The following is a 141,482-nucleotide window of genomic DNA, read 5'->3' as shown; positions in this document are numbered from 1 at the left end:
GTGCCACAATTCCTTTCCGGTGCACCATCCAGATTGCACATTCGTAGCAAGCGGGTCTGCACTCCTCAAAAGCTCTGCTTCGCAGCCAGCTTCCAGGTGTTCCTTTTGTTGATAGACTCTGGTGCAGATGCCAGTGGAGACTGCCTCTTCTTCTATGCTCTTTGAGAACGCTGCTTTGAGGTACCACTCACCCTAGCCTCTGCCATGTACTGCCTTCTGCCACTCTCCAATACTTACTTACCTGTGAGAGCTTGTGTTTCCTTTCCAGAAACAAAGAACCCTTTTCCTAAAGGGAAAATGCCTGTTCTCTGTTCTACTTTTGCACACATGGAAATGCCTTCACGGCTGGTGTTGGGCCTTTACCCACTCGAGGGAGGGCAGCTTCCCATTCACTTTGGAGATGGCACTCTTGTAGCGCTGTGGGCCATGCCTGTGTTTCTAAGCCAGTAAACTACCCTTTCCACTCGAAGAGGGCACGCACTAAATGGGAAATCTCTGCTATGTGGGAAAAGTGTTTTGTGCTACTGCGCCTCTCTGTTTGCTGGCTCACTGCCCACTAGAAATGTTTCTACTCACCACTCTGGGCCAAGAGTTGTGCAGCTCCGCTCACTTAGGAAGTACAAGTGCCAGAATTCCTTTCCGGTGCACCATCCAGATAGCACATTCGTAGCAAGCGGGTCTGCATTCCTCCAAAGCTCTGCATTCGCAGCCAGCTTCCAGGTGTTCCTTTTGTTGAGAGACTCTGGTGCAGATGCCATTGGAGACTGCCTCTGTTTCTTTGCTCTTTGAGAACGCTGCTTTGAGGTACCACTCACCGTAGCCTCTGCCAAGTACTGCCTTCTGCCTCTCTCCAATACTCACTTACCTGGGAGAGCTTGTGTTTCCTTTGCAGAAACAGAGAACCCTTTTCCTAAAGGGAAAATGCCTGTTCTCTGTTCTACTTTTGCACACATGGAAATGCCTTCACGGCTGGTGTTGAGCCTTTACCCACTCGAGGGAGGGCAGCTTCCCATTCACTTTGGAGACGGCTCTCTTGTAGCGCTGTGGGCCTGGCCTGTGTTTCTAAGACAGTAAACTACCCTTTCCATTCGAACAGGGCACGCACGGAATGGGAAGGTTCTGTTTACTTGGAGAAGTGTTTGGTGCTACTGCGCCTCTGTGTTTGGTGGCTCACTGCCCACTAGCAATGTTTCTGCTCACCACTGTGGGGCAAGAGTTGTGCAGCTCCACTCACTTAGGAAGTACAAGTGCCACAATTCCTTTCCGGTGCACCATCCAGATTGCACATTCGTAGCAAGCGGGTCTGCACTCCTCAAAAGCTCTGCTTTGCAGCCAGCTTCCAGGTGTTCCTTTTGTTGATAGACTCTGGTGCAGATGCCAGTGGAGACTGCCTCTTCTTCTATGCTCTTTGAGAACGCTGCTTTGAGGTACCACTCACCCTAGCCTCTGCCACGTACTGCCTTCTGCCTCTCTCCAATACTTACTTACCTGTGAGAGCTTGTGTTTCCTTTCCAGAAACAAAGAACCCTTTTCCTAAAGGGAAAATGCCTGTTCTCTGTTCTACTTTTGCACACATGGAAATGCCTTCACGGCTGGTGTTGGGCCTTTACCCACTCGAGGGAGGGCAGCTTCCCATTCACTTTGGAGATGGCACTCTTGTAGCGCTGTGGGCCATGCCTCTGTTTCTAAGCCAGTAAACTACCCTTTCCACTCGAAGAGGGCACGCACTAAATGGGAAATCTCTGCTATGTGGGAAAAGTGTTTTGTGCTACTGCGCCTCTCTGTTTGCTGGCTCACTGCCCACTAGAAATGTTTCTACTCACCACTCTGGGCCAAGAGTTGTGCAGCTCCGCTCACTTAGGAAGTACAAGTGCCAGAATTCCTTTCCGGTGCACCATCCAGATAGCACATTCGTAGCAAGCGGGTCTGCATTCCTCCAAAGCTCTGCATTCGCAGCCAGCTTCCAGGTGTTCCTTTTGTTGAGAGACTCTGGTGCAGATGCCATTGGAGACTGCCTCTGCTTCTTTGCTCTTTGAGAACGCTGCTTTGAGGTACCACTCACCGTAGCCTCTGCCAAGTACTGCCTTCTGCCTCTCTCCAATACTCACTTACCTGGGAGAGCTTGTGTTTCCTTTGCAGAAACAGAGAACCCTTTTCCTAAAGGGAAAGTGCCTGTTCTCTGTTCTACTTTTGCACACATGGAAATGCCTTCACGGCTGGTGTTGGCCTTTACCCACTCGAGGGAGGGCAGCTTCCCATTCACTTTGGAGACGGCTCTCTTGTAGCGCTGTGGGCCAGGCCTGTGTTTCTAAGCCAGTAAACTACCCTTTCCATTCGAAGAGGGCACGCACGGAATGGGAAAATTCTGTTTTCTTGGAGCAGTGTTTGGTGCTACTGCGCCTCTGTGTTTGGTGGCTCACTGCCCACTAGCAATGTTTCTGCTCACCACTGTGGGGCAAGAGTTGTGCAGCTCCACTTACATAGGAAGTACAAGTGCCACAATTCCTTTCCAGTGCACCATCCAGATAGCACATTCGTAGCAAGCGGGTCTGCATTCCTCCAAAGTTCTGCATTCGCAGCCAGCTTCCAGGTGTTCCTTTTGTGGAGAGACTCTGCTGCAGATGCCAGTGGAGACTGCCTCTGCTTCTATGGTCTTTGAGAACGCGGCTTTGAGTTACCACTCACCCTAGCCTCTGCCAAGTACTGCCTTCTGCCTCTCTCCAATACTCACTTACCTGTGAGAGCTTGTGTTTCCTTTCCAGAAACAAAGGACCCTTTTCCTAAAGGGAAAATGCCTGTTCTCTGTTCTACTTTTGCACACATGGAAATGCCTTCACGGCTGGTGTTGGGCCTTTACCCACTCGAGGGAGGGCAGCTTCCCATTCACTTTGGAGATGGCGCCTCTTGTAGCGCTGTGGGCCCGGCCTGTGTTTCTAAGCCAGTAGACTACCCTTTCCATTCGAAGAGGGCACGCACGAAATGGGAAATCTCTGCTCTCTGGGAGAAGTGTTTGGTGCTTCTGCGCCTCTGTGTTTGGTGGCTCACTGCCCAGTGGCAATGCTTCAGCTCACCACTGTGGGGCAAGCGCTGTGCAGCTCCGCTCACTTAGGAAGTACAAGTGCCAGAATTCCTTTACGGGGCACCATCCAGATATCACCTTCGTAGCATGCGGGTACTAATTTCCTCCAAAGCTCTGGATTCGCAGCCAGCTTCAAGGTGTTCCACTTGTGGAGAGGCTCTGGTGCAGATGCCGCTGGAGATTGCCTCTGCTTCTATGCTCTTTGAGAACGCTGCTTTGAGGTACCACTCAGCCTAGCCTCTGCCAAGTACAGCCTTCTGCCTATCTCCAATACTCACTTACCTGTGAGAGCTTCTGTTTCCTTGGCAGAAACAGAGAGCCCTTTTCCTGAATGGAAAATGCCCGTTCTCTTTCTTTTGCACACAGGGAAATGCCTTCACGGCTGGTGTTGGGCCTTTACCCACTCGAGGGAGGGCAGTTTCCCATTCACTTTGGAGATGGCACTCTTGTAGCGCTGTGGGCCATGCCTGTGTTTCTAAGCCAGTAAACTACCCTTTCCACTCGAAGAGGGCACGCACTAAATGGGAAATCTCTGCTATGTGGGAAAAGTGTTTTGTGCTACTGCGACTCTCTGTTGCTGGCTCACTGCCCACTAGAAATCTTTCTACTCACCACTCTGGGGCAAGAGTTGTGCAGCTCCGCTCACTTAGGAAGTACAAGTGCCAGAATTCCTTTCTGGTGCACCATCCAGATAGCACATTCGTAGCAAGCGGGTCTGCATTCCTCCAAAGCTCTGCATTCGCAGCCAGCTTCCATGTGTTCCTTTTGTGGAGAGACTCTGCTGCAGATGCCAGTGGAGACTGCCTCTGCTTCTTTGCTCTTTGAGAACGCTGCTTTGAGCTACCACTCACCCTAGCCTCTGCCAAGTACTGCCTTCTGCCTCTCTCCAATACTCACTTACCTGGGAGAGCTTGTGTTTCCTTTCCAGAAACAGAGAACCTTTTCCTAAAGGGAAAATGCCTGTTCTCTGTTCTACTTTTGCACACATGGAAATGCCTTCACGGCTGGTGTTGGGCCTTTACCCACTCGAGGGAGGGCAGCTTCCCATTCACTTTGGAGACGGCTCTCTTGTAGCGCTGTGGGCCAGGCCTGTGTTTCTAAGCCAGTAAACTACCCTTTCCATTCGAAGAGGGCACGCACGGAATGGGAAAATTCTGTTTTCTTGGAGAAGTGTTTGGTGCTTCTGCGCCTCTGTGTTTGGTGGCTCACTGCCCAGTGGCAATGCTTCAGCTCACCACTGTGGGGCAAGCGCTGTACAGCTACGCTCACTTAGGAAGTACAAGTGCCAGAATTCCTTTACGGGGCACCATCCAGATATCACCTTCGTAGCATGCGGGTACTACTTTCCTCCTAAGCTCTACATACGGAGCCAGCTTCAATGTGTTCCACTTGTGGAGAGACTCTGGTGCAGATGCCGCTGGATATTGCCTCTGCTTCTATGCTCTTTGAGAACGCTGCTTTGAGGTACCACTCAGCCTAGCCTCTGCCAAGTACAGCCTTCTGCCTATCTCCAATACTCACTTACCTGTGAGAGCTTGTGTTTCCTTGGCAGAAACAGAGAGCCCTTTTCCTGAATGGAAAATGCCCGTTCTCTTTCTTTTGCACACAGGGAAATGCCTTCACGGCTGGTGTTGGGCCTTTACCCACTCGAGGGAGGGCAGTTTCCCATTCACTTTGGATATGGAACTCTTGTAGCGCTGTGGGACATGCCTGTGTTTCCAAGCCAGTAAACTACCCTTTCCATTCGAAGAAGGGCACGCACGAAATGGGAAGTTTCTGTTCTCTGGGACAAGTGTTTGGTGCTACTGCGCCTCTGTGTTTGGTGGCTCACTGCCCACTAGCAATGTTTCAGCTCACCACTGTGGGGCAAGCGCTGTGCAGCTAATCTCACTTAGGAATTACAAGTGCCAGAATTCCTTTACGGGACACCATCCAGATATCACATTCGTAGCATGCGGGTACTACTTTCCTCCTAAGCTCTACATACGGAGCCAGCTTCAATGTGTTCCACTTGTGGAGAGACTCTGGTGCAGATGCCGCTGGATATTGCCTCTGCTTCTATGCTCTTTGAGAACGCTGCTTTGAGGTACCACTCAGCCTAGCCTCTGCCAAGTACAGCCTTCTGCCTATCTCCAATACTCACTTACCTGTGAGAGCTTGTGTTTCCTTGGCAGAAACAGAGAGCCCTTTTCCTGAATGGAAAATGCCCGTTCTCTTTCTTTTGCACACAGGGAAATGCCTTCACGGCTGGTGTTGGGCCTTTACCCACTCGAGGGAGGGCAGTTTCCCATTCACTTTGGATATGGCACTCTTGTAGCGCTGTGGGACATGCCTGTGTTTCCAAGCCAGTAAACTACCCTTTCCATTCGAAGAAGGGCACGCACGAAATGCGAAGTTTCTGTTCTCTGGGACAAGTGTTTGGTGCTACTGCGCCTCTGTGTTTGGTGGCTCACTGCCCACTAGCAATGTTTCAGCTCACCACTGTGGGGCAAGCGCTGTGCAGCTAATCTCACTTAGGAATTACAAGTGCCAGAATTCCTTTACGGGACACCATCCAGATATCACATTCGTAGCATGCGGGTACTACTTTCCTCCGAAGCTCTGCATTCGCAGCCATCTTCAACGTGTTTCTTTTGTGGAGAGACTCTGGCGCAGGTGCCGCTGGAGACTGCCTCTGCTTCTATGCTCTTTGAGAACGCTGCTTTGAGGTACCACTCACCCTAGCCTCTGCCACGTACAGCCTTCTGCCTCTCTCCAATACTCACTTAACTGTGAGGGCTTGTCTTTCTTTTGGAGAAACAGAGAGCCCTTTTCCTCAAGGGAAAATGTCCGTTCTCTGTTCTTCTTTTGAACACAGGGAATGCCTTCATGGCTGGTGTTGGGCTTTGACCCACTCGAGGGAGGGCAGCTTCCCATTCACTTTGGAGATGGCACTCTTGTAGCGCTGTGGGCCATGCCTGTGTTTTTAAGCCAGTAAACTACCCTTTCCACTCGAAGAGGGCACGCACTAAATGGGAAATCTCTGCTATCTGGGAGAAGTGTTTGGTGCTACTGCGCCTCTGTGTTTGCTGGCTCACTGCCCACTAGCAATGTTTCTGCTCACCACAGTGGGGCAAGAGTTGTGCAGCTCCACTCACTTAGGAAGTACAAGTGCCAGAATTCCTTTCTGGTGCACCATCCAGATAGCACATTCGTAGCATGCGGGTACTAATTTCCTCCTAAGCTCTGGATTCGCAGCCAGCTTCAAGGTGTTCCACTTGTGGAGAGGCTCTGGTGCAGATGCCGCTGGAGATTGCCTCTGCTTCTATGCTCTTTGAGAACGCTGCTTTGAGGTACCAGTCAGCCTAGCCTCTGCCAAGTACAGCCTTCTGCCTATCTCCAATATTCACTTACCTGTGAGAGCTTCTGTTTCCTTGCCAGAAACAGAGAGCCCTTTTCCTGAATGGAAAATGCCCGTTCTCTTTCTTTTGCACACAGGGAAATGCCTTCACGGCTGGTGTTGGGCCTTTACCCACTCGAGGGAGGGCAGTTTCCCATTCACTTTGGAGATGGCACTCTTGTAGCGCTGTGGGCCATGCCTGTGTTTCTAAGCCAGTAAACTACCCTTTCCACTCGAAGAGGGCACGCACTAAATGGGAAATCTCTGCTATGTGGGAAAAGTGTTTTGTGCTACTGCGCCTCTCTGTTTGCTGGCTCACTGCCCACTAGAAATGTTTCTACTCACCACTCTGGGGCAAGAGTTGTGCAGCTCCGCTCACTTAGGAAGTACAAGTGCCAGAATTCCTTTCCGGTGCACCATCCAGATAGCACATTCGTAGCAAGCGGGTCTGCATTCCTCCAAAGCTCTGCATTCGCAGCCAGCTTCCATGTGTTCCTTTTGTTGAGAGACTCTGGTGCAGATGCCAGTGGAGACTGCCTCTGCTTCTTTGCTCTTTGAGAACGCTGCTTTGAGGTACCACTCACCGTAGCCTCTGCCAAGTACTGCCTTCTGCCTCTCTCCAATACTCACTTACCTGGGAGAGCTTGTGTTTCCTTTGCAGAAACAGAGAACCCTTTTCCTAAAGGGAAAATGCCTGTTCTCTGTTCTACTTTTGCACACATGGAAATGCCTTCACGGCTGGTGTTGGGCCTTTACCCACTCGAGGGAGGGCAGCTTCCCATTCACTTTGGAGACGGCTCTCTTGTAGCGCTGTGGGCCAGGCCTGTGTTTCTAAGCCAGTAAACTACCCTTTCCATTCGAAGAGGGCACGCACGGAATGGGAAAATTCTGTTTTCTTGGAGAAGTGTTTGGTGCTACTGCGCCTTTGTGTTTGGTGGCTCACTGCCCACTAGCAATGTTTCTGCTCACCACTGTGGGGCAAGAGTTGTGCAGCTCCACTCACATAGGAAGTACAAGTGCCACAATTCCTTTCCAGTGCACCATCCAGATAGCACATTCGTAGCAAGCGGGTCTGCATTCCTCCAAAGCTCTGCATTCGCAGCCAGCTTCCAGGTGTTCCTTTTGTGGAGAGACTCTGCTGCAGATGCCAGTGGAGACTGCCTCTGCTTCTATGCTCTTTGAGAACGCGGCTTTGAGGTACCACTCACCCTAGCCTCTGCCAAGTACTGCCTTCTGCCTCTCTCCAATACTCACTTACCTGTGAGAGCTTGTGTTTCCTTTCCAGAAACAAAGGACCCTTTTCCTAAAGGGAAAATGCCTGTTCTCTGTTCTACTTTTGCACACATGGAAATGCCTTCACGGCTGGTGTTGGGCCTTTACCCACTCGAGGGAGGGCAGCTTCCCATTCACTTTGGAGATGGCGCCTCTTGTAGCGCTGTGGGCCAGGCCTGTGCTTCTAAGACAGTAAACTACCCTTTCCATTCGAAGAGGGCACGCACGGAATGGGAAGTTTCTGTTTTCTTGGAGAAGTGTTTGGTGCTTCTGCGCCTCTGTGTTTGGTGGCTCACTGCCCAGTGGCAATGCTTCATCTCACCACTGTGGGGCAAGCGCTGTGCAGCTACGCTCACCTAGGAAGTACAAGTGCCAGAATTCCTTTACGGGGCACCATCCAGATATCACATTCCTAGCATGTGGGTACTACTTTCCTCCTAAGCTCTACATACGCAGCCAGCTTCAATGTGTTCCACTTGTGGAGAGACTCTGGTGCAGATGCCGCTGGATATTGCCTCTGCTTCTATGCTCTTTGAGAACGCTGCTTTGAGGTACCACTCAGCCTAGCCTCTGCCAAGTACAGCCTTCTGCCTATCTCCAATACTCACTTACCTGTGAGAGCTTGTGTTTCCTTGGCAGAAACAGAGAGCCCTTTTCCTGAATGGAAAATGCCCGTTCTCTTTCTTTTGCACACAGGGAAATGCCTTCACGGCTGGTGTTGGGCCTTTACCCACTCGAGGGAGGGCAGTTTCCCATTCACTTTGGAGATGGCACTCTTGTAGCGCTGTGGGACATGCCTGTGTTTCCAAGCCAGTAAACTACCCTTTCCATTCGAAGAAGGGCACGCACGAAATGGGAAGTTTCTGTTCTCTGGGACAAGTGTTTGGTGCTACTGCGCCTCTGTGTTTGGTGGCTCACTGCCCACTAGCAATGTTTCAGCTCACCACTGTGGGGCAAGCGCTGTGCTGCTAATCTCACTTAGGAATTACAAGTGCCGGAATTCCTTTACGGGACACCATCCAGATATCACATTCGTAGCATGCGGGTACTACTTTCCTCCGAAGCTCTGCATTCGCAGCCATCTTCAACGTGTTTCTTTTGTGGAGAGACTCTGGCGCAGGTGCCGCTGGAGACTGCCTCTGCTTCTATGCTCTTTGAGAACGCTGCTTTGAGGTACCACTCACCCTAGCCTCTGCCACGTACAGCCTTCTGCCTCTCTCCAATACTCACTTAACTGTGAGGGCTTGTCTTTCTTTTGGAGAAACAGAGAGCCCTTTTCCTCAAGGGAAAATGTCCGTTCTCTGTTCTTCTTTTGAACACAGGGAATGCCTTCATGGCTGGTGTTGGGCTTTGACCCACTCGAGGGAGGGCAGCTTCCCATTCACTTTGGAGATGGCACTCTTGTAGCGCTGTGGGCCATGCCTGTGTTTCTAAGCCAGTAAACTACCCTTTCCACTCGAAGAGGGCATGCACTAAATGGGAAATCTCTGCTATCTGGGAGAAGTGTTTGGTGCTACTGCGCCTCTGTGTTTGCTGGCTCACTGCCCACTAGCAATGTTTCTGCTCACCACAGTGGGGCAAGAGTTGTGCAGCTCCACTCACTTAGGAAGTACAAGTGCCAGAATTCCTTTCCGGTGCACCATCCAGATAGCACATTCGTAGCAAGCGGGTCTGCATTCCTCCAAAGCTCTGCATTCGCAGCCAGCTTCCAGGTGTTCCTTTTGTTGAGAGACTCTGGTGCAGATGCCAGTGGAGACTGCCTCTGCTTCTTTGCTCTTTGAGAACGCTGCTTTGAGGTACCACTCACCCTAGCCTCTGCCAAGTACTGCCTTCTGCCTCTCTCCAATACTCACTTACCTGGGAGAGCTTGTGTTTCCTTTGCAGAAACAGAGAACCCTTTTCCTAAAGGGAAAATGCCTGTTCTCTGTTCTACTTTTGCACACATGGAAATGCCTTCACGGCTGGTGTTGGGCCTTTACCCACTCGAGGGAGGGCAGCTTCCCATTCACTTTGGAGACGGCTCTCTTGTAGCGCTGTGGGCCAGGCCTGTGTTTCTAAGCCAGTAAACTACCCTTTCCATTCGAAGAGGGCACGCACGGAATGGGAAAATTCTGTTTTCTTGGAGAAGTGTTTGGTGCTACTGCGCCTTTGTGTTTGGTGGCTCACTGCCCACTAGCAATGTTTCTGCTCACCACTGTGGGGCAAGAGTTGTGCAGCTCCACTCACATAGGAAGTACAAGTGCCACAATTCCTTTCCAGTGCACCATCCAGATAGCACATTCGTAGCAAGCGGGTCTGCATTCCTCCAAAGCTCTGCATTCGCAGCCAGCTTCCAGGTGTTCCTTTTGTGGAGAGACTCTGCTGCAGATGCCAGTGGAGACTGCCTCTGCTTCTATGCTCTTTGAGAACGCGGCTTTGAGGTACCACTCACCCTAGCCTCTGCCAAGTACTGCCTTCTGCCTCTCTCCAATACTCACTTACCTGTGAGAGCTTGTGTTTCCTTTCCAGAAACAAAGGACCCTTTTCCTAAAGGGAAAATGCCTGTTCTCTGTTCTACTTTTGCACACATGGAAATGCCTTCACGGCTGGTGTTGGGCCTTTACCCACTCGAGGGAGGGCAGCTTCCCATTCACTTTGGAGATGGCGCCTCTTGTAGCGCTGTGGGCCAGGCCTGTGCTTCTAAGACAGTAAACTACCCTTTCCATTCGAAGAGGGCACGCACGGAATGGGAAGTTTCTGTTTTCTTGGAGAAGTGTTTGGTGCTTCTGCGCCTCTGTGTTTGGTGGCTCACTGCCCAGTGGCAATGCTTCATCTCACCACTGTGGGGCAAGCGCTGTGCAGCTACGCTCACCTAGGAAGTACAAGTGCCAGAATTCCTTTACGGGGCACCATCCAGATATCACATTCCTAGCATGTGGGTACTACTTTCCTCCTAAGCTCTACATACGCAGCCAGCTTCAATGTGTTCCACTTGTGGAGAGACTCTGGTGCAGATGCCGCTGGATATTGCCTCTGCTTCTATGCTCTTTGAGAACGCTGCTTTGAGGTACCACTCAGCCTAGCCTCTGCCAAGTACAGCCTTCTGCCTATCTCCAATACTCACTTACCTGTGAGAGCTTCTGTTTCCTTGGCAGAAACAGAGAGCCCTTTTCCTGAATGGAAAATGCCCGTTCTCTTTCTTTTGCACACAGGGAAATGCCTTCACGGCTGGTGTTGGGCCTTTACCCACTCGAGGGAGGGTAGTTTCCCATTCACTTTGGAGATGGCACTCTTGTAGCGCTGTGGGCCATGCCTGTGTTTCTAAGCCAGTAAACTACCCTTTCCACTCGAAGAGGGCACGCACTAAATGGGAAATCTCTGCTATCTGGGAGAAGTGTTTGGTGCTACTGCGCCTCTGTGTTTGCTGGCTCACTGCCCACTAGCAATGTTTCTGCTCACCACAGTGGGGCAAGAGTTGTGCAGCTCCACTCACTTAGGAAGTACAAGTGCCAGAATTACTTTCCGGTGCACCATCCAGATAGCACATTCGTTACAAGCGGGTCTGCATTCCTCCAAAGCTCTGCATTCGCAGCCAGCTTCCAAGTGTTCCTTTTGTTGAGAGACTCTGGTGCAGATGCCAGTGGAGACTGCCTCTGCTTCTTTGCTCTTTCAGAACGCTGCTTTGAGGTACCACTCACCCTAGCCTCTGCCAAGTACTGCCTTCTGCCTCTCTCCAATACTCACTTACCTGGGAGAGCTTGTGTTTCCTTTGCAGAAACAGAGAACCCTTTTCCTAAAGGGAAAATGCCTGTTCTCTGTTCTACTTTTGCACACATGGAAATGCCTTCACGGCTGGTGTTGAGCCTTTACCCACTCGAGGGAGGGCAGCTTCCCATTCACTTTGGAGACGGCTCTCTTGTAGCGCTGTGGGCCTGGCCTGTGTTTCTAAGCCAGTCAACTACCCTTTCCATTCGAAGAGGGCACGCACGGAATGGGAAGACTCTGTTTACTTGGAGAAGTGTTTGGTGCTACTGCACCTCTGTGTTTGGTGGCTCAATGCCCACTAGCAATGTTTCTGCTCACCACTGTGGGGCAAGAGTTGTGCAGCTCCACTCACTTAGGAAGTACAAGTGCCACAATTCCTTTCCGGTGCACCATCCAGATTGCACATTCGTAGCAAGCGGGTCTGCATTCCTCAAAAGCTTTGCTTCGCAGCCAGCTTCCAGGTGTTCCTTTTGTTGAGAGACTCTGGTGCAGATGCCAGTGGAGACTGCCTCTGCTTCTATGCTCTTTGAGAACGCTGCTTTGAGGTACCACTCACCCTAGCCTCTGCCAAGTACTGCCTTCTCCCTCTCTCCAATACTCACTTACCTGGGAGAGCTTGTGTTTCCTTTGCAGAAACAGAGAACCCTTTTCCTAAAGGGAAAATGCCTGTTCTCTGTTCTACTTTTGCACACAGGAAATGCCTTCACGGCTGGTGTTGGGCCTTTACCCACTCGAGGGAGGGCAGCTTCCCATTCACTTTGGAGATGGCGCCTCTTGTTGCGCTGTGGGCCAGGCCTGTGCTTCTAAGACAGTAAACTACCCTTTCCATTCGAAGAGGGCACGCACGGAATGGGAAGTTTCTGTTCTCTTGGAGAAGTGTTTGGTGCTACTGCGCCTCTGTGTTTGCTGGCTCACTGCCCACTAGCAATGTTTCTGCTCACCACTGTGGGGCAAGAGTTGTGCAGCTCCGCTCACTTAGGAAGTACAGGTGCCAGAATTTCTTTACGGTGCACCATCCAGATATCGCATTCGTAGCATGCGGGTACTAATTTCCTCCTAAGCACTGCTTTCGCAGCCAGCTTCAAGGTTTTCCACTTGTGGAGAGACTCTGGTGCAGATGCCGCTGGAGATTGCCTCTGCTTCTATGCTCTTTGAGAACGCACCTTTGAGGTACTACTCAGCCTATCCTCTGCCAAGTACAGCCTTCTGCCTATCTCTAATACTCACTTACCTGTGAGAGCTTCTGTTTCCTTGGCAGAAACAGAGAGCCCTTTTCCTGAATGGAAAATGCCCGTTCTCTTTCTTTTGCACACAGGGAAATGCCTTCACGGCTGGTGTTGGGCCTTTACCCAATCGAGGGAGGGCAGTTTCCCATTCACTTTGGAGATGGCACTCTTGTAGCGCTGTGGAACATGCCTGTGTTTCCAAGCCAGTAAACTACCCTTTCCATTCGAAGAAGGGCACGCACGAAATGGGAACTCTCTGTTCTCTGGGACAAGTGTTTGGTGCTAATGCGCCTCTGTGTTTGGTGGCTCACTGCCCACTAGCAATGTTTCACCTCACCACTGTGGGGCAAGCGCTGTGCAGCTAAGCTCACTTAGGAATTACAAGGGCCAGAATTCCTTTACGGGGCACCATCCAGATATCACATTCGTAGCATGCGGGTACTACATTCCTCCTAAGCTCTGCATTCGCAGCCATATTCAAGGTGTTTCTTTGTGGAGAGACTCTGGTGCAGGTGGCGCTGGAGACTGCCTCTGCTTCTATGCTGTTTGAGAACGCTACTTTGAGGTACCACTCACCCTAGCCTCTGCCACGTACAGCCTTCTGCCTCTCTCCAATACTCACTTAACTGTGAGGGCTTGTCTTTCTTTTGGAGAAACAGAGAGCCCTTTTCCTCAAGGGAAAATGTCCGTTCTCTGTTCTTCTTTTGAACACAGGGAATGCCTTCATGGCTGGTGTTGGGCTTTGACCCACTCGAGGGAGGGCAGCTTCCCATTCACTTTGGAGATGGCACTCTTGTAGCGCTGTGGGCCATGCCTGTGTTTCTAAGCCAGTAAACTACCCTTTCCACTCGAAGAGGGCACGCACTATATGGGAAATCTCTGCTATGTGGGAAAAGTGTTTTGTGCTACTGCGCCTCTCTGTTTGCTGGCTCACTGCCCACTAGAAATGTTTCTACTCACCACTCTGGGGCAAGAGTTGTGCAGCTCCGCTCACTTAGGAAGTACAAGTGCCAGAATTCCTTTCCGGTGCACCATCCAGATAGCACATTCGTAGCAAGCGGGTCTGCATTCCTCCAAAGCTCTGCATTCGCAGCCAGCTTCCATGTGTTCCTTTTGTGGAGAGACTCTGGTGCAGATGCCAGTGGAGACTGCCTCTGCTTCTTTGCTCTTTAAGAACGCTGCTTTGAGGTACCACTCACCCTAGCCTCTGCCAAGTACTGCCTTCTGCCTCTCTCCAATACTCACTTACCTGGGAGAGCTTGTGTTTCCTTTGCAGAAACAGAGAACCCTTTTCCTAAAGGGAAAATGCCTGTTCTCTGTTCTACTTTTGCACACATGGAAATGCCTTCACGGCTGGTGTTGGGCCTTTACCCACTCGAGGGAGGGTAGCTTCCCATTCACTTTGGAGACGGCTCTCTTGTAGCGCTGTGGGCCAGGCCTGTGTTTCTAAGCCAGTAAACTACCCTTTCCATTCGAAGAGGGCACGCACGGAATGGGAAAATTCTGTTTTCTTGGAGAAGTGTTTGGTGCTACTGCGCCTCTGTGTTTGGTGGCTCACTGCCCACTAGCAATGTTTCTGCTCACCACTGTGGGGCAAGAGTTGTGCAGCTCCACTCACATAGGAAGTACAAGTGCCACAATTCCTTTCCAGTGCACCATCCAGATAGCACATTCGTAGCAAGCGGGTCTGCATTCCTCCAAAGCTCTGCATTCGCAGCCAGCTTCCAGGTGTTCCTTTTGTGGAGAGACTCTGCTGCAGATGCCAGTGGAGACTGCCTCTGCTTCTATGCTCTTTGAGAACGCGGCTTTGAGTTACCACTCACCCTAGCCTCTGCCAAGTACTGCCTTCTGCCTCTCTCCAATACTCACTTACCTGTGAGAGCTTGTGTTTCCTTTCCAGAAACAAAGGACCCTTTTCCTAAAGGGAAAATGCCTGTTCTCTGTTCTACTTTTGCACACATGGAAATGCCTTCACGGCTGGTGTTGGGCCTTTACCCACTCGAGGGAGGGCAGCTTCCCATTCACTTTGGAGATGGCGCCTCTTGTAGCGCTGTGGGCCAGGCCTGTGCTTCTAAGACAGTAAACTACCCTTTCCATTCGAAGAGGGCACGCACGGAATGGGAAGTTTCTGTTTTCTTGGAGAAGTGTTTGGTGCTTCTGCGCCTCTGTGTTTGGTGGCTCACTGCCCAGTGGCAATGCTTCAGCTCACCACTGTGGGGCAAGCGCTGTGCAGCTACGCTCACCTAGGAAGTACAAGTGCCAGAATTCCTTTACGGGGCACCATCCAGATATCACATTCCTAGCATGTGGGTACTACTTTCCTCCTAAGCTCTACATACGCAGCCAGCTTCAATGTGTTCCACTTGTGGAGAGACTCTGGTGCAGATGCCGCTGGATATTGCCTCTGCTTCTATGCTCTTTGAGAACGCTGCTTTGAGGTACCACTCAGCCTAGCCTCTGCCAAGTACAGCCTTCTGCCTATCTCCAATACTCACTTACCTGTGAGACCTTGTGTTTCCTTGGCAGAAACAGAGAGCCCTTTTCCTGAATGGAAAATGCCCGTTCTCTTTCTTTTGCACACAGGGAAATGCCTTCACGGCTGGTGTTGGGCCTTTACCCACTCGAGGGAGGGCAGTTTCCCATTCACTTTGGATATGGCACTCTTGTAGCGCTGTGGGACATGCCTGTGTTTCCAAGCCAGTAAACTACCCTTTCCATTCGAAGAAGGGCACGCACGAAATGGGAAGTTTCTGTTCTCTGGGACAAGTGTTTGGTGCTACTGCGCCTCTGTGTTTGGTGGCTCACTGCCCACTAGGAATGTTTCAGCTCACCACTGTGGGGCAAGCGCTGTGCAGCTAATCTCACTTAGGAATTACAAGTGCCAGAATTCCTTTACGGGACACCATCCAGATATCACATTCGTAGCATGCGGGTACTACTTTCCTCCGAAGCTCTGCATTCGCAGCCATCTTCAACGTGTTTCTTTTGTGGAGAGACTCTGGCGCAGGTGCCGCTGGAGACTGCCTCTGCTTCTATGCTCTTTGAGAACGCTGCTTTGAGGTACCACTCACCCTAGCCTCTGCCACGTACAGCCTTCTGCCTCTCTCCAATACTCACTTAACTGTGAGGGCTTGTCTTTCTTTTGGAGAAACAGAGAGCCCTTTTCCTCAAGGGAAAATGTCCGTTCTCTGTTCTTCTTTTGAACACAGGGAATGCCTTCATGGCTGGTGTTGGGCTTTGACGCACTCGAGGGAGGGCAGCTTCCCATTCACTTTGGAGATGGCACTCTTGTAGCGCTGTGGGCCATGCCTGTGTTTCTAAGCCAGTAAACTACCCTTTCCACTCGAAGAGGGCATGCACTAAATGGGAAATCTCTGCTATCTGGGAGAAGTGTTTGGTGCTACTGCGCCTCTGTGTTTGCTGGCTCACTGCCCACTAGCAATGTTTCTGCTCACCACTCTGGGGCAAGAGTTGTGCAGCTCCACTCACTTAGGAAGTACAAGTGCCAGAATTCCTTTCCGGTGCACCATCCAGATAGCACATTCGTAGCAAGCGGGTCTGCATTCCTCCAAAGCTCTGCATTCGCAGCCAGCTTCCAGGTGTTCCTTTTGTTGAGAGACTCTGGTGCAGATGCCAGTGGAGACTGCCTCTGCTTCTTTGCTCTTTGAGAACGCTGCTTTGAGGTACCACTCACCCTAGCCTCTGCCAAGTACTGCCTTCTGCCTCTCTCCAATACTCACTTACCTGGGAGAGCTTGTGTTTCCTTTGCAGAAACAGAGAACCCTTTTCCTAAAGGGAAAATGCCTGTTCTCTGTTCTACTTTTGCACACATGGAAATGCCTTCACGGCTGGTGTTGGGCCTTTACCCACTCGAGGGAGGGCAGCTTCCCATTCACTTTGGAGATGGCGCCTCTTGTAGCGCTGTGGGCCAGGCCTGTGCTTCTAAGACAGTAAACTACCCTTTCCATTCGCAGAGGGCACGCACGGAATGGGAAGTTTCTGTTTTCTTGGAGAAGTGTTTGGTGCTACTGCGCCTCTGTGTTTGCTGGCTCACTGCCCACTAGCAATGTTTCTGCTCACCACTGTGGGGCAAGAGTTGTGCAGCTCCGCTCACTTAGGAAGTACAAGTGCCAGTATTCCTTTCTGGTGCACCATCCAGATTTCACATTCATAGCATGCGGGTACTGCATTCCTCCTAAACTCTGCATTCGCAGCCATCTTCAAGGTGTTCCTTTTGTGGAGAGACTCTGGTGCAGATGCCGCTGGAGAGTGCCTCTGCGTCTATGCTCTTTGAGAACGCTGCTTTGAGGTACCACTCAGCCTAGCCTCTGCCAAATACAGCCTTCTGCCTATCTCCAATACTCACTTACCTGTGAGAGCTTGTGTTTCCTTGGCAGAAACAGAGAGCCCTTTTCCTGAATGGAAAATGCCCGTTCTCTTTCTTTTGCACACAGGGAAATGCCTTCACGGCTGGTGTTGGGCCTTTACCCACTCGAGGGAGGGCAGCTTCCCATTCACTTTGGAGACGGCATTCTTGTAGCGCTGTGGGCCAGGCCTGTGTTTCTAAGACAGTAAACTACCCTTTCCATTCGAAGAAGGCATGCACGGAATGAGAAGCTTCTGTTTTCTTGGAGAAGTGTTTGGTGCTACTGCGCCTCTGTATTTGGTGGCTCACTGCCCGCTAGCAATGTTTCTGCTCACCAATGTGGGGCAAGAGTTGTGCAGCTGCACTCACATAGGAAGTACAAGTGCCACAATTCCTTTCTGGTGCACCATCCAGATTTCACATTCGTAGCATGCGGGTACTGCATTCCTCCTAAGCTCTGCATTCGCAGCCATCTTCAAGGTGTTCCTTTTGAGGAGAGACTCTGGTGCAGGTGCCGCTGGAGACTGCCTCTTTTTCTATGATCTTTGAGAACGCTGCTTTGAGGTACCACTCACCCTAACCTCTGCCAAGTATAGCCTTCTGCCTCTCTCCAATACTCACTTAAGTGTGAGAGCTTGTCTTTCCTTTGGAGAAACAGAGAGCCCTTTTCCTGAAGGGAAAATGCCCGTTCTCTGTTCTTTTCACACAGGGAAATGTCTTCACGGCTGTTGTTGGGCCTTATCCCACTCGAGGTTGGGCAGCTTCCCATTCACTTAGGAGACGGCATTCTTGTAGCGCTGTGGGACATGCCTGTGTTTCCAAGCCAGTAAACTACCCTTTCCATTTGAAGAGGGAACGCACGAAATGGGAAATCTCTGCTCTCTGGGAGAAGTGTTTGGTGCTTCTGCGCCTCTGTGTTTGGTGGCTCACTGCCTAGTGGCAATGCTTCACCTCACCACTGTGGGGCAAGCGCTGTGCAGCTACGCTCTCTTAGGAAGTACAAGTGCCAGAATTCCTTTACGGGGCACCATCCAGATATCCCATTCGTAGCATGCGGGTACTAATTTCCTCCTAAGCTCTGGATTCGCAGCCAGCTTCAAGGTGTTCCACTTGTGGAGAGGCTCTGGTGCAGATGGCGCTGGAGATTGCCTCTGCTTCTATGCTCTTTGAGAACGCTGCTTTGAGGTACCACTCAGCCTAGCCTCTGCCAAGTACAGCCTTCTGCCTATCTCCAATACTCACTTACCTGTGAGAGCTTCTGTTTCCTTGGCAGAAACAGAGAGCCCTTTTCCTGAATGGAAAATGCCCGTTCTCTTTCTTTTGCACACAGGGAAAGGCCTTCACGGCTGGTGTTGGGCCTTTACCCCCTCGAGGGAGGGCAGTTTCCCATTCACTTTGGAGATGGCACTCTTGTAGCGCTGTGGGCCATGCCTGTGTTTCTAAGCCAGTAAACTACCCTTTCCACTCGAAGAGGGCACGCACTAAATGGGAAATCTCTGCTATGTGGGAAAAGTGTTTTGTGCTATTGCGCCTCTGTGTTTGCTGGCTCACTGCCCACTAGCAATGTTTCTGCTCACCACTCTGGGGCAAGAGTTGTGCAGCTCCGCTCACTTAGGAAGTACAAGTGCCAGAATTCCTTTCCGGTGCACCATCCAGATAGCACATTCGTAGCAAGCGGGTCTGCATTCCTCCAAAGCTGTGCATTCGCCGCCAGCTTCCAGGTGTTCCTTTTGTTGAGAGACTCTGGTGCAGATGCCAGTGGAGACTGCCTCTGCTTCTTTGCTCTTTGAGAACGCTGCTTTGAGGTACCACTCACCCTAGCCTCTGCCAAGTACTGCCTTCTGCCTCTCTCCAATACTCACTTACCTGGGAGAGCTTGTGTTTCCTTTCCAGAAACAGAAAACCCTTTTCCTAAAGGGAAAATGCCTGTTCTCTGTTCTACTTTTGCACACAGGGAAATGCCTTCACTGCTGGTGTTGGGCCTTTACCCACTCAAGGGAGGGCAGCTTCCCATTCACTTTGGATATGGCACTCTTGTAGCGCTGTGGGACATGCCTGTGTTTCCTAGCCAGTAAACTACCCTTTCCATTCGAAGAAGGGCACGCACGAAATGGGAAGTCTCTGTTCTCTGGGACAATTCTTTGGTGCTACTGCGCCTCTGTGTTTGGTGGCTCACTGCCCACTAGCAATGTTTCAGCTCACCACTGTGGGGCAAGCGCTGTGCAGCTAAGCTCACTTAGGAATTACAAAGGCCAGAATTCCTTTACGGGGCACCATCCAGATATCACATTCGTAGCATGTGGGTACTACTTTCCTCCTAAGCTCTGCATTCGCAGCCATCTTCAAGGTGTTTCTTTTGTGGAGAGACTCTGGTGCAGGTGCCGCTGGAGACTGCCTCTGCTTCTATGCTGTTTGAGAACGCTACTTTGAGGTACCACTCACCCTAGCCTCTGCCACGTACAGCCTTCTGCCTCTCTCCAATACTCACTTAACTGTGAGGGCTTGTCTTTCTTTTGAAGAAACAGAGAGCCCTTTTCCTCAAGGGAAAATATCCGTTCTCTGTTCTTCTTTTGAACACAGGGAATGCCTTCATGGCTGGTGTTGGCCTTTGACCCACTCGAGGGAGGGCAGCTTCCCATTCACTTTTTAGATGGCACTCTTGTAGCGCTCTGGGCCATGCCTGTGTTTCTAAGCCAGTAGACTACCCTTTCCATTCGAAGAGGGCATGCACGAAATGGGAAATCTCTGCTCTCTGGGAGAAGTGTTTGGTGCTACTGCGCCTCTGTGTTTGCTGGCTCACTGCCCACTAGCAATGTTTCTGCTCACCACTGTGGGGTAAGAGTTGTGCTGCTCCGCTCACTTAGGAAGTAAAAGTGCCAGAATTCCTTTCCGGTGCACCATCCAGATAGCACATTCGTAGCAAGCGGGTCTGCATTCCTCCAAAGCTCTGCATTCGCCGCCAGCTTCCAGGTGTTCCTTTTGTTGAGAGACTCTGGTGCAGATGCCAGTGGAGACTGCCTCTGCTTCTTTGCTCTTTGAGAACGCTGCTTTGAGGTACCACTCACCCTAGCCTCTGCCAAGTACTGCCTTCTGCCTCTCTCCAATACTCACTTACCTGTGAGAGCTTGTGTTTCCTTTGCAGAAACAGAGAACCCTTTTCCTAATGGGAAAATGCCTGTTCTCTGTTCTACTTTTGCACACATGGAAATGCCTTCACGGCTGGTGTTGGGCCTTTACCCACTCGAGGGAGGGCAACTTCCCATTCACTTTGGAGACGGCTCACTTGTAGCGCAGTGGGACATGCCTGTGTTTCCAAGTCAGTAAACTACCCTTTCCATTTGAAGAGTGCACGCACGAAATGGGAAATCTCTGCTCTCTGGGAGAAGTGTTTGGTGCTACTGCGCCTCTGTGTTTGCTGGCTCACTGCCCACTAGCAATGTTTCTGCTCACCACTGTGGGGCAAGAGTTGTGCAGCTCCACTCACATAGGAAGTACAAGTGCCACAATTCCTTTCCAGTGCACCATCCAGATAGCACATTCGTAGCAAGCGGGTCTGCATTCCTCCAAAGCTCTGCATTCGCACCCAGCTTCCAGGTGTTCCTTTTGTGGAGAGACTCTGCTGCAGATGCCAGTGGAGACTGCCTCTGCTTCTATGCTCTTTGAGAACGCGGCTTTGAGGTACCACTCACCCTAGCCTCTGCCAAGTACTGCCTTCGGCCTCTCTCCAATACTCACTTACCTGGGAGAGCTTGTGTTTCCTTTCCAGAAATAGAGAACCCTTGTAAAAAAGGGAAAATGCCTGTTCTCTGTTCTACTTTTGCACACATGGAAATGCCTTCACGGCTGGTGTTGGGCCTTTACCCACTCGAGGGAGGGCAGCTTCCCATTCACTTTGGAGATGGCGCCCCTTGTAGCGCTGTGGGCCAGGCCTGCGCTTCTAAGACAGTAAACTACCCTTTCCATTCGAAGAGGGTACGCACGGAATGGGAAGTTTCTGTTTTCTTGGAGAAGTGTTTGGTGCTACTGCGCCTCTGTGTTTGGTGGCTCACTGCCCACTAGCAATGTTTCTGCTCACCACTGTGGGGCAAGTGTTGTGCAGCTCCGCTCACTTAGGAAGTACAAGTGCCAGTATTCCTTTCTGGTGCACCATCCAGATTTCACATTCGTAGCATGCGGGTACTGCATTCCTCCTAAGCTCTGCATTCGCAGCCATCTTCAAGGTGTTCCTTTTGTGGAGAGACTCTGGTGCAGGTGCCGCTGGAGACTGCCTCTGCTTCTATGCTCTTTGAGAACGCTGCTTTGAGGTACCACTCACCCTAGCCTCTGCCACGTATAGCCTTCTGCCTCTCTCCAATACTCACTTAACTGTGAGGGCTTGTCTTTCTTTTGGAGAAACAGAGAGCCCTTTTCCTCAAGGGAAAATGTCCGTTCTCTGTTCTTCTTTTGAACACAGGGAATGCCTTCATGGCTGGTGTTGGGCTTTGACCCACTCGAGGGAGGGCAGCTTCCCATTCACTTTGGAGATGGCACTCTTGTAGCGCTGTGGGCCCTGCCTGTGTTTCTAAGCCAGTAAACTACCCTTTCCATTCGAAGACGGCACGCACTAAATGGGAAATCTCTGTTCTCTGGGACAAGTGTTTGGTGCTTCTGCGCCTCTGTGTTTGGTGGCTCACTGCCCAGTGGCAATGCTTCAGCTCACCACTGTTGGGCAAGCGCTGTGCCGCTACGCTCACTTAGGAAGTACAAGTGCCAGAATTCCTTAACGGCCACCAACCAGATATCACCTTCGTAGCATGCGGGTACGGCATTCCTCCTAAGCTCTGGATTCGCAGCCAGCTTCAAGGTGTTCCACTTGTGGAGAGACTCTGGTACAGATGCCGCTGGAGATTGCCCCTGCTTCTATGCTCTTTGAGAACGCTGCTTTGAGGTACCACTCAGCCTAGCCTCTGCCAAGTACAGCCTTCTGCCTATCTCCAATACTCACTTACCTGTGAGAGCTTGTGTTTCCTTGGCAGAAACAGAGAGCCCTTTTCCTGAATGGAAAATGCCCGTTCTCTTTCTTTTGCACACAGGGAAATGCCTTCACGGCTGGTGTTGGGCCTTTACCCAATCGAGGGAGGGCAGTTTCCCATTCACTTTGGAGATGGCACTCTTGTAGCGCTGTGGAACATGCCTGTGTTTCCAAGCCAGTAAACTACCCTTTCCATTCGAAGAAGGGCACGCACGAAATGGGAACTCTCTGTTCTCTGGGACAAGTGTTTGGTGCTAATGCGCCTCTGTGTTTGGTGGCTCACTGCCCACTAGCAATGTTTCAGCTCACCACTGTGGGGCAAGCGCTGTGCAGCTAAGCTCACTTAGGAATTACAAGGGCCAGAATTCCTTTACGGGGCACCATCCAGATATCACATTCGTAGCATGCGGGTACTACATTCCTCCTAAGCTCTGCATTCGCAGCCATCTTCAAGGTGTTTCTTTTGTGGAGAGACTCTGGTGCAGGTGCCGCTGGAGACTGCCTCTGCTTCTATGCTGTTTGAGAACGCTACTTTGAGGTACCACTCACCCTAGCCTCTGCCAGGTACAGCCTTCTGCCTCTCTCCAATACTCACTTAACTGTGAGGGCTTGTCTTTCTTTTGGAGAAACAGAGAGCCCTTTTCCTCAAGGGAAAATGTCCGTTCTCTGTTCTTCTTTTGAACACAGGGAATGCCTTCATGGCTGGTGTTGGGCTTTGACCCTCTCGAGGGAGGGCAGCTTCCCATTCACTTTGGAGATGGCACTCTTGTAGCGCTGTGGGCCATGCCTGTGTTTCTAAGCCAGTAGACTACCCTTTCCATTCGAAGAGGGCACGCACGAAATGGGAAATCTCTGCTCTCTGGGAGAAGTGTTTGGTGCTTCTGCGCCTCTGTGTTTGGTGGCTCACTGCCCAGTGGCAATGCTTCAGCTCACCACTGTGGGGCAAGCGCTGTGCAGCTCCGCTCACTTAGGAAGTACAAGTGCCAGAATTCCTTTACGGGGCACCATCCAGATATCACCTTCGTAGCATGCGGGAACTAATTTCCTCCTAAGCTCTGGATTCGCAGCCAGCTTCAAGGTGTTGCACTTGTGGAGAGGCTCTGGTGCAGATGCCGCTGGAGATTGCCTCTGCTTCTATGCTCTTTGAGAACGCTGCTTTGAGGTACCAGTCAGCCTAGCCTCTGCCAAGTACAGCCTTCTGCCTATCTCCAATACTCACTTACCTGTGAGAGCTTCTGTTTCCTTGGCAGAAACAGAGAGCCCTTTTCCTGAATGGAAAATGCCCGTTCTCTTTCTTTTGCACACAGGGAAATTCCTTCACGGCTGGTGTTGGGCCTTTACCCACTCGAGGGAGGGCAGTTTCCCATTCACTTTGGAGATGGCACTCTTGTAGCACTGTGGGCCATGCCTGTTTTTCTAAGCCAGTAAACTACCCTTTCCACTCGAAGAGGGCACGCACTAAATGGGAAATCTCTGCTATGTGGGAAAAGTGTTTTGTGCTACTGCGCCTCTCTGTTTGCTGGCTCACTGCCCACTAGAAATGTTTCTACTCACCACTCTGGGGCAAGAGTTGTGCAGCTCCGCTCACTTAGGAAGTACAAGTGCCAGAATTCCTTTCCGGTGCACCATCCAGATAGCACATTCGTAGCAAGCGGGTCTTCATACCTCCAAAGCTCTGCATTCGCAGCCAGCTTCCATGTGTTCCTTTTGTGGAGAGACTCTGGTGCAGATGCCAGTGGAGACTGCCTCTGCTTCTTTGCTCTTTGAGAACGCTGCTTTGAGGTACCACTCACCCTAGCCTCTGCCAAGTACTGCCTTCTGCCTCTCTCCAATACTCACTTACCTGGGAGAGCTTGTGTTTCCTTTGCAGAAACAGAGAACCCTTTTCCTAAAGGGAAAATGCCTGTTCTCTGTTCTACTTTTGCACACATGGAAATGCCTTCACGGCTGGTGTTGGGCCTTTACCCACTCGAGGGAGGGTAGCTTCCCATTCACTTTGGAGACGGCTCTCTTGTAGCGCTGTGGGCCAGGCCTGTGTTTCTAAGCCAGTAAACTACCCTTTCCATTCGAAGAGGGCACGCACGGAATGGGAAAATTCTGTTTTCTTGGAGAAGTGTTTGGTGCTACTGCGCCTCTGTGTTTGGTGGCTCACTGCCCACTAGCAATGTTTCTGCTCACCACTGTGGGGCAAGAGTTGTGCAGCTCCACTCACAAAGGAAGTACAAGTGCCACAATTCCTTTCCAGTGCACCATCCAGATAGCACATTCGTAGCAAGCCTGTCTGCATTCCTCCAAAGCTCTGCATTCGCAGCCAGCTTCCAGGTGTTCCTTTTGTGGAGAGACTCTGCTGCAGATGCCAGTGGAGACTGCCTCTGCTTCTATGCTCTTTGAGAACGCGGCTTTGAGTTACCACTCACCCTAGCCTCTGCCAAGTACTGCCTTCTGCCTCTCTCCAATACTCACTTACCTGTGAGAGCTTGTGTTTCCTTTCCAGAAACAAAGGACCCTTTTCCTAAAGGGAAAATGCCCGTTCTCTTTCTTTTGCACACAGGGAAATGCCTTCACGGCTGGTGTTGGGCCTTTACCCACTCGAGGGAGGGCAGTTTCCCATTCACTTTGGATATGGCACTCTTGTAGCGCTGTGGGACATGCCTGTGTTTCCAAGCCAGTAAACTACCCTTTCCATTCGAAGAAGGGCACGCACGAAATGGGAAGTTTCTGTTCTCTGGGACAAGTGTTTGGTGCTACTGCGCCTCTGTGTTTGGTGGCTCACTGCCCACTAGGAATGTTTCAGCTCACCACTGTGGGGCAAGCGCTGTGCAGCTAATCTCACTTAGGAATTACAAGTGCCAGAATTCCTTTACGGGACACCATCCAGATATCACATTCGTAGCATGCGGGTACTACTTTCCTCCGAAGCTCTGCATTCGCAGCCATCTTCAACGTGTTTCTTTTGTGGAGAGACTCTGGCGCAGGTGCCGCTGGAGACTGCCTCTGCTTCTATGCTCTTTGAGAACGCTGCTTTGAGGTACCACTCACCCTAGCCTCTGCCACGTACAGCCTTCTGCCTCTCTCCAATACTCACTTAACTGTGAGGGCTTGTCTTTCTTTTGGAGAAACAGAGAGCCCTTTTCCTCAAGGGAAAATGTCCGTTCTCTGTTCTTCTTTTGAACACAGGGAATGCCTTCATGGCTGGTGTTGGGCTTTGACGCACTCGAGGGAGGGCAGCTTCCCATTCACTTTGGAGATGGCACTCTTGTAGCGCTGTGGGCCATGCCTGTGTTTCTAAGCCAGTAAACTACCCTTTCCACTCGAAGAGGGCATGCACTAAATGGGAAATCTCTGCTATCTGGGAGAAGTGTTTGGTGCTACTGCGCCTCTGTGTTTGCTGGCTCACTGCCCACTAGCAATGTTTCTGCTCACCACTCTGGGGCAAGAGTTGTGCAGCTCCACTCACTTAGGAAGTACAAGTGCCAGAATTCCTTTCCGGTGCACCATCCAGATAGCACATTCGTAGCAAGCGGGTCTGCATTCCTCCAAAGCTCTGCATTCGCAGCCAGCTTCCAGGTGTTCCTTTTGTTGAGAGACTCTGGTGCAGATGCCAGTGGAGACTGCCTCTGCTTCTTTGCTCTTTGAGAACGCTGCTTTGAGGTACCACTCACCCTAGCCTCTGCCAAGTACTGCCTTCTGCCTCTCTCCAATACTCACTTACCTGGGAGAGCTTGTGTTTCCTTTGCAGAAACAGAGAACCCTTTTCCTAAAGGGAAAATGCCTGTTCTCTGTTCTACTTTTGCACACATGGAAATGCCTTCACGGCTGGTGTTGAGCCTTTACCCACTCGAGGGAGGGCAGCTTCCCATTCACTTTGGAGACGGCTCTCTTGTAGCGCTGTGGGCCTGGCCTGTGTTTCTAAGACAGTAAACTACCCTTTCCATTCGAAGAGGGCATGCACGGAATGGGAAGATTCTGTTTACTTGGAGAAGTGTTTGGTGCTACTGCGCCTCTGTGTTTGGTGGCTCACTGCCCACTAGCAATGTTTCTGCTCCCCACTGTGGGGCAAGAGTTGTGCAGCTCCACTCACTTAGGAAGTACAAGTGCCACAATTCCTTTCCGGGGCACCATCCAGATTGCACATTCGTAGCAAGCGTGTCTGCATTCATCAAAAGCTCTGCTTCGCATCCAGCTTCCAGGTGTTCCTTTTGTTGAGAGACTCTGGTGCAGATGCCAGTGGAGACTGCCTCTGCTTCTTTGCTCTTTGAGAACGCTGCTTTGAGGTACCACTCACCCTAGCCTCTGCCAAGTACTGCCTTCTGCCTCTCTCCAATACTCACTTACCTGTGAGAGCTTGTGTTTCCTTTCCAGAAACAGAGAACCCTTGTAATAAAGGGAAAATGCCTGTTCTCTGTTCTACTTTTGCACACATGGAAATGCCTTCACGGCTGGTGTTGGGCCTTTACCCACTCGAGGGAGGGCAGCTTCCCATTCACTTTGGAGATGGCGCCTCTTGTAGGGCTGTGGGCCAGCCCTGTGCTTCTAAGACAGTAAACTACCCTTTCCATTCGCAGAGGGCACGCACGGAATGGGAAGTTTCAGTTTTCTTGGAGAAGTGTTTGGTGCTACTGCGCCTCTGTGTTTGCTGGCTCACTGCCCACTAGCAATGTTTCTGCTCACCACTGTGGGGCAAGAGTTGTGCAGCTCCGCTCACTTAGGAAGTACAAGTGCCAGTATTCCTTTCTGGTGCACCATCCAGATTTCACATTCATAGCATGCGGGTACTGCATTCCTCCTAAACTCTGCATTCGCAGCCATCTTCAAGGTGTTCCTTTTGTGGAGAGACTCTGGTGCAGATGCCGCTGGAGAGTGCCTCTGCGTCTATGCTCTTTGGAACGCTGCTTTGAGGTACCACTCAGCCTAGCCTCTGCCAAATACAGCCTTCTGCCTATCTCCAATACTCACTTACCTGTGAGAGCTTGTGTTTCCTTGGCAGAAACAGAGAGCCCTTTTCCTGAATGGAAAATGCCCGTTCTCTTTCTTTTGCACACAGGGAAATGCCTTCACGGCTGGTGTTGGGCCTTTACCCACTCGAGGGAGGGCAGCTTCCCATTCACTTTGGAGACGGCATTCTTGTAGCGCTGTGGGCCAGGCCTGTGTTTCTAAGACAGTAAACTACCCTTTCCATTCGAAGAAGGCATGCACGGAATGAGAAGATTCTGTTTTCTTGGAGAAGTGTTTGGTGCTACTGCGCCTCTGTATTTGGTGGCTCACTGCCCGCTAGCAATGTTTCTGCTCACCAATGTTGGGCAAGCGTTGTGCAGCTGCACTCACATAGGAAGTACAAGTGCCACAATTCCTTTCTGGTGCACCATCCAGATTTCACATTCGTAGCATGCGGGTACTGCATTCCTCCTAAGCTCTGCATTCGCAGCCATCTTCAAGGTGTTCCTTTTGAGGAGAGACTCTGGTGCAGGTGCCGCTGGAGACTGCCTCTTTTTCTATGATCTTTGAGAACGCTGCTTTGAGGTACCACTCACCCTAACCTCTGCCAAGTATAGCCTTCTGCCTCTCTCCAATACTCACTTAAGTGTGAGAGCTTGTCTTTCCTTTGGAGAAACAGAGAGCCCTTTTCCTGAAGGGAAAATGCCCGTTCTCTGTTCTTTTCACACAGGGAAATGTCTTCACGGCTGTTGTTGGGCCTTATCCCACTCGAGGTTGGGCAGCTTCCCATTCACTTAGGAGACGGCATTCTTGTAGCGCTGTGGGACATGCCTGTGTTTCCAAGCCAGTAAACTACCCTTTCCATTTGAAGAGGGCACGCACGAAATGGGAAATCTCTGCTCTCTGGGAGAAGTGTTTGGTGCTTCTGCGCCTCTGTGTTTGGTGGCTCACTGCCTAGTGGCAATGCTTCACCTCACCACTGTGGGGCAAGCGCTGTGCAGCTACGCTCTCTTAGGAAGTACAAGTGCCAGAATTCCTTTACGGGGCACCATCCAGATATCCCATTCGTAGCATGCGGGTACTAATTTCCTCCTAAGCTCTGGATTCGCAGCCAGCTTCAAGGTGTTCCACTTGTGGAGAGGCTCTGGTGCAGATGGCGCTGGAGATTGCCTCTGCTTCTATGCTCTTTGAGAACGCTGCTTTGAGGTACCACTCAGCCTAGCCTCTGCCAAGTACAGCCTTCTGCCTCTCTCCAATACTCACTTAACTGTGAGGGCTTGTCTTTCTTTTGAAGAAACAGAGAGCCCTTTTCCTCAAGGGAAAATGTCCGTTCTCTGTTCTTCTTTTGAACACAGGGAATGCCTTCATGGCTGGTGTTGGCCTTTGACCCACTCGAGGGAGGGCAGCTTCCCATTCACTTTGGAGATGGCACTCTTGTAGCGCTCTGGGCCATGCCTGTGTTTCTAAGCCAGTAGACTACCCTTTCCATTCGTAGAGGGCATGCACGAAATGGGAAATCTCTGCTCGCTGGGAGAAGTGTTTGGTGCTACTGCGCCTCTGTGTTTGCTGGCTCACTGCCCACTAGCAATGTTTCTGCTCACCACTGTGGGGTAAGAGTTGTGCTGCTCCGCTCACTTAGGAAGTAAAAGTGCCAGAATTCCTTTCCGGTGCACCATCCAGATAGCACATTCGTAGCAAGCGGGTCTGCATTCCTCCAAAGCTCTGCATTCGCCGCCAGCTTCCAGGTGTTCCTTTTGTTGAGAGACTCTGGTGCAGATGCCAGTGGAGACTGCCTCTGCTTCTTTGCTCTTTGAGAACGCTGCTTTGAGGTACCACTCACCCTAGCCTCTGCCAAGTACTGCCTTCTGCCTCTCTCCAATACTCACTTACCTGTGAGAGCTTGTGTTTCCTTTGCAGAAACAGAGAACCCTTTTCCTAATGGGAAAATGCCTGTTCTCTGTTCTACTTTTGCACACATGGAAATGCCTTCACGGCTGGTGTTGGGCCTTTACCCACTCGAGGGAGGGCAACTTCCCATTCACTTTGGAGACGGCTCTCTTGTAGCGCAGTGGGACATGCCTGTGTTTCCAAGTCAGTAAACTACCCTTTCCATTTGAAGAGTGCACGCACGAAATGGGAAATCTCTGCTCTCTGGGAGAAGTGTTTGGTGCTACTGCGCCTCTGTGTTTGCTGGCTCACTGCCCACTAGCAATGTTTCTGCTCACCACTGTGGGGCAAGAGTTGTGCAGCTCCACTCACATAGGAAGTACAAGTGCCACAATTCCTTTCCAGTGCACCATCCAGATAGCACATTCGTAGCAAGCGGGTCTGCATTCCTCCAAAGCTCTGCATTCGCACCCAGCTTCCAGGTGTTCCTTTTGTGGAGAGACTCTGCTGCAGATGCCAGTGGAGACTGCCTCTGCTTCTATGCTCTTTGAGAACGCGGCTTTGAGGTACCACTCACCCTAGCCTCTGCCAAGTACTGCCTTCGGCCTCTCTCCAATACTCACTTACCTGTGAGAGCTTGTGTTTCCTTTCCAGAAATAGAGAACCCTTGTAAAAAAGGGAAAATGCCTGTTCTCTGTTCTACTTTTGCACACATGGAAATGCCTTCACGGCTGGTGTTGGGCCTTTACCCACTCGAGGGAGGGCAGCTTACCATTCACTTTGGAGATGGCGCCCCTTGTAGCGCTGTGGGCCAGGCCTGCGCTTCTAAGACAGTAAACTACCCTTTCCATTCGAAGAGGGTACGCACGGAATGGGAAGTTTCTGTTTTCTTGGAGAAGTGTTTGGTGCTACTGCGCCTCTGTGTTTGGTGGCTCACTGCCCACTAGCAATGTTTCTGCTCACCACTGTGGGGCAAGAGTTGTGCAGCTCCACTCACAAAGGAAGTACAAGTGCCACAATTCCTTTCCAGTGCACCATCCAGATAGCACATTCGTAGCAAGCGGGTCTGCATTCCTCCAAAGCTCTGCATTCGCAGCCAGCTTCCAGGTGTTCCTTTTGTGGAGAGACTCTGCTGCAGATGCCAGTGGAGACTGCCTCTGCTTCTATGCTCTTTGAGAACGCGGCTTTGAGTTACCACTCACCCTAGCCTCTGCCAAGTACTGCCTTCTGCCTCTCTCCAATACTCACTTACCTGTGAGAGCTTGTGTTTCCTTTCCAGAAACAAAGGACCCTTTTCCTAAAGGGAAAATGCCCGTTCTCTTTCTTTTGCACACAGGGAAATGCCTTCACGGCTGGTGTTGGGCCTTTACCCACTCGAGGGAGGGCAGTTTCCCATTCACTTTGGATATGGCACTCTTGTAGCGCTGTGGGACATGCCTGTGTTTCCAAGCCAGTAAACTACCCTTTCCATTCGAAGAAGGGCACGCACGAAATGGGAAGTTTCTGTTCTCTGGGACAAGTGTTTGGTGCTACTGCGCCTCTGTGTTTGGTGGCTCACTGCCCACTAGGAATGTTTCAGCTCACCACTGTGGGGCAAGCGCTGTGCAGCTAATCTCACTTAGGAATTACAAGTGCCAGAATTCCTTTACGGGACACCATCCAGATATCACATTCGTAGCATGCGGGTACTACTTTCCTCCGAAGCTCTGCATTCGCAGCCATCTTCAACGTGTTTCTTTTGTGGAGAGACTCTGGCGCAGGTGCCGCTGGAGACTGCCTCTGCTTCTATGCTCTTTGAGAACGCTGCTTTGAGGTACCACTCACCCTAGCCTCTGCCACGTACAGCCTTCTGCCTCTCTCCAATACTCACTTAACTGTGAGGGCTTGTCTTTCTTTTGGAGAAACAGAGAGCCCTTTTCCTCAAGGGAAAATGTCCGTTCTCTGTTCTTCTTTTGAACACAGGGAATGCCTTCATGGCTGGTGTTGGGCTTTGACGCACTCGAGGGAGGGCAGCTTCCCATTCACTTTGGAGATGGCACTCTTGTAGCGCTGTGGGCCATGCCTGTGTTTCTAAGCCAGTAAACTACCCTTTCCACTCGAAGAGGGCATGCACTAAATGGGAAATCTCTGCTATCTGGGAGAAGTGTTTGGTGCTACTGCGCCTCTGTGTTTGCTGGCTCACTGCCCACTAGCAATGTTTCTGCTCACCACTCTGGGGCAAGAGTTGTGCAGCTCCACTCACTTAGGAAGTACAAGTGCCAGAATTCCTTTCCGGTGCACCATCCAGATAGCACATTCGTAGCAAGCGGGTCTGCATTCCTCCAAAGCTCTGCATTCGCAGCCAGCTTCCAGGTGTTCCTTTTGTTGAGAGACTCTGGTGCAGATGCCAGTGGAGACTGCCTCTGCTTCTTTGCTCTTTGAGAACGCTGCTTTGAGGTACCACTCACCCTAGCCTCTGCCAAGTACTGCCTTCTGCCTCTCTCCAATACTCACTTACCTGGGAGAGCTTGTGTTTCCTTTGCAGAAACAGAGAACCCTTTTCCTAAAGGGAAAATGCCTGTTCTCTGTTCTACTTTTGCACACATGGAAATGCCTTCACGGCTGGTGTTGAGCCTTTACCCACTCGAGGGAGGGCAGCTTCCCATTCACTTTGGAGACGGCTCTCTTGTAGCGCTGTGGGCCTGGCCTGTGTTTCTAAGACAGTAAACTACCCTTTCCATTCGAAGAGGGCATGCACGGAATGGGAAGATTCTGTTTACTTGGAGAAGTGTTTGGTGCTACTGCGCCTCTGTGTTTGGTGGCTCACTGCCCACTAGCAATGTTTCTGCTCCCCACTGTGGGGCAAGAGTTGTGCAGCTCCACTCACTTAGGAAGTACAAGTGCCACAATTCCTTTCCGGGGCACCATCCAGATTGCACATTCGTAGCAAGCGTGTCTGCATTCATCAAAAGCTCTGCTTCGCATCCAGCTTCCAGGTGTTCCTTTTGTTGAGAGACTCTGGTGCAGATGCCAGTGGAGACTGCCTCTGCTTCTTTGCTCTTTGAGAACGCTGCTTTGAGGTACCACTCACCCTAGCCTCTGCCAAGTACTGCCTTCTGCCTCTCTCCAATACTCACTTACCTGTGAGAGCTTGTGTTTCCTTTCCAGAAACAGAGAACCCTTGTAATAAAGGGAAAATGCCTGTTCTCTGTTCTACTTTTGCACACATGGAAATGCCTTCACGGCTGGTGTTGGGCCTTTACCCACTCGAGGGAGGGCAGCTTCCCATTCACTTTGGAGATGGCGCCTCTTGTAGGGCTGTGGGCCAGCCCTGTGCTTCTAAGACAGTAAACTACCCTTTCCATTCGCAGAGGGCACGCACGGAATGGGAAGTTTCAGTTTTCTTGGAGAAGTGTTTGGTGCTACTGCGCCTCTGTGTTTGCTGGCTCACTGCCCACTAGCAATGTTTCTGCTCACCACTGTGGGGCAAGAGTTGTGCAGCTCCGCTCACTTAGGAAGTACAAGTGCCAGTATTCCTTTCTGGTGCACCATCCAGATTTCACATTCATAGCATGCGGGTACTGCATTCCTCCTAAACTCTGCATTCGCAGCCATCTTCAAGGTGTTCCTTTTGTGGAGAGACTCTGGTGCAGATGCCGCTGGAGAGTGCCTCTGCGTCTATGCTCTTTGGAACGCTGCTTTGAGGTACCACTCAGCCTAGCCTCTGCCAAATACAGCCTTCTGCCTATCTCCAATACTCACTTACCTGTGAGAGCTTGTGTTTCCTTGGCAGAAACAGAGAGCCCTTTTCCTGAATGGAAAATGCCCGTTCTCTTTCTTTTGCACACAGGGAAATGCCTTCACGGCTGGTGTTGGGCCTTTACCCACTCGAGGGAGGGCAGCTTCCCATTCACTTTGGAGACGGCATTCTTGTAGCGCTGTGGGCCAGGCCTGTGTTTCTAAGACAGTAAACTACCCTTTCCATTCGAAGAAGGCATGCACGGAATGAGAAGATTCTGTTTTCTTGGAGAAGTGTTTGGTGCTACTGCGCCTCTGTATTTGGTGGCTCACTGCCCGCTAGCAATGTTTCTGCTCACCAATGTTGGGCAAGCGTTGTGCAGCTGCACTCACATAGGAAGTACAAGTGCCACAATTCCTTTCTGGTGCACCATCCAGATTTCACATTCGTAGCATGCGGGTACTGCATTCCTCCTAAGCTCTGCATTCGCAGCCATCTTCAAGGTGTTCCTTTTGAGGAGAGACTCTGGTGCAGGTGCCGCTGGAGACTGCCTCTTTTTCTATGATCTTTGAGAACGCTGCTTTGAGGTACCACTCACCCTAACCTCTGCCAAGTATAGCCTTCTGCCTCTCTCCAATACTCACTTAAGTGTGAGAGCTTGTCTTTCCTTTGGAGAAACAGAGAGCCCTTTTCCTGAAGGGAAAATGCCCGTTCTCTGTTCTTTTCACACAGGGAAATGTCTTCACGGCTGTTGTTGGGCCTTATCCCACTCGAGGTTGGGCAGCTTCCCATTCACTTAGGAGACGGCATTCTTGTAGCGCTGTGGGACATGCCTGTGTTTCCAAGCCAGTAAACTACCCTTTCCATTTGAAGAGGGCACGCACGAAATGGGAAATCTCTGCTCTCTGGGAGAAGTGTTTGGTGCTTCTGCGCCTCTGTGTTTGGTGGCTCACTGCCTAGTGGCAATGCTTCACCTCACCACTGTGGGGCAAGCGCTGTGCAGCTACGCTCTCTTAGGAAGTACAAGTGCCAGAATTCCTTTACGGGGCACCATCCAGATATCCCATTCGTAGCATGCGGGTACTAATTTCCTCCTAAGCTCTGGATTCGCAGCCAGCTTCAAGGTGTTCCACTTGTGGAGAGGCTCTGGTGCAGATGGCGCTGGAGATTGCCTCTGCTTCTATGCTCTTTGAGAACGCTGCTTTGAGGTACCACTCAGCCTAGCCTCTGCCAAGTACAGCCTTCTGCCTCTCTCCAATACTCACTTAACTGTGAGGGCTTGTCTTTCTTTTGAAGAAACAGAGAGCCCTTTTCCTCAAGGGAAAATGTCCGTTCTCTGTTCTTCTTTTGAACACAGGGAATGCCTTCATGGCTGGTGTTGGCCTTTGACCCACTCGAGGGAGGGCAGCTTCCCATTCACTTTGGAGATGGCACTCTTGTAGCGCTCTGGGCCATGCCTGTGTTTCTAAGCCAGTAGACTACCCTTTCCATTCGTAGAGGGCATGCACGAAATGGGAAATCTCTGCTCGCTGGGAGAAGTGTTTGGTGCTACTGCGCCTCTGTGTTTGCTGGCTCACTGCCCACTAGCAATGTTTCTGCTCACCACTGTGGGGTAAGAGTTGTGCTGCTCCGCTCACTTAGGAAGTAAAAGTGCCAGAATTCCTTTCCGGTGCACCATCCAGATAGCACATTCGTAGCAAGCGGGTCTGCATTCCTCCAAAGCTCTGCATTCGCCGCCAGCTTCCAGGTGTTCCTTTTGTTGAGAGACTCTGGTGCAGATGCCAGTGGAGACTGCCTCTGCTTCTTTGCTCTTTGAGAACGCTGCTTTGAGGTACCACTCACCCTAGCCTCTGCCAAGTACTGCCTTCTGCCTCTCTCCAATACTCACTTACCTGTGAGAGCTTGTGTTTCCTTTGCAGAAACAGAGAACCCTTTTCCTAATGGGAAAATGCCTGTTCTCTGTTCTACTTTTGCACACATGGAAATGCCTTCACGGCTGGTGTTGGGCCTTTACCCACTCGAGGGAGGGCAACTTCCCATTCACTTTGGAGACGGCTCTCTTGTAGCGCAGTGGGACATGCCTGTGTTTCCAAGTCAGTAAACTACCCTTTCCATTTGAAGAGTGCACGCACGAAATGGGAAATCTCTGCTCTCTGGGAGAAGTGTTTGGTGCTACTGCGCCTCTGTGTTTGCTGGCTCACTGCCCACTAGCAATGTTTCTGCTCACCACTGTGGGGCAAGAGTTGTGCAGCTCCACTCACATAGGAAGTACAAGTGCCACAATTCCTTTCCAGTGCACCATCCAGATAGCACATTCGTAGCAAGCGGGTCTGCATTCCTCCAAAGCTCTGCATTCGCACCCAGCTTCCAGGTGTTCCTTTTGTGGAGAGACTCTGCTGCAGATGCCAGTGGAGACTGCCTCTGCTTCTATGCTCTTTGAGAACGCGGCTTTGAGGTACCACTCACCCTAGCCTCTGCCAAGTACTGCCTTCGGCCTCTCTCCAATACTCACTTACCTGTGAGAGCTTGTGTTTCCTTTCCAGAAATAGAGAACCCTTGTAAAAAAGGGAAAATGCCTGTTCTCTGTTCTACTTTTGCACACATGGAAATGCCTTCACGGCTGGTGTTGGGCCTTTACCCACTCGAGGGAGGGCAGCTTACCATTCACTTTGGAGATGGCGCCCCTTGTAGCGCTGTGGGCCAGGCCTGCGCTTCTAAGACAGTAAACTACCCTTTCCATTCGAAGAGGGTACGCACGGAATGGGAAGTTTCTGTTTTCTTGGAGAAGTGTTTGGTGCTACTGCGCCTCTGTGTTTGGTGGCTCACTGCCCACTAGCAATGTTTCTGCTCACCACTGTGGGGCAAGAGTTGTGCAGCTCCGCTCACTTAGGAAGTACAAGTGCCAGTATTCCTTTCTGGTGCACCATCCAGATTTCACATTCGTAGCATGCGGGTACTGCATTCCTCCTAAGCTCTGCATTCGCAGCCATCTTCAAGGTGTTCCTTTTGTGGAGAGACTCTGGTGCAGGTGCCGCTGGAGACTGCCTCTGCTTCTATGCTCTTTGAGAACGCTGCTTTGAGGTACCACTCACCCTAGCCTCTGCCACGTATAGCCTTCTGCCTCTCTCCAATACTCACTTAACTGTGAGGCCTTGTCTTTCTTTTGGAGAAACAGAGAGCCCTTTTCCTCAAGGGAAAATGTCCGTTCTCTGTTCTTCTTTTGAACACAGGGAATGCCTTCATGGCTGGTGTTGGGCTTTGACCCACTCGAGGGAGGGCAGCTTCCCATTCACTTTGGAGATGGCACTCTTGTAGCGCTGTGGGCCCTGCCTGTGTTTCTAAGCCAGTAAACTACCCTTTCCATTCGAAGACGGCACGCACTAAATGGGAAATCTCTGTTCTCTGGGACAAGTGTTTGGTGCTTCTGCGCCTCTGTGTTTGGTGGCTCACTGCCCAGTGGCAATGCTTCAGCTCACCACTGTTGGGCAAGCGCTGTGCCGCTACGCTCACTTAGGAAGTACAAGTGCCAGAATTCCTTAACGGCCACCAACCAGATATCACCTTCGTAGCATGCGGGTACGGCATTCCTCCTAAGCTCTGGATTCGCAGCCAGCTTCAAGGTGTTCCACTTGTGGAGAGACTCTGGTACAGATGCCGCTGGAGATTGCCCCTGCTTCTATGCTCTTTGAGAACGCTGCTTTGAGGTACCACTCAGCCTAGCCTCTGCCAAGTACACTCTTCTGCCTATCTCCAATACTCACTTACTTGTGAGAGCTTCTGTTTCCTTGGCAGAAACAGAGAGCCCTTTTCCTGAATGGAAAATGCCCGTTCTCTTTCTTTTGCACACAGGGAAATGCCTCACGGCTGGTGTTGGGCCTTTACCCACTCCAGGGTGAGCAGTTTCCCATTCACTTTGGAGATGGCACTCTTGTAGCGCTGTGGGACATGCCTGTGTTTCCTAGCCAGTAAACTACCCTTTCCATTCGAAGAAGGGCACGCACGAAATGGGAAGTCTCTGTTCTCTGGGACAATTCTTTGGTGCTACTGCGCCTCTGTGTTTGGTGGCTCACTTCCCACTAGCAATGTTTCAGCTCACCACTGTGGGGCAAGCGCTGTGCAGCTAAGCTCACTTAGGAATTACAAGGGCCAGAATTCCTTTACGGGGCACCATCCAGATATCACATTCGTAGCATGTGGGTACTACTTTCCTCCTAAGCTCTGCATTCGCAGCCATCTTCAAGGTCTTTCTTTTGTGGAGAGTCTCTGGTGCAGGTGCTGCTGGAGACTGCCTCTGCTTCTATGCTGTTTGAGAACGCTACTTTGAGGTACCACTCACCCTAGCCTCTGCCACGTACAGCCTTCTGCCTCTCTCCAATACTCACTTAACTGTGAGGGCTTGTCTTTCTTTTGGAGAAACAGAGAGCCCTTTTCCTCAAGGGAAAATGTCCGTTCTCTGTTCTTCTTTTGAACACAGGGAATGCCTTCATGGCTGGTGTTGGCCTTTGACCCACTCGATGGAGGGCAGCTTCCCATTCACTTTGGAGATGGCACTCTTGTAGCGCTCTGGGCCATGCCTGTGTTTCTAAGCCAGTAGTCTACCCTTTCCATTCGAAGAGGGCATGCACGAAATGGGAAATCTCTGCTCTCTGGGAGAAGTGTTTGGTGCTACTGCGCCTCTGTGTTTGCTGGCTCACTGCCCACTAGCAATGTTTCTGCTCACCACTGAGGGGTAAGAGTTGTGCTGCTCCGCTCACTTAGGAAGTAAAAGTGCCAGAATTCCTTTCTGGTGCACCATCCAGATAGCACATTCGTAGCAAGCGGGTCTGCATTCCTCCAAAGCTCTGCATTCGCAGCCAGCTTCCAGGTGTTCCTTTTGTGGAGAGACTCTGGTGCAGATGCCAGTGGAGACTGCCTCTGCTTCTTTGCTCTTTGAGAACGCTGCTTTGAGGTACCACTCACCCTAGCCTCTGCCAAGTACTGCCTTCTGCCTCTCTCCAATACTCACTTACCTGTGAGAGCTTGTGTTTCCTTTGCAGAAACATAGAACCCTTTTCCTAATGGGAAAATGCCTGTTCTCTGTTCTACTTTTGCACACATGGAAATGCCTTCACGGCTGGTGTTGGGCCTTTACCCACTCGAGGGAGGGCAACTTCCCATTCACTTTGGAGACGGCTCTCTTGTAGCGCAGTGGGACATGCCTGTGTTTCCAAGTCATTAAACTACCCTTTCCATTTGAAGAGGGCACGCACGAAATGGGAAATCTCTGCTCTCTGGGAGAAGTGTTTGGTGCTTCTGCGCCTCTGTGTTTGGTGGCTCACTGCCCAGTGGCAATGCTTCAGCTCACCACTGTGGGGCAAGCGCTGTGCAGCTCCGCTCACTTAGGAAGTACAAGTGCCAGATTTCCTTTACGGGGCACCATCCAGATATCACCTTCGTAGCATGCGGGTATTGCATTCCTCCTAAGCTCTGGATTCGCAGCCAGCTTCAAGGTGTTCCACTTGTGGAGAGACTCTGGTGCAGATGCCGCTGGAGATTGCCCCTGCTTCTATGCTCTTTGAGAACGCTGCTTTGAGGTACCACTCAGCCTAGCCTCTGCCAAGTACACTCTTCTGCCTATCTCCAATACTCACTTACCTGTGAGAGCTTCTGTTTCCTTGGCAGAAACAGAGAGCCCTTTTCCTGAATGGAAAATGCCCGTTCTCTTTCTTTTGCACACAGGGAAATGCCTCACGGCTGGTGTTGGGCCTTTACCCACTCGAGGGAGGGCAGTTTCCCATTCACTTTGGAGATGCCACTCTTGTAGCGCTGTGGGACATGCCTGTGTTTCCAAGCCAGTAAACTACCCTTTCCATTCGAAGAAGGGCAGGCACGAAATGGGAAGTCTCTGTTCTCTGGGAGAAGTGTTTGGTGCTACTGCGCCTCTGTGTTTGGTGGCTCACTGCCCACTAGCAATGTTTCAGCTCACCACTGTGGGGCAAGCGCTGTGCAGCTAAGCTCACTTAGGAATTACAAGTGTCAGAATTCCTTTACGGGGCACCATCCAGATATCACATTCGTAGCATGCCGGTACTACATTCCTCCTAAGCTCTGCATTCGCAGCCATCTTCAAGGTGTTTCTTTTGTGGAGAGACTCTGGTGCAGGTGCCGCTGGAGACTGCCTCTGCTTCTATGCTCTTTGAGAATGCTGCTTTGAGGTACCACTCACCCTAGCCTCTGCCACGTACAGCCTTCTGCCTCTCTCCAATACTCACTTAACTGTGAGGGCTTGTCTTTCTTTTGAAGAAACAGAGAGCCCTTTTCCTCAAGGGAAAATGTCCGTTCTCTGTTTTCTTTTGAACACAGGGAATGCCTTCATGGCTGGTGTTGGGCTTTGACGCACTCGAGGGAGGGCAGCTTCCCATTCACTTTGGAGATGGCACTCTTGTAGCGCTGTGGGCCATGCCTGTGTTTCTAAGCCTGTAAACTACCCTTTCCACTCAAAGAGGGCACGCACTAAATGGGAAATCTCTGCTATGTGGGAGAAGTGTTTGGTGCTACTGCGCCTCTGTGTTTGCTGGCTCACTGCCCACTAGCAATGTTTCTGCTCACCACTGTGGGGCAAGAGTTGTGCAGCTCCGCTCACTTAGGAAGTACAAGTGCCAGAATTCCTTTCCGGTGCACCATCCAGATAGCACATTCGTAGCAAGCGGGTCTGCATTCCTCAAAAGCTCTGCATTCGCAGCCAGCTTCCAGGTGTTCCTTTTGTTCAGAGACTCTGGTGCAGATGCCAGTGGAGACTGCCTCTGCTTCTATGCTCTTTGAGAACGCGGCTTTGAGGTACCACTCACCCTAGCCTCTGCCAAGTACTGCCTTCTGCCTCTCTCCAATACTCACTTACCTGTGAGAGCTTGTGTTTCCTTTCCAGAAACAGAGAACCCTTGTAAAAAAGGAAAAATGCCTGTTCTCTGTTCTACTTTTGCACACATGGAAATGCCTTCACGGCTGGTGTTGGGCCTTTACCCACTCGAGGGAGGGTAGCTTCCCATTCACTTTGGAGATGGCACTCTTGTAGCGCTGTGGGCCATGCCTGTGTTTCTAAGCCAGTAAACTACCCTTTCCACTCGAAGAGGGCACGCACTAAATGGGAAATCTCTGCTATGTGGGAGAAGTGTTTGGTGCTACTGCGCCTCTGTGTTTGCTGGCTCACTGCCCACTAGCAATGTTTCTGCTCACCACTGTGGGGAAAGAGTTGTGCAGCACCGCTTACTTAGGAAGTACAAGTGCCAGAATTCCTTTCTGGTGCACCATCCAGATAGCACATTCGTAGCAAGCGGGTCTGCATTCCTCCAAAGCTCTGCATTCGCAGCCAGCTTCCAGGTGTTCCTTTTGTTTAGAGACTCTGGTGCAGATGTCAGTGGAGAGTGCCTCTGCTTCTATGCTCTTTGAGAACGCCGCTTTGAGGTACCACTCAGCCTAGCCTCTGCCAAGTACAGCCTTCTGCCTATCTCCAATATTCACTTACCTGTGAGAGCTTGTGTTTCCTTGGCAGAAACAGAGAGCCCTTTTCCTGAATGGAAAATACCCGTTCTCTTTCTTTTGCACACAGGGAAATGCTTTCACGGCTGGTGTTGGGCCTTTACCCACTCGAGGGAGGGCAGCTTCCCATTCACTTAGGAGATGGCATTCTTGTAGCGCTGTGGGCCACGCCTGTGTTTCTAAGACAGTAAACTACCCTTTCCATTCGAAGAGGGCACGCACGGAATGAGAAGATTCTGTTTTCTTGGAGAAGTGTTTGGTGCTACTGCGCCTCTGTATTTGGTGGCTCACTGCCCGCTAGCAATGTTTCTGCTCACCACTGTGGGGCAAGAGTTGTGCAGCTGCACTCACATAGGAAGTAAAAGTGCCAGAATTCCTTTCTGGTGCACCATCCAGATAGCACATTCGTAGCAAGCGGGTCTGCATTCCTCCAAAGCTCTGCATTCGCAGCCAGCTTCCAGGTGTTCCTTTTGTTGAGAGACTCTGGTGCAGATGCCAGTGGAGACTGCCTCTGATTCTTTGCTCTTTGAGAACGCTGCTTTGAGGTACCACTCACCCTAGCCTCTGCCAAGTACTGCCTTCTGCCTCTCTCCAATACTCACTTACCTGTGAGAGCTTGTGTTTCCTTTGCAGAAACAGAGAACCCTTTTCCTAATGGGAAAATGCCTGTTCTCTGTTCTACTTTTGCACACATGGAAATGCCTTCACGGCTGGTGTTGGGCCTTTACCCACTCGAGGGAGGGCAACTTCCCATTCACTTTGGAGACGGCTCTCTTGTAGCGCAGTGGGACATGCCTGTGTTTCCAAGTCAGTAAACTACCCTTTCCATTTGAAGAGGGCACGCACGAAATGGGAAATCTCTGCTCTCTGGGAGAAGTGTTTGGTGCTTCTGCGCCTCTGTGTTTGGTGGCTCACTGCCCAGTGGCAATGCTTCAGCTCACCACTGTGGGGCAAGCGCTGTGCAGCTCCGCTCACTTAGGAAGTACAAGTGCCAGATTTCCTTTACGGGGCACCATCCAGATATCACCTTCGTAGCATGCGGGTATTGCATTCCTCCTAAGCTCTGGATTCGCAGCCAGCTTCAAGGTGTTCCACTTGTGGAGAGACTCTGGTGCAGATGCCGCTGGAGATTGCCCCTGCTTCTATGCTCTTTGAGAACGCTGCTTTGAGGTACCACTCAGCCTAGCCTCTGCCAAGTACACTCTTCTGCCTATCTCCAATACTCACTTACCTGTGAGAGCTTCTGTTTCCTTGGCAGAAACAGAGAGCCCTTTTCCTGAATGGAAAATGCCCGTTCTCTTTCTTTTGCACACAGGGAAATGCCTCACGGCTGGTGTTGGGCCTTTACCCACTCGAGGGAGGGCAGTTTCCCATTCACTTTGGAGATGCCACTCTTGTAGCGCTGTGGGACATGCCTGTGTTTCCAAGCCAGTAAACTACCCTTTCCATTCGAAGAAGGGCAGGCACGAAATGGGAAGTCTCTGTTCTCTGGGAGAAGTGTTTGGTGCTACTGCGCCTCTGTGTTTGGTGGCTCACTGCCCACTAGCAATGTTTCAGCTCACCACTGTGGGGCAAGCGCTGTGCAGCTAAGCTCACTTAGGAATTACAAGTGTCAGAATTCCTTTACGGGGCACCATCCAGATATCACATTCGTAGCATGCCGGTACTACATTCCTCCTAAGCTCTGCATTCGCAGCCATCTTCAAGGTGTTTCTTTTGTGGAGAGACTCTGGTGCAGGTGCCGCTGGAGACTGCCTCTGCTTCTATGCTCTTTGAGAATGCTGCTTTGAGGTACCACTCACCCTAGCCTCTGCCACGTACAGCCTTCTGCCTCTCTCCAATACTCACTTAACTGTGAGGGCTTGTCTTTCTTTTGAAGAAACAGAGAGCCCTTTTCCTCAAGGGAAAATGTCCGTTCTCTGTTTTCTTTTGAACACAGGGAATGCCTTCATGGCTGGTGTTGGGCTTTGACGCACTCGAGGGAGGGCAGCTTCCCATTCACTTTGGAGATGGCACTCTTGTAGCGCTGTGGGCCATGCCTGTGTTTCTAAGCCTGTAAACTACCCTTTCCACTCAAAGAGGGCACGCACTAAATGGGAAATCTCTGCTATGTGGGAGAAGTGTTTGGTGCTACTGCGCCTCTGTGTTTGCTGGCTCACTGCCCACTAGCAATGTTTCTGCTCACCACTGTGGGGCAAGAGTTGTGCAGCTCCGCTCACTTAGGAAGTACAAGTGCCAGAATTCCTTTCCGGTGCACCATCCAGATAGCACATTCGTAGCAAGCGGGTCTGCATTCCTCAAAAGCTCTGCATTCGCAGCCAGCTTCCAGGTGTTCCTTTTGTTCAGAGACTCTGGTGCAGATGCCAGTGGAGACTGCCTCTGCTTCTATGCTCTTTGAGAACGCGGCTTTGAGGTACCACTCACCCTAGCCTCTGCCAAGTACTGCCTTCTGCCTCTCTCCAATACTCACTTACCTGTGAGAGCTTGTGTTTCCTTTCCAGAAACAGTGAACCCTTGTAAAAAAGGAAAAATGCCTGTTCTCTGTTCTACTTTTGCACACATGGAAATGCCTTCACGGCTGGTGTTGTGCCTTTACCCACTCGAGGGAGGGTAGCTTCCCATTCACTTTGGAGATGGCACTCTTGTAGCGCTGTGGGCCATGCCTGTGTTTCTAAGCCAGTAAACTACCCTTTCCACTCGAAGAGGGCACGCACTAAATGGGAAATCTCTGCTATGTGGGAGAAGTGTTTGGTGCTACTGCGCCTCTGTGTTTGCTGGCTCACTGCCCACTAGCAATGTTTCTGCTCACCACTGTGGGGAAAGAGTTGTGCAGCACCGCTTACTTAGGAAGTACAAGTGCCAGAATTCCTTTCTGGTGCACCATCCAGATAGCACATTCGTAGCAAGCGGGTCTGCATTCCTCCAAAGCTCTGCATTCGCAGCCAGCTTCCAGGTGTTCCTTTTGTTTAGAGACTCTGGTGCAGATGTCAGTGGAGAGTGCCTCTGCTTCTATGCTCTTTGAGAACGCCGCTTTGAGGTACCACTCAGCCTAGCCTCTGCCAAGTACAGCCTTCTGCCTATCTCCAATATTCACTTACCTGTGAGAGCTTGTGTTTCCTTGGCAGAAACAGAGAGCCCTTTTCCTGAATGGAAAATGCCCGTTCTCTTTCTTTTGCACACAGGGAAATGCTTTCACGGCTGGTGTTGGGCCTTTACCCACTCGAGGGAGGGCAGCTTCCCATTCACTTAGGAGACGGCATTCTTGTAGCGCTGTGGGCCACGCCTGTGTTTCTAAGACAGTAAACTACCCTTTCCATTCGAAGAGGGCACGCACGGAATGAGAAGATTCTGTTTTCTTGGAGAAGTGTTTGGTGCTACTGCGCCTCTGTATTTGGTGGCTCACTGCCCGCTAGCAATGTTTCTGCTCACCACTGTGGGGCAAGAGTTGTGCAGCTGCACTCACATAGGAAGTAAAAGTGCCAGAATTCCTTTCTGGTGCACCATCCAGATAGCACATTCGTAGCAAGCGGGTCTGCATTCCTCCAAAGCTCTGCATTCGCAGCCAGCTTCCAGGTGTTCCTTTTGTTGAGAGACTCTGGTGCAGATGCCAGTGGAGACTGCCTCTGATTCTTTGCTCTTTGAGAACGCTGCTTTGAGGTACCACTCACCCTAGCCTCTGCCAAGTACTGCCTTCTGCCTCTCTCCAATACTCACTTACCTGTGAGAGCTTGTGTTTCCTTTGCAGAAACAGAGAACCCTTTTCCTAATGGGAAAATGCCTGTTCTCTGTTCTACTTTTGCACACATGGAAATGCCTTCACGGCTGGTGTTGGGCCTTTACCCACTCGAGGGAGGGCAACTTCCCATTCACTTTGGAGACGGCTCTCTTGTAGCGCAGTGGGACATGCCTGTGTTTCCAAGTCAGTAAACTACCCTTTCCATTTGAAGAGGGCACGCACGAAATGGGAAATCTCTGCTCTCTGGGAGAAGTGTTTGGTGCTTCTGCGCCTCTGTGTTTGGTGGCTCACTGCCCAGTGGCAATGCTTCAGCTCACCACTGTGGGGCAAGCGCTGTGCAGCTCCGCTCACTTAGGAAGTACAAGTGCCAGATTTCCTTTACGGGGCACCATCCAGATATCACCTTCGTAGCATGCGGGTATTGCATTCCTCCTAAGCTCTGGATTCGCAGCCAGCTTCAAGGTGTTCCACTTGTGGAGAGACTCTGGTGCAGATGCCGCTGGAGATTGCCCCTGCTTCTATGCTCTTTGAGAACGCTGCTTTGAGGTACCACTCAGCCTAGCCTCTGCCAAGTACACTCTTCTGCCTATCTCCAATACTCACTTACCTGTGAGAGCTTCTGTTTCCTTGGCAGAAACAGAGAGCCCTTTTCCTGAATGGAAAATGCCCGTTCTCTTTCTTTTGCACACAGGGAAATGCCTCACGGCTGGTGTTGGGCCTTTACCCACTCGAGGGAGGGCAGTTTCCCATTCACTTTGGAGATGCCACTCTTGTAGCGCTGTGGGACATGCCTGTGTTTCCAAGCCAGTAAACTACCCTTTCCATTCGAAGAAGGGCAGGCACGAAATGGGAAGTCTCTGTTCTCTGGGAGAAGTGTTTGGTGCTACTGCGCCTCTGTGTTTGGTGGCTCACTGCCCACTAGCAATGTTTCAGCTCACCACTGTGGGGCAAGCGCTGTGCAGCTAAGCTCACTTAGGAATTACAAGTGTCAGAATTCCTTTACGGGGCACCATCCAGATATCACATTCGTAGCATGCCGGTACTACATTCCTCCTAAGCTCTGCATTCGCAGCCATCTTCAAGGTGTTTCTTTTGTGGAGAGACTCTGGTTCAGGTGCCGCTGGAGACTGCCTCTGCTTCTATGCTCTTTGAGAATGCTGCTTTGAGGTACCACTCACCCTAGCCTCTGCCACGTACAGCCTTCTGCCTCTCTCCAATACTCACTTAACTGTGAGGGCTTGTCTTTCTTTTGAAGAAACAGAGAGCCCTTTTCCTCAAGGGAAAATGTCCGTTCTCTGTTTTCTTTTGAACACAGGGAATGCCTTCATGGCTGGTGTTGGGCTTTGACGCACTCGAGGGAGGGCAGCTTCCCATTCACTTTGGAGATGGCACTCTTGTAGCGCTGTGGGCCATGCCTGTGTTTCTAAGCCTGTAAACTACCCTTTCCACTCAAAGAGGGCACGCACTAAATGGGAAATCTCTGCTATGTGGGAGAAGTGTTTGGTGCTACTGCGCCTCTGTGTTTGCTGGCTCACTGCCCACTAGCAATGTTTCTGCTCACCACTGTGGGGCAAGAGTTGTGCAGCTCCGCTCACTTAGGAAGTACAAGTGCCAGAATTCCTTTCCGGTGCACCATCCAGATAGCACATTCGTAGCAAGCGGGTCTGCATTCCTCAAAAGCTCTGCATTCGCAGCCAGCTTCCAGGTGTTCCTTTTGTTCAGAGACTCTGGTGCAGATGCCAGTGGAGACTGCCTCTGCTTCTATGCTCTTTGAGAACGCGGCTTTGAGGTACCACTCACCCTAGCCTCTGCCAAGTACTGCCTTCTGCCTCTCTCCAATACTCACTTACCTGTGAGAGCTTGTGTTTCCTTTCCAGAAACAGAGAACCCTTGTAAAAAAGGAAAAATGCCTGTTCTCTGTTCTACTTATGCACACATGGAAATGCCTTCACGGCTGGTGTTGGGCCTTTACCCACTCGAGGGAGGGTAGCTTCCCATTCACTTTGGAGATGGCACTCTTGTAGCGCTGTGGGCCATGCCTGTGTTTCTAAGCCAGTAAACTACCCTTTCCACTCGAAGAGGGCACGCACTAAATGGGAAATCTCTGCTATGTGGGAGAAGTGTTTGGTGCTACTGCGCCTCTGTGTTTGCTGGCTCACTGCCCACTAGCAATGTTTCTGCTCACCACTGTGGGGCAAGAGTTGTGCAGCTCCGCTTACTTAGGAAGTACAAGTGCCAGAATTCCTTTCTGGTGCACCTTCCAGATAGCACATTCGTAGCAAGCGGGTCTGCATTCCTCCAAAGCTCTGCATTCGCAGCCAGCTTCCAGGTGTTCCTTTTGTTTAGAGACTCTGGTGCAGATGTCAGTGGAGAGTGCCTCTGCTTCTATGCTCTTTGAGAACGCCGCTTTGAGGTACCACTCAGCCTAGCCTCTGCCAAGTACAGCCTTCTGCCTATCTCCAATATTCACTTACCTGTGAGAGCTTGTGTTTCCTTGGCAGAAACAGAGAGCCCTTTTCCTGAATGGAAAATGCCCGTTCTCTTTCTTTTGCACACAGGGAAATGCTTTCACGGCTGGTGTTGGGCTTTTACCCACTCGAGGGAGGGCAGCTTCCCATTCACTTAGGAGACGGCATTCTTGTAGCGCTGTGGGCCACGCCTGTGTTTCTAAGACAGTAAACTACCCTTTCCATTCGAAGAGGGCACGCACGGAATGAGAAGATTCTGTTTTCTTGGAGAAGTGTTTGGTGCTACTGCGCCTCTGTATTTGGTGGCTCACTGCCCGCTAGCAATGTTTCTGCTCACCACTGTGGGGCAAGAGTTGTGCAGCTGCACTCACATAGGAAGTAAAAGTGCCAGAATTCCTTTCTGGTGCACCATCCAGATAGCACATTCGTAGCAAGCGGGTCTGCATTCCTCCAAAGCTCTGCATTCGCAGCCAGCTTCCAGGTGTTCCTTTTGTTGAGAGACTCTGGTGCAGATGCCAGTGGAGACTGCCTCTGATTCTTTGCTCTTTGAGAACGCTGCTTTGAGGTACCACTCACCCTAGCCTCTGCCAAGTACTGCCTTCTGCCTCTCTCCAATACTCACTTACCTGTGGGAGCTTGTGTTTCCTTTGCAGAAACAGAGAACCCTTTTCCTAATGGGAAAATGCCTGTTCTCTGTTCTACTTTTGCACACATGGAAATGCCTTCACGGCTGGTGTTGGGCCTTTACCCACTCGAGGGAGGGCAACTTCCCATTCACTTTGGAGACGGCTCTCTTGTAGCGCAGTGGGACATGCCTGTGTTTCCAAGTCAGTAAACTACCCTTTCCATTTGAAGAGGGCACGCACGAAATGGGAAATCTCTGCTCTCTGGGAGAAGTGTTTGGTGCTTCTGCGCCTCTGTGTTTGGTGGCTCACTGCCCAGTGGCAATGCTTCAGCTCACCACTGTGGGGCAAGCGCTGTGCAGCTCCGCTCACTTAGGAAGTACAAGTGCCAGAATTCCTGTACGGGGCACCATCCAGATATCACCTTCGTAGCATGCGGGTATTGCATTCCTCCTAAGCTCTGGATTCGCAGCTAGCTTCAAGGTGTTCCACTTGTGGAGAGACTCTGGTGCAGATGCCGCTGGAGATGGCCCCTGCTTCTATGCTCTTTGAGAACGCTGCTTTGAGGTACCACTCAGCCTAGCCTCTGCCAAGTACACTCTTCTGCCTATCTCCAATACTCACTTACCTGTGAGAGCTTCTGTTTCCTTGGCAGAAACAGAGAGCCCTTTTCCTGAATGGAAAATGCCCGTTCTCTTTCTTTTGCACACAGGGAAATGCCTCACGGCTGGTGTTGGGCCTTTACCCACTCGAGGGAGGGCAGTTTCCCATTCACTTTGGAGATGGCACTCTTGTAGCGCTGTGGGACATACCTGTGTTTCAAGCCAGTAAACTACCCTTTCCATTCGAAGAAGGGCACGCACGAAATGGGAAGTCTCTGTTCTCTGGGAGAAGTGTTTGGTGCTACTGCGCCTCTGTGTTTGGTGGCTCACTGCCCACTAGCAATGTTTCAGCTCACCACTGTGGGGCAAGCGCTGTGCAGCTAAGCTCACTTAGGAATTACAAGTGTCAGAATTCCTTTACGGGGCACCATCCAGATATCACATTCGTAGCATGCCGGTACTACATTCCTCCTAAGCTCTGCATTCGCAGCCATCTTCAAGGTGTTTCTTTTGTGGAGAGACTCTGGTGCAGGTGCCGCTGGAGACTGCCTCTGCTTCTATGCTCTTTGAGAATGCTGCTTTGAGGTACCACTCACCCTAGCCTCTGCCACGTACAGCCTTCTGCCTCTCTCCAATACTCACTTAACTGTGAGGGCTTGTCTTTCTTTTGAAGAAACAGAGAGCCCTTTTCCTCAAGGGAAAATGTCCGTTCTCTGTTCTTCTTTTGAACACAGGGAATGCCTTCATGGCTGGCGTTGGGCTTTGACGCACTCGAGGGAGGGCAGCTTCCCATTCACTTTGGAGATGGCACTCTTGTAGCGCTGTGGGCCATGCCTGTGTTTCTAAGCCTGTAAACTACCCTTCCCACTCGAAGAGGGCACCCACTAAATGGGAAATCTCTGCTATGTGGGAGAAGTGTATGGTGCTACTGCGCCTCTGTGTTTGCTGGCTCACTGCCCACTAGCAATGTTTCTGCTCACCACTGTGGGGCAAGAGTTGTGCAGCTCCGCTCACGTAGGAAGTACAGGTGCCAGAATTCCTTTACGGGGCACCATCCAGATATCGCATTCGTAGCATGCGGGTACTAATTTCCTCCTAAGCTCTGCTTTCGCAGCCAGCTTCAAGGTTTTCCACTTGTGGAGAGACTCTGGTGCAGATGCCGCTGGAGATTGCCTCTGCTTCTATGCTCTTTGAGAACGCCGCTTTGAGGTACCACTCAGCCTAGCCTCTGCCAAGTACAGCCTTCTGCCTATCTCCAATATTCACTTACCTGTGAGAGCTTGTGTTTCCTTGGCATAAACAGAGAGCCCTTTTCCTGAATGGAAAATGCCCGTTCTCTTTCTTTTGCACACAGGGAAATGCTTTCACGGCTGGTGTTGGGCCTTTACCCACTCGAGGGAGGGCAGCTTCCCATTCACTTAGGAGACGGCATTCTTGTAGCGCTGTGGGCCAGGCCTGTGTTTCTAAGACAGTAAACTACCCTTTCCATTCGAAGAGGGCACGCACGGAATGAGAAGATTCTGTTTTCTTGGAGAATTGTTTGGTGCTACTGCGCCTCTGTATTTGGTGGCTCACTGCCCGCTAGCAATGTTTCTGCTCACCACTGTGGGGCAAGAGTTGTGCAGCTGCACTCACATAGGAAGTACAAGTGCCACAATTCCTTTCTGGTGCACCATCCAGATTTCACATTCGTAGCATGCGGGTACTGCATTCCTCCTAAGCTCTGCATTCGCAGCCATCTTCAAGGTGTTCCTTTTGTGGAGAGACTCTGGTGCAGGTGCCGCTGGAGACTGCCTCTTCTTCTATGATCTTTGAGAACGCTGCTTTGAGGTACCACTCACCCTAACCTCTGCCAAGTACTGCCTTCTGCCTCTCTCCAATACTCACTTAACTGTGAGAGCTTGTCTTTCCTTTGGAGAAACAGAGAGCCCTTTTCCTGAAGGGAAAATGCCCGTTCTCTGTTCTTTTCACACAGGGAAATGTCTTCACGGCTGTTGTTGTGCCTTATCCCACTCGAGGTTGGGCAGCTTCCCATTCACTTAGGAGACGGCATTCTTGTAGCGCTGTGGGACATGCCTGTGTTTCCAAGCCAGTAAAGTACCCTTTCCATTTGAAGAGGGCACGCACGAAATGGGAAATCTCTGCTCTCTGGGAGAAGTGTTTGGTGCTTCTGCGCCTCTGTGTTTGGTGGCTCACTGCCCAGTGGCAATGCTTCAGCTCACCACTGTGGGGCAAGCGCTGTGCAGCTACGCTCACTTAGGAAGTACAAGTGCCAGAATTCCTTTACGGGGCACCATCCAGATATCCCATTCGTAGCATGCGGGTACTAATTTCCTCCTAAGCTCTGGATTCGCAGCCAGCTTCAAGGTGTTCCACTTGTGGAGAGGCTCTGGTGCAGATGCCGCTGGAGATTGCCTCTGCTTCTATGCTCTTTGAGAACGCTGCTTTGAGGTACCACTCAGCCTAGCCTCTGCCAAGTACAGCCTTCTGCCTATCTCCAATACTCACTTACCTGTGAGAGCTTCTGTTTCCTTGGCAGAAACAGAGAGCCCTTTTCCTGAATGGAAAATGCCCGTTCTCTTTCTTTTGCACACAGGGAAATGCCTTCACGGCTGGTGTTGGGCCTTTACCCACTCGAGGGAGGGCAGTTTCCCATTCACTTTGGAGATGGCACTCTTGTAGCGCTGTGGGCCATGCCTGTGTTTCTAAGCCAGTAAACTACCCTTTCCACACGAAGAGGGCACGCACGAAATGGGAAATCTCTGCTATGTGGGAAAAGTGTTTTGTGCTACTGCGCCTCTGTGTTTGGTGGCTCACTGCCCACTAGCAATGTTTCTGCTCACCACTGTGGGGCAAGAGTTGTGCAGCTCCGCTCACTTAGCAAGTACAAGTGCCAGAATTCCTTTCCGGTGCACCATCCAGATAGCACATTCGTAGCAAGCGGGTCTGCATTCCTCCAAAGCTCTGCATTCGCAGCCAGCTTCCAGGTGTTCCTTTTGTTGAGAGACTCTGGTGCAGATGCCAGTGGAGACTGCCTCTGCTTCTTTGCTCTTTGAGAACGCTGCTTTGAGGTACCACTCACCCTAGCCTCTGCCAAGTACTGCCTTCTGCCTCTCTCCAATACTCACTTACCTGGGAGAGCTTGTGTTTCCTTTGCAGAAACAGAGAACCCTTTTCCTAAAGGGAAAATGCCTGTTCTCTGTTCTACTTTTGCACACATGGAAATGCCTTCACGGCTGGTGTTGGGCCTTTACCCACTCGAGGGAGGGCAGCTTCCCATTCACTTTGGAGACGGCTCTCTTGTAGCGCTGTGGGCCAGGCCTGTGTTTCTAAGACAGTAAACTACCCTTTCCATTCGAAGAGGGCACGCACGGAATGGGAAGATTCTGTTTTCTTGGAGAAGAGTTTGGTTCTACTGCGCCTCTGTGTTTGGTGGCTCACTGCCCACTAGCAATGTTTCTGCTCACCACTGTGGGGCCAGAGTTGTGCAGCTCCACTCACATAGGAAGTACAAGTGCCTCAATTCCTTTCCAGTGCACCATCCAGATAGCACATTCGTAGCAAGCGGGTCTGCATTCCTCCAAAGCTCTGCATTCGCAGCCACCTTCCAGGTGTTCCTTTTGTGGAGAGACTCTGCTGCAGATGCCAATGGAGACTGCCTCTGCTTCTATGCTCTTTGAGAACGCGGCTTTGAGTTACCACTCACCCTAGCCTCTGCCAAGTACTGCCTTCGGCCTCTCTCCAATACTCACTTACCTGTGAGAGCTTGTGTTTCCTTTCCAGAAACAGAGAACCCTTGTAAAAAAGGAAAAATGCCTGTTCTCTGTTCTACTTTTGCACACATGGAAATGCCTTCACGGCTGGTGTTGGGCCTTTACCCACTCGAGGGAGGGCAGCTTCCCATTCACTTTGGAGATGGCGCCCCTTGTAGCGCTGTGGGCCAGGCCTGCGCTTCTAAGACAGTAAACTACCCTTTCCATTCGAAGGGGGTACGCACGGAATGGGAAGTTTCTGTTTTCTTGGAGAAGTGTTTGGTGCTACTGCGCCTCTGTGTTTGGTGGCTCACTGCCCACTAGCAATGTTTCTGCTCACCACTGTGGGGCAAGAGTTGTGCAGCTCCGCTCACTTAGGAAGTACAAGTGCCAGTATTCCTTTCTGGTGCACCATCCAGATTTCACATTCGTAGCATGCGGGTACTGCATTCCTCCTAAGCTCTGCATTCGCAGCCATCTTCAAGGTGTTCCTTTTGTGGAGAGACTCTGGTGCAGGTGCCGCTGGAGAATGCCTCTGCTTCTATGCTCTTTGAGAACGCTGCTTTGAGGTACCACTCACCCTAGCCTCTGCCACGTATAGCCTTCTGCCTCTCTCCAATACTCACTTAACTGTGAGGGCTTGTCTTTCTTTTGGAGAAACAGAGAGCCCTTTTCCTCAAGGGAAAATGTCCGTTCTCTGTTCTTCTTTTGAACACAGGGAATGCCTTCATGGCTGGTGTTGGGCTTTGACCCACTCGAGGGAGGGCAGCTTCCCATTCACTTTGGAGATGGCACTCTTGTAGCGCTGTGGGCCATGCCTGTGTTTCTAAGCCAGTAAACTACCCTTTCCATTCGAAGACGGCACGCACTAAATGGGAAATCTCTGTTCTCTGGGACAAGTGTTTGGTGCTTCTGCGCCTCTGTGTTTGGTGGCTCACTGCCCAGTGGCAATGCTTCAGCTCACCACTGTTGGGCAAGCGCTGGGCAGCTACGCTCACTTAGGAAGTACAAGTGCCAGAATTCCTTTACGGCCACCATCCAGATATCACCTTCATAGCATGCGGGTACTGCATTCCTCCTAAGCTCTGGATTCGCAGCCAGCTTCAAGGTGTTCCACTTGTGGAGAGACTCTGGTACAGATGCCGCTGGAGATTGCCCCTGCTTCTATGCTCTTTGAGAACGCTGCTTTGAGGTACCACTCAGCCTAGCCTCTGCCAAGTACACTCTTCTGCCTATCTCCAATACTCACTTACCTGTGAGAGCTTCTGTTTCCTTGGCAGAAACAGAGAGCCCTTTTCCTGAATGGAAAATGCCCGTTCTCTTTCTTTTGCACACAGGGAAATGCCTCACGGCTGGTGTTGGGCCTTTACCCACTCGAGGGTGGGCAGTTTCCCATTCACTTTGGAGATGGCACTCTTGTAGCGCTGTGGGACATGCCTGTGTTTCCAAGCCAGTAAACTACCCTTTCCATTCGAAGAAGGGCACGCAAGAAATGGGAAGTCTCTGTTCTCTGGGAGAAGTGTTTGGTGCTACTGCGCCTCTGTGTTTGGTGGCTCACTGCCCACTAGCAATGTTTCAGCTCACCACTGTGGGGCAAGCGCTGTGCAGCTAAGCTCTCTTAGGAATTACAAGTGTCAGAATTCCTTTACGGGGCACCATCCAGATATCACATTCGTAGCATGCCGGTACTACATTCCTCCTAAGCTCTGCATTCGCAGCCATCTTCAAGGTGTTTCTTTTGTGGAGAGACTCTGGTGCAGGTGCCGCTCGAGACTGCCTCTGCTTCTATGCTCTTTGAGAATGCTGCTTTGAGGTACCACTCACCCTAGCCTCTGCCACATACAGCCTTCTGCCTCTCTCCAATACTCACTTAACTGTGAGGGCTTGTCTTTCTTTTGGAGAAACAGAGAGCCCTTTTCCTCAAGGGAAAATGTCCGTTCTCTGTTCTTCTTTTGAACACAGGGAATGCCTTCATGGCTGGTGTTGGGCTTTGACCCACTCGAGCGAGGGCATCTTCCCATTCACTTTGGAGATGGCACTCTTGTAGCGCTGTGGGCCATGCCTGTGTTTCTAAGACAGTAAACTACCCTTTCCACTCGATGAGGGCACGCACTAAATGGGAAATCTCTGCTATGTGGGAGACGTGTTTGGTGCTACTGCGCCTCTGTGTTTGCTGGCTCACTGCCCACTAGCAATGTTTCTGCTCACCACTGTGGGGCAAGAGTTGTGCAGCTCCGCTCACTTAGGAAGTACAGGTGCCAGAATTCCTTTACGGGGCACCATCCAGATATCGCATTCGTAGCATGCGGGTACTAATTTCCTCCTAAGCTCTGCTTTCGCAGCCAGCTTCAAGGTTTTCCACTTGTGGAGAGACTGTGGTGCAGATGCCGCTGGAGATTGCCTCTGCTTCTATGCTCTTTGAGAACGCCGCTTTGAGGTACCACTCAGCCTAGCCTCTGCCAAGTACAGCCTTCTGCCTATCTCCAATATTCACTTACCTGTGAGAGCTTGTGTTTCCTTGGCAGAAACAGAGAGCCCTTTTCCTGAATGGAAAATGCCCGTTCTCTTTCTTTTGCACACAGGGAAATGCTTTCACGGCTGGTGTTGGGCCTTTACCCACTCGAGGGAGGGCAGCTTCCCATTCACTTAGGAGACGGCATTCTTGTAGCGCTGTGGGCCAGGCCTGTGTTTCTAAGACAGTAAACTACCCTTTCCATTCGAAGAGGGCACGCACGGAATGAGAAGATTCTGTTTTCTTGGAGAAGTGTTTGGTGCTACTGCGCCTCTGTATTTGGTGGCTCACTGCCCACTAGCAATGTTTCTGCTCACCACTGTGGGGCAAGAGTTGTGCAGCTGCACTCACATAGGAAGTACAAGTGCCACAATTCCTTTCTGGTGCACCATCCAGATTTCACATTCGTAGCATGCGGGTACTGCATTCCTCCTAAGCTCTGCATTCGCAGCCATCTTCAAGGTGTTCCTTTTGTGGAGAGACTCTGGTGCAGGTGCCGCTGGAGACTGCCTCTTCTTCTATGATCTTTGAGAACGCTGCTTTGAGGTACCACTCACCCTAACCTCTGCCAAGTACTGCCTTCTGCCTCTCTCCAATACTCACTTAACTGTGAGAGCTTGTCTTTCCTTTGGAGAAACAGAGAGCCCTTTTCCTGAAGGGAAAATGCCCGTTCTCTGTTCTTTTCACACAGGGAAATGTCTTCACGGCTGTTGTTGGGCCTTATCCCACTCGAGGTTGGGCAGCTTCCCATTCACTTAGGAGACGGCATTCTTGTAGCGCTGTGGGACATGCCTGTGTTTCCAAGCCAGTAAAGTACCCTTTCCATTTGAAGAGGGCACGCACGAAATGGGAAATCTCTGCTCTCTGGGAGAAGTGTTTGGTGCTTCTGCGCCTCTGTGTTTGGTGGCTCACTGCCCAGTGGCAATGCTTCAGCTCACCACTGTGGGGCAAGCGCTGTGCAGCTACGCTCACTTAGGAAGTACAAGTGCCAGAATTCCTTTACGGGGCACCATCCAGATATCCCATTCGTAGCATGCGGGTACTAATTTCCTCCTAAGCTCTGGATTCGCAGCCAGCTTCAAGGTGTTCCACTTGTGGAGAGGCTCTGGTGCAGATGCCGCTGGAGATTGCCTCTGCTTCTATGCTCTTTGAGAACGCTGCTTTGAGGTACCACTCAGCCTAGCCTCTGCCAAGTACAGCCTTCTGCCTATCTCCAATACTCACTTACCTGTGAGAGCTTCTGTTTCCTTGGCAGAAACAGAGAGCCCTTTTCCTGAATGGAAAATGCCCGTTCTCTTTCTTTTGCACACAGGGAAATGCCTTCACGGCTGGTGTTGGGCCTTTACCCACTCGAGGGAGGGCAGTTTCCCATTCACTTTGGAGATGGCACTCTTGTAGCGCTGTGGGCCATGCCTGTGTTTCTAAGCCAGTAAACTACCCTTTCCACTCGAAGAGGGCACGCACGAAATGGGAAATCTCTGCTATGTGGGAGAGGTGTTTGGTGCTACTGCGCCTCTGTGTTTGCTGGCTCACTGCCCACTAGCAATGTTTCTGCTCACCACTGTGGGGCAAGAGTTGTGCAGCTCCGCTCACTTAGGAAGTACAAGTGCCAGAATTCCTTTCCGGTGCACCATCCAGATAGCACATTCGTAGCAAGCGGGTCTGCATTCCTCCAAAGCTCTGCATTCGCAGCCAGCTTCCAGGTGTTCCTTTTGTTGAGAGACTCTGGTGCAGATGCCAGTGGAGACTGCCTCTGCTTCTTTGCTCTTTGAGAACGCTGCTTTGAGGTACCACTCACCCTAGCCTCTGCCAAGTACTGCCTTCTGCCTCTCTCCAATACTCACTTACCTGGGAGAGCTTGTTTTTCCTTTGCAGAAAAAGAGAACCCTTTTCCTAAAGGGAAAATGCCTGTTCTCTGTTCTACTTTTGCACACATGGAAATGCCTTCACGGCTGGTGTTGGGCCTTTACCCACTCGAGGGAGGGCAGCTTCCCATTCACTTTGGAGACGGCTCTCTTGTAGCGCTGTGGGCCAGGCCTGTGTTTCTAAGACAGTAAACTACCCTTTCCATTCGAAGAGGGCACGCACGGAATGGGAAGATTCTGTTTTCTTGGAGAAGAGTTTGGTTCTACTGCGCCTCTGTGTTTGGTGGCTCACTGCCCACTAGCAATGTTTCTGCTCACCACTGTGGGGCCAGAGTTGTGCAGCTCCACTCACATAGGAAGTACAAGTGCCTCAATTCCTTTCCAGTGCACCATCTAGATAGCACATTCGTAGCAAGCGGGTCTGCATTCCTCCAAAGCTCTGCATTCGCTGCCACCTTCCAGGTGTTCCTTTTGTGGAGAGACTCTGCTGCAGATGCCAATGGAGACTGCCTCTGCTTCTATGCTCTTTGAGAACGCGGCTTTGAGGTACCACTCACCCTAGCCTCTGCCAAGTACTGCCTTCGGCCTCTCTCCAATACTCACTTACCTGTGAGAGCTTGTGTTTCCTTTCCAGAAACAGAGAACCCTTGTAAAAAAGGAAAAATGCCTGTTCTCTGTTCTACATTTGCACACATGGAAATGCCTTCACGGCTGGTGTTGGGCCTTTACCCACTCGAGGGAGGGCAGCTTCCCATTCACTTTGGAGATGGCGCCCCTTGTAGCGCTGTGGGCCAGGCCTGCGCTTCTAAGATAGTAAACTACCCTTTCCATTCGAAGAGGGTACGCACGGAATGGGAAGTTTCTGTTTTCTTGGAGAAGTGTTTGGTGCTACTGCGCCTCTGTATTTGGTGGCTCACTGCCCGCTAGCAATATTTCTGCTCACCACTGTGGGGCAAGAGTTGTGCAGCTCCGCTCTCTTAGGAAGTACAAGTGCCAGTATTCCTTTCTGGTGCACCATCCAGATTTCACATTCGTAGCATGCGGGTACTGCATTCCTCCTAAGCTCTGCATTCGCAGCCATCTTCAAGGTGTTCCTTTTGTGGAGAGACTCTGGTGCAGGTGCCGCTGGAGACTGCCTCTGCTTCTATGCTCTTTGAGAACGCTGCTTTGAGGTACCACTCACCCTAGCCTCTGCCACGTATAGCCTTCTGCCTCTCTCCAATACTCACTTAACTGTGAGCTCTTGTCTTTCTTTTGGAGAAACAGAGAGCCCTTTTCCTCAAGGGAAAATGTCCGTTCTCTGTTCTTCTTTTGAACACAGGGAATGCCTTCATGGCTGGTGTTGGGCTTTGACCCACTCGAGGGAGGGCAGCTTCCCATTCACTTTGGAGATGGCACTCTTGTAGCGCTGTGGGCCATGCCTGTGTTTCTAAGCCAGTAAACTACCCTTTCCATTCGAAGACGGCACGCACTAAATGGGAAATCTCTGTTCTCTGGGACAAGTGTTTGGTGCTTCTGCGCCTCTGTGTTTGGTGGCTCACTGCCCAGTGGCAATGCTTCAGCTCACCACTGTTGGGCAAGCGCTGTGCAGCTACGCTCACTTAGGAAGTACAAGTGCCAGAATTCCTTTACGGCCACCATCCAGATATCACCTTCATAGCATGCGGGTACTGCATTCCACCTAAGCTCTGGATTCGCAGCCAGCTTCAAGGTGTTCCACTTGTGGAGAGACTCTGGTACAGATGCCGCTGGAGATTGCCCCTGCTTCTATGCTCTTTGAGAACGCTGCTTTGAGGTACAACTCAGCCTAGCCTCTGCCAAGTACACTCTTCTGCCTATCTCCAATACTCACTTACCTGTGAGAGCTTCTGTTTCCTTGGCAGAAACAGAGAGCCCTTTTCCTGAATGGAAAATGCCCGTTCTCTTTCTTTTGCACACAGGGAAATGCCTCACGGCTGGTGTTGGGCCTTTACCCACTCGAGGGTGGGCAGTTTCCCATTCACTTTGGAGATGGCACTCTTGTAGCGCTGTGGGACATGCCTGTGTTTCCAAGCCAGTAAACTACCCTTTCCATTCGAAGAAGGGCACGCAAGAAATGGGAAGTCTCTGTTCTCTGGGAGAAGTGTTTGGTGCTACTGCGCCTCTGTGTTTGGTGGCTCACTGCCCACTAGCAATGTTTCAGCTCACCACTGTGGGGCAAGCGCTGTGCAGCTAAGCTCTCTTAGGAATTACAAGTGTCAGAATTCCTTTACGGGGCACCATCCAGATATCACATTCGTAGCATGCCGGTACTACATTCCTCCTAAGCTCTGCATTCGCAGCCATCTTCAAGGTGTTTCTTTTGTGGAGAGACTCTGGTGCAGGTGCCGCTCGAGACTGCCTCTGCTTCTATGCTCTTTGAGAATGCTGCTTTGAGGTACCACTCACCCTAGCCTCTGCCACATACAGCCTTCTGCCTCTCTCCAATACTCACTTAACTGTGAGGGCTTGTCTTTCTTTTGGAGAAACAGAGAGCCCTTTTCCTCAAGGGAAAATGTCCGTTCTCTGTTCTTCTTTTGAACACAGGGAATGCCTTCATGGCTGGTGTTGGGCTTTGACCCACTCGAGCGAGGGCATCTTCCCATTCACTTTGGAGATGGCACTCTTGTAGCACTGTGGGCCATGCCTGTGTTTCTAAGCCAGTAAACTACCCTTTCCACTCGATGAGGGCACGCACTAAATGGGAAATCTCTGCTATGTGGGAGAGGTGTTTGGTGCTACTGCGCCTCTGTGTTTGCTGGCTCACTGCCCACTAGCAATGTTTCTGCTCACCACTGTGGGGCAAGAGTTGTGCAGCTCCGCTCACTTAGGAAGTACAAGTGCCAGAATTCCTTTCCGGTGCACCATCCAGATAGCACATTCCTAGCAAGCGGGTCTGCATTCCTCAAAAGCTCTGCATTCGCAGCAAGCTTCCAGGTGTTCCTTTTGTTGAGAGACTCTGGTGCAGATGCCAGTGGAGACTGCCTCTGCTTCTTTGCTCTTTGAGAACGCTGCTTTGAGGTACCACTAACCCTAGCCTCTGCCAAGTACTGCCTTCTGCCTCTCTCCAATACTCACTTACCTGTGAGAGCTTGTGTTTCCTTTCCAGAAACAGAGAAGCCTTTTCCTAAAGGGAAAATGCCTGTTCTCTGTTCTACTTTTGCACACATGGAAATGCCTTCACGGCTGGTGTTGGGCCTTTATCCACTAGAGGGAGGGCAGTTTCCCATTCACTTTGGAGATGTCTCTCTTGTAGCGCTGTGGGCCAGGCCTGTGTTTCTAAGACAGTAAACTACCCTTTCCATTCGAAGAGGGCACGCACGGAATGGGAAGTTTCTGTTTTCTTGGAGAAGAGTTTGCTGCTACTGCGCCTCTGTGTTTGCTGGCTCACTGCCCACTAGCAATGTTTCTGCTCACCACTGTGGGGCAAGCGTTGTGCAGCTCCGCTCACTTAGGAAGTACAGGTGCCAGAATTCCTTTACGGGGCACCATCCAGATATCGCATTCGTAGCATGCGCGTACTAATTTCCTCCTAAGCTCTGCTTTCGCAGCCAGCTTCAAGGTTTTCCACTTGTGGAGAGACTCTGGTGCAGATGCCGCTGGAGATTGCCTCTGCTTCTATGCTCTTTGCGAATGCAGCTTTGAGGTACCACTCAGCCTAGCCTCTGCCAAGTACAGCCTTCTGCCTATCTCCAATACTCACTTACCTGTGAGAGCTTGTGTTTCCTTGGCAGAAACAGAGAGCCCTTTTCCTGAATGGAAAATGCCCGTTCTCTTTCTTTTCCACACAGGGAAATGCCTTCACGGCTGGTGTTGGGCCTTTACCCACTCGAGGGAGGGCAGCTTCCCATTCACTTTGGAGATAGCTCTCTTGTAGTGCTGTGGGCCAGGCCTGTGTTTCTAAGACAGTAAACTACCCTTTCCATTCGAAGAGGGCACGCACGGAATGAGAAGATTCTGTTTTCCTGGAGAAGTGTTTGGTGCTACTGCGCCTCTGTGTTTGGTGGCTCACTGCCCACTAGCAATGTTTCTGCTCACCACTGTGGGGCCAGAGTTGTGCAGCTCCACTCACATAGGAAGTACAAGTGCCTCAATTCCTTTCCAGTGCACCATCCAGATATCACCCTCGTAGCATGCGGGTACGCCATTCCTCCTAAGCTCTGGATTCGCAGCCAGCTTCAAGGTGTTCCACTTGTGGAGAGACTCTAGTACAGATGCCGCTGGAGATTGCCCCTGCTTCTATGCTCTTTGAGAACGCTGCTTTGAGGTACCACTCAGCCTAGCCTCTGCCAAGTACACTCTTCTGCCTATCTCCAATACTCACTTACCTGTGAGAGCTTCTGTTTCCTTGGCAGAAACAGAGAGCCCTTTTCCTGAATGGAAAATGCCCGTTCTCTTTCTTTTGCACACAGGGAAATGCCTCACGGCTGGTGTTGGGCCTTTACCCACTCGAGGGTGGGCAGTTTCCCATTCACTTTGGAGATGGCACTCTTGTAGCGCTGTGGGACATGCCTGTGTTTCCAAGCCAGTAAACTACCCTTTCCATTCGAAGAAGGGCACGCAAGAAATGGGAAGTCTCTGTTCTCTGGGAGAAGTGTTTGGTGCTACTGCGCCTCTGTGTTTGGTGGCTCACTGCCCACTAGCAATGTTTCAGCTCACCACTGTGGGGCAAGCGCTGTGCAGCTAAGCTCTTTTAGGAATTACAAGTGTCAGAATTCCTTTACGGGGCACCATCCAGATAGCACATTCGTAGCAAGCGGGTCTGCATTCCTCCAAAGCTCTGCATTCGCAGCCAGCTTCCAGGTGTTCCTTTTGTGGAGAGACTCTGCTGCAGATGCCAGTGGAGACTGCCTCTGCTTCTATGCTCTTTGAGAACGCTGCTTTGAGGTACCACTCACCCTAGCCTCTGCCACGTACAGCCTTCTGCCTCTCTCCAATACTCACTTAACTGTGAGGGCTTGTCTTTCTTTTGGAGAAACAGAGAGCCCTTTTCCTCAAGGGAAAATGTCCGTTCTCTGTTCTTCTTTTGAACACAGGGAATGCCTTCATGGCTGGTGTTGGGCCTTTACCCACTCGAGGGAGGGCAGCTTCCCATTCACTTTGGAGATGGCGCCTCTTGTAGCGCTGTGGGCCATGCCTGTGTTTCTAAGCCAGTCAACTACCCTTTCCACTCGAAGAGGGCACGCACTAAATGGGAAATCTCTGCTCTCTGGGAGAAGTGTTTGGTGCTACTGCGCCTCTGTGTTTGGTGGCTCACTGCCCAGTGGCAATGCTTCAGCTCACCACTGTGGGGCAAGCGCTGTGCAGCTACGCTCACCTAGGAAGTACAAGTGCCAGAATTCCTTTACGGGGCACCATCCAGATATCACATTCGTAGCAAGCGGGTCTGCATTCCTCCAAAGCTCTGCATTCGCAGCCAGCTTCCAGGTGTTCCTTTTGTTGAGAGACTCTGGTGCAGATGCCAGTGGAGACTGCCTCTGCTTCTTTGCTCTTTGAGAACGCTGCTTTGAGGTACCACTCACCCTAGCCTCTGCCAAGTACTGCCTTCTGCCTCTCTCCAATACTCACTTACCTGGGAGAGCTTGTGTTTCCTTTGCAGAAACAGAACCCTTTTTCTAAAGGGAAAATGCCTGTTCTCTGTTCTACTTTTGCACACATGGAAATGCCTTCACGGCTGGTGTTGAGCCTTTACCCACTCGAGGGAGGGCATCTTCCCATTCACTTTGGAGACGCCTCTCTTGTAGCGCTGTGGGCCTGGCCTGTGTTTCTAAGACAGTAAACTACCCTTTCCATTCGAAGAGGGCACGCACGGAATGGGAAGATTCTGTTTACTTGGAGAAGTGTTTGGTGCTACTGCGCCTCTGTGTTTGGTGGCTCACTGCCCACTAGCAATGTTTCTGCTCACCACTGTGGGGCAAGAGTTGTGCAGCTGCACTCACATAGGAAGTACAAGTGCCACAATTCCTTTCTGGTGCACCATCCAGATTTCACATTCGTAGCATGCGGGTACTGCATTCCTCCTAAGCTCTGCATTCGCAGCCATCTTCAAGGTGTTCCTTTTGTGGAGAGACTCTGGTGCAGGTGCCGCTGGAGACTGCCTCTTCTTCTATGATCTTTGAGAACGCTGCTTTGAGGTACCACTCACCCTAACCTCTGCCAAGTACTGCCTTCTGCCTCTCTCCAATACTCACTTAACTGTGAGAGCTTGTCTTTCCTTTGGAGAAACAGAGAGCCCTTTTCCTGAAGGGAAAATGCCCGTTCTCTGTTCTTTTCACACAGGGAAATGTCTTCACGGCTGTTGTTGGGCCTTATCCCACTCGAGGTTGGGCAGCTTCCCATTCACTTAGGAGACGGCATTCTTGTAGCGCTGTGGGACATGCCTGTGTTTCCAAGCCAGTAAAGTACCCTTTCCATTTGAAGAGGGCACGCACGAAATGGGAAATCTCTGCTCTCTGGGAGAAGTGTTTGGTGCTTCTGCGCCTCTGTGTTTGGTGGCTCACTGCCCAGTGGCAATGCTTCAGCTCACCACTGTGGGGCAAGCGCTGTGCAGCTACGCTCACTTAGGAAGTACAAGTGCCAGAATTCCTTTACGGGGCACCATCCAGATATCCCATTCGTAGCATGCGGGTACTAATTTCCTCCTAAGCTCTGGATTCGCAGCCAGCTTCAAGGTGTTCCACTTGTGGAGAGGCTCTGGTGCAGATGCCGCTGCAGATTGCCTCTGCTTCTATGCTCTTTGAGAACGCTGCTTTGAGGTACCACTCAGCCTAGCCTCTGCCAAGTACAGCCTTCTGCCTATCTCCAATACTCACTTACCTGTGAGAGCTTCTGTTTCCTTGGCAGAAACAGAGAGCCCTTTTCCTGAATGGAAAATGCCCGTTCTCTTTCTTTTGCACACAGGGAAATGCCTTCACGGCTGGTATTGGGCCTTTACCCACTCGAGGGAGGGCAGTTTCCCATTCACTTTGGAGATGGCACTCTTGTAGCGCTGTGGGCCATGCCTGTGTTTCTAAGCCAGTAAACTACCCTTTCCACTCGAAGAGGGCACGCACGAAATGGGAAATCTCTGCTATGTGGGAGAGGTGTTTGGTGCTACTGCGCCTCTGTGTTTGCTGGCTCACTGCCCACTAGCAATGTTTCTGCTCACCACTGTGGGGCAAGAGTTGTGCAGCTCCGCTCACTTAGGAAGTACAAGTGCCAGAATTCCTTTCCGGTGCACCATCCAGATAGCACATTCGTAGCAAGCGGGTCTGCATTCCTCCAAAGCTCTGCATTCGCAGCCAGCTTCCAGGTGTTCCTTTTGTTGAGAGACTCTGGTGCAGATGCCAGTGGAGACTGCCTCTGCTTCTTTGCTCTTTGAGAACGCTGCTTTGAGGTACCACTCACCCTAGCCTCTGCCAAGTACTGCCTTCTGCCTCTCTCCAATACTCACTTACCTGGGAGAGCTTGTGTTTCCTTTGCAGAAAAAGAGAACCCTTTTCCTAAAGGGAAAATGCCTGTTCTCTGTTCTACTTTTGCACACATGGAAATGCCTTCACGGCTGGTGTTGGGCCTTTACCCACTCGAGGGAGGGCAGCTTCCCATTCACTTTGGAGACGGCTCTCTTGTAGCGCTGTGGGCCAGGCCTGTGTTTCTAAGACAGTAAACTACCCTTTCCATTCGAAGAGGGCACGCACGGAATGGGAAGATTCTGTTTTCTTGGAGAAGAGTTTGGTTCTACTGCGCCTCTGTGTTTGGTGGCTCACTGCCCACTAGCAATGTTTCTGCTCACCACTGTGGGGCCAGAGTTGTGCAGCTCCACTCACATAGGAAGTACAAGTGCCTCAATTCCTTTCCAGTGCACCATCTAGATAGCACATTCGTAGCAAGCGGGTCTGCATTCCTCCAAAGCTCTGCATTCGCTGCCACCTTCCAGGTGTTCCTTTTGTGGAGAGACTCTGCTGCAGATGCCAATGGAGACTGCCTCTGCTTCTATGCTCTTTGAGAACGCGGCTTTGAGGTACCACTCACCCTAGCCTCTGCCAAGTACTGCCTTCGGCCTCTCTCCAATACTCACTTACCTGTGAGAGCTTGTGTTTCCTTTCCAGAAACAGAGAACCCTTGTAAAAAAGGAAAAATGCCTGTTCTCTGTTCTACATTTGCACACATGGAAATGCCTTCACGGCTGGTGTTGGGCCTTTACCCACTCGAGGGAGGGCAGCTTCCCATTCACTTTGGAGATGGCGCCCCTTGTAGCGCTGTGGGCCAGGCCTGCGCTTCTAAGATAGTAAACTACCCTTTCCATTCGAAGAGGGTACGCACGGAATGGGAAGTTTCTGTTTTCTTGGAGAAGTGTTTGGTGCTACTGCGCCTCTGTATTTGGTGGCTCACTGCCCGCTAGCAATATTTCTGCTCACCACTGTGGGGCAAGAGTTGTGCAGCTCCGCTCTCTTAGGAAGTACAAGTGCCAGTATTCCTTTCTGGTGCACCATCCAGATTTCACATTCGTAGCATGCGGGTACTGCATTCCTCCTAAGCTCTGCATTCGCAGCCATCTTCAAGGTGTTCCTTTTGTGGAGAGACTCTGGTGCAGGTGCCGCTGGAGACTGCCTCTGCTTCTATGCTCTTTGAGAACGCTGCTTTGAGGTACCACTCACCCTAGCCTCTGCCACGTATAGCCTTCTGCCTCTCTCCAATACTCACTTAACTGTGAGCTCTTGTCTTTCTTTTGGAGAAACAGAGAGCCCTTTTCCTCAAGGGAAAATGTCCGTTCTCTGTTCTTCTTTTGAACACAGGGAATGCCTTCATGGCTGGTGTTGGGCTTTGACCCACTCGAGGGAGGGCAGCTTCCCATTCACTTTGGAGATGGCACTCTTGTAGCGCTGTGGGCCATGCCTGTGTTTCTAAGCCAGTAAACTACCCTTTCCATTCGAAGACGGCACGCACTAAATGGGAAATCTCTGTTCTCTGGGACAAGTGTTTGGTGCTTCTGCGCCTCTGTGTTTGGTGGCTCACTGCCCAGTGGCAATGCTTCAGCTCACCACTGTTGGGCAAGCGCTGTGCAGCTACGCTCACTTAGGAAGTACAAGTGCCAGAATTCCTTTACGGCCACCATCCAGATATCACCTTCATAGCATGCGGGTACTGCATTCCTCCTAAGCTCTGGATTCGCAGCCAGCTTCAAGGTGTTCCACTTGTGGAGAGACTCTGGTACAGATGCCGCTGGAGATTGCCCCTGCTTCTATGCTCTTTGAGAACGCTGCTTTGAGGTACAACTCAGCCTAGCCTCTGCCAAGTACACTCTTCTGCCTATCTCCAATACTCACTTACCTGTGAGAGCTTCTGTTTCCTTGGCAGAAACAGAGAGCCCTTTTCCTGAATGGAAAATGCCCGTTCTCTTTCTTTTGCACACAGGGAAATGCCTCACGGCTGGTGTTGGGCCTTTACCCACTCGAGGGTGGGCAGTTTCCCATTCACTTTGGAGATGGCACTCTTGTAGCGCTGTGGGACATGCCTGTGTTTCCAAGCCAGTAAACTACCCTTTCCATTCGAAGAAGGGCACGCAAGAAATGGGAAGTCTCTGTTCTCTGGGAGAAGTGTTTGGTGCTACTGCGCCTCTGTGTTTGGTGGCTCACTGCCCACTAGCAATGTTTCAGCTCACCACTGTGGGGCAAGCGCTGTGCAGCTAAGCTCTCTTAGGAATTACAAGTGTCAGAATTCCTTTACGGGGCACCATCCAGATATCACATTCGTAGCATGCCGGTACTACATTCCTCCTAAGCTCTGCATTCGCAGCCATCTTCAAGGTGTTTCTTTTGTGGAGAGACTCTGGTGCAGGTGCCGCTCGAGACTGCCTCTGCTTCTATGCTCTTTGAGAATGCTGCTTTGAGGTACCACTCACCCTAGCCTCTGCCACATACAGCCTTCTGCCTCTCTCCAATACTCACTTAACTGTGAGGGCTTGTCTTTCTTTTGGAGAAACAGAGAGCGCTTTTCCTCAAGGGAAAATGTCCGTTCTCTGTTCTTCTTTTGAACACAGGGAATGCCTTCATGGCTGGTGTTGGGCTTTGACCCACTCGAGCGAGGGCATCTTCCCATTCACTTTGGAGATGGCACTCTTGTAGCACTGTGGGCCATGCCTGTGTTTCTAAGCCAGTAAACTACCCTTTCCACTCGATGAGGGCACGCACTAAATGGGAAATCTCTGCTATGTGGGAGAGGTGTTTGGTGCTACTGCGCCTCTGTGTTTGCTGGCTCACTGCCCACTAGCAATGTTTCTGCTCACCACTGTGGGGCAAGAGTTGTGCAGCTCCGCTCACTTAGGAAGTACAAGTGCCAGAATTCCTTTCCGGTGCACCATCCAGATAGCACATTCGTAGCAAGCGGGTCTGCATTCCTCAAAAGCTCTGCATTCGCAGCAAGCTTCCAGGTGTTCCTTTTGTTGAGAGACTCTGGTGCAGATGCCAGTGGAGAGTGCCTCTGCTTCTATGCTCTTTGAGAACGCGGCTTTGAGGTACTACTCACCCTAGCCTCTGCCAAGTACTGCCTTCTGCCTCTCTCCAATACTCACTTACCTGTGAGAGCTTGTGTTTCCTTTCCAGAAACAGAGAAGCCTTTTCCTAAAGGGAAAATGCCTGTTCTCTGTTCTACTTTTGCACACATGGAAATGCCTTCACGGCTGGTGTTGGGCCTTTATCCACTAGAGGGAGGGCAGTTTCCCATTCACTTTGGAGATGTCTCTCTTGTAGCGCTGTGGGCCAGGCCTGTGTTTCTAAGACAGTAAACTACCCTTTCCATTCGAAGAGGGCACGCACGGAATGGGAAGTTTCTGTTTTCTTGGAGAAGAGTTTGCTGCTACTGCGCCTCTGTGTTTGCTGGCTCACTGCCCACTAGCAATGTTTCTGCTCACCACTGTGGGGCAAGCGTTGTGCAGCTCCGCTCACTTAGGAAGTACAGGTGCCAGAATTCCTTTACGGGGCACCATCCAGATATCGCATTCGTAGCATGCGCGTACTAATTTCCTCCTTAGCTCTGCTTTCGCAGCCAGCTTCAAGGTTTTCCACTTGTGGAGAGACTCTGGTGCAGATGCCGCTGGAGATTGCCTCTGCTTCTATGCTCTTTGCGAATGCAGCTTTGAGGTACCACTCAGCCTAGCCTCTGCCAAGTACAGCCTTCTGCCTATCTCCAATACTCACTTACCTGTGAGAGCTTGTGTTTCCTTGGCAGAAACAGAGAGCCCTTTTCCTGAATGGAAAATGCCCGTTCTCTTTCTTTTCCACACAGGGAAATGCCTTCACGGCTGGTGTTGGGCCTTTACCCACTCGAGGGAGGGCAGCTTCCCATTCACTTTGGAGATGGCTCTCTTGTAGTGCTGTGGGCCAGGCCTGTGTTTCTAAGACAGTAAACTACCCTTTCCATTCGAAGAGGGCACGCACGGAATGAGAAGATTCTGTTTTCCTGGAGAAGTGTTTGGTGCTACTGCGCCTCTGTGTTTGGTGGCTCACTGCCCACTAGCAATGTTTCTGCTCACCACTGTGGGGCCAGAGTTGTGCAGCTCCACTCACATAGGAAGTACAAGTGCCTCAATTCCTTTCCAGTGCACCATCCAGATATCACCCTCGTAGCATGCGGGTACGCCATTCCTCCTAAGCTCTGGATTCGCAGCCAGCTTCAAGGTGTTCCACTTGTGGAGAGACTCTGGTACAGATGCCGCTGGAGATTGCCCCTGCTTCTATGCTCTTTGAGAACGCTGCTTTGAGGTACCACTCAGCCTAGCCTCTGCCAAGTACACTCTTCTGCCTATCTCCAATACTCACTTACCTGTGAGAGCTTCTGTTTCCTTGGCAGAAACAGAGAGCCCTTTTCCTGAATGGAAAATGCCCGTTCTCTTTCTTTTGCACACAGGGAAATGCCTCACGGCTGGTGTTGGGCCTTTACCCACTCGAGGGTGGGCAGTTTCCCATTCACTTTGGAGATGGCACTCTTGTAGCGCTGTGGGACATGCCTGTGTTTCCAAGCCAGTAAACTACCCTTTCCATTCGAAGAAGGGCACGCAAGAAATGGGAAGTCTCTGTTCTCTGGGAGAAGTGTTTGGTGCTACTGCGCCTCTGTGTTTGGTGGCTCACTGCCCACTAGCAATGTTTCAGCTCACCACTGTGGGGCAAGCGCTGTGCAGCTAAGCTCTCTTAGGAATTACAAGTGTCAGAATTCCTTTACGGGGCACCATCCAGATAGCACATTCGTAGCAAGCGGGTCTGCATTCCTCCAAAGCTCTGCATTCGCAGCCAGCTTCCAGGTGTTCCTTTTGTGGAGAGACTCTGCTGCAGATGCCAGTGGAGACTGCCTCTGCTTCTATGCTCTTTGAGAACGCTGCTTTGAGGTACCACTCACCCTAGCCTCTGCCACGTACAGCCTTCTGCCTCTCTCCAATACTCACTTAACTGTGAGGGCTTGTCTTTCTTTTGGAGAAACAGAGAGCCCTTTTCCTCAAGGGAAAATGTCCGTTCTCTGTTCTTCTTTTGAACACAGGGAATGCCTTCATGGCTGGTGTTGGGCCTTTACCCACTCGAGGGAGGGCAGCTTCCCATTCACTTTGGAGATGGCGCCTCTTGTAGCGCTGTGGGCCATGCCTGTGTTTCTAAGCCAGTCAACTACCCTTTCCACTCGAAGAGGGCACGCACTAAATGGGAAATCTCTGCTCTCTGGGAGAAGTGTTTGGTGCTACTGCGCCTCTGTGTTTGGTGGCTCACTGCCCAGTGGCAATGCTTCAGCTCACCACTGTGGGGCAAGCGCTGTGCAGCTACGCTCACCTAGGAAGTACAAGTGCCAGAATTCCTTTACGGGGCACCATCCAGATATCACATTCGTAGCAAGCGGGTCTGCATTCCTCCAAAGCTCTGCATTCGCAGCCAGCTTCCAGGTGTTCCTTTTGTTGAGAGACTCTGGTGCAGATGCCAGTGGAGACTGCCTCTGCTTCTTTGCTCTTTGAGAACGCTGCTTTGAGGTACCACTCACCCTAGCCTCTGCCAAGTACTGCCTTCTGCCTCTCTCCAATACTCACTTACCTGGGAGAGCTTGTGTTTCCTTTGCAGAAACAGAACCCTTTTTCTAAAGGGAAAATGCCTGTTCTCTGTTCTACTTTTGCACACATGGAAATGCCTTCACGGCTGGTGTTGAGCCTTTACCCACTCGAGGGAGGGCATCTTCCCATTCACTTTGGAGACGCCTCTCTTGTAGCGCTGTGGGCCTGGCCTGTGTTTCTAAGACAGTAAACTACCCTTTCCATTCGAAGAGGGCACGCACGGAATGGGAAGATTCTGTTTACTTGGAGAAGTGTTTGGTGCTACTGCGCCTCTGTGTTTGGTGGCTCACTGCCCACTAGCAATATTTCTGCTCCCCACTGTGGGGCAAGAGTTGTGCAGCTCCACTCACTTAGGAAGTACAAGTGCCACAATTCCTTTCCGGTGCACCATCCAGATTGCACATTCGTAGCAAGCGGGTCTGCATTGCTCAAAAGCTCTGCATTCGCAGCCAGCTTCCAGGTGTTCCTTTTGTGGATAGACTCTGGTGCAGATGCCAGTGGAGACTGCCTCTGCTTCTATGCTCTTTGAGAACGCTGCTTTGAGGTACCACTCACCCTAGCCTCTGCCAAGTACTGCCTTCTGCCTCTCTCCAATACTTACTTACCTGTGAGAGCTTGTGTTTCCTTTCCAGAAACGAAGAACCCTTTTCCTAAAGGGAAAATGCCTGTTCTCTGTTCTACTTTTGCACACATGGAAATGCCTTCACGGCTGGTGTTGGGCCTTTACCCACTCGAGGGAGGGCAGCTTCCCATTCACTTTGGAGATGGCGCCTCTTGTATCGCTGTGGGCCAGGCCTGTGCTTCTAAGACAGTAAACTACCCTTTCCATTCGAAGAGGGCACGCACGGAATGGGAAGTTTCTGTTTTCTTGGAGAAGTGTTTGGTGCTACTGCGCCTCTGTGTTTGCTGGCTCACTGCCCACTAGCAATGTTTCTGCTCACCACTGTGGGGCAAGAGTTGTGCAGCTCCGCTCACTTAGAAAGTACAAGTGCCTGTATTCCTTTCTGGTGCACCATCCAGATTTCACATTCATAGCATGCGGGTACTGCATTCCTCCTAAGCTCTGCATTCGCAGCCATCTTCAAGGTGTTCCTTTTGTGGAGAGACTCTGGTGCAGGTGCCGCTGGAGACTGCCTCTTCTTCTATGATCTTTGAGAACGCTGCTTTGAGGTACCACTCACCCTAACCTCTGCCAAGTATAGCCTTCTGCCTCTCTCCAATACTCACTTAACTGTGAGAGCTTGTCTTTCCTTTGGAGAAACAGAGAGCCCTTTTCCTGAAGGGAAAATGCCCGTTCTCTGTTCTTTTCACACAGGGAAATGTCTTCACGGCTGTTGTTGGGCCTTATCCCACTCGAGGTTGGGCAGCTTCCCATTCCCTTAGGAGACGGCATTCTTGTAGCGCTGTGGGACATGCCTGTGTTTCCAAGCCAGTAAACTACCCTTTCCATTTGAAGAGGGCACGCACGAAATGGGAAATCTCTGCTCTCTGGGAGAAGTGTTTGGTGCTTCTGCGCCTCTGTGTTTGGTGGCTCACTGCCCAGTGGCAATTCTTCAGCTCACCACTGTGGGGCAAGCGCTGTGCAGCTACGCTCACAAAGGAAGTACAAGTGCCAGAATTCCTTTACGGGGCACCATCCAGATATCCCATTCGTAGCATGCGGGTATTGCATTCCTCCTAAGCTCTGCATTCGCAGCCAGCTTCAAGGTGTTCCACTTGTGGAGAGGCTCTGGTGCAGATGCCGCTGGAGATTGCCTCTGCTTCTATGCTCTTTGAGAACGCTGCTTTGAGGTACCACTCAGCCTAGCCTCTGCCAAGTACAGCCTTCTGCCTATCTCCAATACTCACTTACCTGTGAGAGCTTGTGTTTCCTTGGCAGAAACGGAGAGCCCTTTTCCTGAATGGAAAATGCCCGTTCTCTTTCTTTTGCACACAGGGAAATGCCTTCACGGCTGGTGTTGGGCCTTTACCCACTCGAGGGAGGGCAGTTTCCCATTCACTTTGGAGACGGCTCTCTTGTAGCGCTGTGGGCCAGGCCTGTGTTTCTAAGCCAGTAAACTACCCTTTCCATTCGAAGAGGGCACGCTCGGAATGGGAAAATTCTGTTTTCTTGGAGAAGTGTTTGGTGCTACTGCGCCTCTCTGTTTGGTGGCTCACTGCCCACTAGCAATGTTTCTGCTCACCACTGTGGGGCAAGAGTTGTGCAGCTCCACTCACATAGGAAGTACAAGTGCCACAATTCCTTTCCAGTGCACCATCCAGATAGCACATTCGTAGCAAGCGGGTCTGCATTCCTCCAAAGCTCTGCATTCGCAGCCAGCTTCCAGGTGTTCCTTTTGTGGAGAGACTCTGCTGCAGATGCCAGTGGAGACTGCCTCTGCTTCTATGCTCTTTGAGAACGCGGCTTTGAGTTACCACTCACCCTAGCCTCTGCCAAGTACTGCCTTCTGCATCTCTCCAATACTCACTTACCTGTGAGAGCTTGTTTTTCCTTTCCAGAAACAAAGGACCCTTTTCCTAAAGGGAAAATGCCTGTCCTCTGTTCTACTTTTGCACACATGGAAATGCCTTCACGGCTGGTGTTGGGCCTTTACCCACTCGAGGGAGGGCAGCTTCCCATTCACTTTGGAGATGGCGCCCCTTGTAGCGCTGTGGGCCAGGCCTGCGCTTCTAAGACAGTAAACTACCCTTTCCATTCGAAGAGGGTACGCACGGAATGGGAAGTTTCTGTTTTCTTGGAGAAGTGTTTGGTGCTACTGCGCCTCTGTGTTTGGTGGCTCACTGCCCACTAGCAATGTTTCTGCTCACCACTGTGGGGCAAGAGTTGTGCAGCTCCGCTCACTTAGGAAGTACAAGTGCCAGTATTCCTTTCTGGTGCACCATCCAGATTTCACATTCGTAGCATGCGGGTACTGCATTCCTCCTAAGCTCTGCATTCGCAGCCATCTTCAAGGTGTTCCTTTTGTGGAGAGACTCTGGTGCAGGTGCCGCTGGAGACTGCCTCTGCTTCTATGCTCTTTGAGAACGCTGCTTTGAGGTACCACTCACCCTAGCCTCTGCCACGTATAGCCTTCTGCCTCTCTCCAATACTCACTTAACTGTGAGGGCTTGTCTTTCTTTTGGAGAAACAGAGAGCCCTTTTCCTCAAGGGAAAATGTCCGTTCTCTGTTCTTCTTTTGAACACAGGGAATGCCTTCATGGCTGGTGTTGGGCTTTGACCCACTCGAGGGAGGGCAGCTTCCCATTCACTTTGGAGATGGCACTCTTGTAGCGCTGTGGGCCATGCCTGTGTTTCTAAGCCAGTAAACTACCCTTTCCATTCGAAGACGGCACGCACTAAATGGGAAATCTCTGTTCTCTGGGACAAGTGTTTGGTGCTTCTGCGCCTCTGTGTTTGGTGGCTCACTGCCCAGTGGCAATGCTTCAGCTCACCACTGTTGGGCAAGCGCTGTGCAGCTACGCTCACTTAGGAAGTACAAGTGCCAGAATTCCTTTACTGCCACCATCCAGATATCACCTTCGTAGCATGCGGGTACGCCATTCCTCCTAAGCTCTGGATTCGCAGCCAGCTTCAAGGTGTTCCACTTGTGGAGAGACTCTGGTACAGATGCCGCTGGAGATTGCCCCTGCTTCTATGCTCTTTGAGAACGCTGCTTTGAGGTACCACTCAGCCTAGCCTCTGCCAAGTACACTCTTCTGCCTATCTCCAATACTCACTTACCTGTGAGAGCTTCTGTTTCCTTGGCAGAAACAGAGAGCCCTTTTCCTGAATGGAAAATGCCCGTTCTCTTTCTTTTGCACACAGGGAAATGCCTCACGGCTGGTGTTGGGCCTTTACCCACTCGAGGGTGGGCAGTTTCCCATTCACTTTGGAGATGGCACTCTTGTAGCGCTGTGGGACATGCCTGTGTTTCCAAGCCAGTAAACTACCCTTTCCATTCGAAGAAGGGCACGCAAGAAATGGGAAGTCTCTGTTCTCTGGGAGAAGTGTTTGGTGCTACTGCGCCTCTGTGTTTGGTGGCTCACTGCCCACTAGCAATGTTTCAGCTCACCACTGTGGGGCAAGCGCTGTGCAGCTAAGCTCTCTTAGGAATTACAAGTGTCAGAATTCCTTTACGGGGCACCATCCAGATAGCACATTCGTAGCAAGCGGGTCTGCATTCCTCCAAAGCTCTGCATTCGCAGCCAGCTTCCAGGTGTTCCTTTTGTGAAGAGACTCTGCTGCAGATGCCAGTGGAGACTGCCTCTGCTTCTATGCTCTTTGAGAACGCTGCTTTGAGGTACCACTCACCCTAGCCTCTGCCACGTACAGCCTTCTGCCTCTCTCCAATACTCACTTAACTGTGAGGGCTTGTCTTTCTTTTGGAGAAACAGAGAGCCCTTTTCCTCAAGGGAAAATGTCCGTTCTCTGTTCTTCTTTTGAACACAGGGAATGCCTTCATGGCTGGTGTTGGGCCTTTACCCACTCGAGGGAGGGCAGCTTCCCATTCACTTTGGAGATGGCGCCTCTTGTAGCGCTGTGGGCCATGCCTGTGTTTCTAAGCCAGTCAACTACCCTTTCCACTCGAAGAGGGCACGCACTAAATGGGAAATCTCTGCTCTCTGGGAGAAGTGTTTGGTGCTACTGCGCCTCTGTGTTTGGTGGCTCACTGCCCAGTGGCAATGCTTCAGCTCACCACTGTGGGGCAAGCGCTGTGCAGCTACGCTCACCTAGGAAGTACAAGTGCCAGAATTCCTTTACGGGGCACCATCCAGATATCACATTGGTAGCAAGCGGGTCTGCATTCCTCCAAAGCTCTGCATTCGCAGCCAGCTTCCAGGTGTTCCTTTTGTTGAGAGACTCTGGTGCAGATGCCAGTGGAGACTGCCTCTGCTTCTTTGCTCTTTGAGAACGCTGCTTTGAGGTACCACTCACCCTAGCCTCTGCCAAGTACTGCCTTCTGCCTCTCTCCAATACTCACTTACCTGGGAGAGCTTGTGTTTCCTTTGCAGAAACAGAGAACCCTTTTTCTAAAGGGAAAATGCCTGTTCTCTGTTCTACTTTTGCACACATGGAAATGCCTTCACGGCTGGTGTTGAGCCTTTACCCACTCGAGGGAGGGCATCTTCCCATTCACTTTGGAGACGCCTCTCTTGTAGCGCTGTGGGCCTGGCCTGTGTTTCTAAGACAGTAAACTACCCTTTCCATTCGAAGAGGGCACGCACGGAATGGGAAGATTCTGTTTACTTGGAGAAGTGTTTGGTGCTACTGCGCCTCTGTGTTTGGTGGCTCACTGCCCACTAGCAATATTTCTGCTCCCCACTGTGGGGCAAGAGTTGTGCAGCTCCACTCACTTAGGAAGTACAAGTGCCACAATTCCTTTCCGGTGCACCATCCAGATTGCACATTCGTAGCAAGCGGGTCTGCATTGCTCAAAAGCTCTGCTTCGCAGCCAGCTTCCAGGTGTTCCTTTTGTGGATAGACTCTGGTGCAGATGCCAGTGGAGACTGCCTCTGCTTCTATGCTCTTTGAGAACGCTGCTTTGAGGTACCACTCACCCTAGCCTCTGCCAAGTACTGCCTTCTGCCTCTCTCCAATACTTACTTACCTGTGAGAGCTTGTGTTTCCTTTCCAGAAACGAAGAACCCTTTTCCTAAAGGGAAAATGCCTGTTCTCTGTTCTACTTTTGCACACATGGAAATGCCTTCACGGCTGGTGTTGGGCCTTTACCCACTCGAGGGCGGGCAGCTTCCCATTCACTTTGGAGATGGCGCCTCTTGTAGCGCTGTGGGCCAGGCCTGTGCTTCTAAGACAGTAAACTACCCTTTCCATTCGAAGAGGGCACGCACGGAATGGGAAGTTTCTGTTTTCTTGGAGAAGTGTTTGGTGCTACTGCGCCTCTGTGTTTGCTGGCTCACTGCCCACTAGCAATGTTTCTGCTCACCACTGTGGGGCAAGAGTTGTGCAGCTCCGCTCACTTAGAAAGTACAAGTGCCAGTATTCCTTTCTGGTGCACCATCCAGATTTCACATTCATAGCATGCGGGTACTGCATTCCTCCTAAGCTCTGCATTCGCAGCCATCTTCAAGGTGTTCCTTTTGTGGAGAGACTCTGGTGCAGGTGCCGCTGGAGACTGCCTCTTCTTCTATGATCTTTGAGAACGCTGCTTTGAGGTACCACTCACCCTAACCTCTGCCAAGTATAGCCTTCTGCCTCTCTCCAATACTCACTTAACTGTGAGAGCTTGTCTTTCCTTTGGAGAAACAGAGAGCCCTTTTCCTGAAGGGAAAATGCCCGTTCTCTGTTCTTTTCACACAGGGAAATGTCTTCACGGCTGTTGTTGGGCCTTATCCCACTCGAGGTTGGGCAGCTTCCCATTCACTTAGGAGACGGCATTCTTGTAGCGCTGTGGGACATGCCTGTGTTTCCAAGCCAGTAAACTACCCTTTCCATTTGAAGAGGGCACGCACGAAATGGGAAATCTCTGCTCTCTGGGAGAAGTGTTTGGTGCTTCTGCGCCTCTGTGTTTGGTGGCTCACTGCCCAGTGGCAATGCTTCAGCTCACCACTGTGGGGCAAGCGCTGTGCAGCTACGCTCACTTAGGAAGTACAAGTGCCAGAATTCCTTTACGGGGCACCATCCAGATATCCCATTCGTAGCATGCGGGTACTGCATTCCTCCTAAGCTCTGCATTCGCAGCCAGCTTCAAGGTGTTCCACTTGTGGAGAGGCTCTGGTGCAGATGCCGCTGGAGATTGCCTCTGCTTCTATGCTCTTTGAGAACGCTGCTTTGAGGTACCACTCAGCCTAGCCTCTGCCAAGTACAGCCTTCTGCCTATCTCCAATACTCACTTACCTGTGAGAGCTTGTGTTTCCTTGGCAGAAACGGAGAGCCCTTTTCCTGAATGGAAAATGCCCGTTCTCTTTCTTTTGCACACAGGGAAATGCCTTCACGGCTGGTGTTGGGCCTTTACCCACTCGAGGGAGGGCAGCTTCCCATTCACTTTGGAGACGGCTCTCTTGTAGCGCTGTGGGCCAGGCCTGTGTTTCTAAGCCAGTAAACTACCCTTTCCATTCGAAGAGGGCACGCTCGGAATGGGAAAATTCTGTTTTCTTGGAGAAGTGTTTGGTGCTACTGCGCCTCTGTGTTTGGTGGCTCACTGCCCACTAGCAATGTTTCTGCTCACCACTGTGGGGCAAGAGTTGTGCAGCTCCACTCACATAGGAAGTACAAGTGCCACAATTCCTTTCCAGTGCACCATCCAGATAGCACATTCGTAGCAAGCGGGTCTGCATTCCTCCAAAGCTCTGCATTCGCAGCCAGCTTCCAGGTGTTCCTTTTGTGGAGAGACTCTGCTGCAGATGCCAGTGGAGACTGCCTCTGCTTCTATGCTCTTTGAGAACGCGGCTTTGAGTTACCACTCACCCTAGCCTCTGCCAAGTACTGCCTTCTGCCTCTCTCCAATACTCACTTACCTGTGAGAGCTTGTGTTTCCTTTCCAGAAACAAAGGACCCTTTTCCTAAAGGGAAAATGCCTGTTCTCTGTTCTACTTTTGCACACATGGAAATGCCTTCACGGCTGGTGTTGGGCCTTTACCCACTCGAGGGAGGGCAGCTTCCCATTCACTTTGGAGATGGCGCCTCTTGTAGCGCTGTGGGCCAGGCCTGTGCTTCTAAGACAGTAAACTACCCTTTCCATTCGAAGAGGGCACGCACGGAATGGGAAGTTTCTGTTTTCTTGGAGAAGTGTTTGGTGCTTCTGCGCCTCTGCGTTTGGTGGCTCACTGCCCAGTGACAATGCTTCAGCTCACCACTGTGGGGCAAGCGCTGTACAGCTACGCTCACCTAGGAAGTACAAGTGCCAGAATTCCTTTACGGGGCACCATCCAGATATCACATTCCTAGCATGTGGGTACTACTTTCCTCCTAAGCTCTACATACGCAGCCAGCTTCAATGTGTTCCACTTGTGGAGAGACTCTGGTGCAGATGCTGCTGGAGATTGCCTCTGCTTCTATGCTCTTTGAGAACGCTGCTTTGAGGTACCACTCAGCCTAGCCTCTGCCAAGTACAGCCTTCTGCCTATCTCCAATACTCACTTACCTGTGAGAGCTTGTGTTTCCTTGGCAGAAACAGAGAGCCCTTTTCCTGAATGGAAAATGCCCGTTCTCTTTCTTTTGCACACAGGGAAATGCCTTCACGGCTGGTGTTGGGCCTTTACCCACTCGAGGGAGGGCAGTTTCCCATTCACTTTGGAGATGGCACTCTTGTAGCGCTGTGGGCCATGCCTGTGTTTCTAAGCCAGTAAACTACCCTTTCCACTCGAAGAGGGCACGCACTAAATGGGAAATCTCTGCTATGTGGGAAAAGTGTTTTGTGCTACTGCGCCTCTCTGTTTGCTGGCTCACTGCCCACTAGAAATGTTTCTGCTCACCACTCTGGGGCAAGAGTTGTGCAGCCCCGCTCACTTAGAAAGTACAAGTGCCAGTATTCCTTTCTGGTGCACCATCCAGATTTCACATTCATAGCATGCGGGTACTGCATTCCTCCTAAGCTCTGCATTCGCAGCCATCTTCAAGGTGTTCCTTTTGTGGAGAGACTCTGGTGCAGGTGCCGCTGGAGACTGCCTCTTCTTCTATGATCTTTGAGAACGCTGCTTTGAGGTACCACTCACCCTAACCTCTGCCAAGTATAGCCTTCTGCCTCTCTCCAATACTCACTTAACTGTGAGAGCTTGTCTTTCCTTTGGAGAAACAGAGAGCCCTTTTCCTGAAGGGAAAATGCCCGTTCTCTGTTCTTTTCACACAGGGAAATGTCTTCACGGCTGTTGTTGGGCCTTATCCCACTCGAGGTTGGGCAGCTTCCCATTCACTTAGGAGACGGCATTCTTGTAGCGCTGTGGGACATGCCTGTGTTTCCAAGCCAGTAAACTACCCTTTCCATTTGAAGAGGGCACGCACGAAATGGGAAATCTCTGCTCTCTGGGAGAAGTGTTTGGTGCTTCTGCGCCTCTGTGTTTGGTGGCTCACTGCCCAGTGGCAATGCTTCAGCTCACCACTGTGGGGCAAGCGCTGTGCAGCTACGCTCACTTAGGAAGTACAAGTGCCAGAATTCCTTTACGGGGCACCATCCAGATATCCCATTCGTAGCATGCGGGTACTGCATTCCTCCTAAGCTCTGCATTCGCAGCCAGCTTCAAGGTGTTCCACTTGTGGAGAGGCTCTGGTGCAGATGCCGCTGGAGATTGCCTCTGCTTCTATGCTCTTTGAGAACGCTGCTTTGAGGTACCACTCAGCCTAGCCTCTGCCAAGTACAGCCTTCTGCCTATCTCCAATACTCACTTACCTGTGAGAGCTTGTGTTTCCTTGGCAGAAACGGAGAGCCCTTTTCCTGAATGGAAAATGCCCGTTCTCTTTCTTTTGCACACAGGGAAATGCCTCACGGCTGGTGTTGGGCCTTTACCCACTCGAGGGAGGGCAGTTTCCCATTCACTTTGGAGATGGCACTCTTGTAGCGCTGTGGGCCATGCCTGTGTTTCTAAGCCAGTAAACTACCCTTTCCACTCGAAGAGGGCACGCACTAAATGGGAAATCTCTGCTATGTGGGAAAAGTGTTTTGTGCTACTGCTCCTCTCTGTTTGCTGGCTCACTGCCCACTAGAAATGTTTCTGCTCACCACTCTGGGGCAAGAGTTGTGCAGCTCAGCTCACTTAGGAAGTACAAGTGCCAGAATTCCTTTCCGGTGCACCATCCAGATAGCACATTCGTAGCAAGCGGGTCTGCATTCCTCCAAAGCTCTGCATTCGCAGCCAGCTTCCATGTGTTCCTTTTGTTGAGAGACTCTGGTGCAGATGCCAGTGGAGACTGCCTCTGCTTCTTTGCTCTTTGAGAACGCTGCTTTGAGGTACCACTCACCCTAGCCTCTGCCAAGTACTGCCTTCTGCCTCTCTCCAATACTCACTTACCTGGGAGAGCTTGTGTTTCCTTTGCAGAAACAGAGAACCCTTTTCCTAAAGGGAAAATGCCTGTTCTCTGTTCTACTTTTGCACACATGGAAATGCCTTCACGGCTGGTGTTGGGCCTTTACCCACTCGAGGGAGGGCAGCTTCCCATTCACTTTGGAGACGGCTCTCTTGTAGCGCTGTGGGCCAGGCCTGTGTTTCTAAGCCAGTAAACTACCCTTTCCATTCGAAGAGGGCACGCACGGAATGGGAAGTTTCTGTTTTCTTGGAGAAGTGTTTGGTGCTACTGCGCCTCTGTGTTTGGTGGCTCACTGCCCACTAGCAATGTTTCTGCTCACCACTGTGGGGCAAGAGTTGTGCAGCTCCACTCACATAGGAAGTACAAGTGCCACAATTCCTTTCCAGTGCACCATCCAGATAGCACATTCGTAGCAAGCGGGTCTGCATTCCTCCAAAGCTCTGCATTCGCAGCCAGCTTCCAGGTGTTCCTTTTGTGGAGAGACTCTGCTGCAGATGCCAGTGGAGACTGCCTCTGCTTCTATGCTCTTTGAGAACGCGGCTTTGAGTTACCACTCACCCTAGCCTCTGCCAAGTACTGCCTTCTGCCTCTCTCCAATACTCACTTACCTGTGAGAGCTTGTGTTTCCTTTCCAGAAACAAAGGACCCTTTTCCTAAAGGGAAAATGCCTGTTCTCTGTTCTACTTTTGCACACATGGAAATGCCTTCACGGCTGGTGTTGGGCCTTTACCCACTCGAGGGAGGGCAGCTTCCCATTCACTTTGGAGATGGCGCCTCTTGTAGCGCTGTGGGCCAGGCCTGTGCTTCTAAGACAGTAAACTACCCTTTCCATTCGAAGAGGGCACGCACGGAATGGGAAGTTTCTGTTTTCTTGGAGAAGTGTTTGGTGCTTCTGCGCCTCTGCGTTTGGTGGCTCACTGCCCAGTGACAATGCTTCAGCTCACCACTGTGGGGCAAGCGCTGTACAGCTACGCTCACCTAGGAAGTACAAGTGCCAGAATTCCTTTACGGGGCACCATCCAGATATCACATTCCTAGCATGTGGGTACTACTTTCCTCCTAAGCTCTACATACGCAGCCAGCTTCAATGTGTTCCACTTGTGGAGAGACTCTGGTGCAGATGCTGCTGGAGATTGCCTCTGCTTCTATGCTCTTTGAGAACGCTGCTTTGAGGTACCACTCAGCCTAGCCTCTGCCAAGTACAGCCTTCTGCCTATCTCCAATACTCACTTACCTGTGAGAGCTTGTGTTTCCTTGGCAGAAACAGAGAGCCCTTTTCCTGAATGGAAAATGCCCGTTCTCTTTCTTTTGCACACAGGGAAATGCCTTCACGGCTGGTGTTGGGCCTTTACCCACTCGAGGGAGGGCAGTTTCCCATTCACTTTGGAGATGGCACTCTTGTAGCGCTGTGGGCCATGCCTGTGTTTCTAAGCCAGTAAACTACCCTTTCCACTCGAAGAGGGCACGCACTAAATGGGAAATCTCTGCTATGTGGGAAAAGTGTTTTGTGCTACTGCGCCTCTCTGTTTGCTGGCTCACTGCCCACTAGAAATGTTTCTGCTCAACACTCTGGGGCAAGAGTTGTGCAGCCCCGCTCACTTAGAAAGTACAAGTGCCAGTATTCCTTTCTGGTGCACCATCCAGATTTCACATTCATAGCATGCGGGTACTGCATTCCTCCTAAGCTCTGCATTCGCAGCCATCTTCAAGGTGTTCCTTTTGTGGAGAGACTCTGGTGCAGGTGCCGCTGGAGACTGCCTCTTCTTCTATGATCTTTGAGAACGCTGCTTTGAGGTACCACTCACCCTAACCTCTGCCAAGTATAGCCTTCTGCCTCTCTCCAATACTCACTTAACTGTGAGAGCTTGTCTTTCCTTTGGAGAAACAGAGAGCCCTTTTCCTGAAGGGAAAATGCCCGTTCTCTGTTCTTTTCACACAGGGAAATGTCTTCACGGCTGTTGTTGGGCCTTATCCCACTCGAGGTTGGGCAGCTTCCCATTCACTTAGGAGACGGCATTCTTGTAGCGCTGTGGGACATGCCTGTGTTTCCAAGCCAGTAAACTACCCTTTCCATTTGAAGAGGGCACGCACGAAATGGGAAATCTCTGCTCTCTGGGAGAAGTGTTTGGTGCTTCTGCGCCTCTGTGTTTGGTGGCTCACTGCCCAGTGGCAATGCTTCAGCTCACCACTGTGGGGCAAGCGCTGTGCAGCTACGCTCACTTAGGAAGTACAAGTGCCAGAATTCCTTTACGGGGCACCATCCAGATATCCCATTCGTAGCATGCGGGTACTGCATTCCTCCTAAGCTCTGCATTCGCAGCCAGCTTCAAGGTGTTCCACTTGTGGAGAGGCTCTGGTGCAGATGCCGCTGGAGATTGCCTCTGCTTCTATGCTCTTTGAGAACGCTGCTTTGAGGTACCACTCAGCCTAGCCTCTGCCAAGTACAGCCTTCTGCCTATCTCCAATACTCACTTACCTGTGAGAGCTTGTGTTTCCTTGGCAGAAACGGAGAGCCCTTTTCCTGAATGGAAAATGCCCGTTCTCTTTCTTTTGCACACAGGGAAATGCCTCACGGCTGGTGTTGGGCCTTTACCCACTCGAGGGAGGGCAGTTTCCCATTCACTTTGGAGATGGCACTCTTGTAGCGCTGTGGGCCATGCCTGTGTTTCTAAGCCAGTAAACTACCCTTTCCACTCGAAGAGGGCACGCACTAAATGGGAAATCTCTGCTATGTGGGAAAAGTGTTTTGTGCTACTGCTCCTCTCTGTTTGCTGGCTCACTGCCCACTAGCAATGTTTCTGCTCACCACTGTGGGGCAAGAGTTGTGCAGCTCCACTCACATAGGAAGTACAAGTGCCACAATTCCTTTCCAGTGCACCATCCAGATAGCACATTCGTAGCAAGCGGGTCTGCATTCCTCCAAAGCTCTGCATTCGCAGCCAGCTTCCAGGTGTTCCTTTTGTGGAGAGACTCTGCTGCAGATGCCAGTGGAGACTGCCTCTGCTTCTATGCTCTTTGAGAACGCGGCTTTGAGTTACCACTCACCCTAGCCTCTGCCAAGTACTGCCTTCTGCCTCTCTCCAATACTCACTTACCTGTGAGAGCTTGTGTTTCCTTTCCAGAAACAAAGGACCCTTTTCCTAAAGGGAAAATGCCTGTTCTCTGTTCTACTTTTGCACACATGGAAATGCCTTCACGGCTGGTGTTGGGCCTTTACCCACTCGAGGGAGGGCAGCTTCCCATTCACTTTGGAGATGGCGCCTCTTGTAGCGCTGTGGGCCAGGCCTGTGCTTCTAAGACAGTAAACTACCCTTTCCATTCGAAGAGGGCACGCACGGAATGGGAAGTTTCTGTTTTCTTGGAGAAGTGTTTGGTGCTTCTGCGCCTCTGCGTTTGGTGGCTCACTGCCCAGTGGCAATGCTTCAGCTCACCACTGTGGGGCAAGCGCTGTACAGCTACGCTCACCTAGGAAGTACAAGTGCCAGAATTCCTTTACTTGGCACCATCCAGATTTCACATTCCTAGCATGTGGGTACTACTTTCCTCCTAAGCTCTACATACGCAGCCAGCTTCAATGTGTTCAACTTGTGGAGAGACTCTGGTGCAGATGCCGCTGGAGATTGCCTCTGCTTCTATGCTCTTTGAGAACGCTGCTTTGAGGTACCAGTCAGCCTAGCCTCTGCCAAGTACAGCCTTCTGCCTATCTCCAATACTCACTTACCTGTGAGAGCTTGTGTTTCCTTGGCAGAAACAGAGAGCCCTTTTCCTGAATGGAAAATGCCCGTTCTCTTTCTTTTGCACACAGGGAAATGCCTTCACGGCTGGTGTTGGGCCTTTACCCACTCGAGGGAGGGCAGTTTCCCATTCACTTTGGAGATGGCACTCTTGTAGCGCTGTGGGCCATGCCTGTGTTTCTAAGCCAGTAAACTACCCTTTCCACTCGAAGAGGGCACGCACTAAATGGGAAATCTCTGCTATGTGGGAAAAGTGTTTTGTGCTACTGCGCCTCTCTGTTTGCTGGCTCACTGCCCACTAGAAATGTTTCTGCTCACCACTCTGGGGCAAGAGTTGTGCAGCTCCGCTCACTTAGGAAGTACAAGTGCCAGAATTCCTTTCCGGTGCACCATCCAGATAGCACATTCGTAGCAAGCGGGTCTGCATTCCTCCAAAGCTCTGCATTCGCAGCCAGCTTCCAGGTGTTCCTTTTGTGGAGAGACTCTGCTGCAGATGCCAGTGGAGACTGCCTCTGCTTCTATGCTCTTTGAGAACGCGGCTTTGAGTTACCACTCACCCTAGCCTCTGCCAAGTACTGCCTTCTGCCTCTCTCCAATACTCACTTACCTGTGAGAGCTTGTGTTTCCTTTCCAGAAACAGAGAACCCTTTTCCTAAAGGGAAAATGCCTGTTCTCTGTTCTAATTTTGCACACATGGAAATGCCTTCACGGCTGGTGTTGGGCCTTTACCCACTCGAGGGAGGGCAGCTTCCCATTCACTTTGGAGATGGCGCCTCTTGTAGCGCTGTGGGCCAGGCCTGTGCTTCTAAGACAGTAAACTACCCTTTCCATTCGAAGAGGGCACGCACGGAATGGGAAGTTTCTGTTTTCTTGGAGAAGTGTTTGGTGCTTCTGCGCCTCTGCGTTTGGTGGCTCACTGCCCAGTGGCAATGCTTCAGCTCACCACTGTGGGGCAAGCGCTGTGCAGCTACGCTCACCTAGGAAGTACAAGTGCCAGAATTCCTTTACGGGGCACCATCCAGATATCACATTCCTAGCATGTGGGTACTACTTTCCTCCTAAGCTCTACATACGCAGCCAGCTTCAATGTGTTCCACTTGTGGAGAGACTCTGGTGCAGATGCCGCTGGAGATTGCCTCTGCTTCTATGCTCTTTGAGAACGCTGCTTTGAGGTACCACTCAGCCTAGCCTCTGCCAAGTACAGCCTTCTGCCTATCTCCAATACTCACTTACCTGTGAGAGCTTGTGTTTCCTTGGCAGAAACAGAGAGCCCTTTTCCTGAATGGAAAATGCCCGTTCTCTTTCTTTTGCACACAGGGAAATGCCTTCACGGCTGGTGTTGGGCCTTTACCCACTCGAGGGAGGGCAGTTTCCCATTCACTTTGGATATGGCACTCCTGTAGCGCTGTGGGACATGCCTGTGTTTCCAAGCCAGTAAACTACCCTTTCCATTCGAAGAAGGGCACGCACGAAATGGGAAGTTTCTGTTCTCTGGGACAAGTGTTTGGTGCTACTGCGCCTCTGTGTTTGGTGGCTCACTGCCCACTAGGAATGTTTCAGCTCACCACTGTGGGGCAAGCGCTGTGCAGCTAAGCTCACTTAGGAATTACAAGTGCCAGAATTCCTTTACGGGACACCATCCAGATATCACATTCGTAGCATGCGGGTAGTACTTTCCTCCGAAGCTCTGCATTCGCAGCCATCTTCAACGTGTTTCTTTTGTGGAGAGACTCTGGAGCAGGTGCCGCTGGAGACTGCCTCTGCTTCTATGCTCTTTGAGAACGCTGCTTTGAGGTACCACTCACCCTAGCCTCTGCCACGTACAGCTTTCTGCCTGTCTGCAATGCTCACTTAACTGTGAGGGCTTGTCTTTCTTTTGGAGAAACAGAGAGCCCTTTTCCTCAAGGGAAAATGTCCGTTCTCTGTTCTTCTTTTGAACACAGGGAATGCCTTCATGGCTGGTGTTGGGCTTTGACCCACTCGAGGGAGGGCAGCTTCCCATTCACTTTGGAGATGGCACTCTTGTAGCGCTGTGGGCCATGCCTGTGTTTCTAAGCCAGTCAACTACCCTTTCCACTCGAAGAGGGCACGCACTAAATGGGAAATCTCTGCTCTCTGGGAGAAGTGTTTGGTGCTACTGCGCCTCTGTGTTTGCTGGCTCACTGCCCACTAGCAATGTTTCTGCTCACCACAGTGGGGCAAGAGTTGTGCAGCTCCACTCACTTAGGAAGTACAAGTGCCAGAATTCCTTTCCGGTGCACCATCCAGATAGCACATTCGTAGCAAGCGGGTCTGCATTCCTCCAAAGCTCTGCATTCGCAGCCAGCTTCCAGGTGTTCCTTTTGTTGAGAGACTCTGGTGCAGATGCCAGTGGAGACTGCCTCTGCTTCTTTGCTCTTTGAGAACGCTGCTTTGAGGTACCACTCACCCTAGCCTCTGCCAAGTACTGCCTTCTGCCTCTCTCCAATACTCACTTACCTGGGAGAGCTTGTGTTTCCTTTGCAGAAACAGAGAACCCTTTTTCTAAAGGGAAAATGCCTGTTCTCTGTTCTACTTTTGCACACATGGAAATGCCTTCACGGCTGGTGTTGAGCCTTTACCCACTCGAGGGAGGGCATCTTCCCATTCACTTTGGAGACGCCTCTCTTGTAGCGCTGTGGGCCTGGCCTGTGTTTCTAAGACAGTAAACTACCCTTTCCATTCGAAGAGGGCACGCACGGAATGGGAAGATTCTGTTTACTTGGAGAAGTGTTTGGTGCTACTGCGCCTCTGTGTTTGGTGGCTCACTGCCCACTAGCAATATTTCTGCTCCCCACTGTGGGGCAAGAGTTGTGCAGCTCCACTCACTTAGGAAGTACAAGTGCCACAATTCCTTTCCGGTGCACCATCCAGATTGCACATTCGTAGCAAGCGGGTCTGCATTGCTCAAAAGCTCTGCTTCGCAGCCAGCTTCCAGGTGTTCCTTTTGTGGATAGACTCTGGTGCAGATGCCAGTGGAGACTGCCTCTGCTTCTATGCTCTTTGAGAACGCTGCTTTGAGGTACCACTCACCCTAGCCTCTGCCAAGTACTGCCTTCTGCCTCTCTCCAATACTTACTTACCTGTGAGAGCTTGTGTTTCCTTTCCAGAAACGAAGAACCCTTTTCCTAAAGGGAAAATGCCTGTTCTCTGTTCTACTTTTGCACACATGGAAATGCCTTCACGGCTGGTGTTGGGCCTTTACCCACTCGAGGGAGGGCAGCTTCCCATTCACTTTGGAGATGGCGCCTCTTGTAGCGCTGTGGGCCAGGCCTGTGCTTCTAAGACAGTAAACTACCCTTTCCATTCGAAGAGGGCACGCACGGAATGGGAAGTTTCTGTTTTCTTGGAGAAGTGTTTGGTGCTACTGCGCCTCTGTGTTTGCTGGCTCACTGCCCACTAGCAATGTTTCTGCTCACCACTGTGGGGCAAGAGTTGTGCAGCTCCGCTCACTTAGAAAGTACAAGTGCCAGTATTCCTTTCTGGTGCACCATCCAGATTTCACATTCATAGCATGCGGGTACTGCATTCCTCCTAAGCTCTGCATTCGCAGCCATCTTCAAGGTGTTCCTTTTGTGGAGAGACTCTGGTGCAGGTGCCGCTGGAGACTGCCTCTTCTTCTATGATCTTTGAGAACGCTGCTTTGAGGTACCACTCACCCTAACCTCTGCCAAGTATAGCCTTCTGCCTCTCTCCAATACTCACTTAACTGTGAGAGCTTGTCTTTCCTTTGGAGAAACAGAGAGCCCTTTTCCTGAAGGGAAAATGCCCGTTCTCTGTTCTTTTCACACAGGGAAATGTCTTCACGGCTGTTGTTGGGCCTTATCCCACTCGAGGTTGGGCAGCTTCCCATTCACTTGGGAGACGGCATTCTTGTAGCGCTGTGGGACATGCCTGTGTTTCCAAGCCAGTAAACTCCCCTTTCCATTTGAAGAGGGCACGCACGAAATGGGAAATCTCTGCTCTCTGGGAGAAGTGTTTGGTGCTTCTGAGCCTCTGTGTTTGGTGGCTCACTGCCCAGTGGCAATGCTTCAGGTCACCACTGTGGGGCAAGCGCTGTGAAGCTACGCTCACTTAGGAAGTACAAGTGCCAGAATTCCTTTACGGGGCACCATCCAGATATCCCATTCGTAGCATGCGGGTACTGCATTCCTCCTAAGCTCTGCATTCGCAGCCAGCTTCAAGGTGTTCCACTTGTGGAGAGGCTCTGGTGCAGATGCCGCTGGAGATTGCCTCTGCTTCTATGCTCTTTGAGAACGCTGCTTTGAGGTACCACTCAGCCTAGCCTCTGCCAAGTACAGCCTTCTGCCTATCTCCAATACTCACTTACCTGTGAGAGCTTGTGTTTCCTTGGCAGAAACGGAGAGCCCTTTTCCTGAATGAAAAATGCCCGTTCTCTTTCTTTTGCACACAGGGAAATGCGTTCACGGCTGGTGTTGGGCCTTTACCCACTCGAGGGAGGGCAGTTTCCCATTCACTTTGGAGATGGCACTCTTGTAGCGCTGTCGGCCATGCCTGTGTTTCTAAGCCAGTAAACTACCCTTTCCACTCGAAGAGGGCACGCACTAAATGGGAAATCTCTGCTATGTGGGAAAAGTGTTTTGTGCTACTGCTCCTCTCGGTTTGCTGGCTCACTGCCCACTAGAAATGTTTCTGCTCACCACTCTGGGGCAAGAGTTGTGCAGCTCCGCTCACTTAGGAAGTACAAATGCCAGAATTCCTTTCCGGTGCACCATCCAGATAGCACATTCGTAGCAAGCGGGTCTGCATTCCTCCAAAGCTCTGCATTCGCAGCCAGCTTCCATGTGTTCCTTTTGTTGAGAGACTCTGGTGCAGATGCCAGTGGAGACTGCCTCTGCTTCTTTGCTCTTTGAGAACGCTGCTTTGAGGTACCACTCACCCTAGCCTCTGCCAAGTACTGCCTTCTGCCTCTCTCCAATACTCACTTACCTGGGAGAGCTTGTGTTTCCTTTGCAGAAACAGAGAACCCTTTTCCTAAAGGGAAAATGCCTGTTCTCTGTTCTACTTTTGCACACATGGAAATGCCTTCACGGCTGGTGTTGGGCCTTTACCCACTCGAGGGAGGGCAGCTTCCCATTAACTTTGGAGACGGCTCTCTTGTAGCGCTGTGGGCCTGGCCTGTGTTTCTAAGCCAGTAAACTACCCTTTCCATTCGAAGAGGGCACGCTCGGAATGGGAAAATTCTGTTTTCTTGGAGAAGTGTTTGGTGCTACTGCGCCTCTGTGTTTGGTGGCTCACTGCCCACTAGCAATGTTTCTGCTCACCACTGTGGGGCAAGAGTTGTGCAGCTCCACTCACATAGGAAGTACAAGTGCCACAATTCCTTTCCAGTGCACCATCCAGATAGCACATTCGTAGCAAGCGGGTCTGCATTCCTCCAAAGCTCTGCATTCGCAGCCAGCTTCCAGGTGTTCCTTTTGTGGAGAGACTCTGCTGCAGATGCCAGTGGAGACTGCCTCTGCTTCTATGCTCTTTGAGAACGCGGCTTTGAGTTACCACTCACCCTAGCCTCTGCCAAGTACTGCCTTCTGCTTCTCTCCAATACTCACTTACCTGTGAGAGCTTGTGTTTCCTTTCCAGAAACAAAGGACCCTTTTCCTAAAGGGAAAATGCCTGTTCTCTGTTCTACTTTTGCACACATGGAAATGCCTTCACGGCTGGTGTTGGGCCTTTACCCACTCGAGGGAGGGCAGCTTCCCATTCACTTTGGAGATGGCGCCTCTTGTAGCGCTGTGGGCCAGGCCTGTGCTTCTAAGACAGTAAACTACCCTTTCCATTCGAGGAGGGCACGCACGGAATGGGAAGTTTCTGTTTTCTTGGAGAAGTGTTTGGTGCTTCTGCGCCTCTGCGTTTGGTGGCTCACTGCCCAGTGGCAATGCTTCAGCTCACCACTGTGGGGCAAGCGCTGTGCAGCTACGCTCACCTAGGAAGTACAAGTGCCAGAATTCCTTTACGGGGCACCATCCAGATATCACATTCCTAGCATGTGGGTACTACTTTCCTCCTAAGCTCTACATACGCAGCCAGCTTCAATGTGTTCCACTTGTGGAGAGACTCTGGTGCAGATGCCGCTGGAGATTGCCTCTGCTTCTATGCTCTTTGAGAACGCTGCTTTGAGGTACCACTCAGCCTAGCCTCTGCCAAGTACAGCCTTCTGCCTATCTCCAATACTCACTTACCTGTGAGAGCTTGTGTTTCCTTGGCAGAAACAGAGAGCCCTTTTCCTGAATGGAAAATGCCCGTTCTCTTTCTTTTGCACACAGGGAAATGCCTTCACGGCTGGTGTTGGGCCTTTACCCACTCGAGGGAGGGCAGTTTCCCATTCACTTTGGATATGGCACTCCTGTAGCGCTGTGGGACATGCCTGTGTTTCCAAGCCAGTAAACTACCCTTTCCATTCGAAGAAGGGCACGCACGAAATGGGAAGTTTCTGTTCTCTGGGACAAGTGTTTGGTGCTACTGCGCCTCTGTGTTTGGTGGCTCACTGCCCACTAGGAATGTTTCAGCTCACCACTGTGGGGCAAGCGCTGTGCAGCTAAGCTCACTTAGGAATTACAAGTGCCAGAATTCCTTTACGGGACACCATCCAGATATCACATTCGTAGCATGCGGGTAGTACTTTCCTCCGAAGCTCTGCATTCGCAGCCATCTTCAACGTGTTTCTTTTGTGGAGAGACTCTGGAGCAGGTGCCGCTGGAGACTGCCTCTGCTTCTATGCTCTTTGAGAACGCTGCTTTGAGGTACCACTCACCCTAGCCTCTGCCACGTACAGCTTTCTGCCTCTCTGCAATGCTCACTTAACTGTGAGGGCTTGTCTTTCTTTTGGAGAAACAGAGAGCCCTTTTCCTCAAGGGAAAATGTCCGTTCTCTGTTCTTCTTTTGAACACAGGGAATGCCTTCATGGCTGGTGTTGGGCTTTGACCCACTCGAGGGAGGGCAGCTTCCCATTCACTTTGGAGATGGCACTCTTGTAGCGCTGTGGGCCATGCCTGTGTTTCTAAGCCAGTCAACTACCCTTTCCACTCGAAGAGGGCACGCACTAAATGGGAAATCTCTGCTCTCTGGGAGAAGTGTTTGGTGCTACTGCGCCTCTGTGTTTGCTGGCTCACTGCCCACTAGCAATGTTTCTGCTCACCACAGTGGGGCAAGAGTTGTGCAGCTCCACTCACTTAGGAAGTACAAGTGCCAGAATTCCTTTCCGGTGCACCATCCAGATAGCACATTCGTAGCAAGCGGGTCTGCATTCCTCCAAAGCTCTGCATTCGCAGCCAGCTTCCAGGTGTTCCTTTTGTTGAGAGACTCTGGTGCAGATGCCAGTGGAGACTGCCTCTGCTTCTTTGCTCTTTGAGAACGCTGCTTTGAGGTACCACTCACCCTAGCCTCTGCCAAGTACTGCCTTCTGCCTCTCTCCAATACTCACTTACCTGGGAGAGCTTGTGTTTCCTTTGCAGAAACATAGAACCCTTTTTCTAAAGGGAAAATGCCTGTTCTCTGTTCTACTTTTGCACACATGGAAATGCCTTCACGGCTGGTGTTGAGCCTTTACCCACTCGAGGGAGGGCATCTTCCCATTCACTTTGGAGACGCCTCTCTTGTAGCGCTGTGGGCCTGGCCTGTGTTTCTAAGACAGTAAACTACCCTTTCCATTCGAAGAGGGCACGCACGGAATGGGAAGATTCTGTTTACTTGGAGAAGTGTTTGGTGCTACTGCGCCTCTGTGTTTGGTGGCTCACTGCCCACTAGCAATATTTCTGCTCCCCACTGTGGGGCAAGAGTTGTGCAGCTCCACTCACTTAGGAAGTACAAGTGCCACAATTCCTTTCCGGTGCACCATCCAGATTGCACATTCGTAGCAAGCGGGTCTGCATTGCTCAAAAGCTCTGCTTCGCAGCCAGCTTCCAGGTGTTCCTTTTGTGGATAGACTCTGGTGCAGATGCCAGTGGAGACTGCCTCTGCTTCTATGCTCTTTGAGAACGCTGCTTTGAGGTACCACTCACCCTAGCCTCTGCCAAGTACTGCCTTCTGCCTCTCTCCAATACTTACTTACCTGTGAGAGCTTGTGTTTCCTTTCCAGAAACGAAGAACCCTTTTCCTAAAGGGAAAATGCCTGTTCTCTGTTCTACTTTTGCACACATGGAAATGCCTTCACGGCTGGTGTTGGGCCTTTACCCACTCGAGGGAGGGCAGCTTCCCATTCACTTTGGAGATGGCGCCTCTTGTAGCGCTGTGGGCCAGGCCTGTGCTTCTAAGACAGTAAACTACCCTTTCCATTCGAAGAGGGCACGCACGGAATGGGAAGTTTCTGTTTTCTTGGAGAAGTGTTTGGTGCTACTGCGCCTCTGTGTTTGCTGGCTCACTGCCCACTAGCAATGTTTCTGCTCACCACTGTGGGGCAAGAGTTGTGCAGCTCCGCTCACTTAGAAAGTACAAGTGCCAGTATTCCTTTCTGGTGCACCATCCAGATTTCACATTCATAGCATGCGGGTACTGCATTCCTCCTAAGCTCTGCATTCGCAGCCATCTTCAAGGTGTTCCTTTTGTGGAGAGACTCTGGTGCAGGTGCCGCTGGAGACTGCCTCTTCTTCTATGATCTTTGAGAACGCTGCTTTGAGGTACCACTCACCCTAACCTCTGCCAAGTATAGCCTTCTGCCTCTCTCCAATACTCACTTAACTGTGAGAGCTTGTCTTTCCTTTGGAGAAACAGAGAGCCCTTTTCCTGAAGGGAAAATGCCCGTTCTCTGTACTTTTCACACAGGGAAATGTCTTCACGGCTGTTGTTGGGCCTTATCCCACTCGAGGTTGGGCAGCTTCCCATTCACTTGGGAGACGGCATTCTTGTAGCGCTGTGGGACATGCCTGTGTTTCCAAGCCAGTAAACTCCCCTTTCCATTTGAAGAGGGCACGCACGAAATGGGAAATCTCTGCTCTCTGGGAGAAGTGTTTGGTGCTTCTGAGCCTCTGTGTTTGGTGGCTCACTGCCCAGTGGCAATGCTTCAGGTCACCACTGTGGGGCAAGCGCTGTGAAGCTACGCTCACTTAGGAAGTACAAGTGCCAGAATTCCTTTACGGGGCACCATCCAGATATCCCATTCGTAGCATGCGGGTACTGCATTCCTCCTAAGCTCTGCATTCGCAGCCAGCTTCAAGGTGTTCCACTTGTGGAGAGGCTCTGGTGCAGATGCCGCTGGAGATTGCCTCTGCTTCTATGCTCTTTGAGAACGCTGCTTTGAGGTACCACTCAGCCTAGCCTCTGCCAAGTACAGCCTTCTGCCTATCTCCAATACTCACTTACCTGTGAGAGCTTGTGTTTCCTTGGCAGAAACGGAGAGCCCTTTTCCTGAATGAAAAATGCCCGTTCTCTTTCTTTTGCACACAGGGAAATGCGTTCACGGCTGGTGTTGGGCCTTTACCCACTCGAGGGAGGGCAGTTTCCCATTCACTTTGGAGATGGCACTCTTGTAGCGCTGTGGGCCATGCCTGTGTTTCTAAGCCAGTAAACTACCCTTTCCACTCGAAGAGGGCACGCACTAAATGGGAAATCTCTGCTATGTGGGAAAAGTGTTTTGTGCTACTGCTCCTCTCGGTTTGCTGGCTCACTGCCCACTAGAAATGTTTCTGCTCACCACTCTGGGGCAAGAGTTGTGCAGCTCCGCTCACTTAGGGAGTACAAGTGCCAGAATTCCTTTCCGGTGCACCATCCAGATAGCACATTCGTAGCAAGCGGGTCTGCATTCCTCCAAAGCTCTGCATTCGCAGCCAGCTTCCATGTGTTCCTTTTGTTGAGAGACTCTGGTGCAGATGCCAGTGGAGACTGCCTCTGCTTCTTTGCTCTTTGAGAACGCTGCTTTGAGGTACCACTCACCCTAGCCTCTGCCAAGTACTGCCTTCTGCCTCTCTCCAATACTCACTTACCTGGGAGAGCTTGTGTTTCCTTTGCAGAAACAGAGAACCCTTTTCCTAAAGGGAAAATGCCTGTTCTCTGTTCTACTTTTGCACACATGGAAATGCCTTCACGGCTGGTGTTGGGCCTTTACCCACTCGAGGGAGGGCAGCTTCCCATTAACTTTGGAGACGGCTCTCTTGTAGCGCTGTGGGCCAGGCCTGTGTTTCTAAGCCAGTAAACTACCCTTTCCATTCGAAGAGGGCACGCTCGGAATGGGAAAATTCTGTTTTCTTGGAGAAGTGTTTGGTGCTACTGCGCCTCTGTGTTTGGTGGCTCACTGCCCACTAGCAATGTTTCTGCTCACCACTGTGGGGCAAGAGTTGTGCAGCTCCACTCACATAGGAAGTACAAGTGCCACAATTCCTTTCCAGTGCACCATCCAGATAGCACATTCGTAGCAAGCGGGTCTGCATTCCTCCAAAGCTCTGCATTCGCAGCCAGCTTCCAGGTGTTCCTTTTGTGGAGAGACTCTGCTGCAGATGCCAGTGGAGACTGCCTCTGCTTCTATGCTCTTTGAGAACGCGGCTTTGAGTTACCACTCACCCTAGCCTCTGCCAAGTACTGCCTTCTGCCTCTCTCCAATACTCACTTACCTGTGAGAGCTTGTGTTTCCTTTCCAGAAACAAAGGACCCTTTTCCTAAAGGGAAAATGCCTGTTCTCTGTTCTACTTTTGCACACATGGAAATGCCTTCACGGCTGGTGTTGGGCCTTTACCCACTCGAGGGAGGGCAGCTTCCCATTCACTTTGGAGATGGCGCCTCTTGTAGCGCTGTGGGCCAGGCCTGTGCTTCTAAGACAGTAAACTACCCTTTCCATTCGAGGAGGGCACGCACGGAATGGGAAGTTTCTGTTTTCTTGGAGAAGTGTTTGGTGCTTCTGCGCCTCTGCGTTTGGTGGCTCACTGCCCAGTGGCAATGCTTCAGCTCACCACTGTGGGGCAAGCGCTGTGCAGCTACGCTCACCTAGGAAGTACAAGTGCCAGAATTCCTTTACGGGGCACCATCCAGATATCACATTCCTAGCATGTGGGTACTACTTTCCTCCTAAGCTCTACATACGCAGCCAGCTTCAATGTGTTCAACTTGTGGAGAGACTCTGGTGCAGATGCCGCTGGAGATTGCCTCTGCTTCTATGCTCTTTGAGAACGCTGCTTTGAGGTACCAGTCAGCCTAGCCTCTGCCAAGTACAGCCTTCTGCCTATCTCCAATACTCACTTACCTGTGAGAGCTTGTGTTTCCTTGGCAGAAACAGAGAGCCCTTTTCCTGAATGGAAAATGCCCGTTCTCTTTCTTTTGCACACAGGGAAATGCCTTCACGGCTGGTGTTGGGCCTTTACCCACTCGAGGGAGGGCAGTTTCCCATTCACTTTGGAGATGGCACTCTTGTAGCGCTGTGGGCCATGCCTGTGTTTCTAAGCCAGTAAACTACCCTTTCCACTCGAAGGGGGCACGCACTAAATGGGAAATCTCTGCTATGTGGGAAAAGTGTTTTGTGCTACTGCTCCTCTCTGTTTGCTGGCTCACTGCCCACTAGAAATGTTACTGCTCACCACTGTGGGGCAAGAGTTGTGCAGCTCCACTCACATAGGAAGTACAAGTGCCACAATTCCTTTCCAGTGCACCATCCAGATAGCACATTCGTAGCAAGCGGGTCTGCATTCCTCCAAAGCTCTGCATTCGCAGCCAGCTTCCAGGTGTTCCTTTTGTGGAGAGACTCTGCTGCAGATGCCAGTGGAGACTGCCTCTGCTTCTATGCTCTTTGAGAACGCGGCTTTGAGTTACCACTCACCCTAGCCTCTGCCAAGTACTGCCTTCTGCCTCTCTCCAATACTCACTTACCTGTGAGAGCTTGTGTTTCCTTTGCAGAAACAGAGAACCCTTTTCCTAAAGGGAAAATGCCTGTTCTCTGTTCTACTTTTGCACACATGGAAATGCCTTCACGGCTGGTGTTGGGCCTTTACCCACTCGAGGGAGGGCAGCTTCCCATTCACTTTGGAGACGGCTCTCTTGTAGCGCTGTGGGCCAGGTCTGTGTTTCTAAGCCAGTAAACTACCCTTTCCATTCGAAGAGGGCACGCACGGAATGGGAAGTTTCTGTTTTCTTAGAGAAGTGTTTGGTGCTACTGCGCCTCTGTGTTTGGTGGCTCACTGCCCACTAGCAATGTTTCTGCTCACCACTGTGGGGCAAGAGTTGTGCAGCTCCACTCACATAGGAAGTACAAGTGCCACAATTCCTTTCCAGTGCACCATCCAGATAGCACATACGTAGCAAGCGGGTCTGCATTCCTCCAAAGCTCTGCATTCGCAGCCAGCTTCCAGGTGTTCCTTTTGTGGAGAGACTCTGCTGCAGATGCCAGTGGAGACTGCCTCTGCTTCTATGCTCTTTGAGAACGCGGCTTTGAGTTACCACTCACCCTAGCCTCTGCCAAGTACTGCCTTCTGCCTCTCTCCAATACTCACTTACCTGTGAGAGCTTGTGTTTCCTTTCCAGAAACAAAGGACCCTTTTCCTAAAGGGAAAATGCCTGTTCTCTGTTCTACTTTTGCACACATGGAAATGCCTTCACGGCTGGTGTTGGGCCTTTACCCACTCGAGGGAGGGCAGCTTCCCATTCACTTTGGAGATGGCGCCTCTTGTAGCGCTGTGGGCCAGGCCTGTGCTTCTAAGACAGTAAACTACCCTTTCCATTCGAAGAGGGCACGCACGGAATGGGAAGTTTCTGTTTTCTTGGAGAAGTGTTTGGTGCTTCTGCGCCTCTGCGTTTGGTGGCTCACTGCCCAGTGGCAATGCTTCAGCTCACCACTGTGGGGCAAGCGCTGTACAGCTACGCTCACCTAGGAAGTACAAGTGCCAGAATTCCTTTACGGGGCACCATCCAGATATCACATTCCTAGCATGTGGGTACTACTTTCCTCCTAAGCTCTACATACGCAGCCAGCTTCAATGTGTTCAACTTGTGGAGAGACTCTGGTGCAGATGCCGCTGGAGATTGCCTCTGCTTCTATGCTCTTTGAGAACGCTGCTTTGAGGTACCACTCAGCCTAGCCTCTGCCAAGTACAGCCTTCTGCCTATCTCCAATACTCACTTACCTGTGAGAGCTTGTGTTTCCTTGGCAGAAACAGAGAGCCCTTTTCCTGAATGGAAAATGCCCGTTCTCTTTCTTTTGCACACAGGGAAATGCCTTCACGGCTGGTGTTGGGCCTTTACCCACTCGAGGGAGGGCAGTTTCCCATTCACTTTGAATATGGCACTTAGGAATTACAAGTGCCAGAATTCCTTTACGGGACACCATCCAGATATCACATTCGTAGCATGCGGGTAGTACTTTCCTCCGAAGCTCTGCATTCGCAGCCATCTTCAACGTGTTTCTTTTGTGGAGAGACTCTGGAGCAGGTGCCGCTGGAGACTGCCTCTGCTTCTATGCTCTTTGAGAACGCTGCTTTGAGGTACCACTCACCCTAGCCTCTGCCACGTACAGCCTTCTGCCTCTCTGCAATACTCACTTAACTGTGAGGGCTTGTCTTTCTTTTGGAGAAACAGAGAGCCCTTTTCCTCAAGGGAAAATGTCCGTTCTCTGTTCTTCTTTTGAACACAGGGAATGCCTTCATGGCTGGTGTTGGGCTTTGACCCACTCGAGGGAGGGCAGCTTCCCATTCACTTTGGAGATGGCACTCTTGTAGCGCTGTGGGCCATGCCTGTGTTTCTAAGCCAGTCAACTACCCTTTCCACTCGAAGAGGGCACGCACTAAATGGGAAATCTCTGCTCTCTGGGAGAAGTGTTTGGTGCTACTGCGCCTCTGTGTTTGCTGGCTCACTGCCCACTAGCAATGTTTCTGCTCACCACAGTGGGGCAAGAGTTGTGCAGCTCCACTCACTTAGGAAGTACAAGTGCCAGAATTCCTTTCCGGTGCACCATCCAGATAGCACATTCGTAGCAAGCGGGTCTGCATTCCTCCAAAGCTCTGCATTCGCAGCCAGCTTCCAGGTGTTCCTTTTGTTGAGAGACTCTGGTGCAGATGCCAGTGGAGACTGCCTCTGCTTCTTTGCTCTTTGAGAACGCTGCTTTGAGGTACCACTCACCCTAGCCTCTGCCAAGTACTGCCTTCTGCCTCTCTCCAATACTCACTTACCTGGGAGAGCTTGTGTTTCCTTTGCAGAAACAGAGAACCCTTTTTCTAAAGGGAAAATGCCTGTTCTCTGTTCTACTTTTGCACACATGGAAATGCCTTCACGGCTGGTGTTGAGCCTTTACCCACTCGAGGGAGGGCATCTTCCCATTCACTTTGGAGACGCCTCTCTTGTAGCGCTGTGGGCCTGGCCTGTGTTTCTAAGACAGTAAACTACCCTTTCCATTCGAAGAGGGCACGCACGGAATGGGAAGATTCAGTTTACTTGGAGAAGTGTTTGGTGCTACTGCGCCTCTGTGTTTGGTGGCTCACTGCCCACTAGCAATATTTCTGCTCCCCACTGTGGGGCAAGAGTTGTGCAGCTCCACTCACTTAGGAAGTACAAGTGCCACAATTCCTTTCCGGTGCACCATCCAGATTGCACATTCGTAGCAAGCGGGTCTGCATTGATCAAAAGCTCTGCTTCGCAGCCAGCTTCCAGGTGTTCCTTTTGTGGATAGACTCTGGTGCAGATGCCAGTGGAGACTGCCTCTGCTTCTATGCTCTTTGAGAACGCTGCTTTGAGGTACCACTCACCCTAGCCTCTGCCAAGTACTGCCTTCTGCCTCTCTCCAATACTTACTTACCTGTGAGAGCTTGTGTTTCCTTTCCAGAAACGAAGAACCCTTTTCCTAAAGGGAAAATGCCTGTTCTCTGTTCTACTTTTGCACACATGGAAATGCCTTCACGGCTGGTGTTGGGCCTTTACCCACTCGAGGGAGGGCAGCTTCCCATTCACTTTGGAGATGGCGCCTCTTGTAGCGCTGTGGGCCAGGCCTGTGCTTCTAAGACAGTAAACTACCCTTTCCATTCGAAGAGGGCACGCACGGAATGGGAAGTTTCTGTTTTCTTGGAGAAGTGTTTGGTGCTACTGCGCCTCTGTGTTTGCTGGCTCACTGCCCACTAGCAATGTTTCTGCTCACCACTGTGGGGCAAGAGTTGTGCAGCTCCGCTCACTTAGAAAGTACAAGTGCCAGTATTCCTTTCTGGTGCACCATCCAGATTTCACATTCATAGCATGCGGGTACTGCATTCCTCCTAAGCTCTGCATTCGCAGCCATCTTCAAGGTGTTCCTTTTGTGGAGAGACTCTGGTGCAGGTGCCGCTGGAGACTGCCTCTTCTTCTATGATCTTTGAGAACGCTGCTTTGAGGTACCACTCACCCTAACCTCTGCCAAGTATAGCCTTCTGCCTCTCTCCAATACTCACTTAACTGTGAGAGCTTGTCTTTCCTTTGGAGAAACAGAGAGCCCTTTTCCTGAAGGGAAAATGCCCGTTCTCTGTTCTTTTCACACAGGGAAATGTCTTCACGGCTGTTGTTGGGCCTTATCCCACTCGAGGTTGGGCAGCTTCCCATTCACTTAGGAGACGGCATTCTTGTAGCGCTGTGGGACATGCCTGTGTTTCCAAGCCAGTAAACTCCCCTTTCCATTTGAAGAGGGCACGCACGAAATGGGAAATCTCTGCTCTCTGGGAGAAGTGTTTGGTGCTTCTGAGCCTCTGTGTTTGGTGGCTCACTGCCCAGTGGCAATGCTTCAGGTCACCACTGTGGGGCAAGCGCTGTGCAGCTACGCTCACTTAGGAAGTACAAGTGCCAGAATTCCTTTACGCGGCACCATCCAGATATCCCATTCGTAGCATGCGGGTACTGCATTCCTCCTAAGCTCTGCATTCGCAGCCAGCTTCAAGGTGTTCCACTTGTGGAGAGGCTCTGGTGCAGATGCCGCTGGAGATTGCCTCTGCTTCTATGCTCTTTGAGAACGCTGCTTTGAGGTACCACTCAGCCTAGCCTCTGCCAAGTACAGCCTTCTGCCTATCTCCAATACTCACTTACCTGTGAGAGCTTGTGTTTCCTTGGCAGAAACGGAGAGCCCTTTTCCTGAATGAAAAATGCCCGTTCTCTTTCTTTTGCACACAGGGAAATGCGTTCACGGCTGGTGTTGGGCCTTTACCCACTCGAGGGAGGGCAGTTTCCCATTCACTTTGGAGATGGCACTCTTGTAGCGCTGTGGGCCATGCCTGTGTTTCTAAGCCAGTAAACTACCCTTTCCACTCGAAGAGGGCACGCACTAAATGGGAAATCTCTGCTATGTGGGAAAAGTGTTTTGTGCTACTGCTCCTCTCGGTTTGCTGGCTCACTGCCCACTAGAAATGTTTCTGCTCACCACTCTGGGGCAAGAGTTGTGCAGCTCCGCTCACTTAGGAAGTACAAGTGCCAGAATTCCTTTCCGGTGCACCATCCAGATAGCACATTCGTAGCAAGCGGGTCTGCATTCCTCCAAAGCTCTGCATTCGCAGCCAGCTTCCATGTGTTCCTTTTGTTGAGAGACTCTGGTGCAGATGCCAGTGGAGACTGCCTCCGCTTCTTTGCTCTTTGAGAACGCTGCTTTGAGGTACCACTCACCCTAGCCTCTGCCAAGTACTGCCTTCTGCCTCTCTCCAATACTCACTTACCTGGGAGAGCTTGTGTTTCCTTTGCAGAAACAGAGAACCCTTTTCCTAAAGGGAAAATGCCTGTTCTCTGTTCTACTTTTGCACACATGGAAATGCCTTCACGGCTGGTGTTGGGCCTTTACCCACTCGAGGGAGGGCAGCTTCCCATTCACTTTGGAGACGGCTCTCTTGTAGCGCTGTGGGCCAGGCCTGTGTTTCTAAGCCAGTAAACTACCCTTTCCATTCGAAGAGGGCACGCTCGGAATGGGAAAATTCTGTTTTCTTGGAGAAGTGTTTGGTGCTACTGCGCCTCTGTGTTTGGTGGCTCACTGCCCACTAGCAATGTTTCTGCTCACCACTGTGGGGCAAGAGTTGTGCAGCTCCACTCACATAGGAAGTACAAGTGCCACAATTCCTTTCCAGTGCACCATCCAGATAGCACATTCGTAGCAAGCGGGTCTGCATTCCTCCAAAGCTCTGCATTCGCAGCCAGCTTCCAGGTGTTCCTTTTGTGGAGAGACTCTGCTGCAGATGCCAGTGGAGACTGCCTCTGCTTCTATGCTCTTTGAGAACGCGGCTTTGAGTTACCACTCACCCTAGCCTCTGCCAAGTACTGCCTTCTGCCTCTCTCCAATACTCACTTACCTGTGAGAGCTTGTGTTTCCTTTCCAGAAACAAAGGACCCTTTTCCTAAAGGGAAAATGCCTGTTCTCTGTTCTACTTTTGCACACATGGAAATGCCTTCACGGCTGGTGTTGGGCCTTTACCCACTCGAGGGAGGGCAGCTTCCCATTCACTTTGGAGATGGCGCCTCTTGTAGCGCTGTGGGCCAGGCCTGTGCTTCTAAGACAGTAAACTACCCTTTCCATTCGAAGAGGGCACACACGGAATGGGAAGTTTCTGTTTTCTTGGAGAAGTGTTTGGTGCTTCTGCGCCCCTGCGTTTGGTGGCTCACTGCCCAGTGGCAATGCTTCAGCTCACCACTGTGGGGCAAGCGCTGTGCAGCTACGCTCACCTAGGAAGTACAAGTGCCAGAATTCCTTTATGGGGCACCATCCAGATATCACATTCCTAGCATGTGGGTACTACTTTCCTCCTAAGCTCTACATACGCAGCCAGCTTCAATGTGTTCAACTTGTGGAGAGACTCTGGTGCAGATGCCGCTGGAGATTGCCTCTGCTTCTATGCTCTTTGAGAACGCTGCTTTGAGGTACCACTCAGCCTAGCCTCTGCCAAGTACAGCCTTCTGCCTATCTCCAATACTCACTTACCTGTGAGAGCTTGTGTTTCCTTGGCAGAAACAGAGAGCCCTTTTCCTGAATGGAAAATGCCCGTTCTCTTTCTTTTGCACACAGGGAAATGCCTTCACGGCTGGTGTTGGGCCTTTACCCACTCGAGGGAGGGCAGTTTCCCATTCACTTTGGAGATGGCACTCTTGTAGCGCTGTGGGCCATGCCTGTGTTTCTAAGCCAGTCAACTACCCTTTCCACTCGAAGAGGACACGCACTAAATGGGAAATCTCTGCTATGTGGGAAAAGTGTTTTGTGCTACTGCTCCTCTCTGTTTGCTGGCTCACTGCCCACTAGAAATGTTTCTGCTCACCACTGTGGGGCAAGAGTTGTGCAGCTCCACTCACATAGGAAGTACAAGTGCCACAATTCCTTTCCGGTGCACCATCCAGATAGCACATTCGTAGCAAGCGGGTCTGCATTCCTCCAAAGCTCTGCATTCGCAGCCAGCTTCCAGGTGTTCCTTTTGTTGAGAGACTCTGGTGCAGTTGCCAGTGGAGACTGCCTCTGCTTCTTTGCTCTTTGAGAACGCTGCTTTGAGGTACCACTCACCCTAGCCTCTGCCAAGTACTGCCTTCTGCCTCTCTCCAATACTCACTTACCTGGGAGAGCTTGTGTTTCCTTTGCAGAAACAGAGAACCCTTTTCCTAAAGGGAAAATGCCTGTTCTCTGTTCTACTTTTGCACACATGGAAATGCCTTCACGGCTGGTGTTGGGCCTTTACCCACTCGAGGGAGGGCAGCTTCCCATTCACTTTGGAGACGGCTCTCTTGTAGCGCAGTGGGACATGCCTGTGTTTCCAAGCCAGTAAACAACCCTTTCCATTTGAAGAGGGCACGCACGAAATGGGAAATCTCTGCTCTCTGGGAGAAGTGTTTGGTGCTTCTGCGCCTCTGTGTTTGGTGGCTCACTGCCCAGTGGCAATGCTTCAGCTCACCACTGTGGGGCAAGCGCTGTGCAGCTCCGCTCACTTAGGAAGTACAAGTGCCAGAATTCCTTTACGGGGCACCATCCAGATATCACCTTCGTAGCATGCGGGTACTAATTTCCTCCTAAGCTCTGGATTCGCAGCCAGCTTCAAGGTGTTCCACTTGTGGAAAGGCTCTGGTGCAGATGCCGCTGGAGATTGCCTCTGCTTCTATGCTCTTTGAGAACGCTGCTTTGAGGTACCACTCAGCCTAGCCTCTGACAAGTACAGCCTTCTGCCTATCTCCAATACTCACTTACCTGTGATAGCTTCTGTTTCCTTGGCAGAAACAGAGAGCCCTTTTCCTGAATGGAAAATGCCCGTTATCTTTCTTTTGCACACAGGGAAATGCCTTCACGGCTGGTGTTGGGCCTTTACCCACTCGAGGGAGGGCAGTTTCCCATTCACTTTGGAGATGGCACTCTTGTAGCGCTGTGGGCCATGCCTGTGTTTCTAAGCCAGTAAACTACCCTTTCCACTCGAAGAGGGCACGCACGAAATGGGAAATCTCTGCTATGTGGGAAAAGTGTTTTGTGCTACTGCTCCTCTCTGTTTTTCTGGCTCACTGCCCACTAGAAATGTTTCTGCTCACCACTGTGGGGCAAGAGTTGTGCAGCTCCGCTCACTTAGGAAGTACAAGTGCCAGAATTCCTTTCCGGTGCACCATCCAGATAGCACATTCGTAGCAAGCGGGTCTGCATTCCTCCAAAGCTCTGCATTCGCAGCCAGCTTCCATGTGTTCCTTTTGTTGAGAGACTCTGGTGCAGATGCCAGTGGAGACTGCCTCTGCTTCTTTGCTCTTTGAGAACGCTGCTTTGAGGTACCACTCACCCTAGCCTCTGCCAAGTACTGCCTTCTGCCTCTCTCCAATACTCACTTACCTGGGAGAGCTTGTGTTTCCTTTGCAGAAACAGAGAACCCTTTTCCTAAAGGGAAAATGCCTGTTCTCTGTTCTACTTTTGCACACATGGAAATGCCTTCACGGCTGGTGTTGGGCCTTTACCCACTCGAGGGAGGGCAGCTTCCCATTCACTTTGGAGACGGCTCTCTTGTAGCGCTGTGGGCCAGGCCTGTGTTTCTAAGCCAGTAAACTACCCTTTCCATTCGAAGAGGGCACGCTCGGAATGGGAAAATTCTGTTTTCTTGGAGAAGTGTTTGGTGCTACTGCGCCTCTCTGTTTGCTGGCTCACTGCCCACTAGAAATGTTTCTGCTCACCACTGTGGGGCAAGAGTTGTGCAGCTCCACTCACATAGGAAGTACAAGTGCCACAATTCCTTTCCAGTGCACCATCCAGATAGCACATTCGTAGCAAGCGGGTCTGCATTCCTCCAAAGCTATGCATTCGCAGCCAGCTTCCAGGTGTTCCTTTTGTGGAGAGACTCTGCTGCAGATGCCAGTGGAGACTGCCTCTGCTTCTATGCTCTTTGAGAACGCGGCTTTGAGTTACCACTCACCCTAGCCTCTGCCAAGTACTGCCTTCTGCCTCTCTCCAATACTCACTTACCTGTGAGAGCTTGTGTTTCCTTTGCAGAAACAGAGAACCCTTTTCCTAAAGGGAAAATGCCTGTTCTCTGTTCTAATTTTGCACACATGGAAATGCCTTCACGGCTGGTGTTGGGCCTTTACCCACTCGAGGGAGGGCAGCTTCCCATTCACTTTGGAGATGGCGCCTCTTGTAGCGCTGTGGGCCAGGCCTGTGCTTCTAAGACAGTAAACTACCCTTTCCATTCGAAGAGGGCACGCACGGAATGGGAAGTTTCTGTTTTCTTGGAGAAGTGTTTGGTGCTTCTGCGCCTCTGCGTTTGGTGGCTCACTGCCCAGTGGCAATGCTTCAGCTCACCACTGTGGGGCAAGCGCTGTGCAGCTACGCTCACCTAGGAAGTACAAGTGCCAGAATTCCTTTACGGGGCACCATCCAGATATCACATTCCTAGCATGTGGGTACTACTTTCCTCCTAAGCTCTACATACGCAGCCAGCTTCAATGTGTTCCACTTGTGGAGAGACTCTGGTGCAGATGCCGCTGGAGATTGCCTCTGCTTCTATGCTCTTTGAGAACGCTGCTTTGAGGTACCACTCAGCCTAGCCTCTGCCAAGTACAGCCTTCTGCCTATCTCCAATACTCACTTACCTGTGAGAGCTTGTGTTTCCTTGGCAGAAACAGAGAGCCCTTTTCCTGAATGGAAAATGCCCGTTCTCTTTCTTTTGCACACAGGGAAATGCCTTCACGGCTGGTGTTGGGCCTTTACCCACTCGAGGGAGGGCAGTTTCCCATTCACTTTGGATATGGCACTCCTGTAGCGCTGTGGGACATGCCTGTGTTTCCAAGCCAGTAAACTACCCTTTCCATTCGAAGAAGGGCACGCACGAAATGGGAAGTTTCTGTTCTCTGGGACAAGTGTTTGGTGCTACTGCGCCTCTGTGTTTGGTGGCTCACTGCCCACTAGGAATGTTTCAGCTCACCACTGTGGGGCAAGCGCTGTGCAGCTAAGCTCACTTAGGAATTACAAGTGCCAGAATTCCTTTACGGGACACCATCCAGATATCACATTCGTAGCATGCGGGTAGTACTTTCCTCCGAAGCTCTGCATTCGCAGCCATCTTCAACGTGTTTCTTTTGTGGAGAGACTCTGGAGCAGGTGCCGCTGGAGACTGCCTCTGCTTCTATGCTCTTTGAGAACGCTGCTTTGAGGTACCACTCACCCTAGCCTCTGCCACGTACAGCTTTCTGCCTCTCTGCAATGCTCACTTAACTGTGAGGGCTTGTCTTTCTTTTGGAGAAACAGAGAGCCCTTTTCCTCAAGGGAAAATGTCCGTTCTCTGTTCTTCTTTTGAACACAGGGAATGCCTTCATGGCTGGTGTTGGGCTTTGACCCACTCGAGGGAGGGCAGCTTCCCATTCACTTTGGAGATGGCACTCTTGTAGCGCTGTGGGCCATGCCTGTGTTTCTAAGCCAGTCAACTACCCTTTCCACTCGAAGAGGGCACGCACTAAATGGGAAATCTCTGCTCTCTGGGAGAAGTGTTTGGTGCTACTGCGCCTCTGTGTTTGCTGGCTCACTGCCCACTAGCAATGTTTCTGCTCACCACAGTGGGGCAAGAGTTGTGCAGCTCCACTCACTTAGGAAGTACAAGTGCCAGAATTCCTTTCCGGTGCACCATCCAGATAGCACATTCGTAGCAAGCGGGTCTGCATTCCTCCAAAGCTCTGCATTCGCAGCCAGCTTCCAGGTGTTCCTTTTGTTGAGAGACTCTGGTGCAGTTGCCAGTGGAGACTGCCTCTGCTTCTTTGCTCTTTGAGAACGCTGCTTTGAGGTACCACTCACCCTAGCCTCTGCCAAGTACTGCCTTCTGCCTCTCTCCAATACTCACTTACCTGGGAGAGCTTGTGTTTCCTTTGCAGAAACAGAGAACCCTTTTTCTAAAGGGAAAATGCCTGTTCTCTGTTCTACTTTTGCACACATGGAAATGCCTTCACGGCTGGTGTTGAGCCTTTACCCACTCGAGGGAGGGCATCTTCCCATTCACTTTGGAGACGCCTCTCTTGTAGCGCTGTGGGCCTGGCCTGTGTTTCTAAGACAGTAAACTACCCTTTCCATTCGAAGAGGGCACGCACGGAATGGGAAGATTCAGTTTACTTGGAGAAGTGTTTGGTGCTACTGCGCCTCTGTGTTTGGTGGCTCACTGCCCACTAGCAATATTTCTGCTCCCCACTGTGGGGCAAGAGTTGTGCAGCTCCACTCACTTAGGAAGTACAAGTGCCACAATTCCTTTCCGGTGCACCATCCAGATTGCACATTCGTAGCAAGCGGGTCTGCATTGCTCAAAAGCTCTGCTTCGCAGCCAGCTTCCAGGTGTTCCTTTTGTGGATAGACTCTGGTGCAGATGCCAGTGGAGACTGCCTCTGCTTCTATGCTCTTTGAGAACGCTGCTTTGAGGTACCACTCACCCTAGCCTCTGCCAAGTACTGCCTTCTGCCTCTCTCCAATACTTACTTACCTGTGAGAGCTTGTGTTTCCTTTCCAGAAACGAAGAACCCTTTTCCTAAAGGGAAAATGCCTGTTCTCTGTTCTACTTTTGCACACATGGAAATGCCTTCACGGCTGGTGTTGGGCCTTTACCCACTCGAGGGAGGGCAGCTTCCCATTCACTTTGGAGATGGCGCCTCTTGTAGCGCTGTGGGCCAGGCCTGTGCTTCTAAGACAGTAAACTACCCTTTCCATTCGAAGAGGGCACGCACGGAATGGGAAGTTTCTGTTTTCTTGGAGAAGTGTTTGGTGCTACTGCGCCTCTGTGTTTGCTGGCTCACTGCCCACTAGCAATGTTTCTGCTCACCACTGTGGGGCAAGAGTTGTGCAGCTCCGCTCACTTAGAAAGTACAAGTGCCAGTATTCCTTTCTGGTGCACCATCCAGATTTCACATTCATAGCATGCGGGTACTGCATTCCTCCTAAGCTCTGCATTCGCAGCCATCTTCAAGGTGTTCCTTTTGTGGAGAGACTCTGGTGCAGGTGCCGCTGGAGACTGCCTCTTCTTCTATGATCTTTGAGAACGCTGCTTTGAGGTACCACTCACCCTAACCTCTGCCAAGTATAGCCTTCTGCCTCTCTCCAATACTCACTTAACTGTGAGAGCTTGTCTTTCCTTTGGAGAAACAGAGAGCCCTTTTCCTGAAGGGAAAATGCCCGTTCTCTGTTCTTTTCACACAGGGAAATGTCTTCACGGCTGTTGTTGGGCCTTATCCCACTCGAGGTTGGGCAGCTTCCCATTCACTTGGGAGACGGCATTCTTGTAGCGCTGTGGGACATGCCTGTGTTTCCAAGCCAGTAAACTCCCCTTTCCATTTGAAGAGGGCACGCACGAAATGGGAAATCTCTGCTCTCTGGGAGAAGTGTTTGGTGCTTCTGAGCCTCTGTGTTTGGTGGCTCACTGCCCAGTGGCAATGCTTCAGGTCACCACTGTGGGGCAAGCGCTGTGAAGCTACGCTCACTTAGGAAGTACAAGTGCCAGAATTCCTTTACGGGGCACCATCCAGATATCCCATTCGTAGCATGCGGGTACTGCATTCCTCCTAAGCTCTGCATTCGCAGCCAGCTTCAAGGTGTTCCACTTGTGGAGAGGCTCTGGTGCAGATGCCGCTGGAGATTGCCTCTGCTTCTATGCTCTTTGAGAACGCTGCTTTGAGGTACCACTCAGCCTAGCCTCTGCCAAGTACAGCCTTCTGCCTATCTCCAATACTCACTTACCTGTGAGAGCTTGTGTTTCCTTGGCAGAAACGGAGAGCCCTTTTCCTGAATGAAAAATGCCCGTTCTCTTTCTTTTGCACACAGGGAAATGCGTTCACGGCTGGTGTTGGGCCTTTACCCACTCGAGGGAGGGCAGTTTCCCATTCACTTTGGAGATGGCACTCTTGTAGCGCTGTGGGCCATGCCTGTGTTTCTAAGCCAGTAAACTACCCTTTCCACTCGAAGAGGGCACGCACTAAATGGGAAATCTCTGCTATGTGGGAAAAGTGTTTTGTGCTACTGCTCCTCTCGGTTTGCTGGCTCACTGCCCACTAGAAATGTTTCTGCTCACCACTCTGGGGCAAGAGTTGTGCAGCTCCGCTCACTTAGGAAGTACAAGTGCCAGAATTCCTTTCCGGTGCACCATCCAGATAGCACATTCGTAGCAAGCGGGTCTGCATTCCTCCAAAGCTCTGCATTCGCAGCCAGCTTCCATGTGTTCCTTTTGTTGAGAGACTCTGGTGCAGATGCCAGTGGAGACTGCCTCTGCTTCTTTGCTCTTTGAGAACGCTGCTTTGAGGTACCACTCACCCTAGCCTCTGCCAAGTACTGCCTTCTGCCTCTCTCCAATACTCACTTACCTGGGAGAGCTTGTGTTTCCTTTGCAGAAACAGAGAACCCTTTTCCTAAAGGGAAAATGCCTGTTCTCTGTTCTACTTTTGCACACATGGAAATGCCTTCACGGCTGGTGTTGGGCCTTTACCCACTCGAGGGAGGGCAGCTTCCCATTCACTTTGGAGACGGCTCTCTTGTAGCGCTGTGGGCCAGGCCTGTGTTTCTAAGCCAGTAAACTACCCTTTCCATTCGAAGAGGGCACGCTCGGAATGGGAAAATTCTGTTTTCTTGGAGAAGTGTTTGGTGCTACTGCGCCTCTGTGTTTGGTGGCTCACTGCCCACTAGCAATGTTTCTGCTCACCACTGTGGGGCAAGAGTTGTGCAGCTCCACTCACATAGGAAGTACAAGTGCCACAATTCCTTTCCAGTGCACCATCCAGATAGCACATTCGTAGCAAGCGGGTCTGCATTCCTCCAAAGCTCTGCATTCGCAGCCAGCTTCCAGGTGTTCCTTTTGTGGAGAGACTCTGCTGCAGATGCCAGTGGAGACTGCCTCTGCTTCTATGCTCTTTGAGAACGCGGCTTTGAGTTACCACTCACCCTAGCCTCTGCCAAGTACTGCCTTCTGCCTCTCTCCAATACTCACTTACCTGTGAGAGCTTGTGTTTCCTTTCCAGAAACAAAGGACCCTTTTCCTAAAGGGAAAATGCCTGTTCTCTGTTCTACTTTTGCACACATGGAAATGCCTTCACGGCTGGTGTTGGGCCTTTACCCACTCGAGGGAGGGCAGCTTCCCATTCACTTTGGAGATGGCGCCTCTTGTAGCGCTGTGGGCCAGGCCTGTGCTTCTAAGACAGTAAACTACCCTTTCCATTCGAGGAGGGCACGCACGGAATGGGAAGTTTCTGTTTTCTTGGAGAAGTGTTTGGTGCTTCTGCGCCTCTGCGTTTGGTGGCTCACTGCCCAGTGGCAATGCTTCAGCTCACCACTGTGGGGCAAGCGCTGTGCAGCTACGCTCACCTAGGAAGTACAAGTGCCAGAATTCCTTTACGGGGCACCATCCAGATATCACATTCCTAGCATGTGGGTACTACTTTCCTCCTAAGCTCTACATACGCAGCCAGCTTCAATGTGTTCAACTTGTGGAGAGACTCTGGTGCAGATGCCGCTGGAGATTGCCTCTGCTTCTATGCTCTTTGAGAACGCTGCTTTGAGGTACCAGTCAGCCTAGCCTCTGCCAAGTACAGCCTTCTGCCTATCTCCAATACTCACTTACCTGTGAGAGCTTGTGTTTCCTTGGCAGAAACAGAGAGCCCTTTTCCTGAATGGAAAATGCCCGTTCTCTTTCTTTTGCACACAGGGAAATGCCTTCACGGCTGGTGTTGGGCCTTTACCCACTCGAGGGAGGGCAGTTTCCCATTCACTTTGGAGATGGCACTCTTGTAGCGCTGTGGGCCATGCCTGTGTTTCTAAGCCAGTAAACTACCCTTTCCACTCGAAGAGGGCACGCACTAAATGGGAAATCTCTGCTATGTGGGAAAAGTGTTTTGTGCTACTGCTCCTCTCTGTTTGCTGGCTCACTGCCCACTAGAAATGTTTCTGCTCACCACTGTGGGGCAAGAGTTGTGCAGCTCCACTCACATAGGAAGTACAAGTGCCACAATTCCTTTCCAGTGCACCATCCAGATAGCACATTCGTAGCAAGCGGGTCTGCATTCCTCCAAAGCTCTGCATTCGCAGCCAGCTTCCAGGTGTTCCTTTTGTGGAGAGACTCTGCTGCAGATGCCAGTGGAGACTGCCTCTGCTTCTATGCTCTTTGAGAACGCGGCTTTGAGTTACCACTCACCCTAGCCTCTGCCAAGTACTGCCTTCTGCCTCTCTCCAATACTCACTTACCTGTGAGAGCTTGTGTTTCCTTTGCAGAAACAGAGAACCCTTTTCCTAAAGGGAAAATGCCTGTTCTCTGTTCTACTTTTGCACACATGGAAATGCCTTCACGGCTGGTGTTGGGCCTTTACCCACTCGAGGGAGGGCAGCTTCCCATTCACTTTGGAGACGGCTCTCTTGTAGCGCTGTGGGCCAGGTCTGTGTTTCTAAGCCAGTAAACTACCCTTTCCATTCGAAGAGGGCACGCACGGAATGGGAAGTTTCTGTTTTCTTAGAGAAGTGTTTGGTGCTACTGCGCCTCTGTGTTTGGTGGCTCACTGCCCACTAGCAATGTTTCTGCTCACCACTGTGGGGCAAGAGTTGTGCAGCTCCACTCACATAGGAAGTACAAGTGCCACAATTCCTTTCCAGTGCACCATCCAGATAGCACATTCGTAGCAAGCGGGTCTGCATTCCTCCAAAGCTATGCATTCGCAGCCAGCTTCCAGGTGTTCCTTTTGTGGAGAGACTCTGCTGCAGATGCCAGTGGAGACTGCCTCTGCTTCTATGCTCTTTGAGAACGCGGCTTTGAGTTACCACTCACCCTAGCCTCTGCCAAGTACTGCCTTCTGCCTCTCTCCAATACTCACTTACCTGTGAGAGCTTGTGTTTCCTTTCCAGAAACAAAGGACCCTTTTCCTAAAGGGAAAATGCCTGTTCTCTGTTCTACTTTTGCACACATGGAAATGCCTTCACGGCTGGTGTTGGGCCTTTACCCACTCGAGGGAGGGCAGCTTCCCATTCACTTTGGAGATGGCGCCTCTTGTAGCGCTGTGGGCCAGGCCTGTGCTTCTAAGACAGTAAACTACCCTTTCCATTCGAAGAGGGCACGCACGGAATGGGAAGTTTCTGTTTTCTTGGAGAAGTGTTTGGTGCTTCTGCGCCTCTGCGTTTGGTGGCTCACTGCCCAGTGGCAATGCTTCAGCTCACCACTGTGGGGCAAGCGCTGTACAGCTACGCTCACCTAGGAAGTACAAGTGCCAGAATTCCTTTACGGGGCACCATCCAGATATCACATTCCTAGCATGTGGGTACTACTTTCCTCCTAAGCTCTACATACGCAGCCAGCTTCAATGTGTTCAACTTGTGGAGAGACTCTGGTGCAGATGCCGCTGGAGATTGCCTCTGCTTCTATGCTCTTTGAGAACGCTGCTTTGAGGTACCACTCAGCCTAGCCTCTGCCAAGTACAGCCTTCTGCCTATCTCCAATACTCACTTACCTGTGAGAGCTTGTGTTTCCTTGGCAGAAACAGAGAGCCCTTTTCCTGAATGGAAAATGCCCGTTCTCTTTCTTTTGCACACAGGGAAATGCCTTCACGGCTGGTGTTGGGCCTTTACCCACTCGAGGGAGGGCAGTTTCCCATTCACTTTGAATATGGCACTTAGGAATTACAAGTGCCAGAATTCCTTTACGGGACACCATCCAGATATCACATTCGTAGCATGCGGGTAGTACTTTCCTCCGAAGCTCTGCATTCGCAGCCATCTTCAACGTGTTTCTTTTGTGGAGAGACTCTGGAGCAGGTGCCGCTGGAGACTGCCTCTGCTTCTATGCTCTTTGAGAACGCTGCTTTGAGGTACCACTCACCCTAGCCTCTGCCACGTACAGCCTTCTGCCTCTCTGCAATACTCACTTAACTGTGAGGGCTTGTCTTTCTTTTGGAGAAACAGAGAGCCCTTTTCCTCAAGGGAAAATGTCCGTTCTCTGTTCTTCTTTTGAACACAGGGAATGCCTTCATGGCTGGTGTTGGGCTTTGACCCACTCGAGGGAGGGCAGCTTCCCATTCACTTTGGAGATGGCACTCTTGTAGCGCTGTGGGCCATGCCTGTGTTTCTAAGCCAGTCAACTACCCTTTCCACTCGAAGAGGGCACGCACTAAATGGGAAATCTCTGCTCTCTGGGAGAAGTGTTTGGTGCTACTGCGCCTCTGTGTTTGCTGGCTCACTGCCCACTAGCAATGTTTCTGCTCACCACAGTGGGGCAAGAGTTGTGCAGCTCCACTCACTTAGGAAGTACAAGTGCCAGAATTCCTTTCCGGTGCACCATCCAGATAGCACATTCGTAGCAAGCGGGTCTGCATTCCTCCAAAGCTCTGCATTCGCAGCCAGCTTCCAGGTGTTCCTTTTGTTGAGAGACTCTGGTGCAGATGCCAGTGGAGACTGCCTCTGCTTCTTTGCTCTTTGAGAACGCTGCTTTGAGGTACCACTCACCCTAGCCTCTGCCAAGTACTGCCTTCTGCCTCTCTCCAATACTCACTTACCTGGGAGAGCTTGTGTTTCCTTTGCAGAAACAGAGAACCCTTTTTCTAAAGGGAAAATGCCTGTTCTCTGTTCTACTTTTGCACACATGGAAATGCCTTCACGGCTGGTGTTGAGCCTTTACCCACTCGAGGGAGGGCATCTTCCCATTCACTTTGGAGACGCCTCTCTTGTAGCGCTGTGGGCCTGGCCTGTGTTTCTAAGACAGTAAACTACCCTTTCCATTCGAAGAGGGCACGCACGGAATGGGAAGATTCAGTTTACTTGGAGAAGTGTTTGGTGCTACTGCGCCTCTGTGTTTGGTGGCTCACTGCCCACTAGCAATATTTCTGCTCCCCACTGTGGGGCAAGAGTTGTGCAGCTCCACTCACTTAGGAAGTACAAGTGCCACAATTCCTTTCCGGTGCACCATCCAGATTGCACATTCGTAGCAAGCGGGTCTGCATTGATCAAAAGCTCTGCTTCGCAGCCAGCTTCCAGGTGTTCCTTTTGTGGATAGACTCTGGTGCAGATGCCAGTGGAGACTGCCTCTGCTTCTATGCTCTTTGAGAACGCTGCTTTGAGGTACCACTCACCCTAGCCTCTGCCAAGTACTGCCTTCTGCCTCTCTCCAATACTTACTTACCTGTGAGAGCTTGTGTTTCCTTTCCAGAAACGAAGAACCCTTTTCCTAAAGGGAAAATGCCTGTTCTCTGTTCTACTTTTGCACACATGGAAATGCCTTCACGGCTGGTGTTGGGCCTTTACCCACTCGAGGGAGGGCAGCTTCCCATTCACTTTGGAGATGGCGCCTCTTGTAGCGCTGTGGGCCAGGCCTGTGCTTCTAAGACAGTAAACTACCCTTTCCATTCGAAGAGGGCACGCACGGAATGGGAAGTTTCTGTTTTCTTGGAGAAGTGTTTGGTGCTACTGCGCCTCTGTGTTTGCTGGCTCACTGCCCACTAGCAATGTTTCTGCTTACCACTGTGGGGCAAGAGTTGTGCAGCTCCGCTCACTTAGAAAGTACAAGTGCCAGTATTCCTTTCTGGTGCACCATCCAGATTTCACATTCATAGCATGCGGGTACTGCATTCCTCCTAAGCTCTGCATTCGCAGCCATCTTCAAGGTGTTCCTTTTGTGGAGAGACTCTGGTGCAGGTGCCGCTGGAGACTGCCTCTTCTTCTATGATCTTTGAGAACGCTGCTTTGAGGTACCACTCACCCTAACCTCTGCCAAGTATAGCCTTCTGCCTCTCTCCAATACTCACTTAACTGTGAGAGCTTGTCTTTCCTTTGGAGAAACAGAGAGCCCTTTTCCTGAAGGGAAAATGCCCGTTCTCTGTTCTTTTCACACAGGGAAATGTCTTCACGGCTGTTGTTGGGCCTTATCCCACTCGAGGTTGGGCAGCTTCCCATTCACTTAGGAGACGGCATTCTTGTAGCGCTGTGGGACATGCCTGTGTTTCCAAGCCAGTAAACTCCCCTTTCCATTTGAAGAGGGCACGCACGAAATGGGAAATCTCTGCTCTCTGGGAGAAGTGTTTGGTGCTTCTGAGCCTCTGTGTTTGGTGGCTCACTGCCCAGTGGCAATGCTTCAGGTCACCACTGTGGGGCAAGCGCTGTGCAGCTACGCTCACTTAGGAAGTACAAGTGCCAGAATTCCTTTACGGGGCACCATCCAGATATCCCATTCGTAGCATGCGGGTACTGCATTCCTCCTAAGCTCTGCATTCGCAGCCAGCTTCAAGGTGTTCCACTTGTGGAGAGGCTCTGGTGCAGATGCCGCTGGAGATTGCCTCTGCTTCTATGCTCTTTGAGAACGCTGCTTTGAGGTACCACTCAGCCTAGCCTCTGCCAAGTACAGCCTTCTGCCTATCTCCAATACTCACTTACCTGTGAGAGCTTGTGTTTCCTTGGCAGAAACGGAGAGCCCTTTTCCTGAATGAAAAATGCCCGTTCTCTTTCTTTTGCACACAGGGAAATGCGTTCACGGCTGGTGTTGGGCCTTTACCCACTCGAGGGAGGGCAGTTTCCCATTCACTTTGGAGATGGCACTCTTGTAGCGCTGTGGGCCATGCCTGTGTTTCTAAGCCAGTAAACTACCCTTTCCACTCGAAGAGGGCACGCACTAAATGGGAAATCTCTGCTATGTGGGAAAAGTGTTTTGTGCTACTGCTCCTCTCGGTTTGCTGGCTCACTGCCCACTAGAAATGTTTCTGCTCACCACTCTGGGGCAAGAGTTGTGCAGCTCCGCTCACTTAGGAAGTACAAGTGCCAGAATTCCTTTCCGGTGCACCATCCAGATAGCACATTCGTAGCAAGCGGGTCTGCATTCCTCCAAAGCTCTGCATTCGCAGCCAGCTTCCATGTGTTCCTTTTGTTGAGAGACTCTGGTGCAGATGCCAGTGGAGACTGCCTCCGCTTCTTTGCTCTTTGAGAACGCTGCTTTGAGGTACCACTCACCCTAGCCTCTGCCAAGTACTGCCTTCTACCTCTCTCCAATACTCACTTACCTGGGAGAGCTTGTGTTTCCTTTGCAGAAACAGAGAACCCTTTTCCTAAAGGGAAAATGCCTGTTCTCTGTTCTACTTTTGCACACATGGAAATGCCTTCACGGCTGGTGTTGGGCCTTTACCCACTCGAGGGAGGGCAGCTTCCCATTCACTTTGGAGACGGCTCTCTTGTAGCGCTGTGGGCCAGGCCTGTGTTTCTAAGCCAGTAAACTACCCTTTCCATTCGAAGAGGGCACGCTCGGAATGGGAAAATTCTGTTTTCTTGGAGAAGTGTTTGGTGCTACTGCGCCTCTGTGTTTGGTGGCTCACTGCCCACTAGCAATGTTTCTGCTCACCACTGTGGGGCAAGAGTTGTGCAGCTCCACTCACATAGGAAGTACAAGTGCCACAATTCCTTTCCAGTGCACCATCCAGATAGCACATTCGTAGCAAGCGGGTCTGCATTCCTCCAAAGCTCTGCATTCGCAGCCAGCTTCCAGGTGTTCCTTTTGTGGAGAGACTCTGCTGCAGATGCCAGTGGAGACTGCCTCTGCTTCTATGCTCTTTGAGAACGCGGCTTTGAGTTACCACTCACCCTAGCCTCTGCCAAGTACTGCCTTCTGCCTCTCTCCAATACTCACTTACCTGTGAGAGCTTGTGTTTCCTTTCCAGAAACAGAGAACCCTTTTCCTAAAGGGAAAATGCCTGTACTCTGTTCTACTTTTGCACACATGGAAATGCCTTCACGGCTGGTGTTGGGCCTTTACCCACTCGAGGGAGGGCAGCTTCCCATTCACTTTGGAGATGGCGCCTCTTGTAGCGCTGTGGGCCAGGCCTGTGCTTCTAAGACAGTAAACTACCCTTTCCATTCGAAGAGGGCACGCACGGAATGGGAAGTTTCTGTTTTCTTGGAGAAGTGTTTTGTGCTTCTGCGCCTCTGTGTTTGGTGGCTCACTGCCCAGTGGCAATGCTTCAGCTCACCACTGTGGGGCAAGCGCTGTGCAGCTACGCTCACCTAGGAAGTACAAGTGCCAGAATTCCTTTACGGGGCACCATCCAGATATCACATTCCTAGCATGTGGGTACTACTTTCCTCCTAAGCTCTACATACGCAGCCAGCTTCAATGTGTTCCACTTGTGGAGAGACTCTGGTGCAGATGCCGCTGGAGATTGCCTCTGCTTCTATGCTCTTTGAGAACGCTGCTTTGAGGTACCACTCAGCCTAGCCTCTGCCAAGTACAGCCTTCTGCCTATCTCCAATACTCACTTACCTGTGAGAGCTTGTGTTTCCTTGGCAGAAACAGAGAGCCCTTTTCCTGAATGGAAAATGCCCGTTCTCTTTCTTTCGCACACAGGGAAATGCCTTCACGGCTGGTGTTGGGCCTTTACCCACTCGAGGGAGGGCAGTTTCCCATTCACTTTGGATATGGCACTCTTGTAGCGCTGTGGGACATGCCTGTGTTTCCAAGCCAGTAAAATACCCTTTCCATTCGAAGAAGGGCACGCACGAAATGGGAAGTTTCTGTTCTCTGGGACAAGTGTTTGGTGCTACTGCGCCTCTGTGTTTGGTGGCTCACTGCCCACTAGGAATGTTTCAGCTCACCACTGTGGGACAAGCACTGTGCAGCTAAGCTCACTTAGGAATTACAAGTGCCAGAATTCCTTTACGGGACACCATCCAGATATCACATTCGTAGCATGCGGGTAGTACTTTCCTCCGAAGCTCTGCATTCGCAGCCATCTTCAACGTGTTTCTTTTGTGGAGAGACTCTGGAGCAGGTGCCGCTGGAGACTGCCTCTGCTTCTATGCTCTTTGAGAACGCTGCTTTGAGGTACCACTCACCCTAGCCTCTGCCACGTACAGCCTTCTGCCTCTCTGCAATACTCACTTAACTGTGAGGGCTTGTCTTTCTTTTGGAGAAACAGAGAGCCCTTTTCCTCAAGGGAAAATGTCCGTTCTCTGTTCTTCTTTTGAACACAGGGAATGCCTTCATGGCTGGTGTTGGGCTTTGACCCACTCGAGGGAGGGCAGCTTCCCATTCACTTTGGAGATGGCACTCTTGTAGCGCTGTGGGCCATGCCTGTGTTTCTAAGCCAGTCAACTACCCTTTCTACTCGAAGAGGGCACGCACTAAATGGGAAATCTCTGCTCTCTGGGAGAAGTGTTTGGTGCTACTGCGCCTCTGTGTTTGCTGGCTCACTGCCCACTAGCAATGTTTCTGCTCACCACAGTGGGGCAAGAGTTGTGCAGCTCCGCTCACTTAGGAAGTACAAGTGCCAGAATTCCTTTCCGGTGCACCATCCAGATAGCACATTCGTAGCAAGCGGGTCTGCATTCCTCCAAAGCTCTGCATTCGCAGCCAGCTTCCAGGTGTTCCTTTTGTGGAGAGACTCTGGTGCAGATGCCAGTGGAGACTGCCTCTGCTTCTTTGCTCTTTGAGAACGCTGCTTTGAGGTACCACTCACCCTAGCCTCTGCCAAGTACTGCCTTCTGCCTCTCTCCAATACTCACTTACCTGGGAGAGCTTGTGTTTCCTTTGCAGAAACAGAGAACCCTTTTTCTAAAGGGAAAATGCCTGTTCTCTGTTCTACTTTTGCACACATGGAAATGCCTTCACGGCTGGTGTTGAGCCTTTACCCACTCGAGGGAGGGCATCTTCCCATTCACTTTGGAGACGCCTCTCTTGTAGCGCTGTGGGCCTGGCCTGTGTTTCTAAGACAGTAAACTACCCTTTCCATTCGAAGAGGGCACGCACGGAATGGGAAGATTCTGTTTACTTGGAGAAGTGTTTGGTGCTACTGCGCCTCTGTGTTTGGTGGCTCACTGCCCACTAGCAATATTTCTGCTCCCCACTGTGGGGCAAGAGTTGTGCAGCTCCACTCACTTAGGAAGTACAAGTGCCACAATTCCTTTCCGGTGCACCATCCAGATTGCACATTCGTAGCAAGCGGGTCTGCATTGCTCAAAAGCTCTGCTTCGCAGCCAGCTTCCAGGTGTTCCTTTTGTGGATAGACTCTGGTGCAGATGCCAGTGGAGACTGCCTCTGCTTCTATGCTCTTTGAGAACGCTGCTTTGAGGTACCACTCACCCTAGCCTCTGCCAAGTACTGCCTTCTGCCTCTCTCCAATACTTACTTACCTGTGAGTGCTTGTGTTTCCTTTCCAGAAACGAAGAACCCTTTTCCTAAAGGGAAAATGCCTGTTCTCTGTTCTACTTTTGCACACATGGAAATGCCTTCACGGCTGGTGTTGGGCCTTTACCCACTCGAGGGAGGGCAGCTTCCCATTCACTTTGGAGATGGCGCCTCTTGTAGCGCTGTGGGCCAGGCCTGTGCTTCTAAGACAGTAAACTACCCTTTCCATTCGAAGAGGGCACGCACGGAATGGGAATTTTCTGTTTTCTTGGAGAAGTGTTTGGTGCTACTGCGCCTCTGTGTTTGCTGGCTCACTGCCCACTAGCAATGTTTCTGCTCACCACTGTGGGGCAAGAGTTGTGCAGCTCCGCTCACTTAGAAAGTACAAGTGCCAGTATTCCTTTCTGGTGCACCATCCAGATTTCACATTCATAGCATGCGGGTATTGCATTCCTCCTAAGCTCTGCATTCGCAGCCATCTTCAAGGTGTTCCTTTTGTGGAGAGACTCTGGTGCAGGTGCCGCTGGAGACTGCCTCTTCTTCTATGATCTTTGAGAACGCTGCTTTGAGGTACCACTCACCCTAACCTCTGCCAAGTATAGCCTTCTGCCTCTCTCCAATACTCACTTAACTGTGAGAGCTTGCCTTTCCTTTGGAGAAACAGAGAGCCCTTTTCCTGAAGGGAAAATGCCCGTTCTCTGTTCTTTTCACACAGGGAAATGTCTTCACGGCTGTTGTTGGGCCTTATCCCACTCGAGGTTGGGCAGCTTCCCATTCACTTAGGAGACGGCATTCTTGTAGCGCTGTGGGACATGCCTGTGTTTCCAAGCCAGTAAACTACCCTTTCCATTTGAAGAGGGCACGCACGAAATGGGAAATCTCTGCTCTCTGGGAGAAGTGTTTGGTGCTTCTGCGCCTCTGTGTTTGGTGGCTCACTGCCCAGTGGCAATGCTTCAGCTCACCACTGTGGGGCAAGCGCTGTGCAGCTACGCTCACTTAGGAAGTACAAGTGCCAGAATTCCTTTACGGGGCACCATCCAGATATCCCATTCGTAGCATGCGGGTACTGCATTCCTCCTAAGCTCTGCATTCGCAGCCAGCTTCAAGGTGTTCCACTTGTGGAGAGGCTCTGGTGCAGATGCCGCTGGAGATTGCCTCTGCTTCTATGCTCTTTGAGAACGCTGCTTTGAGGTACCACTCAGCCTAGCCTCTGCCAAGTACAGCCTTCTGCCTATCTCCAATACTCACTTACCTGTGAGAGCTTGTGTTTCCTTGGCAGAAACGGAGAGCCCTTTTCCTGAATGGAAAATGCCCGTTTTCTTTCTTTTGCACACAGGGAAATGCCTCACGGCTGGTGTTGGGCCTTTACCCACTCGAGGGAGGGCAGTTTCCCATTCACTTTGGAGATGGCACTCTTGTAGCGCTGTGGGCCATGCCTGTGTTTCTAAGCCAGTAAACTACCCTTTCCACTCGAAGAGGGCACGCACTAAATGGGAAATCTCTGCTATGTGGGAAAAGTGTTTTGTGCTACTGCTCCTCTCTGTTTGCTGGCTCACTGCCCACTAGAAATGTTTCTGCTCACCACTCTGGGGCAAGAGTTGTGCAGCTCCGCTCACTTAGGAAGTACAAGTGCCAGAATTCCTTTCCGGTGCACCATCCAGATAGCACATTCGTAGCAAGCGGGTCTGCATTCCTCCAAAGCTCTGCATTCGCAGCCAGCTTCCAGGTGTTCCTTTTGTTGAGAGACTCTGGTGCAGATGCCAGTGGAGACTGCCTCTGCTTCTTTGCTCTTTGAGAACGCTGCTTTGAGGTACCACTCACCCTAGCCTCTGCCAAGTACTGCCTTCTGCCTCTCTCCAATACTCACTTACCTGTGAGAGCTTGTGTTTCCTTTGCAGAAACAGAGAACCCTTTTCCTAAAGGGAAAATGCCTGTTCTCTGTTCTACTTTTGCACACATGGAAATGCCTTCACGGCTGGTGTTGGGCCTTTACCCACTCGAGGGAGGGCAGCTTCCCATTCACTTTGGAGAGGGCTCTCTTGTAGCGCTGTGGGCCAGGTCTGTGTTTCTAAGCCAGTAAACTACCCTTTCCATTCGAAGAGGGCACGCACGGAATGGGAAGTTTCTGTTTTCTTGGAGAAGTGTTTGGTGCTACTGCGCCTCTGTGTTTGGTGGCTGACTGCCCACTAGCAATGTTTCTGCTCACCACTGTGGGGCAAGAGTTGTGCAGCTCCACTCACATAGGAAGTACAAGTGCCACAATTCCTTTCCAGTGCACCATCCAGATAGCACATTCGTAGCAAGCGGGTCTGCATTCCTCCAAAGCTCTGCATTCGCAGCCAGCTTCCAGGTGTTCCTTTTGTGGAGAGACTCTGCTGCAGATGCCAGTGGAGACTGCCTCTGCTTCTATGCTCTTTGAGAACGCGGCTTTGAGTTACCACTCACCCTAGCCTCTGCCAAGTACTGCCTTCTGCCTCTCTCCAATACTCACTTACCTGTGAGAGCTTGTATTTCCTTTCCAGAAACAAAGGACCCTTTTCCTAAAGGGAAAATGCCTGTTCTCTGTTCTACTTTTGCACACATGGAAATGCCTTCACGGCTGGTGTTGGGCCTTTACCCACTCGAGGGAGGGCAGCTTCCCATTCACTTTGGAGATGGCGCCTCTTGTAGCGCTGTGGGCCAGGCCTGTGCTTCTAAGACAGTAAACTACCCTTTCCATTCGAAGAGGGCACGCACGGAATGGGAAGTTTCTGTTTTCTTGGAGAAGTGTTTGGTGCTTCTGCGCCTCTGCGTTTGGTGGCTCACTGCCCAGTGGCAATGCTTCAGCTCACCACTGTGGGGCAAGCGCTGTGCAGCTACGCTCACCTAGGAAGTACAAGTGCCAGAATTCCTTTACGGGGCACCATCCAGATATCACATTCCTAGCATGTGGGTACTACTTTCCTCCTAAGCTCTACATACGCAGCCAGCTTCAATGTGTTCAACTTGTGGAGAGACTCTGGTGCAGATGCCGCTGGAGATTGCCTCTGCTTCTATGCTCTTTGAGAACGCTGCTTTGAGGTACCACTCAGCCTAGCCTCTGCCAAGTACAGCCTTCTGCCTATCTCCAATACTCACTTACCTGTGAGAGCTTGTGTTTCCTTGGCAGAAACAGAGAGCCCTTTTCCTGAATGGAAAATGCCCGTTCTCTTTCTTTTGCACACAGGGAAATGCCTTCACGGCTGGTGTTGGGCCTTTACCCACTCGAGGGAGGGCAGTTTCCCATTCACTTTGGAGATGGCACTCTTGTAGCGCTGTGGGCCATGCCTGTGTTTCTAAGCCAGTAAACTACCCTTTCCACTCGAAGAGGGCACGCACTAAATGGGAAATCTCTGCTATGTGGGAAAAGTGTTTTGTGCTACTGCGCCTCTCTGTTTGCTGGCTCACTGCCCACTAGAAATGTTTCTGCTCACCACTCTGGGGCAAGAGTTGTGCAGCTCCGCTCACTTAGGAAGTACAAGTGCCACAATTCCTTTCCGGTGCACCATCCAGATAGCACATTCGTAGCAAGCGGGTCTGCATTCCTCCAAAGCTCTGCATTCGCAGCCAGCTTCCAGGTGTTCCTTTTGTGGAGAGACTCTGCTGCAGATGCCAGTGGAGACTGCCTCTGCTTCTATGCTCTTTGAGAACGCGGCTTTGAGTTACCACTCACCCTAGCCTCTGCCAAGTACTGCCTTCTGCCTCTCTCCAATACTCACTTACCTGTGAGAGCTTGTGTTTCCTTTCCAGAAACAGAGAACCCTTTTCCTAAAGGGAAAATGCCTGTTCTCTGTTCTACTTTTGCACACATGGAAATGCCTTCACGGCTGGTGTTGGGCCTTTACCCACTCGAGGGAGGGCAGCTTCCCATTCACTTTGGAGATGGCGCCTCTTGTAGCGCTGTGGGCCAGGCCTGTGCTTCTAAGACAGTAAAGTACCCTTTCCATTCGAAGAGGGCACGCACGGAATGGGAAGTTTCTGTTTTCTTGGAGAAGTGTTTGGTGCTTCTGCGCCTCTGTGTTTGGTGGCTCACTGCCCAGTGGCAATGCTTCAGCTCACCACTGTTGGGCAAGCGCTGTGCAGCTACGCTCACCTAGGAAGTACAAGTGCCAGAATTCCTTTACGGGGCACCATCCAGATATCACATTCCTAGCATGTGGGTACTACTTTCCTCCTAAGCTCTACATACGCAGCCAGCTTCAATGTGTTCCACTTGTGGAGAGACTCTGGTGCAGATGCCGCTGGAGATTGCCTCTGCTTCTATGCTCTTTGAGAACGCTGCTTTGTGGTACCACTCAGCCTAGCCTCTGCCAAGTACAGCCTTCTGCCTATCTCCAATACTCACTTACCTGTGAGAGCTTGTGTTTCCTTGGCAGAAACAGAGAGCCCTTTTCCTGAATGGAAAATGCCCGTTCTCTTTCTTTCGCACACAGGGAAATGCCTTCACGGCTGGTGTTGGGCCTTTACCCACTCGAGGGAGGGCAGTTTCCCATTCACTTTGGATATGGCACTCCTGTAGCGCTGTGGGACATGCCTGTGTTTCCAAGCCAGTAAACTACCCTTTCCATTCGAAGAAGGGCACGCACGAAATGGGAAGTTTCTGTTCTCTGGGACAAGTGTTTGGTGCTACTGCGCCTCTGTGTTTGGTGGCTCACTGCCCACTAGGAATGTTTCAGCTCACCACTGTGGGGCAAGCGCTGTGCAGCTAAGCTCACTTAGGAATTACAAGTGCCAGAATTCCTTTACGGGACACCATCCAGATATCACATTCGTAGCATGCGGGTAGTACTTTCCTCCGAAGCTCTGCATTCGCAGCCATCTTTAACGTGTTTCTTTTGTGGAGAGACTCTGGAGCAGGTGCCGCTGGAGACTGCCTCTGCTTCTATGCTCTTTGAGAACGCTGCTTTGAGGAACCACTCACCCTAGCCTCTTCCACGTACAGCCTTCTGCCTCTCTGCAATACTCACTTAACTGTGAGGGCTGGTCTTTCTTTTGGAGAAACAGAGAGCCCTTTTCCTCAAGGGAAAATGTCCGTTCTCTGTTCTTCTTTTGAACACAGGGAATGCCTTCATGGCTGGTGTTGGGCTTTGACCCACTCGAGGGAGGGCAGCTTCCCATTCACTTTGGAGATGGCACTCTTGTAGCGCTGTGGGCCATGCCTGTGTTTCTAAGCCAGTCAACTACCCTTTCCACTCGAAGAGGGCACGCACTAAATGGGAAATCTCTGCTCTCTGGGAGAAGTGTTTGGTGCTACTGCGCCTCTGTGTTTGCTGGCTCACTGCCCACTAGCAATGTTTCTGCTCACCACAGTGGGGCAAGAGTTGTGCAGCTCCACTCACTTAGGAAGTACAAGTGCCAGAATTCCTTTCCGGTGCACCATCCAGATAGCACATTCGTAGCAAGCGGGTCTGCATTCCTCCAAAGCTCTGCATTCGCAGCCAGCTTCCAGGTGTTCCTTTTGTGGAGAGACTCTGGTGCAGATGCCAGTGGAGACTGCCTCTGCTTCTTTGCTCTTTGAGAACGCTGCTTTGAGGTACCACTCACCCTAGCCTCTGCCAAGTACTGCCTTCTGCCTCTCTCCAATACTCACTTACCTGGGAGAGCTTGTGTTTCCTTTGCAGAAACAGAGAACCCTTTTTCTAAAGGGAAAATGCCTGTTCTCTGTTCTACTTTTGCACACATGGAAATGCCTTCACGGCTGGTGTTGAGCCTTTACCCACTCGAGGGAGGGCATCTTCCCATTCACTTTGGAGACGCCTCTCTTGTAGCGCTGTGGGCCTGGTCTGTGTTTCTAAGACAGTAAACTACCCTTTCCATTCGAAGAGGGCACGCACGGAATGGGAAGATTCAGTTTACTTGGAGAAGTGTTTGGTGCTACTGCGCCTCTGTGTTTGGTGGCTCACTGCCCACTAGCAATATTTCTGCTCCCCACTGTGGGGCAAGAGTTGTGCAGCTCCACTCACTTAGGAAGTACAAGTGCCACAATTCCTTTCCGGTGCACCATCCAGATTGCACATTCGTAGCAAGCGGGTCTGCATTGATCAAAAGCTCTGCTTCGCAGCCAGCTTCCAGGTGTTCCTTTTGTGGATAGACTCTGGTGCAGATGCCAGTGGAGACTGCCTCTGCTTCTATGCTCTTTGAGAACGCTGCTTTGAGGTACCACTCACCCTAGCCTCTGCCAAGTACTGCCTTCTGCGTCTCTCCAATACTTACTTACCTGTGAGAGCTTGTGTTTCCTTTCCAGAAACGAAGAACCCTTTTCCTAAAGGGAAAATGCCTGTTCTCTGTTCTACTTTTGCACACATGGAAATGCCTTCACGGCTGGTGTTGGGCCTTTACCCACTCGAGGGAGGGCAGCTTCCCATTCACTTTGGAGATGGCGCCTCTTGTAGCGCTGTGGGCCAGGCCTGTGCTTCTAAGACAGTAAACTACCCTTTCCATTCGAAGAGGGCACGCACGGAATGGGAAGTTTCTGTTTTCTTGGAGAAGTGTTTGGTGCTACTGCGCCTCTGTGTTTGCTGGCTCACTGCCCACTAGCAATGTTTCTGCTCACCACTGTGGGGCAAGAGTTGTGCAGCTCCGCTCACTTAGAAAGTACAAGTGCCAGTATTCCTTTCTGGTGCACCATCCAGATTTCACATTCATAGCATGCGGGTACTGCATTCCTCCTAAGCTCTGCATTCGCAGCCATCTTCAAGGTGTTCCTTTTGTGGAGAGACTCTGGTGCAGGTGCCGCTGGAGACTGCCTCTTCTTCTATGATCTTTGAGAACGCTGCTTTGAGGTACCACTCACCCTAACCTCTGCCAAGTATAGCCTTCTGCCTCTCTCCAATACTCACTTAACTGTGAGAGCTTGTCTTTCCTTTGGAGAAACAGAGAGCCCTTTTCCTGAAGGGAAAATGCCCGTTCTCTGTTCTTTTCACACAGGGAAATGTCTTCACGGCTGTTGTTGGGCCTTATCCCACTCGAGGTTGGGCAGCTTCCCATTCACTTAGGAGACGGCATTCTTGTAGCGCTGTGGGACATGCCTGTGTTTCCAAGCCAGTAAACTCCCCTTTCCATTTGAAGAGGGCACGCACGAAATGGGAAATCTCTGCTCTCTGGGAGAAGTGTTTGGTGCTTCTGAGCCTCTGTGTTTGGTGGCTCACTGCCCAGTGGCAATGCTTCAGGTCACCACTGTGGGGCAAGCGCTGTGCAGCTACGCTCACTTAGGAAGTACAAGTGCCAGAATTCCTTTACGGGGCACCATCCAGATATCCCATTCGTAGCATGCGGGTACTGCATTCCTCCTAAGCTCTGCATTCGCAGCCAGCTTCAAGGTGTTCCACTTGTGGAGAGGCTCTGGTGCAGATGCCGCTGGAGATTGCCTCTGCTTCTATGCTCTTTGAGAACGCTGCTTTGAGGTACCACTCAGCCTAGCCTCTGCCAAGTACAGCCTTCTGCCTATCTCCAATACTCACTTACCTGTGAGAGCTTGTGTTTCCTTGGCAGAAACGGAGAGCCCTTTTCCTGAATGAAAAATGCCCGTTCTCTTTCTTTTGCACACAGGGAAATGCGTTCACGGCTGGTGTTGGGCCTTTACCCACTCGAGGGAGGGCAGTTTCCCATTCACTTTGGAGATGGCACTCTTGTAGCGCTGTGGGCCATGCCTGTGTTTCTAAGCCAGTAAACTACCCTTTCCACTCGAAGAGGGCACGCACTAAATGGGAAATCTCTGCTATGTGGGAAAAGTGTTTTGTGCTACTGCTCCTCTCGGTTTGCTGGCTCACTGCCCACTAGAAATGTTTCTGCTCACCACTCTGGGGCAAGAGTTGTGCAGCTCCGCTCACTTAGGAAGTACAAGTGCCAGAATTCCTTTCCGGTGCACCATCCAGATAGCACATTCGTAGCAAGCGGGTCTGCATTCCTCCAAAGCTCTGCATTCGCAGCCAGCTTCCATGTGTTCCTTTTGTTGAGAGACTCTGGTGCAGATGCCAGTGGAGACTGCCTCCGCTTCTTTGCTCTTTGAGAACGCTGCTTTGAGGTACCACTCACCCTAGCCTCTGCCAAGTACTGCCTTCTGCCTCTCTCCAATACTCACTTACCTGGGAGAGCTTGTGTTTCCTTTGCAGAAACAGAGAACCCTTTTCCTAAAGGGAAAATGCCTGTTCTCTGTTCTACTTTTGCACACATGGAAATGCCTTCACGGCTGGTGTTGGGCCTTTACCCACTCGAGGGAGGGCAGCTTCCCATTCACTTTGGAGACGGCTCTCTTGTAGCGCTGTGGGCCAGGCCTGTGTTTCTAAGCCAGTAAACTACCCTTTCCATTCGAAGAGGGCACGCTCGGAATGGGAAAATTCTGTTTTCTTGGAGAAGTGTTTGGTGCTACTGCGCCTCTGTGTTTGGTGGGTCACTGCCCACTAGCAATGTTTCTGCTCACCACTGTGGGGCAAGAGTTGTGCAGCTCCACTCACATAGGAAGTACAAGTGCCACAATTCCTTTCCAGTGCACCATCCAGATAGCACATTCGTAGCAAGCGGGTCTGCATTCCTCCAAAGCTCTGCATTCGCAGCCAGCTTCCAGGTGTTCCTTTTGTGGAGAGACTCTGCTGCAGATGCCAGTGGAGACTGCCTCTGCTTCTATGCTCTTTGAGAACGCGGCTTTGAGTTTCCACTCACCCTAGCCTCTGCCAAGTACTGCCTTCTGCCTCTCTCCAATACTCACTTACCTGTGAGAGCTTGTGTTTCCTTTCCAGAAACAAAGGACCCTTTTCCTAAAGGGAAAATGCCTGTTCTCTGTTCTACTTTTGCACACATGGAAATGCCTTCACGGCTGGTGTTGGGCCTTTACCCACTCGAGGGAGGGCAGCTTCCCATTCACTTTGGAGATGGCGCCTCTTGTAGCGCTGTGGGCCAAGCCTGTGCTTCTAAGACAGTAAACTACCCTTTCCATTCGAAGAGGGCACACACGGAATGGGAAGTTTCTGTTTTCTTGGAGAAGTGTTTGGTGCTTCTGCGCCTCTGCGTTTGGTGGCTCACTGCCCAGTGGCAATGCTTCAGCTCACCACTGTGGGGCAAGCGCTGTGCAGCTACGCTCACCTAGGAAGTACAAGTGCCAGAATTCCTTTATGGGGCACCATCCAGATATCACATTCCTAGCATGTGGGTACTACTTTCCTCCTAAGCTCTACATACGCAGCCAGCTTCAATGTGTTCAACTTGTGGAGAGACTCTGGTGCAGATGCCGCTGGAGATTGCCTCTGCTTCTATGCTCTTTGAGAACGCTGCTTTGAGGTACCACTCAGCCTAGCCTCTGCCAAGTACAGCCTTCTGCCTATCTCCAATACTCACTTACCTGTGAGAGCTTGTGTTTCCTTGGCAGAAACAGAGAGCCCTTTTCCTGAATGGAAAATGCCCGTTCTCTTTCTTTTGCACACAGGGAAATGCCTTCACGGCTGGTGTTGGGCCTTTACCCACTCGAGGGAGGGCAGTTTCCCATTCACTTTGGAGATGGCACTCTTGTAGCGCTGTGGGCCATGCCTGTGTTTCTAAGCCAGTCAACTACCCTTTCCACTCGAAGAGGACACGCACTAAATGGGAAATCTCTGCTATGTGGGAAAAGTGTTTTGTGCTACTGCTCCTCTCTGTTTGCTGGCTCACTGCCCACTAGAAATGTTTCTGCTCACCACTGTGGGGCAAGAGTTGTGCAGCTCCACTCACATAGGAAGTACAAGTGCCACAATTCCTTTCCGGTGCACCATCCAGATAGCACATTCGTAGCAAGCGGGTCTGCATTCCTCCAAAGCTCTGCATTCGCAGCCAGCTTCCAGGTGTTCCTTTTGTGGAGAGACTCTGCTGCAGATGCCAGTGGAGACTGCCTCTGCTTCTATGCTCTTTGAGAACGCGGCTTTGAGTTACCACTCACCCTAGCCTCTGCCAAGTACTGCCTTCTGCCTCTCTCCAATACTCACTTACCTGTGAGAGCTTGTGTTTCCTTTGCAGAAACAGAGAACCCTTTTCCTAAAGGGAAAATGCCTGTTCTCTGTTCTACTTTTGCACACATGGAAATGCCTTCACGGCTGGTGTTGGGCCTTTACCCACTCGAGGGAGGGCAGCTTCCCATTCACTTTGGAGAGGGCTCTCTTGTAGCGCTGTGGGCCAGGTCTGTGTTTCTAAGCCAGTAAACTACCCTTTCCATTCGAAGAGGGCACGCACGGAATGGGAAGTTTCTGTTTTCTTGGAGAAGTGTTTGGTGCTACTGCGCCTCTGTGTTTGGTGGCTCACTGCCCACTAGCAATGTTTCTGCTCACCACTGTGGGGCAAGAGTTGTGCAGCTCCACTCACATAGGAAGTACAAGTGCCACAATTCCTTTCCAGTGCACCATCCAGATAGCACATTCGTAGCAAGCGGGTCTGCATTCCTCCAAAGCTCTGCATTCGCAGCCAGCTTCCAGGTGTTCCTTTTGTGGAGAGACTCTGCTGCAGATGCCAGTGGAGACTGCCTCTGCTTCTATGCTCTTTGAGAACGCGGCTTTGAGTTACCACTCACCCTAGCCTCTGCCAAGTACTGCCTTCTGCCTCTCTCCAATACTCACTTACCTGTGAGAGCTTGTGTTTCCTTTCCAGAAACAAAGGACCCTTTTCCTAAAGGGAAAATGCCTGTTCTCTGTTCTACTTTTGCACACATGGAAATGCCTTCACGGCTGGTGTTGGGCCTTTACCCACTCGAGGGAGGGCAGCTTCCCATTCACTTTGGAGATGGCGCCTCTTGTAGCGCTGTGGGCCAGGCCTGTGCTTCTAAGACAGTAAACTACCCTTTCCATTCGAAGAGGGCACGCACGGAATGGGAAGTTTCTGTTTTCTTGGAGAAGTGTTTTGTGCTTCTGCGCCTCTGTGTTTGGTGGCTCACTGCCCAGTGGCAATGCTTCAGCTCACCACTGTGGGGCAAGCGCTGTGCAGCTACGCTCACCTAGGAAGTACAAGTGCCAGAATTCCTTTACGGGGCACCATCCAGATATCACATTCCTAGCATGTGGGTACTACTTTCCTCCTAAGCTCTACATACGCAGCCAGCTTCAATGTGTTCCACTTGTGGAGAGACTCTGGTGCAGATGCCGCTGGAGATTGCCTCTGCTTCTATGCTCTTTGAGAACGCTGCTTTGAGGTACCACTCAGCCTAGCCTCTGCCAAGTACAGCCTTCTGCCTATCTCCAATACTCACTTACCTGTGAGAGCTTGTGTTTCCTTGGCAGAAACAGAGAGCCCTTTTCCTGAATGGAAAATGCCCGTTCTCTTTCTTTCGCACACAGGGAAATGCCTTCACGGCTGGTGTTGGGCCTTTACCCACTCGAGGGAGGGCAGTTTCCCATTCACTTTGGATATGGCACTCTTGTAGCGCTGTGGGACATGCCTGTGTTTCCAAGCCAGTAAAATACCCTTTCCATTCGAAGAAGGGCACGCACGAAATGGGAAGTTTCTGTTCTCTGGGACAAGTGTTTGGTGCTACTGCGCCTCTGTGTTTGGTGGCTCACTGCCCACTAGGAATGTTTCAGCTCACCACTGTGGGGCAAGCACTGTGCAGCTAAGCTCACTTAGGAATTACAAGTGCCAGAATTCCTTTACGGGACACCATCCAGATATCACATTCGTAGCATGCGGGTAGTACTTTCCTCCGAAGCTCTGCATTCGCAGCCATCTTCAACGTGTTTCTTTTGTGGAGAGACTCTGGAGCAGGTGCCGCTGGAGACTGCCTCTGCTTCTATGCTCTTTGAGAACGCTGCTTTGAGGTACCACTCACCCTAGCCTCTGCCACGTACAGCCTTCTGCCTCTCTGCAATACTCACTTAACTGTGAGGGCTTGTCTTTCTTTTGGAGAAACAGAGAGCCCTTTTCCTCAAGGGAAAATGTCCGTTCTCTGTTCTTCTTTTGAACACAGGGAATGCCTTCATGGCTGGTGTTGGGCTTTGACCCACTCGAGGGAGGGCAGCTTCCCATTCACTTTGGAGACGCCTCTCTTGTAGCGCTGTGGGCCTGGCCTGTGTTTCTAAGACAGTAAACTACCCTTTCCATTCGAAGAGGGCACGCACGGAATGGGAAGATTCTGTTTACTTGGAGAAGTGTTTGGTGCTACTGCGCCTCTGTGTTTGGTGGCTCACTGCCCACTAGCAATGTTTCTGCTCCCCACTGTGGGGCAAGAGTTGTGCAGCTCCACTCACTTAGGAAGTACAAGTGCCACAATTCCTTTCCGGTGCACCATCCAGATTGCACATTCGTAGCAAGCGGGTCTGCATTGCTCAAAAGCTCTGCTTCGCAGCCAGCTTCCAGGTGTTCCTTTTGTGGATAGACTCTGGTGCAGATGCCAGTGGAGACTGCCTCTGCTTCTATGCTCTTTGAGAACGCTGCTTTGAGGTACCACTCACCCTAGCCTCTGCCAAGTACTGCCTTCTGCCTCTCTCCAATACTTACTTACCTGTGAGTGCTTGTGTTTCCTTTCCAGAAACGAAGAACCCTTTTCCTAAAGGGAAAATGCCTGTTCTCTGTTCTACTTTTGCACACATGGAAATGCCTTCACGGCTGGTGTTGGGCCTTTACCCACTCGAGGGAGGGCAGCTTCCCATTCACTTTGGAGATGGCGCCTCTTGTAGCGCTGTGGGCCAGGCCTGTGCTTCTAAGACAGTAAACTACCCTTTCCATTCGAAGAGGGCACGCACGGAATGGGAATTTTCTGTTTTCTTGGAGAAGTGTTTGGTGCTACTGCGCCTCTGTGTTTGCTGGCTCACTGCCCACTAGCAATGTTTCTGCTCACCACTGTGGGGCAAGAGTTGTGCAGCTCCGCTCACTTAGAAAGTACAAGTGCCAGTATTCCTTTCTGGTGCACCATCCAGATTTCACATTCATAGCATGCGGGTACTGCATTCCTCCTAAGCTCTGCATTCGCAGCCATCTTCAAGGTGTTCCTTTTGTGGAGAGACTCTGGTGCAGGTGCCGCTGGAGACTGCCTCTTCTTCTATGATCTTTGAGAACGCTGCTTTGAGGTACCACTCACCCTAACCTCTGCCAAGTATAGCCTTCTGCCTCTCTCCAATACTCACTTAACTGTGAGAGCTTGCCTTTCCTTTGGAGAAACAGAGAGCCCTTTTCCTGAAGGGAATATGCCCGTTCTCTGTTCTTTTCACACAGGGAAATGTCTTCACGGCTGTTGTTGGGCCTTATCCCACTCGAGGTTGGGCAGCTTCCCATTCACTTAGGAGACGGCATTCTTGTAGCGCTGTGGGACATGCCTGTGTTTCCAAGCCAGTAAACTACCCTTTCCATTTGAAGAGGGCACGCACGAAATGGGAAATCTCTGCTCTCTGGGAGAAGTGTTTGGTGCTTCTGCGCCTCTGTGTTTGGTGGCTCACTGCCCAGTGGCAATGCTTCAGCTCACCACTGTGGGGCAAGCGCTGTGCAGCTACGCTCACTTAGGAAGTACAAGTGCCAGAATTCCTTTACGGGGCACCATCCAGATATCCCATTCGTAGCATGCGGGTACTGCATTCCTCCTAAGCTCTGCATTCGCAGCCAGCTTCAAGGTGTTCCACTTGTGGAGAGGCTCTGGTGCAGATGCCGCTGGAGATTGCCTCTGCTTCTATGCTCTTTGAGAACGCTGCTTTGAGGTACCACTCAGCCTAGCCTCTGCCAAGTACAGCCTTCTGCCTATCTCCAATACTCACTTACCTGTGAGAGCTTGTGTTTCCTTGGCAGAAACGGAGAGCCCTTTTCCTGAATGGAAAATGCCCGTTTTCTTTCTTTTGCACACAGGGAAATGCCTCACGGCTGGTGTTGGGCCTTTACCCACTCGAGGGAGGGCAGTTTCCCATTCACTTTGGAGATGGCACTCTTGTAGCGCTGTGGGCCATGCCTGTGTTTCTAAGCCAGTAAACTACCCTTTCCACTCGAAGAGGGCACGCACTAAATGGGAAATCTCTGCTATGTGGGAAAAGTGTTTTGTGCTACTGCTCCTCTCTGTTTGCTGGCTCACTGCCCACTAGAAATGTTTCTGCTCACCACTCTGGGGCAAGAGTTGTGCAGCTCCGCTCACTTAGGAAGTACAAGTGCCAGAATTCCTTTCCGGTGCACCATCCAGATAGCACATTCGTAGCAAGCGGGTCTGCATTCCTCCAAAGCTCTGCATTCGCAGCCAGCTTCCAGGTGTTCCTTTTGTTGAGAGACTCTGGTGCAGATGCCAGTGGAGACTGCCTCTGCTTCTTTGCTCTTTGAGAACGCTGCTTTGAGGTACCACTCACCCTAGCCTCTGCCAAGTACTGCCTTCTGCCTCTCTCCAATACTCACTTACCTGTGAGAGCTTGTGTTTCCTTTGCAGAAACAGAGAACCCTTTTCCTAAAGGGAAAATGCCTGTTCTCTGTTCTACTTTTGCACACATGGAAATGCCTTCACGGCTGGTGTTGGGCCTTTACCCACTCGAGGGAGGGCAGCTTCCCATTCACTTTGGAGACGGCTCTCTTGTAGCGCTGTGGGCCAGGTCTGTGTTTCTAAGCCAGTAAACTACCCTTTCCATTCGAAGAGGGCACGCACGGAATGGGAAGTTTCTGTTTTCTTGGAGAAGTGTTTGGTGCTACTGCGCCTCTGTGTTTGGTGGCTGACTGCCCACTAGCAATGTTTCTGCTCACCACTGTGGGGCAAGAGTTGTGCAGCTCCACTCACATAGGAAGTACAAGTGCCACAATTCCTTTCCAGTGCACCATCCAGATAGCACATTCGTAGCAAGCGGGTCTGCATTCCTCCAAAGCTCTGCATTCGCAGCCAGCTTCCAGGTGTTCCTTTTGTGGAGAGACTCTGCTGCAGATGCCAGTGGAGACTGCCTCTGCTTCTATGCTCTTTGAGAACGCGGCTTTGAGTTACCACTCACCCTAGCCTCTGCCAAGTACTGCCTTCTGCCTCTCTCCAATACTCACTTACCTGTGAGAGCTTGTATTTCCTTTCCAGAAACAAAGGACCCTTTTCCTAAAGGGAAAATGCCTGTTCTCTGTTCTACTTTTGCACACATGGAAATGCCTTCACGGCTGGTGTTGGGCCTTTACCCACTCGAGGGAGGGCAGCTTCCCATTCACTTTGGAGATGGCGCCTCTTGTAGCGCTGTGGGCCAGGCCTGTGCTTCTAAGACAGTAAACTACCCTTTCCATTCGAAGAGGGCACGCACGGAATGGGAAGTTTCTGTTTTCTTGGAGAAGTGTTTGGTGCTTCTGCGCCTCTGCGTTTGGTGGCTCACTGCCCAGTGGCAATGCTTCAGCTCACCACTGTGGGGCAAGCGCTGTGCAGCTACGCTCACCTAGGAAGTACAAGTGCCAGAATTCCTTTACGGGGCACCATCCAGATATCACATTCCTAGCATGTGGGTACTACTTTCCTCCTAAGCTCTACATACGCAGCCAGCTTCAATGTGTTCAACTTGTGGAGAGACTCTGGTGCAGATGCCGCTGGAGATTGCCTCTGCTTCTATGCTCTTTGAGAACGCTGCTTTGAGGTACCACTCAGCCTAGCCTCTGCCAAGTACAGCCTTCTGCCTATCTCCAATACTCACTTACCTGTGAGAGCTTGTGTTTCCTTGGCAGAAACAGAGAGCCCTTTTCCTGAATGGAAAATGCCCGTTCTCTTTCTTTTGCACACAGGGAAATGCCTTCACGGCTGGTGTTGGGCCTTTACCCACTCGAGGGAGGGCAGTTTCCCATTCACTTTGGAGATGGCACTCTTGTAGCGCTGTGGGCCATGCCTGTGTTTCTAAGCCAGTAAACTACCCTTTCCACTCGAAGAGGGCACGCACTAAATGGGAAATCTCTGCTATGTGGGAAAAGTGTTTTGTGCTACTGCGCCTCTCTGTTTGCTGGCTCACTGCCCACTAGAAATGTTTCTGCTCACCACTCTGGGGCAAGAGTTGTGCAGCTCCGCTCACTTAGGAAGTACAAGTGCCAGAATTCCTTTCCGGTGCACCATCCAGATAGCACATTCGTAGCAAGCGGGTCTGCATTCCTCCAAAGCTCTGCATTCGCAGCCAGCTTCCAGGTGTTCCTTTTGTGGAGAGACTCTGCTGCAGATGCCAGTGGAGACTGCCTCTGCTTCTATGCTCTTTGAGAACGCGGCTTTGAGTTACCACTCACCCTAGCCTCTGCCAAGTACTGCCTTCTGCCTCTCTCCAATACTCACTTACCTGTGAGAGCTTGTGTTTCCTTTCCAGAAACAGAGAACCCTTTTCCTAAAGGGAAAATGCCTGTTCTCTGTTCTACTTTTGCACACATGGAAATGCCTTCACGGCTGGTGTTGGGCCTTTACCCACTCGAGGGAGGGCAGCTTCCCATTCACTTTGGAGATGGCGCCTCTTGTAGCGCTGTGGGCCAGGCCTGTGCTTCTAAGACAGTAAACTACCCTTTCCATTCGAAGAGGGCACGCACGGAATGGGAAGTTTCTGTTTTCTTGGAGAAGTGTTTGGTGCTTCTGCGCCTCTGTGTTTGGTGGCTCACTGCCCAGTGGCAATGCTTCAGCTCACCACTGTGGGGCAAGCGCTGTGCAGCTACGCTCACCTAGGAAGTACAAGTGCCAGAATTCCTTTACGGGGCACCATCCAGATATCACATTCCTAGCATGTGGGTACTACTTTCCTCCTAAGCTCTACATACGCAGCCAGCTTCAATGTGTTCCACTTGTGGAGAGACTCTGGTGCAGATGCCGCTGGAGATTGCCTCTGCTTCTATGCTCTTTGAGAACGCTGCTTTGTGGTACCACTCAGCCTAGCCTCTGCCAAGTACAGCCTTCTGCCTATCTCCAATACTCACTTACCTGTGAGAGCTTGTGTTTCCTTGGCAGAAACAGAGAGCCCTTTTCCTGAATGGAAAATGCCCGTTCTCTTTCTTTCGCACACAGGGAAATGCCTTCACGGCTGGTGTTGGGCCTTTACCCACTCGAGGGAGGGCAGTTTCCCATTCACTTTGGATATGGCACTCCTGTAGCGCTGTGGGACATGCCTGTGTTTCCAAGCCAGTAAACTACCCTTTCCATTCGAAGAAGGGCACGCACGAAATGGGAAGTTTCTGTTCTCTGGGACAAGTGTTTGGTGCTACTGCGCCTCTGTGTTTGGTGGCTCACTGCCCACTAGGAATGTTTCAGCTCACCACTGTGGGGCAAGCGCTGTGCAGCTAAGCTCACTTAGGAATTACAAGTGCCAGAATTCCTTTACGGGACACCATCCAGATATCACATTCGTAGCATGCGGGTAGTACTTTCCTCCGAAGCTCTGCATTCGCAGCCATCTTTAACGTGTTTCTTTTGTGGAGAGACTCTGGAGCAGGTGCCGCTGGAGACTGCCTCTGCTTCTATGCTCTTTGAGAACGCTGCTTTGAGGAACCACTCACCCTAGCCTCTTCCACGTACAGCCTTCTGCCTCTCTGCAATACTCACTTAACTGTGAGGGCTGGTCTTTCTTTTGGAGAAACAGAGAGCCCTTTTCCTCAAGGGAAAATGTCCGTTCTCTGTTCTTCTTTTGAACACAGGGAATGCCTTCATGGCTGGTGTTGGGCTTTGACCCACTCGAGGGAGGGCAGCTTCCCATTCACTTTGGAGATGGCACTCTTGTAGCGCTGTGGGCCATGCCTGTGTTTCTAAGCCAGTCAACTACCCTTTCCACTCGAAGAGGGCACGCACTAAATGGGAAATCTCTGCTCTCTGGGAGAAGTGTTTGGTGCTACTGCGCCTCTGTGTTTGCTGGCTCACTGCCCACTAGCAATGTTTCTGCTCACCACAGTGGGGCAAGAGTTGTGCAGCTCCACTCACTTAGGAAGTACAAGTGCCAGAATTCCTTTCCGGTGCACCATCCAGATAGCACATTCGTAGCAAGCGGGTCTGCATTCCTCCAAAGCTCTGCATTCGCAGCCAGCTTCCAGGTGTTCCTTTTGTTGAGAGACTCTGGTGCAGATGCCAGTGGAGACTGCCTCTGCTTCTTTGCTCTTTGAGAACGCTGCTTTGAGGTACCACTCACCCTAGCCTCTGCCAAGTACTGCTTTCTGCCTCTCTCCAATACTCACTTACCTGGGAGAGCTTGTGTTTCCTTTGCAGAAACAGAGAACCCTTTTTCTAAAGGGAAAATGCCTGTTCTCTGTACTAGTTTTGCACACATGGAAATGCCTTCACAGCTGGTGTTGAGCCTTTACCCACTCGAGGGAGGGCATCTTCCCATTCACTTTGGAGACGCCTCTCTTGTAGCGCTGTGGGCCTGGCCTGTGTTTCTAAGACAGTAAACTACCCTTTCCATTCGAAGAGGGCACGCACGGAATGGGAAGATTCTGTTTACTTGGAGAAGTGTTTGGTGCTACTGCGCCTCTGTGTTTGGTGGCTCACTGCCCACTAGCAATATTTCTGCTCCCCACTGTGGGGCAAGAGTTGTGCAGCTCCACTCAGGAAGTACAAGTGCCACAATTCCTTTCCGGTGCACCATCCAGATTGCACATTCGTAGCAAGCGGGTCTGCATTGCTCAAAAGCTCTGCTTCGCAGCCAGCTTCCAGGTGTTCCTTTTGTGGATAGACTCTGGTGCAGATGCCAGTGGAGACTGCCTCTGCTTCTATGCTCTTTGAGAACGCGGCTTTGAGTTACCACTCACCCTAGCCTCTGCCAAGTACTGCCTTCTGCCTCTCTCCAATACTCACTTACCTGTGAGAGCTTGTGTTTCCTTTCCAGAAACAAAGGACCCTTTTCCTAAAGGGAAAATGCCTGTTCTCTGTTCTACTTTTGCACACATGGAAATGCCTTCACGGCTGGTGTTGGGCCTTTACCCACTCGAGGGAGGGCAGCTTCCCATTCACTTTGGAGATGGCGCCTCTTGTAGCGCTGTGGGCCAGGCCTGTGCTTCTAAGACAGTAAACTACCCTTTCCATTCGAAGAGGGCACGCACGGAATGGGAAGTTTCTGTTTTCTTGGAGAAGTGTTTGGTGCTACTGCGCCTCTGTGTTTGCTGGCTCACTGCCCACTAGCAATGTTTCTGCTCACCACTGTGGGGCAAGAGTTGTGCAGCTCCGCTCACTTAGAAAGTACAAGTGCCAGTATTCCTTTCTGGTGCACCATCCAGATTTCACATTCATAGCATGCGGGTACTGCATTCCTCCTAAGCTCTGCATTCGCAGCCATCTTCAAGGTGTTCCTTTTGTGGAGAGACTCTGGTGCAGGTGCCGCTGGAGACTGCCTCTTCTTCTATGATCTTTGAGAACGCTGCTTTGAGGTACCACTCACCCTAACCTCTGCCAAGTATAGCCTTCTGCCTCTCTCCAATACTCACTTAACTGTGAGAGCTTGTCTTTCCTTTGGAGAAACAGAGAGCCCTTTTCCTGAAGGGAAAATGCCCGTTCTCTGTTCTTTTCACACAGGGAAATGTCTTCACGGCTGTTGTTGGGCCTTATCCCACTCGAGGTTGGGCAGCTTCCCATTCACTTAGGAGACGGCATTCTTGTAGCGCTGTGGGACATGCCTGTGTTTCCAAGCCAGTAAACTCCCCTTTCCATTTGAAGAGGGCACGCACGAAATGGGAAATCTCTGCTCTCTGGGAGAAGTGTTTGGTGCTTCTGAGCCTCTGTGTTTGGTGGCTCACTGCCCAGTGGCAATGCTTCAGGTCACCACTGTGGGGCAAGCGCTGTGAAGCTACGCTCACTTAGGAAGTACAAGTGCCAGAATTCCTTTACGGGGCACCATCCAGATATCCCATTCGTAGCATGCGGGTACTGCATTCCTCCTAAGCTCTGCATTCGCAGCCAGCTTCAAGGAGTTCCACTTGTGGAGAGGCTCTGGTGCAGATGCCGCTGGAGATTGCCTCTGCTTCTATGCTCTTTGAGAACGCTGCTTTGAGGTACCACTCAGCCTAGCCTCTGCCAAGTACAGCCTTCTGCCTATCTCCAATACTCACTTACCTGTGAGAGCTTCTGTTTCCTTGGCAGAAACCGAGAGCCCTTTTCCTGAATGAAAAATGCCCGTTCTCTTTCTTTTGCACACAGGGAAATGCGTTCACGGCTGGTGTTGGGCCTTTACCCACTCGAGGGAGGGCAGTTTCCCATTCACTTTGGAGATGGCACTCTTGTAGCGCTGTGGGCCATGCCTGTGTTTCTAAGCCAGTAAACTACCCTTTCCACTCGAAGAGGGCACGCACTAAATGGGAAATCTCTGCTATGTGGGAAAAGTGTTTTGTGCTACTGCTCCTCTCTGTTTGCTGGCTCACTGCCCACTAGAAATGTTTCTGCTCACCACTGTGGGGCAAGAGTTGTGCAGCTCCACTCACATAGGAAGTACAAGTGCCACAATTCCTTTCCAGTGCACCATCCAGATAGCACATTCGTAGCAAGCGGGTCTGCATTCCTCCAAAGCTCTGCATTCGCAGCCAGCTTCCAGGTGTTCCTTTTGTGGAGAGACTCTGCTGCAGATGCCAGTGGAGACTGCCTCTGCTTCTATGCTCTTTGAGAACGCGGCTTTGAGTTACCACTCACCCTAGCCTCTGCCAAGTACTGCCTTCTGCCTCTCTCCAATACTCACTTACCTGTGAGAGCTTGTGTTTCCTTTCCAGAAACAGAGAACCCTTTTCCTAAAGGGAAAATGCCTGTTCTCTGTTCTACTTTTGCACACATGGAAATGCCTTCACGGCTGGTGTTGGGCCTTTACCCACTCGAGGGAAGGCAGCTTCCCATTCACTTTGGAGATGGCGCCTCTTGTAGCGCTGTGGGCCAGGCCTGTGCTTCTAAGACAGTAAACTACCCTTTCCATTCGAAGAGGGCACGCACGGAATGGGAAGTTTCTGTTTTCTTGGAGAAGTGTTTGGTGCTTCTGCGCCTCTGTGTTTGTTGGCTCACTGCCCAGTGGCAATGCTTCAGCTCACCACTGTGGGGCAAGCGCTGTGCAGCTATGCTCACCTAGGAAGTACAAGTGCCAGAATTCCTTTACGGGGCACCATCCAGATATCACATTCCTAGCATGTGGGTACTACTTTCCTCCTAAGCTCTACATACGCAGCCAGCTTCAATGTGTTCCACTTGTGGAGAGACTCTGGTGCAGATGCCGCTGGAGATTGCCTCTGCTTCTATGCTCTTTGAGAACGCTGCTTTGAGGTACCACTCAGCCTAGCCTCTGCCAAGTACAGCCTTCTGCCTATCTCCAATACTCACTTACCTGTGAGAGCTTGTGTTTCCTTGGCAGAAACAGAGAGCCCTTTTCCTGAATGGAAAATGCCCGTTCTCTTTCTTTCGCACACAGGGAAATGCCTTCACGGCTGGTGTTGGGCCATTACCCACTCGAGGGAGGGCAGTTTCCCATTCACTTTGGATATGGCACTCTTGTAGCGCTGTGGGACATGCCTGTGTTTCCAAGCCAGTAAACTACCCTTTCCATTCGAAGAAGGGCACGCACGAAATGGGAAGTTTCTGTTCTCTGGGACAAGTGTTTGGTGCTACTGCGCCTCTGTGTTTGGTGGCTCACTGCCCACTAGGAATGTTTCAGCTCACCACTGTGGGGCAAGCGCTGTGCAGCTAAGCTCACTTAGGAATTACAAGTGCCAGAATTCCTTTACGGGACACCATCCAGATATCACATTCGTAGCATGCGGGTAGTACTTTCCTCCGAAGCTCTGCATTCGCAGCCATCTTCAACGTGTTTCTTTTGTGGAGAGACTCTGGAGCAGGTGCCGCTGGAGACTGCCTCTGCTTCTATGCTCTTTGAGAACGCTGCTTTGAGGTACCACTCACCCTAGCCTCTGCCACGTACAGCCTTCTGCCTCTCTCCAATACTCACTTAACTGTGAGGGCTTGTCTTTCTTTTGGAGAAACAGAGAGCCCTTTTCCTCAAGGGAAAATGTCCGTTCTCTGTTCTTCTTTTGAACACAGGGAATGCCTTCATGGCTGGTGTTGGGCTTTGACCCACTCGAGGGAGGGCAGCTTCCCATTCACTTTGGAGATGGCACTCTTGTAGCGCTGTGGGCCATGCCTGTGTTTCTAAGCCAGTCAACTACCCTTTCCACTCGAAGAGGGCACGCACTAAATGGGAAATCTCTGCTCTCTGGGAGAAGTGTTTGGTGCTACTGCGCCTCTGTGTTTGCTGGCTCTATGCCCACTAGCAATGTTTCTGCTCACCACTGTGGGGCAAGAGTTGTGCAGCTCCGCTCACTTAGGAAGTACAGGTGCCAGAATTTCTTTACGGTGCACCATCCAGATATCGCATTCGTAGCATGCGGGTACTAATTTCCTCCTAAGCACTGCTTTCGCAGCCAGCTTCAAGGTTTTCCACTTGTGGAGAGACTCTGGTGCAGATGCCGCTGGAGATTGCCTCTGCTTCTATGCTCTTTGAGAACGCTGCTTTGAGGTACTACTCAGCCTAGCCTCTGCCAAGTACAGCCTTCTGCCTATCTCCAATACTCACTTACCTGTGAGAGCTTCTGTTTCCTTGGCAGAAACAGAGAGCCCTTTTCCTGAATGGAAAATGCCCGTTCTCTTTCTTTTGCACACAGGGAAATGCCTTCACGGCTGGTGTTGGGCCTTTACCCAATCGAGGGAGGGCAGTTTCCCATTCACTTTGGAGATGGCACTCTTGTAGCGCTGTGGAACATGCCTGTGTTTCCAGGCCAGTAAACTACCCTTTCCATTCGAAGAAGGGCACGCAAGAAATGGGAAGTCTCTGTTCTCTGGGAGAAGTGTTTGGTGCTACTGCGCCTCTGTGTTTGGTGGCTCACTGCCCACTAGCAATGTTTCAGCTCACCACTGTGGGGCAAGCGCTGTGCAGCTAAGCTCACTTAGGAATTACAAGGGCCAGAATTCCTTTACGGGGCACCATCCAGATATCACATTCGTAGCATGCGGGTACTACTTTCCTCCGAAGCTCTGCATTCGCAGTCATCTTCAAGGTGTTTCTTTTGTGGAGAGACTCTGGTGCAGGTGCCGCTGGAGACTGCCTCTGCTTCTATGCTGTTTGAGAACGCTACTTTGAGGTACCACTCAGCCTAGCCTCTGCCACGTACAGCCTTCTGCCTCTCTGCAATACTCACTTAACTGTGAGGGCTTGTCTTTCTTTTGGAGAAACAGAGAGCCCTTTTCCTCAAGGGAAAATGTCCGTTCTCTGTTCTTCTTTTGAACACAGGGAATGCCTTCATGGCTGGTGTTGGGCTTTGACCCACTCGAGGGAGGGCAGCTTCCCATTCACTTTGGAGATGGCACTCTTGTAGCGCTGTGGGCCATGCCTGTGTTTCTAAGCCAGTAGACTACCCTTTCCATTCGAAGAGGGCACGCACGAAATGGGAAATCTCTGCTCTCTGGGAGAAGTGTTTGGTGCTACTGCGCCTCTGTGTTTGCTGGCTCACTGCCCACTAGCAATGTTTCTGCTCACCACTGTGGGGTAAGAGTTGTGCTGCTCCACTCACTTAGGAAGTAAAAGTGCCAGAATTCCTTTCTGGTGCACCATCCAGATAGCACATTCGTAGCAAGCGGGTCTGCATTTCTCCAAAGCTCTGCATTCGCCGCCAGCTTCCAGGTGTTCCTTTTGTTGAGAGACTCTGGTGCAGATGCCAGTGGAGACTGCCTCTGCTTCTTTGCTCTTTGAGAACGCTGCTTTGTGGTACCACTCACCCTAGCCTCTGCCAAGTACTGCCTTCTGCCTCTCTCCAATACTCACTTACCTGTGAGAGCTTGTGTTTCCTTTGCAGAAACAGAGAACCCTTTTCCTAATGGGAAAATGCCTGTTCTCTGTTCTACTTTTGCACACATGGAAATGCCTTCACGGCTGGTGTTGGGCCTTTACCCACTCGAGGGAGGGCAGCTTCCCATTCACTTTGGAGACGGCTCTCTTGTAGCGCAGTGGGACATGCCTGTGTTTCCAAGCCAGTAAACAACCCTTTCCATTTGAAGAGGGCACGCACGAAATGGGAAATCTCTGCTCTCTGGGAGAAGTGTTTGGTGCTTCTGCGCCTCTGTGTTTGGTGGCTCACTGCCCAGTGGCAATGCTTCAGCTCACCACTGTGGGGCAAGCGCTGTGCAGCTCCGCTCACTTAGGAAGTACAAGTGCCAGAATTCCTTTACGGGGCACCATCCAGATATCACCTTCGTAGCATGCGGGTACTAATTTCCTCCTAAGCTCTGGATTCGCAGAAAGCTTCAAGGTGTTCCACTTGTGGAAAGGCTCTGGTGCAGATGCCGCTGGAGATTGCCTCTGCTTCTATGCTCTTTGAGAACGCTGCTTTGAGGTACCACTCAGCCTAGCCTCTGACAAGTACAGCCTTCTGCCTATCTCCAATACTCACTTACCTGTGATAGCTTCTGTTTCCTTGGCAGAAACAGAGAGCCCTTTTCCTGAATGGAAAATGCCCGTTATCTTTCTTTTGCACACAGGGAAATGCCTTCACGGCTGGTGTTGGGCCTTTACCCACTCGAGGGAGGGCAGTTTCCCATTCACTTTGGAGATGGCACTCTTGTAGCGCTGTGGGCCATGCCTGTGTTTCTAAGCCAGTAAACTACCCTTTCCACTCGAAGAGGGCACGCACTAAATGGGAAATCTCT

This window comes from Kogia breviceps, chromosome 9 (assembly GCF_026419965.1).
Source record: "Kogia breviceps isolate mKogBre1 chromosome 9, mKogBre1 haplotype 1, whole genome shotgun sequence".
NCBI classification, from domain to species: Eukaryota; Metazoa; Chordata; class Mammalia; order Artiodactyla; family Physeteridae; genus Kogia; species Kogia breviceps.
The sequence above is the reverse complement of the archived record's forward strand: the minus strand, read 5'-3'. Positions refer to the sequence as shown.